This window comes from Protomyctophum parallelum (assembly GCF_964188405.1).
Source record: "Protomyctophum parallelum genome assembly, chromosome: 1".
Taxonomy (NCBI): domain Eukaryota; kingdom Metazoa; phylum Chordata; class Actinopteri; order Myctophiformes; family Myctophidae; genus Protomyctophum; species Protomyctophum parallelum.
In genome coordinates this window covers 67552666-67696844 of record NC_139697.1, presented here as the reverse complement: position 1 = coordinate 67696844, position 144179 = coordinate 67552666, and the positions used below count along the sequence as shown (strand labels likewise).

The window sequence follows — 144179 nt, the reverse complement described above, 5'->3', positions numbered from 1 at the left end:
TGGTATATGTGAGACAAAGCATTTCCAGTGGTCCCCAGCCAAAAATGTTGAGAACCCCTGGTCTATTGCTGCTGTTATTTCATCTGTTTTTCATCTGTTTTTATAAATCATAAGCTGTGGACCGATTGGTCCGAAAGCCATACTGACTCTCACTCAACATGAACTGTAACATACTGTATATGCATGTGATGTAGCTGAGGTTATTGACTGACAGATTACTTATTTAATTTCACTGTTAAAACTGTATTTGTATTTTGTATATGTTTTTAGATAAGATTGAAATGAGTTTGGATGGTTTTAAATGTGCCGGAGCTGTCCAATTCAACACGACCTCAAGTGGAAGCAATTCAAAATACTATGTTTGTTCTGACAACTTTGGTAAGACACTGCCTGCATGCACTGATTTGTGCATGCAGATCTGCATGAACTTACATTTTCTTAAATTTGTCATCATACATTCCTGTTATGCTCTCATAAGATAATGTCTTTAGCTGTAGTTTGAACAGCATTAATGATTCATTCTCCCACCTTCTTCTGTCTGATCTCTGTTCTTAGTAGAATTAGTATTGTATAATACAATTCCAAATATTAATTAAATTCTAATAATCAGTATTGTTGGTTTCCTCTGGCATAAAGGAAAGGAACAAGCTGACCTTGTGTGCAAAGATCTCAAATGTGGCACCGCTAAAGATGTTCCTGACCCTGGAAAAATGACCTCACCAGAGGGATTTAAATCCAACGGCAAGAGAATTCATTGTACAGGAACCAGAAATGAGGAACATCTGTGGCAGTGTGACCCTCAGCCTGCCAACTGTTCTAAACCTGCTTTCATCACATGTTCAGGTACGATTGGTTACCTCTGTGGTCTTCATCACATGTTCAGGTACGATTGGTTACCTCAGTGGTCTTCATCACATGTTCAGGTACGATTGGTTACCTCTGTGGTCTTCATCACATGTTCAGGTACGATTGGTTACCTCTGTGGTCTTCATCACATGTTCAGGTACGATTGGTTACCTCAGTGGTCTTCATCACATGTTCAGGTACGATTGGTTACCTCTGTGGTCTTCATCACATGTTCAGGTACGATTGGTTACCTCAGTGGTCTTCATCACATGTTCAGGTACGATTGGTTACCTATGTGGTCTTCAGCAATATTCTTATCAGCTGTGTCAGTAACACATCAGGGTAACACATGTCAGTAACACATCAGGGTGCATCAAAATATGCATTTGTAACCTTCTGTTCTGTTCCAATTAATTTTGTTAGAACATACCGGTATGCAAAATATGGTTGCAATATGGTGATTTAGAGGTGAAACCTGCATACATATTCATTTTTTTACCTTAATTTTATTTGTTTTATTTACATCATTATTTACATCATTTGTACATCTAATTGTATCTAACTTAATCACCAACACATTGTGCATAATGCACTCAACTTCCATTTCTTCTTTCAAGATAATGTGTATTTGGTAGGCGCGCGCGCGCACACACACACACACACACACACACACACACACACACACACACACACAGGTCAGTGGAAGATGACATGTTCATAGTGTATTTGTGTTAAACAGATCATCCCATGTTCAAGCTGGTAGACGGGGATAACGTCTGTTCTGGAAACCTGGAGGTGGAGGATGGTGACATGTGGAACATCAGCTGTAATGGAAGCAGAACAATAAGTGCTGATATGATGTGCAAACAACTGAAATGTGGAAGCAGTGTCACGCAGCACTTTAACTGTGACAGGAATCAATCACTTCCATCCACACTGACATGTTCAGGTAGGATCATATTCATTTATCATGACCCGCTTGTCGACCCCAACCTCTAGTCATATAAATGCCATAAGATCTTTTTTGGAATATAAAATGGTGCGTATTATATAATTAGTTTCAAAGATTATTTGAAACAGATAAAACTGAGCATATTTATTATATCTTTAAATTATCTTTTAACAGAGAGGATCAAGATAACTCTCATGGACAATGGAAGTGTCAGTGATTGCTCTGGTACAGTTCATGTCGGTGGTTCTATGGCTCTGCAGCCTGTGTGTGGCTCAGATTGGGACAGAAAGGATGGAGAAGTGGTTTGTAGAGAGTTGGGCTGTGGCACGGTGAGATATCATTCTTTATTTAATTTAACACGTTAATACACTATATGACTGATACTTTATCTGTGGTACACAGACCTAACAGGACAACTGTGTACTCTTTAAGCCCACTAGTTATTGTGTGTCCATCTCAAATGCATTCTTGCAGGTGATTGACACCAGCACCACCAGCACTCAACAACATGGAATTCTGGACAACGTGAACTGCAATGGCACTGAGAAGTCACTGTGGCACTGCATCTCCAAGTACAATGACTCTGCCCCATGCACTTCCACTGCCCATGTCACCTGTAAAAGTAAGATTTTAATGCATTATGTCATTACTGTATATTAGGATGTAACAATCAGCCTTTGCCTTGAAAGGAAAAGACAACATAATCGACAGGTTGCTTATTATACTCAAGCCACACAAAAACAACAATTGTTAGGACAAATGGCAAATTAAATACACTTGAGATTTAAACAGGCTACTGTCCCTATCTCTCTCCCTACAAACAAAATAAATAAACAAACACGCAAATTAAGAATCAATTATTCAATTAAGCCCCTCCCAACACAATCAAGTCTCAATGGTATATCGGGTACAATTCAATGGTATTTCAGTATACAGCTCCATCTCAATGGTATTTCAGTAGGTATAGTTCCTTCGGTCCAAGCTAAACAGTATAACCACTATAGCTGTCACTACAGTAATACTGAACTGGTGCCCGGGAGGGTCTCTCACCTGTTCACTACAGGTTTGTCTGTTCCCCCCCCTCTCCTCTGCACCACACGCTCTATTTGTAAAGTAGCGTGAGGCATCGATCACTCAATCAACCTGGCAATCAGACCCATTCATTTCCCCTCACATGAACTGGAAATGTTCATATTGACTTCAAAGTAATTTCACAGTTATCCACATCACACGTATACAATGACATGCATAGGTCAAGCAGATAGATATAATAATATGATGCTCATTTGACACAAGGACATTGTGCCATCTTATAAGGAGCATAATTACTCCTTTTTTATTCCACCCCCCCCCCCCCCCTTTTCAGAACCCAAGGTAGTGTTCCTGAAGAATGGAACGTCCTGTTCTGGCCTGGTAGCAGTAGAGCATGCTGGGAAGGACTACTGGCTATCAGGAGCCAATGAGACGTGGAAGCACACTGCTGACGTGGTGTGTCGCCAGATGCATTGTGGGAACGCCACTGCCGTCACCCCGTTCCCTCATGTTCCTTCTGGAGAACCTGCAGAAGGAATGGAGAATGAAACTTGGAGTGAGTCCTACAACTGCTCCTCCACAGAGAGGTCACTGTTTGACTGTCCAAAGGTCAACACAACGTCATCCAATCGGAGCATTGCGTTGGTGGAGTGTTCAGGTAATGTGTTTTTTTTTCAATTTACTTTTTATTGAATTTGAATCAGACAAACATGAAAAAGAAACGACTGACAATTGACAATACAGACAATACAAAACAAGACAATATACATACAATACACACAAGGGGGGAAAACTGCCTCTCTTCTCTATTGATATACAAGTAAGTATTGAAATACAAGTACCTCAAACAGGTGTATCTGCTTCTACAGGTTAAACAAATGAATTTAAACAAAATCAGGTCTCATTGTCGAGATATGAGCAATCCATCTAAACCAGTTATCTGTGAAGACTTCAACCTGGCCTCTAAAGCTGAATGTAATTCTTTCCATAATAAATATACCATAGATTAAATCAATCCATTCATTTATAGTTGGTATAACATTTGTAAGCCACTTTTTTGTTAAGGCTTTTTTGGATGCCACCAGGTAATGTGTTTTAAATGCTGCTGCAGAGTATTTGTACAGAGACTACAGACTACCGAAAACAAAGCAAATAAAAACGTTATCTAACTTTAAGTAATGTGAGCTCTTAGCTCTTAGCTCCTGTTTATCATTGTAATTTTATTTCTCTCTGAAAATGTTCCAAATTACATATCCATTAATCCACAGAACATAGTTTGATGTACTTGCTACTTGTGATTCCATTCCAACATGTTGCATTTCAACAGGTACTATAACTGCAACCCTGAAAGAGCAGTGTCGGGGGACAGTGCAGGTGTGCACCCATGCAGGCTGCGGGGGGGTGTGCGCACACACCTGGACTGATGCCAATTCTGACATGCTGTGTAAAGACCTGGGCTGTGGGCGTGGCCTCACCGGCATCGACCAGGACAGCGACGGGAAAGTGACCATCCTGGGAATGTACCCGACCAAACACAGCACCAACCTGACTGGAAGCGTCATTGTGGAAAATGACATTTACTGCAATGGCAAACTGGCCATGGTTGTTTGCTCAGGTAAAAGATAACAAACATCCTTACTACATTTAGAATAGCTTATTAAAAGCTATGTTGTTTTTGTCCACTTCATTTGGATGCATTTATTTGTTAAATTCACAGAATTGTCTATAATAATCTTAATTTCAATGGTACTTGTTGTTACATTATGTTAACAATGTCCTGCACATGCATAGGATATAGTTTCAGATTTTTACAGTTTGACACTGTCTCCATGCAGCCAGTGTCAAGGCTGATTTCCAGGATTCCAGAGATCATTGTTCTGGGAATCTGAAGATACTCTATCGAGGCCAACGTTACCCTGTCTGTAAAGAATACCTGAACAACTCTGATGTCAGAAACACCATCTGTAAGGATCTGCAATGTGGAGAGACTGGAGAGACTCTTGAATTCTTTGGACCGTTGCCACAAAGTAAAGTCGTGTCAGGACTGACAGACCGTAACATTACTTTGCAGGACAAAGGACATTGTTCTCTTGGTGGCCTCCAGTGTTCTGGTATGTCTAAAATATTCTGTTCTGATTCCAATTTATTTAACCAAGTATGCAATAAGTATCCAAGTAACCAATTTGTGAATTTGAAGTGTTGTAGGTTTTGATCTCTTGAACTGTTTTACCTGTGAAGGTTTGCCTCATGCAGATCTCCTTATGCATGTTGGTTAGACATACTGACAGTCTGACAACACCTGCACTCCCGTCTCCCGACATGCGTGGCCGGTTACAATAAAAAATCACCCTCTGATTTACACCTGTAAACCTGTGATGTGACACCTGCTCTGTCCCTGCTACTTCTGCTACTTCTCCTCTCAGACTGGCAGAAGATCAGACTACAACGTTCAGAAGATCCTGGAAGAGCCTCTGGAGGAGATGTGTTTGTTCACAGTGAGAATGGCTCCAGGATGCTCTCTAACCACGGCTGGACAGCGACGGAGGGAGAGAAGCTGTGTGCTGATCTCAACCTCGGAGGATATAAACACCATACAGCATCAGCAGGTTCTTCTGATGTGTGGGAGAAGAGCTTCAACTGTACTGGTGTTGAGGAACCAAAGACCATCTGGGACTGTGAGCGTGACAAGAGACCCTCCGGGAGCCAAGGACTCCATCTCCAATGCAAAGGTAATACCAGTTATTACTACGCAGTCAAATACAAAAATACACCTGAATTAGTCTATACATTTTTACACATTCAGATATAAATGTGCACGCATGCACACGCACATACACACACACACACACACACACACACACACACACACACACACACACACACACACACACACACACACACACACACACACACACACACACACACTGTGCAGTATATAAAGTAGATGATTTGATCGACATCTCAATGTGACTCCAGATAACATATTTATGTCATCACATATTTGTTGTTGGAAATGGGATTTTGTCTGTTTGTTTTTCTCTTTGTTGATGTGTGTATATTTTATTTCTGTTTTCCCAGTAAACCGTAAGGGGTCACTGAACAGCGTCCTGAGATGCTCTGGTCATGTGATGGTCTATGGCAGCCGGGTGTGCGGCAACCACTGGAACCTCAAACACTCACAGATAGTGTGCCAAGAGGTGGGCTGTGGTGATGCCATCCACTACAACACACCTTACAGCGGGCGGTCATCATATGGGCACCACATCCGTTGCAGCGGCTCTGAGTCCACACTGGGACACTGTGAGACGTCAGCGTATGGCCGGTGTGATCATGATGGTGACCTGATGGTGTTTGTCTACTGTAGAGGTGAATGTTGTTGATTACAGTCACTCTTCTGGTAGATATAATATAATAATATAGTACACTGGTGTTTATCACTGTATATTTGCAATGAAATGATGAGGTTTCTACATTTAACCATCCATAGTAACAGTGGTATTAAAGTAGTAAGGTTGAAATCTCTTTTTTGCAAGTAGAAATTAATCCGGGTCTTAGAGGGTTAATACATGTAACCATAGTAACAGTGATATTACTACATGTAACCATCCTAACTATCAGGAACAGTGAGCGCTATGAGGGCAGCGTCTCAGAGAGCAGTGAGGGGTTAAATTAAATGTCAGAGTTTCCCTACACGTGTTACTGAACAAACACTTTATAGCAATTATTTCCTTTTTTATTTATTTAACCAAAGCATATCACTTACACCTAATTAAGGGTTCAGTCAGTCAGTCAGTCAGTCAGTCAGTCAATCAATCAATCAATCAATCAATCAATCAATCAATCAAAAGTTATTTCCTAGTTCCCAGACATAATGTGCTGATATTGTGACATCATCCTGATTTCCGTCTGACCCTTTTCAGAACCCAAGGCAGTGTTCCTGAAGAATGGAACGTCCTGTTCAGGCCTGGTAGCAGTAGAGCATGCTGGGAAGGACTACTGGCTCTCAGGAGCCAATGAGACGTGGAAGCACACTGCTGGCGTGGTGTGTCGCCAGATGCATTGTGGGAACGCCACTGCCGTCACCCCGTTCCCTTATGTTCCTTCTGGAGAACCTGCAGAAGGAATGGAGAATGAAACTTGGAGTGAGTCCTACAACTGCTCCTCCACAGAGAGGTCACTGTTTGACTGTCCAAAGGTCAACACAACGTCATCCAATAAGAGCATAGCGTTGGTGGAGTGTTCAGGTAATGTGTTTTAAATGCTGCGGCCGGGTATTTGTATGTTGTTTAACAAAAATAACCTTCAGCTAAAAAATACAATAAAAAAGTTTGTTTCTGATTGAAGTGATGTGAGCTCTTATCTCTTTCATCATGTTTAGATCACATGACAGGGATAGACATTATAAATGGCCCAGAAGTACTCTTTAGACCATATTTAGACCAGTGTGGGATACAAACCTTTCTTCTCAAGACCCAAAAGTCAGATTAGAGGTTTGCTCTATCTATCTATCTGTCTGTCTGTCTGTCTGTCTTTCTATCTATTTTCCCCCTGTTTCGCACATTTTTTTATTTTAATTTAATTCATTCATTCATTCATTAAAAAAGAAACTAACGACTTTTCATCAATTCAAAACAATTCCAACATTTTTCAAAAGTATTTGATGAATAAAATAAATCTATTCATTTCCATGAATAAATGTAGTAAAAGAATAGCCGATCTACAAGCTCACAACGCGACGTGAAGTGTCACATTGTGAGCTTGTATACGTCTGCTATCTCCATTGGTTTGCGTCCCGGGCAAACGTCTAATCTCTCTTTTGGGTCTTGTGCTAAAACGTTTGGGAACCTTTGATTTAGAGAATATATCCCACCTTTTCACATTGGCCTGTTATAGCGCCACCAACAGGTGGATTTTTGCTAAACACATTTTTGGAACAAAATGCCTCAAATCATCCAATTGCCATCCAAGGTGTAAGTAGAAATGGCACTGTTTTCACATTGGCCTATTATAGCGCAACCAGGAGGCCACAACCTTACCTGATCTGGTGGAGACCTGTGCCCCGATGGTCATTTTAAAGTCAAAGTCATACGATTTGTCACACACGTTACCGCAGTGAAATTTGTTCTCCGCATTTGACCCATCTCTTGGAGCAGTGAGCCGCAGCCAAGGAGCGGTGAGCTGCAGCCGTGCCGCGCTCGGGAATCATTTGATTAGTAGATTTTATCATCTACTCAGGCTTATGTGAAAATCCTGGACAGTTTTTAAGTTGCTTGATTCAATAATTTGATATTTGATATTCATTTTAGCTGCCCCGCCCCCTTCCTATAACAAACCCATTATAACATCAAACTCCATCTTAACCATGATAGATTCATTGAAAAAACACATATTCTTTTCTGGTGACTGATATTACCTTTGTAATACGTGAGGGGCGTGTATTTTTGAGTGGTGCAACCACTCCCTTATGGAGCTATGTTTGTGGGTGGCTGGGTGGCTGGCTGGCTGGGTGGGTGGGTGGGTGCATCTGAGCACGAAAACAGCACGGCCCCCTGGGCGCGTTCCTGGGGGTCTGGATGTTCCGGGGACCCCCCGGGGACCCCCACATGGTAGCTCTGTCATTTCTCTACCGTTTCGGACGCGCGGCGGCTCGCCGGAACCGGTTATGGTTAATGGTTAACTTAAAATATAGAGTTTGAAGTTACAACTTAAAAACCGTCTGGGGTATTGACCCAAAAAATGACCAAAAGATTTTTTTTTTAAGTGAAATATCCCTTTAACGTCTACCCCTGCATTAGATGTTCCTGTTTGTCATCGTGCCAAAACATCCACAATGCCATCCAGTAATCCACAGAACATAGTTTGGTAACACTGTCTGTCATGATGTCCTTGCTACCTGTGATTCCATTCCAACATGTTGCATTTCAACAGGTACTATAAATGCAACCCTGACAGAGCAGTGTCGGGGGACAGTGCAGGTGTGCACCCATGCAGGCTGCGGGGGGGTGTGTGCACACACCTGGACTGATGCCAATTCTGACATGCTGTGTAAAGACCTGGGCTGTGGGCGTGGCTTCACCGGCATCGACCAGGACAGCGAGGGGAAGGTGACCATCCTGGGAATGTACCCGACCAAACACAGCACCAACCTGACTGGAAGCGTCATTGTGGAAAATGAAGATGTAGGGCTCCATCTAGACCATCGACGTATTCTGCCCTGCTCCAACAACCCGGCCGTCGTGGTTTGCTCGGGTAAAGTATTCTATGAAGGAATACCCACACTACATTTAAATTACGTACAGAGTTTTGAACAGCAATGTGCCTATCTATGTCCCTATGTCCGTCCCTATGTTTAGAGTACCAACAGGGGGTGCTGTTGCACCACTCACTTCAGACTGGTCTGATTTTTATTTAGCAGGTTGTTTAAAGCTATGCTATTATTTTTAACCACTTGTACTTCACACCTTCATAATTAATTACTTGGATGGATTTATTTTTGTGAAATTCAAAATGATCAAATGCCAACGGTACTACTAACATTATGTTAATACTAATCTAAATATATATTTTTGTTTTTTGTTTAAAATAAAGTCTGCCTAACGATAATGTCACTGGTAGACGGGTTTCTGAATGGTCCACAGCCCACCTAGTGGTGAAGTGGTCCTTTAACCCTAACCCTGCATAAAAACACATTATGTTGTTTATGATTATTTCTTTAAATAATTTCATAATTAATACTGTCTGTCTCCATGCAGCCAGTGTCAAGGCTGATTTCCAGGATTCCAGAGATCATTGTTCTGGGAATCTGAAGATACTCTATCGAGGCCAACGTTACCCTGTCTGTAAAGAATACCTGAACAACTCTGATGTCAGAAACACCATCTGTAAGGATCTGCAATGTGGAGAGACTGGAGAGACTCTTGAATTCTTTGGACCGTTGCCACAAAGTAAAGTCGTGTCAGGACTGACAGACCGTAACATTACTTTGCAGGACAAAGGACATTGTTCTCTTGGTGGCCTCCAGTGTTCTGGTATGTCTAAAATATGCTGTTCTGATTTCTATTCATGTACATTTATGTAAAACGTGTTTTATGATTTTATGATCTCTTCAGGAATATTTCTTGTTTTTCATGAGCTCTGCTCTGTCCCTGCTACTTCTGCTACTTCTCCTCTCAGACTGGCAGAAGATCAGACTACAACGTTCAGAAGATCCTGGAAGAGCCTCTGGAGGAGATGTGTTTGTTCACAGTGAGAATGGCTCCAGGATGCTCTCTAACCACGGCTGGACAGAGACGGAGGGAGAGAAGCTGTGTGCTGATCTCAACCTTGTAGGATATAACAACCATACAGCATCAGCAGGTTCTTCTGATGTGTGGGAGAAGAGCTTCAACTGTACTGGTGTTGAGGAACCAAAGACCATCTGGGACTGTGAGCGTGACAAGAGACCCTCCGGGAGCCAAGGACTCCATCTCCAATGCAAAGGTAATACCAGTTATTACAACCCAATCGCCACAGGAAAACTTGTCATTGTACAATTTTGCAGAAACGTTTACCATTAGACCTCAAAATGTTACATTTTACTTAATATACTGTAGTAACGTTGCATTACAACATTTAGGTTTATGGTTAGGTTTAAGGTTCATTTTAGGATTGGGTTTAGGTTTAGGATTGGTTAGTATTCCAAATTAAAGCGAGGATTGACCTGAACAGCGTCTGCATTTATAGGCATGTTCACAACCTCAGCACGGTCTGCATTTATAGGCATGTTCAAGACCTCAACATGGTCTGCATTTATAGGCATGTTCACAACCTCAGCACGGTCTGCATTCATAGGCATGTTCAAGTGCAACTTTTTGAGGGGATTACAAACGTTTGCACAATGTACAGTGATTACTATTATTAGTATTATATTCACACAGGATTGTACAAACATTGAATATAAAGAAGACTGATAGATGTTGAAATGAGGAAAAGAACAGTCTCTTCTTTTAATAAAGTATATTTATTATATTTTTAAAGACAAACAGACATTACACAACAAGAACATAATAACAAACAAAAGAAAAGAAAAGAAAAACAGCTCAGGCACAACACTATTATAAATAAAAAGATTGAATATACACAGACATGACAAGGACAATGAACCATAATGACAAGTGACTTTCGAATTTTCATAGACTCCCAATCAGGGAATACATCCATACAGTACATTAATACATATATTAAAAAGGCAGACAACAGTTATTATAGGCACCAAATCATTACAAGAGCAGACCCATGCATGCTCCACTCAAAGGCGGCAACCGCCACCCCTCCAGGCGGCAGGGCCACCGCCCCAAGAAGCGGCCCCGACGCAACGCATCGAGACCCCTGCCCGGGCACAGTCTCTTCTTTCTATTGTCTTCATATGAACGAGTTGAACATTATTGGATGAGGGTTACTTAGCTCTTATCAGTCACAGTCCATGTGTTTGCTTTTTTCATAAAAGAAATTGGTGGATTTGTTGAGATTTGACGCATGTTTTCCCAGAATCCCCCGTGGCTGCGCTGTCGGGGAATTGCTCTGGCGAGGTGAAGATGGATGGCGTGGGCGTGTGCAGCGATCACTGGGACAACAGACACTCACAGGTAGTCTGCCAGGAGCTGGGCTGTAGCAACGCCTTCCACTTCAACACGCATGGAGGAAGTGGCTCGGATGTTTACCACGTCCGTTGCCTCGGCTTTGAGTCCAACCTTGGACACTGTGAGACGGTCAGGGGCCGCTGTGATGGTGACCTGGTGTCTGTCTACTGTACAGGTGAATGTGTGTGATGACTGTCACTGTTCTGACAGCTTAGATAAAGATCTGCAGAGGGAAAAGCGTCTGTTTGAGTAGAGTAGATACTGTATGATTCTTTTAGCCGCTTTGAGTCTGTACGTTTGCATTTTGGACAAAAACTGTTATAGAGGAATTACTCTTTGTGTATTTTCATAAACATACTCTTATTTTCATTTGACACATCAGTGGATTTCAGGGCGTGGATAATCTGCTTTGTTTCGCTGTACCCTCCACTCAAACCGTTTCCAAACAATGTTTAATTAGTTTGTTGTACAGGTGAATAAAGGGAAGCAGGTGTTTATTGTAACTTGTTGGACAGGTGACTAAAGCAGGTGTTTATTGTAACTTGTTCTACAGGTGACTAAAGCAGGTGTTTTATTGTAACTTGTTCTACAGGTGACTAAAGCAGGTGTTTTATTGTAACTTGTTCTACAGGTGACTAAAGCAGGTGTTTATTCTAACTTGTTCTACAGGTGACTAAAGCAGGTGTTTATTCTAACTTGTTCTACAGGTGACTAAAGCAGGTGTTTTATTCTAACTTGTTCTACAGGTGACTAAAGCAGGTGTTTATTCTAACTTGTTCTACAGGTGACTAAAGCAGGTGTTTATTGTAACTTGTTCTACAGGTGACTAAAGCAGGTGTTTTATTGTAACTTGTTCTACAGGTGACTAAAGCAGGTGTTTATTCTAACTTGTTCTACAGGTGACTAACGCAGGTGTTTATTCTAACTTGTTCTACAGGTGACTAACGCAGGTGTTTATTGTAACTTGTTCTACAGGTGACTAAAGCAGGTGTTTATTCTAACTTGTTCTACAGGTGACTAAAGCAGGTGTTTATTCTAACTTGTTCTACAGGTGACTAAAGCAGGTGTTTATTGTAACTTGTTCTACAGGTGACTAAAGCAGGTGTTTATTGTAACTTGTTCTACAGGTGACTAAAGCAGGTGTTTATTCTAACTTGTTCTACAGGTGACTAAAGCAGGTGTTTATTGTAACTTGTTCTACAGGTGACTAAAGCAGGTGTTTTATTGTAACTTGTTCTACAGGTGACTAAAGCAGGTGTTTATTGTAACTTGTTCTACAGGTGACTAAAGCAGGTGTTTTATTCTAACTTGTTCTACAGGTGTCTAAAGCAGGTGTTTATTGTAACTTGTTCTACAGGTGACTAAAGCAGGTGTTTTATTGTAACTTGTTCTACAGGTGACTAAAGCAGGTGTTTATTGTAACTTGTTCTACAGGTGACTAAAGCAGGTGTTTTATTCTAACTTGTTCTACAGGTGTCTAAAGCAGGTGTTTATTGTAACTTGTTCTACAGGTGACTAAAGCAGGTGTTTATTCTAACTTGTTCTACAGGTGACTAAAGCAGGTGTTTATTGTAACTTGTTCTACAGGTGACTAAAGCAGGTGTTTATTCTAACTTGTTCTACAGGTGTCTAAAGCAGGTGTTTATTCTAACTTGTTCTACAGGTGACTAAAGCAGGTGTTTATTGTAACTTGTTCTACAGGTGACTAAAGCAGGTGTTTATTCTAACTTGTTCTACAGGTGTCTAAAGCAGGTGTTTATTCTAACTTGTTCTACAGGTGGCATTGAGTTCAAAACCACAGATAAGTGCGGAGGAACACTTCAGGTCCGACATGGAGATCAGTCGGAGTATAATGTTTGTCCCCTAAAACTAACGAAGCATTTCAAGAACCAGGTGTGCAAGCAGCTCGGATGTGGAGACGCCAGGGAGGACTTCAAGATAGACGTGAATCACACAGAGGAGGTAGAACACTGTTCACTCTTTGTTTTATTAAGAAGGGGAGGAATTCCTCAGATTTCTTTATATAATGCTTTTATTAAGTAGGTACTCAAAGTCGCTTCACTTGTCTTTTGGACACTTTTAGACAAGTTTTGATTTTGATTTTAGGACCTGCAAACGACCCTGGATTGTACGGACAATCAGTTGGACATCAGAGATTGTGTCAGTGTGCAGTCCTGCAAGAATGTCACACCAGCTGAAATCTATTGTGAAGGTACCTATGTATAGGTAGTGGTGTCTATTATTTAATTTGAATGATAGCGTTGCGGTGGAGAGAATGCACACTCCTGGTTAAAATATACCTCATACCAAACCTGCTTTCATATAAATAGAACACAAACAATATTAATCATATCAAACTACATTTGTAATTTTCCCCTTGATATTCAATTGCTATTTTTATTTAGCCACTCATGAGTTAACCAATTATCAATTCATATTTGACAATACAAATCAACTACACAAAGGATTAGTTCACCCAAAACGACTTATTACACACCCCATGAAGCCTTGAATTCATTTATTTCACGAATGAAGCCTTAAGGCATGTAGATCGGCTGTTTTCCCTGCTATTTGTCATATTTATATAATTAACGCTGGAAGTAGTTAAGATCTTGCGCTGTGAGTTTGTTTGTAGATCTATTTCCGTTTGAATGTTGGCTAAAATCCAGACTCTGAGTTCCATGTTGGTTGATCACCTGATTTCAGCTCCTCCCAGTCCTCCTCTCATTATTAGGACCTGGACCACCACTGTCCTTGTGGTTCTAACCATGGGTGTCATCTGCCTCTTCCTGGGAAAACTCTTCAGTGTTTACTGTGAGTAACTTTATATTATAATAGAGTCTCTGGGAAAACTCTTCAGTGTTTACTGTGAGTAACTTCATATTATAATAGAGTCTCTGGGAAAACTCTTCAGTGTTTACTGTGAGTAACTTCATATTATAATAGAGTCTCTGGGAAAACTCTTCAGTGTTTACTGTTAGTAACTTCATATTATAATAGAGTCTCTGGGAAAACTCTTCAGTGTTTACTGTTAGTAACTTCATATTATAATAGAGTCTCTGGGAAAACTCTTCAGTGTTTACTGTTAGTAACTTTAGATTATAATTGTCTCTGGGAAAACTCTTCAGTGTTTACTGTGAGTAACTTATATATATATTTAGCCACTTGTTGAATGCCCCGCCTCCCTTGTCAAAAATAGCTAAAACGAAAGAAAGCAGCATTTTCTTTTAAGTTGTTCTTTAACCAGTCATTTTAATGTAGATGCATCAGTGCTGCTGTCTGGTCACAAGAGGGCAGTATTTGGACATTCTAGTATCACCATGTCCCCATAGTCAGCCTTAGTGTTAAGTTAGTCCTCCATTACAAACCAACATTAACATTTCATTAACATATTTAATTAATTTACATATTTACTGAACACAACGGTGAAAAGACAGAAACATTATTTCACTATCAAGTGAAATGTTCACAGTGATTGTTCCACAACCTGTAACATATTGGTGTTTTATTTGTATTTTTATTTTACATTCTTGCACCAGTATAACTTTACTAACTCTAAGTGTGTTCTTATGCAGTAAACAGACCTTCACAGAAATACGAAGTGAATGAGGATGAGGAAGAGCACGAGAATGGAGATGCTGAGCACCAGGAGAATGGAGACGCTGAGCACCAGGAGAATGGAGACGCTGAGCACCAGGAGAATGGAGATGCTGAGCACCAGGAGAATGGAGATGCTGAATACGAGGAGATTGGCAGCTCTGCACTTTGCTCTGCAATGCTCTGCTTTCATTGGCAGACTACAAATGAAAGCACAGCATCGGCTCTTCCTGGTGAGTGATATGTGACCAGATTTGACTGAGGGAATGCCATTGGATTTCGTTTTTTCATGTCATATGAAAGCAGGGAATCATATAGTAGCTTCAAATTGACATATTGGTTGTTCAGTTTGACCCACCAGTTTTGAAGATATGGCTAATAGAGTAATGAATGTCTTGAAGACAAACAGTGAGTTGAGAAAACAGGCTTGAAAGGTTCACTTCTGTGGACTCTAACCTGACTCAGACAGATTGCGGCAGTATTGAGTTCACAAAGTTCCCTCCTCCTGCCTGCATCTGGGCTCTCTCAAGCAGAAACGATGAACCCGGAAGCAGCGGGACAAAAATCTGATATCTCCATAATAATTTTGAGTTGTAGTTGTAGTCTTATTAGGTTGTGTTTTGCGCTGTGGCAGCGCTTCAATATGTCATAAGTCTCGCGTTGATCCCGCCTCTAGTGGCCTCATGGTTTGAGCACCACTGACATGGAAACATTGTTTTTTTTAGACAACTGTTAGGATTTAGATGACATTTTGTAGAATCTGATTTCAGGTCTTAATGTAGTTAAGTACCAAAAGTAAAAGTACTCATTATGCAGGATGCTCCATTTCATGTTTTTAAATCATAATGTATGTCATGTTAGACATGTCATTGTAGATCAGCTATTTTCAGCATCAAGGCCCGCCAAAATACATTTTGTTCAACTAAATCAACTGTAGATTTAGTCGACTGAAATCATATAATATTTAGTCGACTAAAACTAGACACTAAGACGTTCGACTCAAATGCGACTAAAACTAAATTAAAACTATTAAAGAGACTATAGGGCTCCATTTTCGTCACCGCTAAACCCCTTATCCCTAAACTTCTTTGCCTTTTTTTTTTTTTTTTACTATTTTGAAAAACATTTTTGAATAGTTCAACTAGCCAATCTACATTGACACGTTGTGAGCTTGTAGACTTTTTTATCTATTCAAAAATGTTTTGCAAAATAGTAAAAAAAATGCAAAGACGTTTAGGGATATGGGGTTTAGCGGTGACGAAAATGGAGCCCATATGACTAAAACTAAAATCAAAATATGCTGCCAAAAACAATGCTACGAGCTTGTAGTATTTTTCAACAGCTAAAGTATAACATAATGCTTAAAACACCAAAAGGGGTTCCCGCCCTGAATGGGTTAAGAACATTTTGTATTCTGTCCAGTTACCAGTATTGATACCTTTACTGAAGTAAAAAAGAAACTGTAGATTTAGTCGACTAAAATGTATGCATGATGACATCGTAATGGCTGATTTTACACTTGCTGAAAATAGACGATTTACAAGCTCACAACACGTCGCAGCGTGACACGTTGTGAGCTTGTAGATCTGCTATTTTAAGCATGCAACCAAATGTAAAATTACTTATAGTGTATCTCTTGTCCACTAGTCCCTTCCTAACATTTCAGTCTAGTTTTAATTTGTTGAAGAAATTGTCAATATTAATTTTAGTTTTAGTCAACATAGCTTAGTTTCAATGTCGTTTTTGTCAGTGGAAAAAGGTAGTCGACGAAAAGAGTATTTTATTTTTTCCATCACTGTGTTGTTTTAGTTGGAGTCAGAGCAGCGGCTCTGAGACGAATCCAGAGAGGAATATCTTTCTCCTCCTCTTCCTCCTCCTCCTCCTCTGACGAAGAAGAGAGTGTCGTCCACATTAAGCCACGTGACATCAACACTCAACCTGCAGGAAAGTTTGGATTCACTGTTAAACTTGTGGAAGATGTTCCTAAAGGCACATTGTCTAAATAACATACGTGTGTGTGTGTGTGTGTGTGTGTGTGTGTGTGTGTGTGTGTGTGTGTGTGTGTGTGTGTGTGTGTGTGTGTGTGTGTGTGTGTGTGTGTGTGTGTGTGTGTGTGTGTGTGTGTGTGTGTGTGTGTGTGTGTGTGTGTGTGTGTGTGTGTGTGTGTCTGTCTACAGATAGTGTGATCTATGAGGTGGAAGACCCAGAGGAGGTCTATGATGTCGTGGACACAGATCCTGACAGACTGGGTATCCACTTTATTTATAGAGCACATTTCACAACTCAAGGTTCACAAAGTGCTGTACAGAAAGTTAAAAGCGTATACACTGTAAAGCTAAAACATAAGACACCAGCAAACCACACAGTAGAAAGGGACACATAGCAACAAAGCCAAAGAAAAACACAGAACTCTCAAACGGAATTAAAAGCCAAGGTGTAAAGGTGGGTCTTAAGGCGAGATTTAAAAGTCTTGATGGTGGGGGACAGTTTCACATGGGAAGGTTGAAAGGTAACCGCAGAATCAGCCTAGGGGTATAAAAAATAAAATCTGAATATTCTTCTCTCGTTTGGTATCATTGAAGATGATGACGTGTACACACGTCATTGCAACCCGCCGATGATTGGGTTCCTTATGACGTTTCCACACGTCGTACGGTCTGAATGTGTTAACGGCCCCGGAAATTAAGGCCCGGTCCCCCACCTGGGCCCTCATCAGACCCTGTACACTCAAGACACTCATGCCCCCGCTGTTAGATCTCCATATATGGACATTCCATATGTTGAGACACACTCCATATATGGACAGTACAGAATTCATTCCATATGTTGATCTGACCCTCCATGCCAAAGCGCCAGCGCTCGCCCATCAGTCTGCTGCCCGCCATCCAAGCGGATGCGTGCACGCGACCTCGCCCTCAGAGCGTCTTACTGCCTGGTTGTAATTGTGTGTGTGTGTGTGTGTGTGTGTGTGTGTGTGTGTGTGTGTGTGTGTGTGTGTGTGTGTGTGTGTGTGTGTGTGTGTGTGTGTGTGTGTGTGTGTGTGTGTGTGTGTGTGTGTGTGTGTGTGTGTGTGTGTGTGTGTGTGTGTGTGTGTGTGTGTGTGTGTGTGTGTGTGTGTGTGTGTGTGTGTGTGTGTGTGTGTGTCTCTACAGATAGTGTGATCTATGAGGTGGAAGACCCAGAGGAGGTCTATGATAACGTGGACACAGATCCTGGCAGACTGGGTATGGATCCTATTAGATCTCTAACATAAGGACAGTTTACATGTTGAATGAACTACAGTGAGGTACAAACTGACAGGCTGCATAAGGCTGACCTTATAGTACACAGTGATGAAAGCAACACAGCTGCATTGTAATTGTTTTCTATTGTGTGTGCGTGTGCGTGCGTGCGTGCGTGCACGTACAGACAGCGTGATCTGTGACGTGGAGCATCCACAGTACGACGACGTGGACACAGGAAGTGACATCGCAGAGACGACGGTGTGAGGTCATCATCGTCAGGCAGATTTTATTTTTGAAACAAGATTTCAATGTTATTTTTTTTTATTTTGTATTTGTATTAACGCGAGAGGACGATGGCTTCCATTCCGTTATAGAGGACGATGGCTTCCATTCCGTTATAGAGAACAATGGCTTCCATTCCGTTATAGAGAACAATGGCTTCCATTCCGTTATAGAGGACGATGGCTTCCATTCCGTTATAGAGAACAATGGCTTCCATTCCGTTATAGAGGACGATGGCTTCCATTCCGTTATAGAGGACGATGGCTTCCATTCCGTTATAGAGGACAATGGCTTCCATTCCGTTATAGAGGACAATGGCTTCCATTCCGTTATAGAGGACAATGGCTTCCATTCCGTTATAGCATGCTAGCATTCCAGGAATAGAACGCCTGCCGTTTCTACTATTCATTCTTATAATTCATTGGACACAAATTTGATTGTGTCATTTGGATGTATGATGACTATTGACTCCTGTTGCATTTTTGAGTGGTGCAACCACTCCCTTACGGAGCTGTGTGTGTGTGTGTGTGTGTGTGTGTGTGTGTGTGTGGCTGGGTGGGTATGAGCACGGAAACAGCATGGTTGTTTTTCACCACCTGTGCGCAACCTAACACACACACACACACACACACACACACACACACACACACACACACACACACACACACACACACATATTATCTTATATATATTTTACAGCAAATATAGCTGGCTTTTACTGGATTTTTATAGATGTTAGATTACTGTTTAGTGGTACTTGATGCCTGTTGTGTATGATTTTAATTAGTGTTTTATGACTTTTATATGATCTTAAAGATAGATTACTGTTTAGTTTTATACTTTTATATGATGATAAAGCAAGATTGCTGTTACTTGATGCCTGTTGTATGAATTTAAAGTTAGTGTGCTGTTTAGTGTTATGACTTGTATAACTTTGTGAGACATAATAATGCTAAAAGGTTGTTAAAAAAGTGCAGCTTTAAAGTTAGTTTAGGATCATTTGGATTTGTTTTTTTCAACCTTAAAGTAGTTTACACATTATGCATTATAATCACATGCTAACATTGTAATAATTATCTATATTTGTATTTGCAGTTTTGGTGTGCTATTTCATTAACCACTATAGAGTAATTCCTCTGCTGTATATCCTGTGTTCACAGAAATGAGGCCTTATTTCTGTTTATATTTCTTGCAAAAAAAAGTTAAATTGACCATTTGTTTTTAATCAACATTTTTTGAATGAACATAATAAAAACAACAAATTGTAATGGTTGTTATGGTTGAGCTTCTGGGGATGTTTTTTCCCTTCCTTATTTCATGAAGTCAGATTTAGATTCGACACCTTTTTAAAGACGTAGGAGGGGCCCGGACTGGAGACAACCCACAGAACCTAGTCCCTCCATGCGCCAGAAGTGTACCTCCCAGCCCTGGCAGAGTAGTTCTGGAGTAGTTCCAAGGGATTGTGTGCCCCTGGTTTTTCCCTAGTGGGACTGATTGAGGGTAGCTACTGGGACGTAAGTCGGGACTTGATCACTCCCGGCTGGGTCGCCTGAGTGAGGGGTATGATGTTTGAGAGACCCGAAACCCTGTTGACCTCAGGATACATCACTGAGGATAGGTCCCAGGTGCATCCATGCAATGTTTATTAGTTATTAAACCATGAATGATAGAATGAATAATGTAACCATGACTATGGCAGTGGTTCTCAAAGTGTGACCTGGGGGCCGACAGGGGTCCACAGGTTTTATGACATCACACACAGACACAGACACACACACACACACACACACACACACACACACACACACACACACACACACACACACACACACACACACACACACACACACACAGTGTTTCTCACCTCGCTGTGTTTCCTCGCTGAGCTGGGCCCCCTGGAGCCTGTGGAGCCTCTGGACGAAGAGCTGCCTGTGGTGGAGCAGTATGCATATGTGGACCCCTATATTACCACACACACATTGTTACAAGAAATCTATGATCAACTTTTGAGCCATTATTGTGTAGAGACCTTTTCTACAATCTATGGTAGAGACTATAGAGAGAGACCTATGAACCGGAGCAGAGGGACAACTTAAGCACAAGCTGACAGACAAGCAGCTCTGAGACCTATATGAACCTTGCTGCACAATTCAAGTATGGGTGGAAGACACCTGAGCAGAGGGACAAGTGGACAGACAAGCAGCTCTACGTCACCTGTGAGGACAGCTGCCTGTGCATCACCAAGCATCAGTGGTCAGAGGTCTAACCAAGAACAGGGCGCTCTCAGCCGCAGCTCATGCTGCAGCTGAAGGCTATACAGTGTTGTTGTAATAACAGCAGATGACAGATGTGTTGGTGCTCAACTTGGCCTTCTCTGCATGAGATCTCCTGTCCCATATATGTTCCAGAAATGTGGAACGAAGAACCGGGTTATAGGTACATTGACTTCACCAAGCTACGCCAGGCCCTATATAGGAGATGGTGTCTGTAATGCCCTAATTGGCATACACTGGATGTGTGATACACTGCGAGTGCCTTTGCAGGTCGTGGGAAGCTCAGAGCCTTGAAGTTATTGAAATCGGAGCATTTCCTGGGTCCCATATATGTTTGAAATATAATTTTTTCTGGGTCCACACTTTCGGCATATACATTTCCACGTAACTAAACTCATCTTACTTGATAAACTGATCATTTGGTCCTTCAAACTCTTTGTGTCATATAAAGCAAACCATTATTTCATTTTGACTTGAGTTGTATTAAAAGGGTTTAAAAAAATAGAATTTGACCACCAAAAAGTGTTTATTTTATGTCTGCTCACAGTATATTCTTATTTATTCAATGATACAGTAGGCTACTGTATGGACTTCATTTAAAAACGTTTGACTTTAAAATGTTAACAAAATGAAATGAGATTGATGAGTCTGGCTTTATCCAATATTCTGAGTTTGATTCTGGAAAGTTAGGCAAAACCGGGCATATTTTCCTATAGGCTATAATTCCCAATTTGCATATTTAAATATACAATTTCAGAAAACTTGTAATACCGGTACAATAAATCATTGTCTTCATGTAATTCATCAACTAGGGAAGTGTCATGTGAACACTAGTTATTTTTCTTTCTTTCTTTTTTTATAGGTGAAAATAACAAAATGTGAGATAAATATGAAAAAGCTATACTCCTGTGGAAGGGTTATCATATTAATTTACTTATATTGACCCTGATAAACAATTTAATATACGTATGGTTTTGACCACTTATTTCGTAATGAAAACTTGTCCAGCTCATGGACTATGTAGGCCTACTGGTACAAAACCTTTTTAGATCGGGGCGTTTGTGGACAAATGCATGTTAATTTGGGAGTCCTTATAATAAGTTGTCAATGAAAATGTAGTCTCGCGTAGCCAAACAACTATTCCACAATCTGCGAATGCGACAATTGCGAGAGGCAGCAGTCTGGCAACGCGAGACTAATGAAAATGTTTGAAAACTAACTGTAATAAAGGCCAAGAAAAGAAAGGATATATAATTGTTAATATGTGATTCCTTCCTAACCTACTACTACTTAAACCTATCGGCCAGCAGGTGGCGACATCACAGCGTGGTGGTTCAGTGTGTGTGTTGCATTGGTTTTAACGTCCGGGTCAGAGTTCAACGCGGTGCTAACAACCCCAACAACCCAGAAGGCATCATCCATCCTTCACAGCATCAGGTGCGACGCATTTATTTATTCACACTTTTATACCATTTACTAAATAATACGACCGGTTACCGTTTCGTGTTCGGGCGTTAATTCGGTTCTAAAAAAACAAAGTGGTTTAGCTTTAGTAAAAGACCGTGGCGTTTATATACATATCTAGGTTAGCATTAGCTTAGCCGATGATGCTAAAGAAGCCAGAGTCGGCGTTGTGATGCAGTGAGTGTGCCGTCTTCACTACAAACACCTTTGACCGAGAAGCTTTAAAAACATTGGTTTTCAACCTTTTTTTTTCATAGTAAGGTCCATTATTTATTCGATATTTTGAGCCATGGAGCACCATTTGGAACCTGCTCAAGGACCACTGGTGGTCCCTGGACCACTGGTTGAGAACCACTGCCTTATACAAATACATTACATGATGTGTTTATGCGTGTTTATTGAGGGGTGCTAGCCCCTCCTCTATACAGGTTTAATGTTTGTGTTTAGGTCAATGTTTGTGACGAGCGCCCCTCACTTCACACAGTGAGTGACGACGTGGTTTTGGTTCCATTGATTGAGCTATATATATATATCAGGAAAGAGATCTCTGGACGTCAAACTAGAAATGGAGACGACCTGGACACCCCATCATGCAGAACTGAGAGATACAGAAAATCACCAATCCCATACATGTGCAGACTTTTAAATTATAGTGGATTTGAGTTTTACACAATTTGGATTTTTAGATAGACTATTGCATTTTAGATTTAAAGTTTTATATTTGTGATGGGCAAAATAATTCAGTATTTTTAATGGCACCTGTCTTTTAAAACCTGTGATCATGCTGAAAGTTGAATAATAATATATATATATTCCATGATTTTAGTAACGCCCTTTTATCCACCCAGTGTCAATTGTCTAATGTAATCCTGGGCGCTACACTCTCTCTGCCAACCTGGGGGGAGGGCAGCAGACTGACATCATGCTTCCTTCAATGCTTGAGGAGTCCAAGCCGCTTCTTTTTTCACCTGACACGGGGGAGTTTCCCCCATTGGACGTAGCACATGGAACTAAGGAACATGTTATTCATTTCCAACCAGTTCCTTTCCCCCTCCATCAGGCAGTATTAATGGAGACCAGGATTACTGCATGCTTTTTGTGAGGGAACCACTGCCCAGAGCCTTAGATGTAGACAGAGTTACGCAAACTGCGTTAACTTCATGGGGCCAGTCCAATGGCGGCTCTCCTACATAGACTTCTATTGAGAATGGGGACAACCAACTGGGACAAGTCCGAGACCGAAAGTAGGCAGAAATTAATAGGACCCAGGCAACAGCCCAGTTTTAATGATCTTAAATCCCTTTATTTTAGATTGTCAATGTTTTGTAGTAATCGTACAACATAAACATTAAAGAGACTTTAGTTGTTGCACAATACTTTAAAACAGTTGTCATGTTGCACACATGCTTAAAATAGCTCTTATTTGAGCCGCCCTCGTTGAAAACCATGTATTTCCAACTCCAGCTTCTCAGTTCAGGGCTTCGGGCTGCATGAACGGTGCTCGAGAGCTCTGTTTCCGGCCCCTCAACATCGCAACTCTTCTATTAGATGGCTCTGCCACTACCTACCCTGGAGGACACAGAGGACATGAAAATGTCCACTCACTGCTTCTCAACTGAATCTGAGCTGCTCTGCTTGAATACTTCATTAGTCAGAAATGTAATCGGCACGTGGTACAGCAAGACAAGACATTAAGGATAACACAAAATAAGTCCTGGGGACTTGTTTCCATTGTGGTCCTATGTGTTCAATTCATCGACGTAGCATACGAGATGAACACATGTCATCAATAATTACAAACACTAGAAAGGAGACTAGGGTATAATGTCAGCACTCGGCAGTAAAGGATTCATCCTTTCTAGCCTTGCATCAAGGCTATCGTAGAGTTATTTTGACTTTACATTTCACATCTTATATATATATATGTGTAATTGTGTATGCGCAGCGCACATCGATCAAAGAAATCGATCAAATTCATCGATTTTATTGAGTCTTGATCCAAGGGTAGGGATGCACCGATCCGATACTCGTATCGGAGATCGGCGCCGATCCAGGCTAGAATTCTAGATCGGGTATCGGATCGGTGGCCGATCCATTATCCGATCCGATCCGATAATTATGTGTAATTACAGTATGAAAACAACTCTACCTCCTCTGTGACACAGCAGTGTAGTATTGACAGTATAACATGTGGAATGCAGCCAGGCTAGCCTGCTTTAACCACACATTAACCTGGTCTAATTGTTGCACAGTTATTTAATAAATAATTCAGTGCATTTATATCTGTGTTTGTTACATTTTGTTTTACAAAGGATCGGTGCATCCCTATCCAAGGGTACCTCCTTTTTGTGGAAAACCTGATAGTTTTTCAGGCTAGTTTAGAAATGATCCTGAAGCGGTTGGAGCCACACATCCACGTGTGATGCAGGTCCCCTTATAGTTTCTGCTATGGTCCTAGTCCTACTCTCTGGAACAACCTTCCTGGTGCAAAGATGGACAAAAGTTGACAGTTGACGTGACAAGATTAATTTTTATTTCTATGAGATTAAAGAATAATGGGTCGAACACGCAAACTAGCAATACATTATGTGTTAATAATAATAATAATAATATATACGATTTATATAGCGCTTTTCTGGGTACCCAAAGTCGCTTTGTTGCTTAACCCATTCTGGGCGGGAACCCCTTTTGGTGTTTGAACTTTGAAGCATTATGTTATACTTTTGAAAAAATAGCAGATCCTACAAGCTCATTTTTTAATCGTGAAAATGTGTTGCAAATCTTTTAATATGCTTTCAGATCGAGAGGTTTTTAACTCTAATCTGCTTCTAGCCTAGGGGGTCACTGGAACAACATTTTCAGATGGGGGTTGGTGGCCAATTACATATATTTTTGCTGGTCCTTGACATGAAAATGTTTGAGAACGACTGACATAGAAACATAGGGTTTTTCAGGATTTAGAAGGCAGTTGTAGAATCTTTTCTCAGGTCTAAATGGGTATTGTAAATTAAACTTCTGAAGTACTTATTCAGAAGCATCTTCCATAAAACCCTTACTTATGGACTTGGATATTAAATTAAACATTAAAGCCTGACAATCTGCCATTTCTGCCTATGGGAGTTTTGTACTGTTTGTATACGTTTCATATACCTGATGACCGAAATGTTGTACTCACGTCTCACACTAAATGTATGTTTTGTTGTAAGTGGAGACCAGGGGGGCAGTCAGCCAGATATTTCGTGAAGCCTCATTTGAAATCGGTAGTTCATAATAATGGCCTGTTGTGGCGCTGGACTGGACCCAAAAAGCCCCATAGCTCCATAGAGGCCCATGTATTTTGGCCCAACTTCACCTAGACTGTATTACCTTAATAAACATGGTCATGAATACTTTCTTCTTCCAGTCACTAGTTTAAAGTCTCATTTCTAATGTCATAATATTCTTTTTGGAAAATTATGGTCCCATTAATTACAAAAATGACCATAAAGAAAAAAAAACATCGCGTATGTTCTGAGGGGCGTGGCTACCGTTACAGTCTATGATCGGGATTCCCCTCCCACTCGAGTCAAAATAAAAACCAACGGAGAAGAAGGGGGGAAGTCCCGCCTCGTTGTCTGGGCAGCCAATGGCCAGCTGGTCCAAAACGGAGCCAGCCAATGGCCAGCTGGTACCAAACGGATCTAGAAAGATGGCGACTTACAGTGCAGGAATAACAGGCTTCATTTTACGTCCATGTTAGACCCGGCGAACGCTTTGTCCATATTTTTTACAGTCTATGGTGGAGACGGGTTTGGGATCCATTAGGATCCTGTTTCTTAACAATTCCCTCCCAATCATTTTAATGGTCCGATTCCTTAATGGTTCCCTTTAACGATTCCTATATTCTTAATATTGGAATATAATAAATAAAGTGAGGTACAGGGACCCATTCTGGAAGGGAACCCCTTTTGGTGTTTTAAGCATTGTTATACTTTAGCCGTTGAAAAATTGCAGCCCCCCCCCCCCCCCCCCCCCCCATCTGAAAATATGTTGTTCCAGGGTCCTGCCAGAAGCAAAGATTTGAGTTAAAAACGTTCGCTCTGAAAGAGTATTTAAGATTTGCCGCACATTTGTCACGATTTTTCAAAAATAGCAGACCTACAGAGAGACAGTGCTGCACTGTTGCCTGCTAATGAGAGAGAGAGAGAGAGATATATTATTAGTGCTGCACTGTTGCCTGCTAATGAGAGAGAGGAGAGGACGGGGGGGGGGGGGGGGGAGAGAGATAGGGGAGTTTCTTTTTTACTAACCTCTCGCATGTTTTTCACTTTCCTTCCAGAGGTGACTTCATTTCTCTCAGCAGACTGCCCTTCCTTCCTTCCTACCTACCTTCCTTCCTCCCTCCTTCCCTCCCTACTGTCTCCGGACGACAGCAGCAGCAGCAGCGCTGTTAGGAGGAGTTCATCTGAGGTCTTCAGTCATTTCCTCAGTCTGCCAGAATGCCAGCCGCACTCGCAGATTCCAGCCAGATAATCTGTGAGGTCTGGGCCAGCAATGTGGAGGAGGAGATGAGGAAGATCAGACACATCATACAGAGCTACAACTTCATCGCAATGGTAACTAACGGCTGTATTTTCGGTAAAGATATATTTTAAGTGTGTAGTGTAAACGGGAGAGGGTTTGTCAACTGATTGATGATTGATCATCTCTTGTTGAGTTTCGGCACTCGGCAGCATTGCCTGTGTCTTGTAGCTGAGCCTGTATCCATACTAGAAACCTTAAAATATTTGATTTGATTTTTTATTTCTGCACAGTATAGAGAAATACATTAACCCATTCTGACCTGAGATCAGATTCTAAAAAAATCTTCTACATCCTGACAGTTTTCCATTCTTACCTGAGATCAGATTCTAAAAATGTCTTCTATGTCAGTCGTTCTTCGATTTTTCAAAAATAGCAGACCTACAAGAGCTTGTAGATCTGCTATTTTTCAATAGCTAAAGCATAACATGATGCTAACACCAAAATGGGTTCCCGCCCAGAATCAGTTAAAGCATACACAAATAAAAAAGGGAAAGTGCCAGGAAGAGTCCTCAACCTCTAAAAGAAATCGACATAACAAGATATAAACAATTTCCAGAAGACATGATTGCAGTGTGTGTGTATATATATAAAATCTACAACACGATTCAAAAATACTTGCTAATCTAAGACTATGATTAGAGACGAGAAGAGAATACAAACTATGATAATGAATTGATTTGGTCAATCAGAACAACCTTCAGTTTGTTCTTAAACAAGTTCAGAGAAGAACGTTGTGAACCAGTAGAGTATTTGTCCCAAAGTGTAGTAGCTCTGTATCTAATAGAAAACTGACCATGACTAGTACCGGTATGATAAAGGGGGGGTGGAGATGAGTAGCCTGTGTTGTATATTTGTGGACTTGACAATTTGTTTGAAAGTAATTACTAATAGGCCAGGGAATGGATTTGGGCGAATGTTTAATCCACTTTGGGTGGGAACCCCTTTTGGTGTTTTAAGCATTATGTTATACTTTAGCTTTTTAAAAATAGCAGATCTTCATAGTGCGGCATGCCGCGCTATGAGCTTGTAGATATGCTATTTTTGAATAATCGTGAAAATGTGCCTCAAATCGTTGAATATATATTCTTTCAGAGTGAACGTTTTTAACTTAAATCTTTGCTTCTGGAACAACATATTTTCAGATGGGGGTCGTCGGCATATTACATATAATTTTTGGGGTCCTTGACATGAAATATTGAGAACAACTGATATAGAAACATGAGGGAAACTCCCCCCTGTCAGGTGTAAAGGAGCGACTTGGACACTGATGCATGAAGGAAGCATGAGTTCAAGTCCGTTGCTCTCCCCAGGTTGGTGGAGGGTGTGTAGATCCCAGGATCACGATTAGATAATTGACACAGGGGTGAAAAATGGGTTACCAAATCGTGGGATAAAAATTATTAAAAAAAAAATCTGGAACGTCAGACCACCCTTTTGAGAACCACTGCTATAACCATTCGAACCGGGAAAGCAGCTCATGCGTGTCATTTTAAATTTGAGCTATATTATATCGTATTTCGGGTGGAAACCCCATATGGGCAAAACTGTACATTTTCAGGCTTCAAATTCAAAGGCATTAAAAGTAGCAGATCTACATGCTCAAAACGCGAAGTGACTCACTCAAGCTTGTATATTCGGCTACCTTTGATGCTTTTTGTACCCTCGGAAACCCAGACGTTTTTATTTCCAGGGAGAAAAACAAAAGTCTGGGACCGAGTCCACTTCAATTCGGCATAGAGTAGCGCAAACGTCTGATCACTCTGCTGATTTCTGATCGTCTGCACCTTTGTTAAATTGACGTACACACACACTCCTCTCTCTCTCGCTCTAATTAATTAGTCTCATGTCGCGCAGCTCCGTCTAGATTCTCCCGGCGGATCCTGCCGGGAGCTGCCTATGCCATAGAAAGCATAGGTGGACCCCCCAGGCTATGCTTTTTGTGAATATGGAGATAAGATGTTTCTTCCACGACAACAGTGACGATATATAATATATTGGCTAGAAAGTGATTTAGAAGACATTTGTAGTGAGAAACGCTAGCATCTTTCCTTCCTCCCCCCCCCCCCCCCCCCTGGCGGCAGGACACAGAGTTCCCCGGGGTTGTGGTGCGTCCCATCGGAGAGTTCCGCAGCACGGTGGACTACCAGTACCAGCTGCTGAGGTGTAACGTGGACCTGCTCAAGATCATCCAGCTCGGGCTGACCTTCATGAACCAGGAAGGAGATTATCCGCCCGGCATCACCACCTGGCAGTTCAACTTCAAGTTCAACCTCACGTACGTCCTGTCTGTCTGTCTCTCTGCTGCAGTGTTGATTTCGTCGTCGACTAACCTTTTTCCACTGACGGAAACTAAATAAACTAAGCTATGATGTCTAAAACAAAGACTAAATTTACTGACAATTTTGTGTAACAAATCCACTATAAGTCATTTTACAATTGGTTGCATCCTGAAAATAGCCGATCTACAAGCTCACAGCTATTTTCAGCAAGTGTAAAAACAGTCATTACGACGGCATCAAGGCCCACCAAAATACATTTTAATCGACTAAATCAACTGTAGATTTAGTCGACTAATATCTTGTGATATTTAGTTGACTAAAACTTAGACTAACACTAAAACATTCCAGGTGACTAAAATGTGACTACAACTAAATGAAAACTATTCAAGGGACTGACTAAAACAAAAACTCAAAATTTGCTGCCAAAAACAACACTGCTCTACTGCTCTCTGTTGTCCTGAGTCTCGGTTATCTCCGTCTGTCTGTCTGTCTGTCTGTCTCTCTGGTCTACTCTCTCTACATCCTTTAAGGGATAGGCTACACATCTCTGGATCTTTAGCCAAACGCACATTTCTATGTGCGTTTGGGCCTTTCAGCCACACGCAAACGGCGTTTTCGGCCACTCAAACGGAGGTTTCAGGAAACGGATAAATAAGTGGAGATCTTCGAAAAGATCCGGATGGTGGAGCTGTGTAGTCATGCGAAACTGAGTTTTTGAGGAACGATGACGTCACCTCCCTAGTCGCGCAAGTTCGTTGTTGCTTTTAACACTGAGCATGCGCAGAAGTTCATGGATTGAAAAACGAACAACTTCCGAGGTGAAAGCGAGGTTACCATAGAAACGACAACAAACACGATGGCAGCTAGCGCCACCCGCGCGGGCGGAACCTCACCTAATATAAACCCCATTCTGCCAGCTGCCTCGCTAGCCTAGTGGACTACTACGCCGACTTTTAATATATGCTTCGCTGGTTCGCGCCCCACTGCCGCCACTGTTTTTACAACCGCAGACTTTTTAATAGTTTTTGTATTAAGGTTGCATTAAAAAGACTGGATTAAGGTTGGTGAAGGATGCGTTGCTCCCCTGCTTGTGGTTATGTTTAGGTTAGAGTTAGAGCTGTATACAGAGCATAGAGATACAGAGTCATGTATCTTTGCTGGGGCACTGTCTAGTGAGCAAATCCAGTGAGCATATTTAAGACGATCTCTTCAAAATAAGAGTACCCTCTCAGAGGGTACTCTTATTTTGAAGAGATCGTCGAGATGTGCAAATGAAACTTTTTTTCAATACTCTAGAGTCTAGAGTATTGAAAAAAAGTTTCATTTGCACATTAAAACTACAAATTAAGCATTTAAATGATGCTATCAGACACACATTATGTTTCTGTTTAAAAATAAGTAATTAAATAATTATAATAATAATAATGATATCTAAATGGATAAATGCTATTCACTGGAGTGCATGGACTTTTGTCCCAACAGTTGCCTTGCGGAGCCGTCTTTTGTCCAGTGTCCACTTTATAAAGTCCATGCACTCCAGTGAATAGCATTTATCCATTTCTGAAAGCAACCTGATGTCTTAAATTTGCTAGCTCTCAAACAGGAAGTTCTAAATTTGCCCTTTCTGCACGCCTTGTTTGTTTTGTTTTTAGTACTACCGGGTTACGTGGGGGATTTATTGGGAAACCAGCTCACCACGCATGCTCAGTACATTTTTCTATTGCGTTACATATTTCTTATCGCCACCTACTGGCCTGGGATGCTTGTTGGAGTCAAAAATGATCGTTTTGGGTTGTATGTGTGGACACGGATATCTTTGTCGTATGGGCAGGGTTTTTTTCTAAAACCGAGTACGAAAATATCCTTTTTGCTAAAGATCGAGTATGTATAGCCTGGGCCTAAGTTTTGTCTAGTGCCGGTCGTCCTCAATCTTTTCGGAAAACAGCGGGAGGTTTGGAATCAATATTCGGTCACTGCGTTGTCTATTTCTTTGCTTCAAATGTTTTCAAAAACATAGTTGAGTGTACCATTCTAGCTGTAAATGACATCGTGTGTTTGTTTACACGGCAATGCAGATTGATATGAGCCAGGTGCTCCGGGTCTTTGATTAGTCTTAGCGGTCTGTTATTGAGTGCGGCCATTATTCAAAAATATTAGAGCGATGAATTCAGTGATCAATCATTCAGCCAAGTCCTGTAATAAATTGTATTCTCTACCTTCCAGATTGGTAAAAAACGAATTACACAAAGAAAGTTACCGGTACATGTGTAGTATAGCTTTTAAGTAGTTAACCCATTTAGACCTGAGGATGATTCTACTAAAAATTACTAAAGATTCTTCTAAAATCCTGACCGTTTTCTGAAAAACCCATGTCAGTCGTTCTCAAACATTTTCATGTCAAGGACCCCCGAGATTATACGTAATTGGCCGCCGACCCAGCAAAGATTTGAGTTAAAAGCGGTGGCTCTGAAAGAGTATAAATTCAAAGATTTGCACTACATTTTCACAATTTTTCAAAAATAGCAGACCTCCAAGCTCGGCACTCGGTGGGACTCGGTGGGTTAAATGTAAGTCTGTGTCCGGCTAGCTCAGTTGGTACTCGGTAGAGCTCTCACCTTTGGACCCGGGAATCACCAACTCGGCGTATGAGTAGCATGGCTTGGGTGCGGGATGTACTGGGAGCTGATGGTAGGCACTACTCCACCTCAGCAATCCAGTTCTCAGGGGTATAGCTTGCTGCTCTAGCGCATTGTTAACGGGGACAGACACCCGTTGCCGTGAAGTTGTAGACCTATTTTCAAAAGATTTTTCGACGTTTTGAAATTTTGAAATGGGACATTCTGCATAATGAGTACTTTTTACTTGTTTTGTTTTTTATGCCAATACGTTTGTGCTTTTACTCGTGTACTTTTTTTTTCTTTTTTTTTTACGATTTTGTAACCCATTTTTCACCCCTGTTGTGTCAATTATCTATTGTGATGCTGGGCTCTACACACCCTCCGCCAACCTGGGGAGAGCAACGGACTTGAACTCATGCATGCTTATTGCTTCATGCATGAGTGTCCCAAGTTGCTCCTCGTTTCCCTGGTGGGACGTAGCGCGTGGAAGGAACACGTTATTCCGACCAGTTCCTTTCCCCTCCATCAGGCGCCCTTGGCTGGCCAGGGGGAGGCAGTTTTCCAGTACATTTTGAATATGCTTTTACTTGCATTGCTATATCGCAGTTTTGATTCTTTAAGTAAGACACGAGTACTTATTTCCGCCACTGCAGAGAGGACATGTACTCCCAGGACTCCATAGACCTGCTGCAGAACTCTGGCCTGCAGTTCAAGAAGCACGAGGAGGAAGGCATCGACACGCTCTACTTCGCCGAGCTCCTCATGACCTCCGGACTGGTCCTGTGTGAGAACGTCAAGTGGCTCTCCTTCCACAGGTACGTGTGTGTGGGTGTGTGTGGTTTGATCTTCTGCTCGGGACGTTGTTCGCAAAACACGTCGCAAAGCGACATGTTTTCAGCACAGATATTTAGAGTAGAGCCCTTGGGAATATCATCAAATAGGGTTTAAGACCCGGGAAAGCCTGTACCCCCTTTTTTTTTTTTTTTTTATGCGGCCAAGGACGACTTTGCAGTAGACGGACAACGTGTAGCTATTTTTGGTTTTTACACTAAATGGCACTCCAAAATATGACCCACCATTCAATTCCCTGTGAAGGAATCCACGTGGGCGTAAAAACCCTGTTTAGAGATTTTCTCTTTATAAGTATTTCTCGCATTTCTCTTCCTGTATCGTTCCACTTCTGGCGCGACCACCATTCAATCTTCAATAGGCTCTTAACTACTTCAGGGGTTCTCAACCTGGGGGTCGCAACCCCTCAGGGGGTCACCAAATTATTTTGCGGCTCCCCAGATTATTTTATTTTTGCAACTGAATGGCTGGAAAATGGAGATTAAGAGTTTACATAGTACACCACATAGTACATGCATAAACTTTCCTTAATGATTATATCTGGTTTCAGTATTTATTTATGATGTATTTTCTCTATTATTAATGTTGTTGTAGCGGTCAATTTGTATTGGGGGGCGGGGGTCACAAGACATGGCCACAACATTTCTGGGGGTCCCCAGCCCAAAACGTTGAGAATCCCTGAACTACTTAACACCAACGATCCGTGGTGCGATTCTAGTAGAGACCTGCAAGCCCGACGGGTCCGGCCCGGCCCGAGCCGTCTCTGTCCCTGACCATTATATACATTTTCCGATGTGAATTTCACCCAGACTGGTCTTGCTTCAGCATGCTGCTGTCTGCTCCATAGTGACGTGACACACACACACACACACACACACACACACACAAGCACACTAAAATCTGGTAAAAACTATAAAGACTTTGAAACAACTGTTTTACATTATGTCTCACGCACACCGCCACACCATACTCTCGTCCTCTCTCTCCTAATTATTATACAGCGCAGCTTTATACACACACACACCCCCCGAGTAGGCTACTGTTCTAGGCTCTAATCTGACAGAACTGAAGTCTCAGGATCGACTCCTCAGTCCGCAATAAAAACAAATTTAAATACTGCAGGAGCATTATTACCACACTAAACAAAGTTGGATTTGTACAGTGCAGAAACTGCAATAAGTGTTCTTAGTAGTGTGGGTCTGGGTTTTATAATGCAGCGTGAGTCCGCGATAGCCGACCTACAAGCTCACAACACGTTGTGCTGATTGACAGTGCGTGCAGCAATAAAGCGACAAATATATTTCGTCTTTACCAACGGGCTTAGGGCCCAGGCCTTACCTCCACAGGCCCGGGCCGGGCCAGGGCCTATATTTTAGGCCTGTGCAGGGCTCTAGATTCTAGTGAAGATGGCTATTCTGTGATTACTTAAATGTGAGTAAAAACTAACAATGTTCCGCAGGTCTAAATGGGTTAAGTCGGTGGTTGGTTAATGTGATAATAACCTGTATGCATGTTGATTCTAGTGGTTATGACTTTGGCTACCTGGTGAAGTTGCTAACAGACACCCGTCTCCCATGTTGATTCTAGTGGTTATGACTTTGGCTACCTGGTGAAGTTGCTAACAGAAAACCGTCTCCCATGTTGATTCTAGTGGTTATGACTTTGGCTACCTGGGGCCTATTTCACGAAAATTGGATTAGAGATTAAGCCGGGCTTTAACACATATCCTGGCTTAATATATCCTGGATCAGTGCTTAACCGGTTTCATGAAAGCTGGTTGATCTTGCCAGATTAACTTAACCAGTTAACCTGGATATGTTGAGGCTTGATTCGGTTTCATGAAAGTGATGCTACATAAGTTACCATGGAAACTAATGCTTTGGACTTAGCCTGCTCCGGACCAGGCTAACAGCCAGGTTTAACCTAATCCTGATGTCTTTACTGTTCATTAAGCAGTCAAACTGATCACAAACCAATGATGTTTTCCAGATTTATTCAATTATTATGGGTTTATGTTGCCTTATTTGTATCGGTCTGCATTAAAGGACTAATTTAAGCACTATATAAAATCAAATAACCAAAATATATAGGCTGCACAACATCATGACAGCTTGTGAGCTTGTAGATCAGCTGCTTTTGGTGAATGTTCCCCATGAATAGGTTTGCTGTCGTACAAGTGCACGGTTAAGAAGAATTATTATATTATATTATTATTATTTTTTTTTTGTAAAAGTGAAAACCACTAAATATTACCATTACTCATTGTTTTACAACATATTACCATTGTAACGTTTCACCCACTACTAGTCCTACATACTTACACCTAGAAACCCCATTCAAACCTATTTAGGTTCATCCTACGGTGAACATGTGTGCCTGAAAAGGAATCTTTGAAATGTTTCATAGTTTTAGAAATATAGTGCTTTCAAATTTGAGACATTTATAGGCAGATAGTGGCACTTAAAAAAATCACTTTCACCTAGAAACTCCATTCACACTTTGTAAAATTCAGCTTACTGTGGAGACACATGCTGGAACTTTTTACTTTGAAATGTTTTGTAGTTTCTGAGTTATTTAACTTAAACGCCCAATGCATTCTCAATGGCAATAGCACAAACTTTGGCATGCTACATGAACCCATGACCCGGCCCTGTCTGGACAACAACCCCCTTCCCCAAAGGTAGCTCCCTCAGAGGAGGGAGTTATGGCCAAATATCACAATGCGACAATATAATTATGCTTACAATATTAAGAATTCTGTTTTAAGTTAGTAGTAGTGGTAAAATGTAAACTATATTTTTGGGGTAGTTAATCATTCAGTCTATCCACTATTGAGAGTATGTTCTCTCTTTAATTACAGCAGCAGTATTTATTTTAGAAGGTTAAGTCCTTGTATCAGTAAGTCTTGAATAGATTAGTAAAGATAATGAGATATACAGAAGGGGGCTGTAATGCAACTATTAAGGGTGCAAATTGCCTTAATACCCCATGAAGAAGAAGGATCAGTAAATCTGTGTTCTACAGAATGGGTCTAGAGACAAAAAGCCAGACTGTCTATTAAGCCAGGCTTGCTGATCCCGGCTCGCCAAATCCGGCAATTCTGAGCCTCGCTTGGCTTTAGTGGAACGGAATAAACCAGGCTGTAAAGATCAGGATTGAAAAAGCCTGGCTTTGGCCTAAATCCTGGATTAGTTCATCCAAGTTTCGTGAAACAGGCCTCTGGTGAAGTTGCTAACAGACACCCGTCTCCCATGTTGTTTCTAGTGGTTATGACTTTGGCTACCTGGTGAAGTTGCTAACAGACACCCGTCTGCCAGAAGAGGAACACGACTTCTTCCAGATTCTCAACCTGTTCTTCCCGGCGATCTATGACGTTAAATACCTCATGAAGAGCTGCAAGAACCTCAAGGTACATGATGATCAAGTGTTTTTTTGGTCAGCAAATAATTAGATTTTAGTTTCACTCATGGTCTCTTGAATGGTTTTCATTTAGTTTTAGTCACATTTTAGTCACCCTTAATGTTTTAGTGTTGGTCTAGTTTTAGTCTACTAAATGTCATGATTTTAGTCGACTAAATCTACAGTTCATTTAGTCAACTGAAATGCGTTTTGGCGGGCCTTGATGCCGTCGTAATGACAGATTTGACACTTGCTGAAAATAACAGATCTGCTATTTTCAGCATGCAACCAAGTAAATATGACTTATCCTGGATCTTTTGTCCACTAGTCTCCTCCTAACATAACATTTTTGTCTAGTTTTTATTTGTTGCCATTATTGTCAGTATATTTAGTTTTAGTCATCGCAGCTTAGTTTTCATTCAGTTTCCGTTTAGTTTCCGTCAGTCGAAAAAGGTAGTCGAGTCGACGAACATTTCTCGTCTTAGTTTTTGTCGAGGAAATCAACACTGACAATGATACACATTGCATGTACTGTGTGTGTGTGTGTGTGTGTGTGTGTGTGTGTGGGTGTAAACCATAGACATATATAAAGGCTAGATGGCTCAAAGCAGAGTCTCTGATCTCTGATGCATCAGCTATACATCAATCTGTCAATCTGAAGGTGTGAGTCGGGCCTTCTTATATAAAAATATAATTATTTTTATAACAAACCAACCCGCTTGAACATTGGTTGAAAATTAAGAAAGTTATGGTTATTTAAAAGTACATGCCCCATAGACACAATGTTATGCTGCCCCGAGGTAAGATGGCCGCCATGTAGCAACGTCACTCTCATTGGCCAGCAGCGTGGGTGAGCCATCAAGCTTTCTTATATATATATATATATATATCTATGGTCCAAACAACCTGGCCTCACATTAGCTGGCCTAAATCTCGCAAGCTCACTCACTCGTGTTGTTAGCAGACCAATCGACGTACAGTACAGTACTATGGGGAAGGTTTTAGATTATGGTTCAAGGTTCAACTTTGTCAGCAATGCTAATTTTCAAAGTGAAAGGCACATGAAATTGGATTTGATTTTGATAAAAGACATAAAAGTATAAACTCAGGATGGCGTGTTAAAGCGCAATGAACCGCTTGTTTACCAGTGTGGTCCTGCAGCTACAGTCTCTCAAGAGTAAAGACATTCAAACTGTCGGTGTCAAATGTGATCTGTTCTAAAAAACTAAGACCCCCTTTACACGAGAACGGTGTTCATAGCAAACGGCAAACTAAACCATCTGGTGTCCCTTTAGACGAGAACAGCCTTTTCAGGAGGTGAAAACGCAAAGTGAAAACACACCTTCCAGAGTGGAAATCTTTGAAAACGCTGTATCCTCCCGTCTCCATGTAAACGGGCAAAACGTTGAATCCGCAAAACTTGTGACATCATGGCTCACATGGGCTCACAACGCATATGTATATATGCATATGCATATGTTATTTGGAGTTCTTAGAATGAGCAAATAACAGACGGACTGTGGCGACTAGCGATGGTGAGTGATAGGAAGTGAACCCACAGCACGTGGGTCTTAATCTATTACAGGGGTAGGCAACCTTAGCTGTGTGAGTATTTTTGGTTTTAAATATACTATTTTAAAAAATGCAGTCAAATAAATGAAGTGCCTCACATTTGTGAGTAAATTACATCCTGCGTTCTACATTCTTTAAAACTGAACTCTGTTATTGCTGAGTTTAATGATGAATTTAACGATGACGTGAAAGAAAATTGTGTGGACAATCCAAACATGTTGGAATTTCTTACGTGGTGCCATTAAAATGAATTAATGTCGATATGGCACACTGACAATATCTCTCTAGGTCGTCCTCAGACGAGCCCTCCATCGTCGTTTCCAGTCATCCCGATTCTCCATACATCCGGCCAGTTCGTTGGTACTTTGTACTCTTGAGTACATCCACGTATGTTAGCGTGGGGCGTCCTCGTGATCGATGCCCGTGTGTTGGTTCCCAGAGCACCAGTTTGCTGGCTGGCAGTTCCTGATGCCTTTGGCAGTGTCCTGCTAGTCTCATTATCCTGGCACTGACAATATAGAAATAAAAAACATGGCACTTCATTTAAAAAAGGTCAGACCCCTGTTCTATTACATGAGTGACCGGTCTATCTGGCAGTCCGTCACTGCCACCTAGTGACCTGGCATGGCATTTGTTTAGTGCTTCATAATATAATAAGCCTGATTGTGGCCAAGAAGAAAGTACTCCATAGCCTTTTTGCGGAGACGAGCATCTCTGAATTTTAAACGGTGATTCCACAACACACTTGAAGAGGTTATCGACGCTGCTATATATTTAGATTAATAATTATGATTCGAGGGTTCTCAAGTCAGACATTTTCCCACCCGACTGGGTTCGGCAAGAGTTTGATTCAACGGAAGAGTTGCCATTTGTATAACTATTTAATTAAAAAAAGAAAAGTTGCTTGCATCGTTGATGCTCACAACCAGAGTTGGTGTTTATCCCATTTTGGGCGGGAACTCGTTTTGGTGTTAGCATTACGTTTATATAATAGCTTTATCTATTGAAAAATAGCAGATCTACAAGCTCATATCGCGCCACCGAGTGGCGCGCTACGAGCTTGTAGGTCTGCTATTTTTTGAAAACGACTGACATAGAAACTTTTTCAGAAAACTGTCAGGATGTAGAAGACATTTTTTTTAATCTGATCTCAGGTCAGAATGGGTTAAGAACCGCTGCCTGAACCCCAATGGGTGAAGAGAAACCAGTGCGCTAGCTTTGCATTCCCCCAGGTCTATGCATTTATAAAATATGACATGTTGTGGTCAAGCCTAATATGTATGATGCTCAACTCAACACACTACAATAATGACTCTACAACCTTTCAGTTGTCTTATTAATAAAATATGATAAAACAAAACGGAGGTCTACTAAGTAGGATGCTATTTTATGAAAGATCTCTCTGGTGACTGCAATCTCACAGTTTGGGTAATAATATTATTTTCTGTGACTGTGTGTGTGTGACTCTGTGTGTGCGTGTGTGTGCGTGCACAGGGTGGTCTTCAGGAGGTGGCTGACCAGCTGGAGTTGAAGAGAATCGGCAGACAGCATCAGGCTGGATCAGACTCCCTGTTGACTGGAATGGCTTTCTTCAGAATGAAAGAGGTACTCACTACTTCAGTTAACATCGTGAAAGCATCCAGCATCTCAACATACGTTTTTCAGAAAACTCTTAGGATTTAAAACGTGTGCTTTTTACATGTGCTTTTTTTTAAACATTTTTGAAAAATCTTGAGCGATGTGAAATGAAATGCGAACGTGCGGAGACTCTGAGTCGCTGGCCTCCACACCGCTCCTATCTAGGGATGAAGCTCTTTCATTTGTATTGCATTAGATTAACATTGTTTCTTTTCTCCCGCACAGCTATTCTTCGAGGACAACATTGACGACGCAAAGTATTGTGGGAGGTTGTACGGTCTGGGCTCTGGGTCCAGCCAATCACAGAACGGCCTTGCCAGCACCACCAACCAGGAAGAGGCGAACAACAAACACTGACCACACACACACACAACACACCTTCAAGTGGTAAAAACGCTTGTTTTAACTTTTAAACTCGACCAGCAGATGAAATATTCCTTCCCTTGAATATTCCGTGCCCTCTTCCTCCCCTCTGTCCTCCGTTCATCTCGCCATCCCGCCACTGAATTCCAAAACAAGAGAGAGAGAGAAAACAAGCATGGAGATGAATTTCCTGGTTCATGAGCGCTGAACGTCATTCCCTGGATGCTGATTGGTTTAGGCAGACATTAGCAGCCGGAAAAAAAGCCTCGATTTATACTTTGTCACGCGACTGCGCTGCGGGCCAGAAATGGACGATCTCACAGATGCGCCGCATCTGCGTTGTGAGCTTGGAAATCGTCCATTTCGGTGCCGTGGCACCGCCGTACCATGAAGCATACATTGGGCATAAGTCAGTGTTTTTTTTTATAACTATATAATTATGAGAAGCATTTCACTTCTAAGAACAAGTCCACATTCACAGTGCTGGTACCAGTTCTACACGTCTCGCATGCATCCCTCTTGACGGAAATCCCTTCTTTTTAAAAGAAATTTCACAGACCCATTTTCTGTCTTTCAAACCTTGGGCTCCCTCCTTCTCTGTTGTTAAAAAAAAAGGGTTGTATTTTAATCATGTAAATTAAAAAAACGTGTACAATTTCATTAACGACAAAAGATGTTTTTAGCTTTTTTTCCCCCCCTGCGTCCCTCCCCGTCGCCCCCATAAATCCTCTCTGAAGATGCATTTTTAGAAATTGGGTTCAGGGTCGTCTGTCATGCGTCTTGTCTGTCCATCTGTCCGTCTGTCCATCCGTCTGTATGAGCGTGTCCAGGGGTGGAACCTCTAAGGGTGGAACCCAACACATGGCTGCTGTTTCTCCTGTCCATGTTGCTTTGCGCTGCGCTCGTGGGCCGTTGTCGAAGCAGATGTTTTTTGTGGTTGATGTTGTTTTTTACATCAGACATTGTTAAGCAGTTGTATATTAAATTGTTTTCTATTTTTAATGTAAAAAAAAAGAAACAAGTGTGTGTGATGGGTCTTTCTTCAGTTGGGTGGCACGGTGGACAAGGATAGTAGAACGTTGTTCTACCATAGAAGATAACGGAAATGGAACCCGTGTTTGTTTATTATCAGAGTTCAACCTAGCGGTATTCAGGCCACCCATTTAGGCGGTGGTGCTCTATATTTCATGTCAAGGACCAAAAAAATCATATGTAATTGGCTGCCGAACCTCATCTGAAAATATGATGTTCCAGGGACCAGCAGAAGCAAAGGTTTGAGTTAAAACGTTCGCTGTGAAAGAATATATATATTCAGACTTGCGCCACATTTTCACAAATAGCAGACCTACAAGCTCGTAGCGCGCCACTCGGTGGCGTGCTACGAGCTTGTAGATCTGCTATCCACAAGATGGTCACATGTTTCAGCAGGTCACCCTTTCACCATAATTCGCCATGCTGGAGTGACCCAGTCTGAGTGGGCGAGTGGCAGAGTTTTCCGGTATTAGAATTTGGCTTTAGGGTTGAGTTTTGTGTATAGGATGTCGGACTCATGACTGTAGGACAGTTAGTACGTCCGACCAAACACGCGCACCCAATATAACGGTTTAGTTGCACCGTTAACTTGGTGTGTGTTCTTTTTCGCTTGGCCAAAAATAGCTAATCTGGAAGCTCACATGTGTCGTGAGTTTATAGTGTCCCCCCCCCCTCCCCAGAATAGGAATGCTGGGGTTCAAGTGGTTAAACATCAAGTGTAATGCTCTTTTCAATCTGTCCTCATGGAAGCTAACTTGTGACCAGAGCCATAGACAGTATAGAGTATAGACAGTTATAAATGTTCACTTCATGGGGCCAGTCCAATGGCGGCTCTCCTACATAGACGTCTATTGAGAATGGTGACAACAAATGGGGACAAGTCCTGGACCGGAAGTAGGCAGAAATGCATTGGACCCAGGCAACAGCCCAGCTGTAATGATCTCACATCCCTTTATTTTAGATTGTATTGTAGTAATCGTACAACATAAACATTACAGAGACGTTAGTAGTTACTGTACAATACTTTAAAACAGCTGGAATGTTGCACACGTGCCTAAAATCGTTGAAAACAATGTATTTCAAACTCCATGCTTGTCCCTCTCCAGGCTGCATGAACAGCCCTTGAGCGCTCGGTTTCTGCCCCCTCAATATCGTAACTCTTCTATTAGATGGCTCTGTTTGTGACATACTGTAGCTTAAGTGGAAAGATAAACAAAATTATTGGGGTACAGGCTTTATTTTCGACACTACTGGTCCGACACGACAGTCATTAGACCGACAACCTACCTCAAACCATAACCACGAGCCCTGGGAGCAGCGCATGTTCGAGCGGTGGCCAGCGCTAGTCCGACCGTTGTTCCCGCATGTCGGACTAATGCTCCGTCGGAATTGCCATTGGATCCAAATCATTGTACGCTACGTGCCCCAATATGACATGTAGGGCTGTATTTTGCGTGTCTTAAGTACCAGGTTTTATTCCCTAACTTGAGTAAACTAAAGACCTGGAGGCGTGATCAATGCCATTTGGCTATTCTGAGTGGCCAAAGAGCATTGATCACGCCTCCAGGTCTTTAGTTTACTCAAGTTAGGGAATAAGACCTGGTACTTAAGACACGCAAAATACAGCCCGTAAGGTGCTATAAAGCAGTGGTTCCCAAACGTATTCACGTCAAGGACTCCCAAATGTTTTGTTTCTTTTCTTTTTTTTTTACCCGCGGACCCCCATTTGAAGAGATATGCCAGGGACCCCCATGAGAAGATTTTTACGGCTCTAGCAGTGATTCTCAACCTGTATTTATTTCAAAGAGCGCCAGTTTGTGCATGCATTAGTCTACGGACCCCCATTGAATCGCATTTCTATCTCTGGGAACCCAATTTATATTGTAAAATCAATTAATTTAATTTAAGTGTAATTTAATTTAAGTGTACAAATGGATTATATATACACACACACGTAGATCAGCAGATGTACATGTGGTAGACACTTGTACACTCGGAGTTACAGACCCATAAGGGTCCATTTGGTTCCAAACTATTATTTAGGACCCCTGGGGGTAATTCAGGGGGTGTCCTGAGACAAAAAGTGACTTGAGAAGTTGAAAACCACTGCTGTTGAATGTTGAGGCTCAGAACAGCCCACCGCTTTGAAAAAAAAAGAACCCTCATATTGTCTCTACGTACAGGAGAGCCTGAAAGTCTGCATTGGTTTATTGTCACAGGTTCACAGGTGCAAATCAGTGGGTGAAATTTTATATATTTTCTTCCCTTATCGTTTTCCAGGAAAGGGAGAAAGATCACACTTGTGTGAAGTGAGGCATGCCCAGTGTACAGTAGTGGCCACATAACGTCCTATGTTGTAATTTAATACTCTAAAACAAAACATTAAAGTCCATAGACTTTGCTGGAAAACGATTTACGTCTAAGTGCTCTAAATAGAAAAAATCCCATAGACTTGGCTGCCATATGACATAATGCATAACCATCCATTGGAGGATTGTGTGTGTGTGTGTGTGTGTGTGTGTGTGTGTGGGGGGGGGGATCAGCAGCAGATGTACATGTACAGTACATGAGGGTAGACAACACATCTGCCGGTCTACTGTATGTAGTATAGTGGGGGTCCTTCCCCGCTTTGCGTCTCACTCAGCTAAGGGGTTGCTTAGCCCCGAAAAAACATTGAAGAACCCTAGTCTAGAGGGTTTAAAAGACAAGTGGCTAACATTTCTTTAAAAGAAAAGTTCCACAGATTAGAGAGCCACAGTTTCTCCAGCAGGCTGTTCCAGATGCTAGGACCGTAATAGCTGAAGGCTGGTGTGGGGATATGTTTCATCCCTGTTTAGGAAATATAGACGGATAAGTTAGATTTGCCCCTCATATACAGCTATAATGTTTGTCTTTCATCGATGCTTGTTTAAGAAAGCTTAAACAAACATTAGGCTATGTTGTAATTGTAATTGTAAGATGATAAGAGCGCCCCTCACTTCACACGCGTGTGATTTTTACGTTTGATTGAATACCGCTACCCCCTCCTATGCACAGCTTTGTGTGTAGGTGTGTTTGTACTACGGGATGTGATGATTTGATTGGCTGATGTAAGAGTGCCCCTCTTTCTCTTTTTGAGTGGTGCAACCACTCCAAGGAACAGCAATGTCCGTGTGTCTGTGTTCACCTATGTGTACGTTAATGAGCACCAGTATATGACTATTAGTACCAGTAGGGGCGCTGTTTGCCAGAAACAGAGACAGTGCTGCACTGTTAATATGAGAGAGGGAGGGAGGAGGAGGAAGGGGGAGAGAGGGGAGTTGCACCACTCGGTTCACACGGTGTGATTTTCTTTAACATTTAACTAATAGCTTGAATTTATAGCTTGCTCAGCGGATAAATTGAATCAAAATTCCTGCCAGATCCTGTGTCTATAGGTGAGACTGCATGACCTTGGCTCTGACACAACTAAATGTGTCCCTCTCAGACATTGCCATTTTTTTTAAACTGGTGCAATTCAATTATATAGTGCCTTTATCCAAGGCGCTTTACATTTTGCATTACATCGAATGCCCATTCACACACTCATTCAGACACCGATGACGGGGGAAACCATGCAAGGCACCAGCCTGCTCATTAATGGGAGCAGTTCAGCGTCTCGCTCAAGGACACTAAGACATCGCTGTCCTTGAGCGAACCTTCCGCTTCCAAGGCGGCCACTCTACCCCTGAGCCGCTGCCACCCATATTTAAGTTATGTCCGGAATCTTAAACGTGCCTGAAATGATATTCAAGTGAATCTTTATTTATTTAATAAGTCAATGATGTCATGTTGTCTTCTCATACTCTGAGGCCTGGGCGTTGTAAGCGTCCTTGATGAGCTGCAGGCGTTTCGAGAGGAGCGCACACCTCTCAGTAACGTCTTCATTTCTCCTTCTGCTTCGTCTCAGCTCTTCCTTTGTTCGCTCCAGCTCGTCCTGGAGCATTATTGTTTCTTCATGGTAGCTTTCATCAGGCACCTCCCGGTGCTCAGCGTTCATCTCCCTTTCCTTTGTGTTCCACTCCTTCCTTTGATTCTCCCAGATTCTGTCAGCCATAGCCATTTGGAGGCTCCTAATCTCTGCCTCCTTCTCGGACACGGTCTCCCGAATGGCTGCCATGTCTTCCTCCTTCTCAGAAAGAGTCTCCATGAGAAGCGTGTTCTCCTCTGCATTCTCGTACAGTCTGTCTTTTAGGTGGTTGATCTCTTCACTGAGAACGCTGATTGCTTCCTTCTTCTCAGCCAGACTCAGAGCTTTGAGGGTGACAATTTCTTCCTCCTTCTCAGACAGAGTCTCTTTGAGGTTGGTGTTCTCTTCATCGAGGGTCTTGTTTACTTTTTCCTGCTCAGACAGACTCTTTTTGAGGCCCGCTGCCTCTTCTAACTTCCCAGCCAAACTCATGCGGACCTTTTTGATGGCTGCCTTGTCTTTCTCCAAGAGTTTAATCTTTTCCTCTGCTGTGCATAAGTCTTCAATCAATGTCCGCTTCTGTTTAGCCAGTAGTGTTTTGAAACGCCTCTGCATTTCAGACTTCTCTTTCATTTGTCTTTCCTTCTCATGCCACGGCAGTTGTGTTTTCTCCATCTCCTCACACCAGAACTGCCTATGGATCTTCTCATCCTCACCCTCTTTTCCCGTTTGTGTTTTCTCCAGCTTTGCATGCATCTCTTGAGTGTGTTCCATAATTTCTTGGTATGTTTTAAAATAACAAAATTACAGAACTTCTGTAATAACACTATGACTATGACTTGGGTGTGACGTAATGAATGCAGAGCAAACCCTTGCCCGAATATGGGCTTCCGGGCAGACGTCCCTGCCTTGATGCGAGCAAATTCACTTTTGATTGGCGGCAGAAGATTTGAGCCGGAATCACACATGACACACATGCAGCATTCAGTGGATGGTGGCCTTCCTTGGCACGCGGTTAATATAACAATTTCCGTCTATACTCACTCCACGTCTCGAGTCATTGGCTATGAACACTTCATACCAATGACAATGTCGAGGAAGATTCCATGCTAATAGAAACTTCAGCCCTTCCATTCCTGTAATGTTTAATAGCATGCTGAAATAGAAGCCATTGACTATTGATCAAAGGCTTGGGGGGGGGGGGGGGGGGGGGAGGCAACCGGGGGGCGCAAAGGGACCAGGCGGAGACTGGGGCAGCGTCAGTGTTGATTAATTTCGTCGACTGAAATGTTCGTCGACTACCTTTTTTCACTGACGAAAACTACATGGAAACTAAATAAAAACTAAGCTATGATGACTAAGACAAAATATAAGATTTTAGTCGACTAAATCTACAGTTGATTTAGTCGACTAGACTAACACTAAAACATTCCAGCTGCCAAAAACAACACTGGGGCAGCGTGGGTCAGAGTGCTGAGGGGAGAGTCCGTGTGGCGCCGCCTGGTCCAAGAGGTGGTAAAGCTTAGCCGTGTTTTGGTCCTGGTGATGTATCCTAACAATAAGGGCCTTCGACCAGCAAGGTATATCCAGTCTCTCTCGACAAAATGGAATACTTGAATGTACAGTAATCTTTATTATGAATATGTATACATTGTGTGATTTTTACTTTTGTTTAATATTTTGGTGTCAGCATGTTGTCTGAATAATCCCGTATTAAGGGATGGGCTGCAAAAGGCAGTCAGACACGTAAATAAAATCATTCATTCATTCCAGATATGGTCAGTGATAAGGCATATCCAGTCTGCCAGAAATGTACATTATGTAGTTGGCCCTTAATTGGGTGTTTTAATATTTTATAATAATAGGCTAATATGGCCCCCTTTGAAGAAAGTTTGGACACCCTGCCCTATGGGGATTATAACAAAAATACACAAACCCCAACAGTGGCCTGCACATTTTCCCTGTTTTCTAACCAAGTGATTTGATGATTTTTCTTTTGCATAGGTGTGTATATTTGTTTGTTTGAAGTATTTATTAACAGTTTGCAGAATTACAGTACATTTCAAGCACAACTCGATACAAAGACTGTCAACTGTGAGTGGACGACCCAATAAAGCATTGTACTTGTTTACAAGAGGGTCCACCTTGTTCAATTCATCATAACATTTTGAGACTTACAAAATATACACTTCTATATATCCAAAAACAGGAAATCATCATAGAGGGGGTAATAAGGAAAAAAGCAGTGAGGGGAGAAAGGGGTTCGTGGGTTGTATGTCTTGATGACCATGATGTAAACAAGTATTTTTCTGGTTTTGAAATATGAAATATAACAAATGTGGTTAAGAAAATGCTTCAACTTAAGTGATTGGCACCCAGCACATGAAGCATAGCCTACACATAGTAAATTTTGCCAAAAGCTTATATTTCATAGTTTCATACATAAAAATTGTCACAGCCTACTGTGTAATGAAAGGTAGAAAAGAAAGCAGCGCACCTCGGCCCACAAAGGCTACAAAGCTATCAAATTGTTACCACGCCCTCCTAATTTGAATAATGCAAAAAATGGACAGGACTAAAGACAAATGCAATAAAGGTCAGAATTATTACAACATATGGTATGAAACATTGATTCAAGTATCACAAAGTGTCACAGCAGCTGACATTAATGTACAGCTGGCGACCTTTGGGGTCGCCATCGCGGCCAAACTTTGTGTCTGTCATGTTTTTGGACCATTACAAACGCATTATGATTGGGTGTGTCTGGAACCATATGGCTATGTGAAAACGAGTGAACCTTTGACATTTTTGACAAACGTGGTGTCTATTTTATATTTTTAAGAATTAGAAACACATTGAAATGCTCTGATGTATGATTATATCTATCTAGAACATTATAATATACACATTTTTATGTCCGTTGTCGAGTTGAGTGGATAGGTAGTTGTCCAGAACCACCTACAGTATTATTTACGCCCAATCGCCCATATGTATTGCGTAACAGTATTGTATAGTATAGTATAGTATAGTATAGTATAGTATATAGCTCTATATGCCTTCATTAGAGCTATGGGACTGTTGTCTTCCTGCAAATGCATATATATATATATATATATATATATGGCAAACTGCTAGCGAGACCAAGGAGATGGTGGTGGACTATGACACGACCAAGAGGTTACCTCCAACATAAATGCTGAGGTAGTGGAGAATGTAGACAACTACAAATGTCAGATGCTGTGACAGTTTGTGGTGTTGCATACAATCAGCCATTTTGGGCCAAGGTGCGCTGCTTTTCTTTTCTACCTATCATTACACAGTAGGTTGTGAAATGTTGAATGTATGAAACGGAATTAATTTTTTAGGCACTTTTTCTGGGGTCCCAACCATAGACTGTAAGGGTCCCAACACTGCCTTATTTGTAGTAGATGAATTGTTTATAAACACATTAACAAATGTTATACAATCGCAAAAGTTGCACATTATGAATATAACTTTAAATATAAGGCAAAAAATGTAAATATGTCAAACTTTAACTAACATTTTAAAACAATTAACGTTAAAAGTTGAATCATATATTATAGGCTACACTTCAATGCAGCCAGATAATGTCAGTCAGTCTATTACTATAATAATAATAATAATAAAACTTTATTTGTATAGCACCTTTCATGACATGAAATGCAGCTCAAAGTGCTTTACAGAACAATGGAGAATAAAAGAAAAGCAAGGCAATGACATTAAAAAACAAGCAGTAATGCAGTACAGTGAGGACATGAAAAATAAAAAATATAAGATCAATTAAAGGCAATGTTGTAGAAGTGGGTCTTGAGCTGAGCTTTAAAAATGTCTACAGAGGCTGCCTGACGAAGGTACAGTGGGAGCTTGTTCCATGCCGACGGCCCGTAGAAGCAAAAAGCTGCTTCCCCGTATTTTTTAGTTGCCATTTTTTGGGGCAAAGCGAGCAGGCCGGCGGTGGAAGACCTTAGGGGGCGGTTTGGGACATATTTACTCATGGAAACTATACAAAAAAAATAAAAAATAAAGACTAGCTTGTGTGTGCGTGCGTGCGGGGGGTGGGGGTGGATTAAGTCATCGGTCGTGCACGCCAGTAACGCGGCAGAACAAAAAGAACAGGGGTAATGTTTGTTTGGTGATGATTTTTTTTTTGGACAATCTTATGAAAATGGATACAATGGAATGCATAATATAGAATGAGCCTGAGGCATGTTGTTGATGATAACGGCACAGTGGTCATATTATCTGGGGGTCCTTGACATGAAAAAGATTTGAGAAGCGCTGATAGGGCCTACAGTAGGCCTACCTAAAACCAACAGTGGGGGGCAGAACGGTAGACTAGGAGATGATAGGACACCGGAAAATAATAGTCAGAAGAGGAGGAGGTCTGATCCATAGCCCTAATAATGCATAGCCCTAATGCCCTTAAATTAGCTTCCGTTGCATTAGAGCTCTGTTTCCATAGCCCTAATGCCCTTACATTTGCTGCCGTTGCATTTAGAGCAGTATTTTTCAACCATTTTCATGTCAAGGACCATTATTTATTTGGCATTTTAGCCAGGGACCACCATTTGATGAGATTTATTTAGCCTGGCTGACTCAGACCCAAAACTAAAGAATGTTTTTTTGTCGTTGGATAAGACTTTGTCTACAATTCCATGCTTTTGGCAAATGTTTATCAAAATAACAATTATTCTACATTATCTTACCGTGGAGTAGACTTCTTGTAAATGAAGTAATGCAGATCTGTTTAACAATAATGTAACTCTTGAGCTCACAACATGAAACCAAATGGACCCGTACGGGTCCATTTGGTTTCATTTGTATGCTCTCAACAGTAAAAAATCTATAAGGGTCCATTTGGTTAAAACCAACTATCCATCATTTGGCTGGGGACCACCTGGAACCGCCTCAAGGACCACTGATGGTCCCCGGACCTCTGGTTGAAACCACACAATGCAGGACGGATGTGTGTGTTTCAGGGTTGCCAAGTCTGCTTATTTCCCGCGACTTCCTTTTATTCCAGAGATCCTTTTCTTTTCTTTATAGGCTAATTATTAGTAGGCCTATAATAAATTACTAAAACATTAATTATCATAGACTTACATAGTATTTTTAATGATAATGCATAAAATCTTTTTATTAGGATTATATGGTCATAATTATTATTGGGTTTGTTTTGGCTTGTTTTTGGAGGTGGGTTAACTTAGGCCTATTTCTCTCACGAGAGTTGGCAACACTGGTGTGTTAGTCGTCTCACTTGTCTGTCTGTACCATAGACTGTGGGTCTGTACGAGAAAGACTCTGACAGTCAGTCATAGATAGTCTATTACTATTATTACTACTACAATGGTAGTCTATTACTATTATTACTACTACAATGGTGCAGAGCTGCTCTGTTATTAAGTGCCACAACAGATGGACGCCCCAGACCACGGCGGACAACGTTAGATTCTTCGTCTTCCCAGCATGGAAGCAACACCACGGGGCTCAGATGGCCGAGTTGACTAAGAGACGTCGCATGGCTTGGATCTCAGCCGTAGGACGCGAAGAGTTGACGTTCGACAAGCTACGCAAGCACAGCCGTGTCTGTTCACGGCATTTTCACAAAGGTACGTTTTTTACCAAACACATGAAACGTCTATTTTCTGTCTCTGCTATATTAAAGTAAGTAGCCTATAAGTAAATGTCCAAGAGCTGCTGCTGTTCCACAATACACACGAACTTCTTACAACAATCTGTGCAGAGTTTGATTGAAGAAGAGAGCACCTACATTTAAAAAATAAACCAAAGAAAGCAACCCAGACACGCTCCATAACATGGCTAGCCCTCAACCATAGTGAAAACTTACAGGGTTGCTCACTATAGTTTAGTCAGCTGGTCCAGGGAATCTGTTCACAAACGCAAGCACAAAAACCCTTTGGACTTAACTTCACTTAACCATTATTATAAAAAAAAACAAAAGGAAAGCTACCTGGCATAATGGAAAAGAGACAACCCAAAACCAAAGCAAAATGGAATGCTATCTAACACTAAAAAGAGAATATACATTTGTAAACTCACAATCCAAAATTTAGGAAAGACTCAGGTACAGACATTTTGATTGATTTATTGATTTATTAACAGTTTGCAGAATTACAGTACATTTCAAGCACAAACTCAATACAAAGATTGTTAACTGTGAGTGGACGACCCAATTATTAAGCATTAGTATTACACTTGTTTACAAGAGGGTCCACCATGTTTAATTCATCAAAACATTTAGAGACGTACAAATAGAATACAGCCTTGCCACAGACAGACCCCACGAAGACAGACACACTATGCAGTGTGCACCCACACACAATGTGGTGGAAACAGAGCTACACTTTCTAACCACCTGCCGACTATACCAAGATATCAGAGACGCATACTTCCCACAGATTACACACACACACACAAAGTGGAAACATGACCAACCACAACAAAAAAACTCCCATACCTATTGGGAGAAATACAACAATGTGCGAACAACACAGCAGCAAGATTTGTGCACTTGTTATAAAAGCTTAGCCAATGGAATGGAACCACCTACTTCTTTTGTATACTATTTAAATTGTTCTGACAAATGCTGCTATTTGTCCCAAAAAGCTTTATACCCTGTACAAGCATGCATATAAGTTATAACGATGCAATGTGACATAGCTCTGTTTACTCAATGCTGTACCCCCTCCAACAATTTAGGCATTTAGCAATCCAGAGCGATTTACATTAAGCAATAAGCAATAACAAAAAGCATGGCATACATCACATATATAAAAAGTAGTTATCATGAAACATGCGTAAGCTAAGAACGTAACAGTGGAGTATCTATATCATGAAACTATATATGTAAACTATACATGCTATACTATATTATACATGTGTACTATAAAGTGCTATCACTGCTATGACTACATAAAATGAAATTCTAGTGCTGTCTACGTAACATGCTATAAGTCTGTTTAAAATGCTATCTAAGTCTACATAAAGTGCTATCTAACGGGCTAGGGCAAGTGCTACGGGCCTTGGTGGAGTCTGAAAAGGTGGGTTTTCAGACTACGGCGGAAGAGGCTGCAGTTCTGATTGTGATGGGTAGTGCATTCCATAGTTTTGCAGCCAGAAGGGAGAAGAGTTTGGGACGTGTGGAGCGCTATCCTGGTGTTTTTAGTGAAGGTACTTACAGCTTCCCTGCGTTGGCTGATCTGAGTGTGCGGGAGGGTTTGTAGGGTACGATCATACTTGTAAGATATGGGGGAGCCATGCCTTTGGTTGCTTTGAAGAAGGGGGGAGACATGTGAGAATTTTGGCTGGTTGAAGACCAAGCGAGCTGTGGCATTTTGGATCAGTTGGAGGGGCTTAAGTGCACATGCCGGTAGGCCAGTAAGGAGGGAGTTACAATAGTCAAGTTTTGGATTAGGAGCTGGGCTGACTCCTGGGTGAGGAACGGTCTAATTTGTCGTATGTTAGAGGGTAAACCTACAGGATCGAGTGGCAGCTGTGAAGTGTGTTTTGAACGAGAGCTGACTGTCCAGGACAGCACCAAGGTTCCTGGCTGTCGGGACAGACGTTACCAGGGCGTCTACGGAGATAGTTCCCGCATAGGGAAGGACTAAGGGCCGATTCATACTCCTATTTTAGAGCCGAATAAAAGTCGGTTCGGCGCTGTAGAGCCTACAATGTGACGTCATTTGAGGTTCGGGGGGGCGGGTACCGTGACCGTCCTAAAGTTGGCTCTTCGGTGCTACTGAAAATTTCTGACGAGCCAAAATCATTTCAGCACTACAGTGCCGAAACAGCGGTAAAATAGGAGTATAAATCGGCCCTTAGCTGGGAAGAACAGAAGCTCAGTCTTGTCTGGGTTCAGCTTGAGGTGGTTGGAAGACATCCACTGTGAGATGTCAGCCAAGCATGCAGTGATGCGCTGTTCCACCTGGGTGACAGAGGGGGGGAAGGATAGAAACAGTGTGTGTCATCGGCATAGCAGTGATATAGGATATATTGTGAGCCGAGATGATAGTGCCAAGGGATTTGGTGTACAGTGATAAAAGGAGGGGACCAAGTACAGATCCCTGCGGGACCCCACTTTGGAGGGTAAGGGAGATGATTGATAGCAAACCTTTCCAAGAAACCTGGTAGGTCTGGTCAGAGAGGTAGGAGGAGAACCACTTCAGCGCCGTCCCGCCGATGCCTAGATCAGCTAGGGTTCAAGAGTTGTTTTTTTGAGGAGTGGTGATATCCTGGCTGACTTGTATATACTTAAGCTCCTTTCAATTTAAAATTGATTGATTGTAAATGTTTTTTTGTTGTTGGAATAAACAGTTTGCACAGTTTAAGGAAAGAACAAGGTCAATACATGGTCTGCATATAAGATTGACAGTTTAAGGAAAGAACCCCGCCCATACCCGAGGCGGGGTTGGCGAAAGGGCCTTTCTGTGTGGAGTTTGCATGTTCTCCCTGTGTCCCCTAGGGTAGGTACCCTCACAAAAAACATGCAGTAATCCTAGTGACTAAACTGCCTCCCCTTGGCCAGCCGGGGCGCCTGATGGAGGGGAAAGGAACTGGTTGGAATAACGTGTTCCTTCCACGCGCTACGTCCAACCAGGGAAACTCCCCCCCTGTCAGGTGTAAAGGAGCAACTTGGACACTCAGGCATGAAGGAAGCATGAGTTCAAGTCCGTTGCTCTCCCCATGTCCCTCATATATGGGGACTAGGTTGGCGGAGGCTGTGTAGAGACCAGGATCACATTAGATAATTGACACAGAGGTGAAAAATGGGTTACAAAATCGTGGGATAAAAAGAAAAAGAAAAAAAGATTGAAATACCCAGTAAAGCATGTTTACTTCCCTGTGTCCTCCATTTTCAGTTCATCAGGACATTTGGTGACATACAAATATACACTACAGGTGGTACTCTGGTGTTGTGGTCGTGGACAGCATTGACGTTTAGGAAGTTGTACATGGGTGTCTTTTCTCTTTTTGGTGTACGAGTGTTTTTGATTGAATACTTTATTAACAACACGCATAACTAGGTTACATAAGTATTTATTTGTTTACCAGGAACAGTGCACATTAATCAACATGTCTGTTTTCACATCCATGTAAATGAGCCAGTTGGCCCTAATTAGCAATGTTGATGTTTTTTTTCTTTTCCCCCAGGCGAGCCAGCCATGGAAATGCTTGAGAGTGATCCTGACTGGGCACCTTCATTACACCTGGGGCACACACGCGTGGAGACACCATCGTTTGGACAGCTTGACGGGATGAATGAGAGAGAGCAAGCTGCTGTACTGACCAACACGAAGATGGATGGGTGTGAAGAGGAGGAGGGTTGGAGGTCCTGGAGCCCCAGTCTGCTCCAGGAGGAACCAGAGCATCCGCCGCCACACATTAAAGAGGAACAAGAGGAGATACTTCTAAGGCCAGAGGAGCCTGATGGCTCAACGTTGACATCACCAGCAGTGAAAGAAGAGGATGATGATGATGAAGACGTCTCGTCACACTGTTCTGAAATTGAAGTTGAACTTGAGTCAGACTCTGAAGTCACTGAAGACAGTGATGAGTGGGAGGAGACCAGTGGAGGTCAGTCAGCTTTGAATAGACGGAAGTCACACAACCCATTATGGGCGGGGAAAACCCTTTTGGTGTTTTAAGCATTATGTTATACTTTAGCTATTGAAAAATAGCAGATCTACAAGCTCGTAGTGCGGCACTCGGTGCCGCTCTACGAGGCTATAGATCTGCTATTTTTGAGAATGAAGAGCGAACGTTTTTAACTCAAATCTTTGCTTCTGGGGGAGGGAAGTTCCTGGAACAACATATTTTCAGATGGGGGGGTCGGGGGCCAATTTCATATAATTTTTGGGGTCCTTGACATGAAATATTGAGACCAACTGATGGTTGACATGAGGTTTTTCATGATTCAGAAGACATTTTGTATATCCTGTGTATACCCAGGTGATGAAAGCAGCAGTGATGATGCACCTGCCAGCACCGGTGCCACGGGTACACGGAGCCCATCTGCTGCGGCCGCCGCCGCCGCGAGGAGAAGAGCGCGACGGGTATCGTGGGAGACGGTGCAACAACACAACTCTGCAAGAGACATTCCAACGTGGCAAGGTGCTCTTCCCTCCGCTAATACCAGAGTCAGAGAGCCCATCGAGTACTTCCGGGACTTCTTTGACGCCGATCTTTTGGACGGTATTGTAGAACAAAGTAATCTATATTGCAAGCAAACCACCAGTCCAAATAAGGCCCTTCAATTGGACCGAAATGAATTGGAGCAGTTTATGGGCACTTTGGTGTACATGAGTATTATACGTGTGCCACGGTCAAGAATGTACTGGTCCAATGAATGTCGAATAGCACAGGTGGCCGATGTGATGTCCCGAGACAGATGGGTAGAAATTAAAAGGTTCATCCATTTCAATGACAACGGCAACATGGCAGCCAACAATGACGATAAGCTCTTCAAAATAAGGCCAATTGTTGATTCACTTCTCCGAAAATGTCAGGGTCTCCCTCTAGATCAAATGTTGTCTGTCAATGAGCAAATGGTCCCTTTGAAAGGGCCTAAGCGACATATCCCCAAGAAGCCACACACATGGGGATACTACAACATCTTTGTGCTTCGTGATACAAAAGGTCTGGTCTATTCATTCGACGTATACACGTGCAAAACTAATCCTGCACCCGGAGAACCTGACAATGACATCGGTGCGAATGGAAATATTGTCCTACAGCTTGCACAAATCATTCCTCGTGGTGTCAACCACCTATTGTATTTTGACAAGTGGTTTTCCACCATGGATTTGTTTGTTACTCTTGCGAACAAGGGGATACCAGCCATTGCTACTATGCAGGAAGATCGCCTGCAAGGGTGCAGTTTCAGCTCAGACATGGATTTCAAAAAGAAGGGAAGAGTGACATTTGAAGAGAAAAAGGTTGTTGTCGACGGTGTAGAGATAAGAGCAACTAAATCATTGTTTGACAACAGAGCGGTGATCGTTGCCAGCACTTTTGCCAGTGCCCAGCCTGTTTGTACCATCAGAATAAGGGAGAGAAAGTCCAAACGTATGGTCGAAACAGAATGCACAAGCATCATCAGCCTGTACAACAAGTTTGTTGGCAGCGGCGACGATTCTCTCGAGAAAATATCGAGAAAATATCGCATCCGGATAAGTTCAAAAAAGTACTATCAAAGGTTATTTTTTCATTTAGTCGATATGATGATTGCAAACAGCTTACTGTTGTATCGACGTGATTGTGAGTCGCTGGATGTTCCGAGAAAGAAGCAGAAGGATTTGCTCGATTTTAGGTCATCGGTAGCACAGGCACTCTGCATGCAAGGCAAGGATCTGTCCAGGAGGAAGAGGGGGCAGCCTTCCTCTTTTGTTGAGAGGGAATGTGAAAGGAAGAAACACAGAGGTCCAGTGAAGGCTATTCCAACACTGGAGGTCCGTACAGATGCTGTGGGTCACTGGCCAATGGTTGATGGTAGCAGGAAACGCTGCAAATACCCAACGTGTAAGGGCAAGTCTAATTTCAAATGTTCGAAGTGCAATCTTCACCTGTGCCTCAACAGTAAAATTAACTGCTTTCGAGATTTCCACAAGTGAAGCTGTTTTCAGGAAATCACTCAGGGAAAAGAGAGAGAGAAAATGATGTATAGTCTGTTTTCTTTTATATTTGATTTGTTTGAAATACTGTGAAAAGTGCAAATGTGAAAAGTGAAGCGATTGTACAGCAAAGTGACTGTGGTTAATCTCCATATAATCACAGAGGTGCGAACATATGAGCTGGATGTGTAATACTAGTACTACAACTAATAAAGTTGTTATGTACTGTCTGTCATTCATAGTGTTACTGTATTGCTGACAAATTTGACAATGTATTTTGCGTCGCGTCATTTGCGGGTAATGCTTCTCCAGGCCAATCCACATCACATATGTGTGATGTATGTTGTTGGCATTTGCATAATGTATAATTTAACGTAATTTGCGGGTTGCGTTATTTGTGAGTAAAGCTTCGTCACGTCAGTCCACATACCAATACGACAATATGACCAGTAGGTTATGTGGACTTTATTGTGATTTATTTATCGTTTCACGTTGTTTGTGAGTCTCGTCATTTGGCAGAAGAATGAAATGACCCCTTTTGGTGTTTTAAATCGTGAAAATCAAAGATCGTGAAAATGTGGTGCAAAACTTTGAATATAATCTTCCAGGGTGAACGTTTTTAACTAAAATCTTTGCTTCTGGGGGGGGGGGGGGGGGGGGTCCCTGGTGCAACATCTTTTCAGATGACCAATTACATAATCTTTGGGGTCCTTGACAATGAAAATGTTTCTGTTTTGAGCACCACTGACATAGAAACTTTTTCTGAAAACTGTCAGGATTTAGAAGACATTTGTAGAACCAAGTTCAGGTCTAAATGGGTTGAAGAACACTGACGGGGGATTTCAGCTCAAACTCTTTCTCGTGTATTTGACAGTGTGGAAACATTTCATAATCATAATCAGTTTTGGATTACGTTTTGACACAGACACAGTAATGGTTTACAATATTACATTTGTATACCCTCAGAGGTACAAATGGATAAATTAAAGGATTTTTACTAGAGATGTAAGGGGTTGTCACTGTCCTTGAATAAAATGTTGGGGCACGTGGAGTTTGATTTGGAGTTGCCCAAATATATATTTATCGGGTACGAAAAAAGTGTATCTGGACATTCCTAATTTTCACTAGGTAATGGTCAACGCCAAAACTATTTTCATTTGACAAAAACGGGACAAAATAACTGAATGACACAAAATGACGCGAGTGCAATGAAAACAGGGTTGTTAATTCAAAAACAGCATGTTTTATTTAAAATACCTGGAGCTGACCGTCTGCCCAAACACTTAGAAGACCAGAGAACCTCAACCAGATGTTAGAATCATTTTACAGCCCGTTAACAAAACGTTTACAAGAGTTTACAACCCAAACAATTGGTTCCAAAAGTCTATTCTAAAGTTCCACACTGTTGATCCACAGTGCTGTTTTGTCAGGCACACATTTATATAAACACCTGAAACTTTAAATAACTATATTGATTATTATTAACAAGATTTATTAAATAATGTCAATGGATGACTGAAACAATTGGGGTACTGGGTATGTGAAGATTTGGGCAATATATATCTTAATCTCATGGTCAGCTTGAAGTAGTATTATTGAAGCAGTTCAGAGATTTTAATAATTATAATTCTAGTCCCTCTAAAACAAACAGTAGTTTCCTCTGGTTTAAGTCTAAAGCCACAAATTGTCTGCTTTTGTTTTTCCAAATGTGTGCTGAGACCAAATGAGAACACAAATCTAATTTTGAGACTTATAACATGTGCACAAGAATACACAAACAAAACAAGTCAATGTCCTACCACATTTGTCCAGCAGGGGGAGTGGTTTTACCAGGCTACTGCCACATGTCCCTTTTACCATCACAGATCGCAATACAAAATAGGCTCAGCAGAACAGCAAAGCTGTCCAGTTTCCATTTGATCATCTCTTTACTCTGAAACTGTTTTGCTGCACTCAAACGAATAAAAACAGACCTTGGATCAGTTCAAGAATCATTAGAGACAACTTGATAAGTGTTTGTCAGCCCTTTATATAACTTATTGATACTTTTTCCGACAAAATCAGTTGTCTGTTCAAGTGACACTGCCATACTAGTACTACGCACCGACGCACAGAGTGTATATAGGCTTTAGACTGGGGCGGCGGTGGATTGCGGCAAAGTTGCCAGTTCGAACCCGGGCTCCTCCAGAGTTAGTGTCGAAGGGTCCTTGAGCAAGAATGTAATGCGCAATCTATGTAAAGCGCCTTGGATAAAGGTGCTATATAAATGCACCATTTATTTACCATTTAGACTGGAACAGAGTCTTAAACAACAAAAGTAGTCTGTACTGGAGCATAATGACTCTATTCAGTGACAGCACCACACAAATGAAACCACTGCAACAACCCACAACACTGTTTAGTCAATACATATCTCCTTCCATGCATGACGCTTTGCAGGGTCAGCCTTGAACTCTAACTTGTTGAGAGTAAAACAAAAACGTCTCATTTTCTACAGACTTTAAACTCTTTCAGCGCCACCTGGTGGTCACCAGTTTAGGCTTCGAGTACCAATTCTCCCATTATAAAGAGAGAATTTGTAATTCTATTATGCATGTAGATGTGATGTCAGTGTGCGACACGCCACTCGGCCACATCGGGCATTAGTTAGTCTACAAGTCAAGGTCAATTGTTTTTGTCCCAGTGTGTTTGGTGGATATTCAGTGTTGATTAATTCATAGGATATGGAATACTAGTCTTGCAGCCGACGGGCTTCTTTTGTTTAAAGTGGGAAATTTGGTATCTTTTTTTTATTGGCCTAAAATATTGTCTATATACATACATTCATGAATCCACTTGCTGACCGGCTGTTAGTAGGCCTATTGGGCACTTTTTTTTCATTAACGTCCTATGGCAGGCAAAAATGTCAAACTTTCCTTATGCTTTAAGTAGCACGTGACATGTCAAACTAGGGGGTTTTCATGATGCCTGAATCCATTCCAAGCATTGGTTTTGCACAAAAAACCCTAACCCTAAAAACGGACATAGACGTTATGACAAAATGTGATGAGGTCAGCACATTTTGGTCAAGTGGCTATGGCTGTTTTTAGCCCAAGGAGTGTTTTGTGTGCAAAACTAATGCTTGGAATGGATTCAGAATCATGAAAACCCACTAGTTTGACACGTTTGCCTGCCATAGGATGTTAATGGTAGGGTTACAAACTCATTCCAAAGACAAATATTGTACTTTTGACGCCAATACATTTCTAAGAAGGGACACAAAATTACAAAAATATATTACGAATTAACCATTATTACACATTTCAAAAATGTTAAGATTTTTCATTTTTTTTATGTTTTGAATTTTGGGGGACAGTTTCAAAATGTCAATACAGCAATACATTGATATTACATTTTATACTTTTGAATACTTAAAGCACTTTAACTCAAGTGCCAATTTGACCGAGCAGCTTTCACATAATTTGTAATTGGGTAATAATTGCCCAGCAGTGTCGATACACTGACTCAAGAACTGTGTCCGCCACTGGTTCTATATGCAGTGGCATGCACAGTCATTTAGAGGGGCAGGTGCTGAAGTGGGGGAAAAAGGGCACCTTGTGCAGCCCGTGGAACCGGCCGGTTGCCTTAATAGTGTGAGATTCATAGATTGTGGGGCTTAAATAATATATTAGAAGCTTTTTTTCAAGAATTGATCAATGTCACCACCACATACTGTACATTGTACACCACCTAGTGTATCTGACTGTGCACGCCACTTTATGAGATGTTGGGTGTCAGGGGGTCGTAGGTCACTCCTGGTTTGTCCGCTGGATGTGGGACACCTCCAGGATGGGGAGGACGAGCTGGAAGGGGGTCGTAGGTCACTCCTGGTTTGTCCGCTGGATGTGGGACACCTCCAAGACGGGGAGGACGAGCTGGAAGGGGGTCGTAGGTCACTCCTGGACCTGGTTTGTCCTCTGGATGTGGGACACCTCCAGGACAGGGAGGACGAGCTGGAAGGGGGTCGTAGGTCACTCCTGGACCTGGTTTGTCCTCTGGATGTGGGACACCTCCAAGACGGGGAGGACGAGCTGGAAGGGGGTCGTAGGTCACTCCTGGTTTGTCCGCTGGATGTGGGACACCTCCAAGACGGGGAGGACGAGCTGGAAGGGGGTCGTAGGTCACTCCTGGACCTGGTTTGTCCTCTGGATGTGGGACACCTCCAGGACAGGGAGGACGAGCTGGAAGGGGGTCGTAGGTCACTCCTGGACCTGGTTTGTCCTCTGGATGTGGGACACCTCCAAGACGGGGAGGACGAGCTGGAAGGGGGTCGTAGGTCACTCCTGGTTTGTCCGCTGGATGTGGGACACCTCCAGGACGGGGAGGACGAGCTGGAAGGGGGTCGTAGGTCACTCCTGGTTTGTCCGCTGGATGTGGGACACCTCCAGGACGGGGAGGACGAGCTGGAAGGGGGTCGTAGGTCACTCCTGGTTTGTCCGCTGGATGTGGGACACCTCCAGGACGGGGAGGACGAGCTGGAAGGGGGTCGTAGGTCACTCCTGGTTTGTCCGCTGGATGTGGGACACCTCCAGGACAGGGAGGACGAGCTGGAAGGGGGTCGTAGGTCACTCCTGGTTTGTCCGCTGGATGTGGGACACCTCCAAGACGGGGAGGACGAGCTGGAAGGCGTCCTGGATGTAAGACGCACTGTTGGACGCCTGGCGAGAGGAAGAGCACCAACGGTTTGTTCCACTGACACACGTGATTGATTTATGATTGATTGATTTTAATATATCACGGACACGATATAACATACCCACCAAAGATTTTTTTTTTAATCAATGTGTTTCTATTGCCACTGTTCAGTTCCAGAATGCCCATTCTGCCCATTCTGGATGGGAACCTCTTTTGGTGTTTTAAGCATTCATGTTCTACTTTAGCTATTGAAAAATAGCAAGCTCATAGCACGGCACCGAGTGCCGCGCTATGAGCTTGCTATTTTTCAATGGCTTGTAGGTCTGCTATTTTTGAAAAATCATGAAAATGTGGCGCAAATCTTTGAATATATATTCTTTCCGAGCGAACGTTTTTAACTCAAATCTTTGCTTCTGGGGAGGGGTCCCGTTCAGAAAACCGTTAGGATTCAGAAGACATTTTTATTTAGAATGGGCCTCGGGTCTAACTGTCCATGTGGTCAATGAGACAGAACTCACCTCGAGGAAGACTCCCGTTATCAGCGGGTTGAGAACGTCTCTCTTCTCGCTGGACTGTTAAACGCAAACAAATTCATCTCGATTAGCGTTCAGTCTCACAAAGACAATGTATTACACAAAGAGCATCGATGATACATTTTTATCAGAAGACACAGGAACAGTTTTACCCCAATAGTTGTTAAACAAGAGGTGAACTTCTTGGACAGCAGAGAAATCTCTTTACACAGAACAATGGTGATTCTGGAAGGGGGGGGGGGGAAGAAATGTTCAACACATGAAGTTCAACTGAAATTTGCATAATAGTTGTTGCTAGTTCTCTAGTGAGTCTAGTCTATAATATAAGAGACACTGAATGTAAATGCCCCTAGGGGTCCTTGAGGAGTTCCAGGGGGTCCCCAGCTGAATGATAATTAGGAACCAAATAGACACTTATGGGTCTGTAACTCAAATGGACCCTAACGGGTCTAACGGGTCCATTTAAATTAACGTTGATTTTACAATATAAATTTGGGGTACCAGAGATAGAAATGCCATTCAATGGGGGTCCGTAGAATAATGCATGTCAAACTGGGGGGGTCCTTGAAATTAACAGGTTGAGAATCACTGCTAGAGCCGTAAAAATCTTCTCTTATAGGGTTCCCTGGCATATCTTTTCAATTGGGGGTCCGTGGGGCTAAATAGTATGAATTTGGGGTCCTTGACATGAAAAGGTTGGGGAACCACTGTCCTAAACGATGTAGAATTATGTTTAGGTATTATGGTTCTAAGCCCATGTTCTTGCTGTTCTACATACAACCAAACAGTTGAAGGAACCCATATTGAGGCTTTACACACACTAATATCTGGGACCATTACGGGTTTATGAAGATGCTTCTGAATGTATATTCTATTGCTAGTTTCACCACTTCCAAAAATAGCCTTTAATCTTAAAATAACAAATAACTCCGACAATAGGCTATATGTGACGTGTTGTAAGCTAATTCTCTGGTGCATGACATGACATCCTATAGAAGACATGCTATTGGATTCTATGGAATCCAAAGTCGTGGCGACTGAGAACTTTTAAGCAAGAATTAAGCAATATTGCAATTATACAACGGTTACCCTTAAAACTAAGAATCACTGAAACAACTTTTTTTTAATGACAGATCTAGTTTTAGTCGACTAAATACCATAAGATTTTAGTCAACTAAATCTACAGTTGATTTAGTCGACTAAAATGTGTTTTGGCAGCCTTGATGCCATCGTAACACTTTGTAATTACACTTGCTGAAAATAGCCGATCTACAAGCTCGCGACGAGTTGTGAGGTTGTAGATCTGCTATTATCAGCATTCAAACAAAGTGTAAAATGACTTATACTGGATCTCTTGTCCACTAGTCCCTTCCTAACATTTTAGTTTAGTTTTTATTTGTAGACGAAATTGTCAATATATTTAGTCTCAGTTTTAGTCACCTTTAGCTTAGTTTCCATTTAGTTTGTCAGTGAAAAAAGGCAGTCCACCTTGGCCTTGACCTGTTGCAGCTTAACTTACTGTGTGAGGGCCTTGACCTGTTGCAGCTTAACTTACTGTGTGAGGGCCTTGACCTGTTGCAGCTTAACTTACTGTGTGAGGGCCTTGGCCTGTTGCAGCTTAACTTACTGTGTGAGGGCCTTGACCTGTTGCAGCTTAACTTACTGTGTGAGGGCCTTGACCTGTTGCAGCTTAACTTACTGTGTGAGGGCCTTGGCCTGTTGCAGCTTAACTTACTGTGTGAGGGCCTTGACCTGTTGCAGCTTAACTTACTGTGTGAGGGCCTTGGCCTGTTGCAGCTTAACTTACTGTGTGAGGGCCTTGACCTGTTGCAGCTTAACTTACTGTGTGAGGGCCTTGACCTGTTGCAGCTTAACTTACTGTGTGAGGGCCTTGGCCTGTTGCAGCTTAACTTACTGTGTGAGGGCCTTGACCTGTTGCAGCTTAACTTACTGTGTGAGGGCCTTGGCCTGTTGCAGCTGAACTTACTGTGTGAGGGCCTTGGCCTGTTGCAGCTGAACTTACTGTGTGAGGGCCTTGGCCTGTTGCAGCTGAACTTACTGTGTGAGGGCCTTGACCTGTTGCAGCTTAACTTACTGTGTGAGGGCCTTGACCTGTTGCAGCTTAACTTACTGTGTGAGGGCCTTGGCCTGTTGCAGCTGAACTTACTGTGTGAGGGCCTTGGCCTGTTGCAGCTTAACTTACTGTGTGAGGGCCTTGGCCTGTTGCAGCTTAACTTACTGTGTGAGGGCCTTGGCCTGTTGCAGCTGAACTTACTGTGTGAGGGCCTTGGCCTGTTGCAGCTTAACTTACTGTGTGAGGGCCTTGGCCTGTTGCAGCTTAACTTACTGTGTGAGGGCCTTGGCCTGTTGCAGCTTAACTTACTGTGTGAGGGCCTTGACCTGTTGCAGCTGAACTTACTGTGTGAGGGCCTTGGCCTGTTGCAGCTTAACTTACTGTGTGAGGGCCTTGGCCTGTTGCAGCTGAACTTACTGTGTGAGGGCCTTGGCCTGTTGCAGCTTAACTTACTGTGTGAGGGCCTTGGCCTGTTGCAGCTTAACTTACTGTGTGAGGGCCTTGACCTGTTGCAGCTGAACTTACTGTGTGAGGGCCTTGGCCTGTTGCAGCTTAACTTACTGTGTGAGGGCCTTGACCTGTTGCAGCTTAACTTACTGTGTGAGGGCCTTGGCCTGTTGCAGCTTAACTTACTGTGTGAGGGCCTTGACCTGTGGCAGCTGAACTTACTGTGTGAGGGCCTTGGCCTGTTGCAGCTGAACTTACTGTGCGAGGGCCTTGGCCTGTTGAAGGGCGCCACAGCGGAACGTGCTGTTGGACAGAATCCTCTCGGCCACCTTGTGGAACTGTTCTATGGAGCGAGCCGTCAGCTCAGCCAGGCTGCGGATGGCTTCCGCATGGACGTCCTGAGCACACACACACATTTATATAGCGCCTTTATCCAAGGCGATTGTGCATTACATTCACCCATTCATCAGGAGCAATTAGGGGTTCAGTGTCTTGCTCAAGGACACTATCTCTGGGCAGCCACTCTACCCCTGAGCCCCACACACACACACACACACACACACAAATATCAAGATGCAATGCGTATCGTATATTTTTGCTGTATAATATTCAGTTGGGCAGAAGAACCTCCTGTGTATCCAGTCAATTTGTAAATGAATGCCCTACTTTTCACACACAAAAGCAAAGCATCAAAAAGTAGCCGATCTACAAGCTCGCAACGAGGCTCAGAGTGAGGCTCGGAACGACATGTTTTTTTAAAATAACTTGTACATCCGGTATGAGGTTTCCACCCGACAGACGATCGCTGTTTCAGAAGCAGTGTTGTTTTTGGCAGCAAACTTCTATTTTAGTTTAGTCATAGTCTTTGGAATGAAACTTTTGCCATGTTCACCTCTACGGAGAATGTTTCAGAAGAACAGAGTGCCATGTTCACCTGTACGGAGAATGTTTCAGAAGAACAGAGTGCCATGTTCACCTGTACGGAGAATGTTTCAGAAGAACAGAGTGCCATGTTCACCTGTACGGAGAATGTTTCAGAAGAACAGAGTGCCATGTTCACCTCTACAGAGAATGTTTCAGAAGAACAGAGTGCCACGTTCACCTCTACGGAGAATGTTTCAGAAGAACAGAGTGCCATGTTCACCTCTACGGAGAATGTTTCAGAAGAACAGAGTGCCACGTTCACCTCTACGGAGAATGTTTCAGAAGAATAGAGTGCCATGTTTGCCCCTCTACGGAGAATGTTTCAGAAGAACAGAGTGCCATGTTCACCTCTACGGAGAATGTTTCAGAAGAACAGAGTGCCATGTTTGCCCCTCTACGGAGAATGTTTCAGAAGAATAGAGTGCCATGTTTGCCCCTCTATGGAGAATGTTTCAGAAGAACAGAGTGCCATGTTTGCCCCTCTACGGAGAATGTTTCAGAAGAATAGAGTGCCATGTTTGCCCCTCTACGGGGAATGTTTCAGAAGAATAGAGTGCCATGTTTGCCCCTCTACGGAGAATGTTTCAGAAGAATAGAGTGCCATGTTTGCCCCTCTACGGAGAATGTTTCAGAAGAATAGAGTGCCATGTTCACCTCTACGGAGAATGTTTCAGAAGAATAGTGCCATGTTTGCCCCTCTACGGAGAATGTTTCAGAAGAACAGAGTGCCATGTTTGCCCCTCTATGGAGAATGTTTCAGAAGAACAGAGTGCCATGTTTGCCCCTCTACGGAGAATGTTTCAGAAGAACAGTGTGCCATGTTTGCCCCTCTACGGAGAATGTTTCAGAAGAACAGAGTGCCATGTTTGCCCCTCTACGGAGAATGTTTCAGAAGAACAGAGTGCCATGTTTGCCCCTCTATGGAGAATGTTTCAGAAGAACAGTGTGCCATGTTTGCCCCTCTACGGAAAATGTTTCAGAAGAACAGTGTGCCATGTTTGCACCTCTACGGAGAATGTTTCAGAAGAACAGAGTGCCACGTTCACCTCTACGGAGAATGTCTTCATCACTGCCTCTCCTCCGTTCACGTCCTCTTCCTGGGAGGGTTTGGACATTTCCTTGATCTGCTCACACGCGCTCTGACTCGCCTGGTAGAGGATGACATTTCATTTAAAACAATGCATAAATAGGATAAAGATCACCGTTTGTTAGAACAGGGGGTTCTCAGCGTTTTTGTCTGTGGGGACCCCTGAAATAATGCTTTGGCCATGTCTCGTGACCCCCGGCCCCGCCCCGCCCTCCCCACCACCAATACAAATTGGCTGCTACAATAACCTTAATAGAGAAAATACATCATAAATAAATACTGAAACCAGATATAATCATTAAGGGAAGTTTATGCATGCATTGTGTAAACTCTACATTTCTATTTTCCAGCACCACAGGTGTCAATAATAAAAGTGTGTGTGTTTGTGTGTGTGTCAGTGTTGTTTTGATCTACAAGCTTACAGCTTGTAGATCTGCTATTTTCAGCATGCAACCAAGTGTAAAATTACTTATACTGGATCTCTTGTCCACTAGTCCCATCCCATCCAACATTTTAGTTGTAGTTTTTATTTGTTGATGAAATTGTCAATATATTTAGTCTTAGTTTTAGTCATCATAGCTTAGTTTTAATTTAGTTTCCATTTAGTTTTCGTCAGTGGAAGAAGTCGACGAACATTTTTCGTCCTAGTTTTAGTCGACGAAAACAACACTGGTGTGTGTGTGTAGCTGTACCTTTCCCAGTTTGTCTGCTGTGACAGATACGTGGAGGCCTTCCAAAGCCTCAGTGAGCTCCATCAAAAACTCTGTCCCATCGTCATCTGACATTGGGAAAACAAGCCAAACGGTTAATGAATGACCCAATGTGTGTTTCTCTGCTGTGAAAGCCTGCTAGTATAAACTCATCTTAATCCATTCTGGGCCGGGGAACCCCTTTTGGTGTTTTAAGCATTATGTTATACTTTAGGTATTGAAAAATAGCAGATCTGCAAGCTCGTACCGCGGCACAGAGTGCTGCGCTACAAGCTTGTAGATCTGCTATTTTAGAAATTTCTCTGTATATTATTTCACAGCCAACGTTTTTAAGTCAAATCTTTGCTTCTGGGGGGATTTTGTAGAATCGGCATCAGGTCTAAAATGGGTTAAGGATATATGCGACATATGATGAACGTTGACCTTCCTCGTCGTCGAACTCCACCAGAGAGAAGGACTCCTTGATGTGGTTCAGCTCCTCTCTGAGCAGAAACAGCTCCTCTCCCGATAGGCTGGTTAACACCGACTTCACCTACACGCACGCACGTGCACACGCACACACACACACACACACACACACATCTAGATTTTTATTCATTCTCAACCTGTGTGCCGGTGCCACAGTATGCATCGACCCAGACAGCATGTTAATTCACGTTAATTACAACAATTATTAACCTGATACTGAGGCCAAGGCTCAATGTCACCCTCTGAGACCCTCGGATTACTGAACCGTCACAGATTTTAACTAATGCCACCTTAAATGCGTGAGGGCAGGAAGTGTAATAAGTATGAAGAATAGAGGGTCGCAGTCCCGCCCCCTCCCGAGGACCAGGAGTGAATTCCCCGTTCATTGTCCTCATAGACTTTTCAAAAAGTATTTATATAAAGACGTTCACGCCGCGGACAACGCCAACTCGAGTTGTTGTGACAAATCATGACACGCACGGCCCGAAACACAATGTTTTGGGCCGATCAAATAATTAGTAAGAAGAAAATCATGGCAGGATAGAACACTTTTTGCTTTGTTTTTCGCCTTACAAATTATTTGATCAGCGAAAAACATTGTGTTTATCGTCATGATGTGTCACGACTCCAGTTGGCAATCGTCTTTAAATAAATACTTTTTGAAAAGTCTATGAGGAAAATGAATGAGGAATTCACTTCTGGTTCTAGCGTCATCGTGAAAGGGGGCGGGACTGCGACGCTTTATAGGACATCGCTTCATCACATCATGTTACCGTGACAACAACAACAACAGTTGTTGCCATGGACCGACCACAGAGATAAAACGAGCCTCAGTGGTACTGTACCTTTTTTGTACCATTTTTCCTCCCGGGATTTTCACCAGTGAGGGGGATAACTTTGTAATATGCTATTGGCTGTTTGTATTCTTTTTGGAAAAATATAAAAGGCTATATTATTTTACTTATATATATATATATTTACCCTATAAACAATTTAGTATTATTTAGTATATGTAAGGTTTTGCCCACTCAAATGGTACCTCGTCAGATAATCCCCACATATCCTACAACAACTTCTTAGAACAGACTTCACTGTAGTAGCTTTTCATAAATTATATTTGTACTTATAGGCTGTCTGCTGTCATGAAAGTTTAGAGTTAGAGAAATTCAAAGTCCAGCCGTCTGCTGTCCAGCCTCTCCCACCCGTCACTGGGGAAAGTTCTGGGAGGAAAACAGAAACGGGGTGAGTGGTCTTGTTACCCTGTACCTTGGCATCACTCTCTCTGGACAGGATCTCCAGAGCTTCCAAGTGAGACAGACCCTGGAACTCGTCAAACAACATCCCATAATGAGCCGCTCTCTTCTTCTCCGGGTCGGAGCTCACCGCCTCCTCCACTGTCTGCTGCTCCTCGCGCTCCTTGGCCTCCCGCAGCACCTGACAACACACGCATGCACATACGCACAAAATGAGACTTCATTCTTTCTTTGAGGACAAACTGGATGGTATCTATGTATGCATCTACTTAAAGGACAAGTTTATTTATTTTTCAACCGAGGTTCATGTTTTAGGTTGTTATTACAGAAAGTAAAAGATGAGTGTTAATTATTTTTCATTTGCTGCTTTCTTTCGTTTTAGGGATTTTAGCTGTTTTTGACAGGGGGGTGGGGGCATTCGAACATGGGGCTAAATATGTATTTTTTTTACAACATTGTATAGCGATTTCTTTTTTTATTATTTACTATAGTCCTACTAGATCTGGCCATAAAAGATCATAGGATCTACTGAATGTGAAGGAGGCCTACTGGGGGGAAGCCACACCGTGTGTCATATAGGCTCAATATGTCAGTTTGACACATTCAGTAGAACCCGTGATCTTTTGTGGCCAGATGTAATTTCTTGGGGTCTAGTAGGACTATAGTAAATAAAAAAATAAATGGCTATAAGATTTTGTAAAAAACATATTTATTTATTTAGCCCCATTTAGCCAAAACAGCTAAAATCCCTAAAACTAAAGAAAGCAGCAAATGAAAAGAATAAATCATCTTTTACTTTCTCTAGTAACAACCTAAAACATGAACCTTGGTTGAAAGAAATTAATTAACAGCTAATTTAAAAAAAAAATAGCTGGAGAAAAAAAAAGGTTCACCTGTGACAGAGTGGAATTCCTGATCATGAGTCCTTTGGTCTTTTTAAATCCCGGATCTCCCTCTGCGATCACGTCCATGGTCTTCTTCCCGATGTACTCCAGAGCATCAAGACCTCCCGTGATCACCGTCTTACTCTGGGACAACAGAACTACAGCATTTAGAGTCCAGCCAAGAAGTTACCCCATTCTGACCTGAGATCAGATTAAAAAATGTCTTCTACATCCTGACAGTTTTCCATTCTGACCTGAGATCAGATTAAAAAAATGTCTTCTCTGTCAGTCGCTCTTCGATTTTTCAAAAAATAGCAGACCTACAAGCTCGTAGCGCGCCACTCAGTGGCGCGCTATGAGCTTGTAGATCTGCTATTTTTCAATAGCTAAAGCACAACATGATGCTAACACCAAAATGGGTTCCCGCCCAAAATGGGTTAACACATTTAGACCTGAGGACGATTCTACAAATGTCAGTTTTCTGGAAAAACCTCTGTTTCTAATGTCAGCGGTGCTCAACCTTTTTCATGTCGCATAAAATATATGAAATTGGCCGCCAGACCTAACCTGTCGCTGCCAGATCCAAACAGCTTATTGGGATCTGGTTCCTTTTTTTCAAGATACTTGGTAGATGATTGGATGGGACCGTCTGTCTATCACCGTGTGGGCGTGCAAACACAACCAATCATATTGACGTGTCTATATAGCGTCACATCCGGTTTTACACATATCCCGCCCTTAGCTCACGCTGATTGGTTCGAACCGGAGCGGTTCAGTGTTAGCTCAATCCCCTGAGCGATCTCAGATGGATGCTGTGTTGGGGAACATGGTTACCCAATACCGCCCGCATCTGGCAGAGTCAGTTTACGCCAGACCCCCAAACTGAAAATATGTTGTTCCAGGGACCCCGCCAGTGTTAAATAGCTCTATATTCTGATTGTACTCGTTGCTATAGAATGTTTGTTCAGTAACAGGAGTCTCTCCACCTCTTTTATTTAACATAAAATGCATTTTCAGGTCGGGATACCAATTTGATGTTTTATTACGTTTTGAAATATTTCACTTGAATTGTCATTAGAGGTTTATGTAATAAACGATGGGAAGCTCACCGTGCTCTGAACAACACTGCCAAAAGATGACAGCATTCCCATGGCACTGCCCACCGCCGATGAACCGTCTGTCTCGATGTTGTCATCACCTGAAATCATGCACGTATGTACGCAAGCGCACACACACGCACACACACACACGCACAAAAAACAACGTTTTATATTTTCTCTTTCAATGACTTCTGTCTGTCTGTCTGACAACATTCATGACCTGATACAAAGCTCACCCTATGAAACTCTACGACGCTGTTACTGAACCGTCACAGATTTTAAATAATGTCACCTGAATGAGTCGGGGCAGGAAGTGTAATAAAATATGTAGAATAGGACATCACTTTATCACCTTGTTACCTTGACAACGACAGTGGTCGCCACCGACCACAGAGATAAAGTGAGGCTCATATTCCATGCGTCATAGAATTAATTTGGAGTTTGGCCCGTTTGCAGGATAAGATAATATAAACCTTTATTGATCTCTTGAGAAGTAGATTCAGGTTGACAGCTGAAGTGAGAGTGAAACACAAGAGAGGTATACAGGAATGAGTACGAGTCGAAGAACCAAGACCCCGAGTGACCGAGTGGGAGTGAGCGAGTGGCCGAGATTTTGGGTATTGGAATTTGGCTCATGGGACACGGGGAGAACATGTAAACTCCACACAGAAGGACTTACTTTGTAGACCTAGGATGTAGACTGTGAGTCCGTGGAGGGGACATTGAGACTGGACCTCAGTGTCTAAGCAGAGTAGAGGGTACCAATACCTGACTGTGACTGTGTCTCCTCCTGGACCTGGGCAGACACCTCTGTAGGACTGGGTATCCCCAACGACGTCTCTGCCTTCTCTATCACCTGGCTGAGACCTTGGCCTGAACAAAACACACACACACACACACACACACACACACACACACACTTAACCCATTCTGGACGGGGAACCCCTTTTTGTGTTTTAAGCATTACGTTATACTTTAGCTTAGCTATTGAAAAATAGCCTTCTCGATCACCTGGCTGAGACTTTGGCCTGGACAAAACACACACGCACGCTTAATAATATATCAATATTATTATATATATATAATATAGTAGCAAAACGCTACTTTCCGGCCTTGACAGCCCATACTGTACGTTCAAACAGAAAAGCTTTGCATTAAACAACGTTAAACTCACTCCACTTCACCCCCCCCCTCACAACATGCATGCGTAGACCCTCTATTCTGGGAGCCAACATTTGGTAGAGATAGCAGATCTACAGCACAGCACTAGTAAATAGTATATAAGGTAGTATATATAAGTAGTTGAATCAGGGGGAAAGTTAACATAATATGTCACTGTTGTAACTTGTAACAAATACATTGGCGTGCGTGCGTGCGAGACATACCCACAGTAGTCACTGTAGCTGTGGCTGTAGATAGGATGGACTTCCCCCAGCTACCCCAGTAGCCCCAGCCTCCACCGCCCTGGGCCACGGTGGACTGACTGGACTCCTGACGGAGAGGAGAGAAAAAACACAGACAGAATGAAGAGAGAATGTCTTCAGTAGCTTCCACCACCACCATGTCCAGTAGCTTCCACCACCATGTCCACGGAGAGGAGACTGGCCTCAAGTCTGACCCCGGTCTCATGACGCTTCTCCGCTGAAAGGTCAGTTTTAAAATTCCAAGACTATCCTAATGTAATGTTTCCATGTCTGCATAAACCCCTGAAAGGGGAAATCGTCACTTTCGTCGCAATCTGGGAGCCCACTTGGTTCTAGAAACGGGAATCTGGTTTTTGCCTCCTTCCCTTTCTTAGTCAACGTCCTCCTGTGTGCTTCTGTGTCTATTACTACTAACAACAACACTGCATGTTTATGGCAGTGGAGTGGTGCTTCATTGTCTCCACCAGGCCGAAGGCATGTGGGGAGAGTATGTTTTGCACTCCGTCCGTCCGTGTGTGTGTGTGTGTGTGTGTCCGTGTGTGTGTGTGTCCGTGAACAGCTAATCTCGGCCACCGTTAACCCGGTCAATGCCATATTTTGCACACACACTCCCTGGATGCCAACCATGAACCTCTGCCGCAAACTTTCCAGAACGGCCTGTTATAGCGCCACCAGGAGGCCGCTTTGTGCAAAACAAGTTTTTCGATGCCATATTTTGCACACACACTCCCTGGATGCCAACCATGAACCTCTGCCCCAAACTTTCCAGAACGGCCTGTTATAGCGCCACCAGGAGGCCGCTTTGTGCAAAACAAGTTTTTGCACAGTACACCTACAGATTTTGTCCAAACATCACGCAAATTGGTACACAGTCTCTCTAGAGCCATTCAACGAAACGGGTCTTTCAGATTTATCAGACTCCATCCTGATTGGTTAAGATTGGCTTCCAAAGTTCACAGGAGTGCTCAGTTTCAAACAAAATGCTGCAAATCATGAACACATCGCGTGATTTCCGTGAAATTGTGCACCCACATTCCCACTAGGCCGAGGACGAAATGCCACATGAACAATTTCAACTCAGCCTCAAGGTGGCGCTATAACTGGCCAAAAAGTGTTTTTACCTCTAACTGCACGGATCTGTGGATAACCTGGTGGAGACCTGTGCCCGGAAGGGCACTTTTTCTAGTTGATTCTGCCGTTAGCAGAATCTGCATTTGAGAGATTACTTGCGCCATGACAGCTTTCCCTATACTGCATGGAATGTCCAGAACACTCTGTTAACAAACCTTAGTTTAAAACTAGCCATTGTAAATGTGAAATCAATCAATATTGAGCAATTGCATGGCCTGGTTTCTCAACTAAATGTTATCAGAATCTGCCTTTGTTGGGACTGTACGGCTGAAACAGAGATTGTTTCCAGACAACTCGCAATTGTTCTTCAGCGCTCTCCTTGGCAGAGTGTACTGTGTCTGCAGTGGAAAACAAAGTACAGTACCTGGTACCAAAAAAGGGGGTTGAGTTGCGCTGAGTTGGCATAATTAGAAACATGGTATTTATAGACGGCTCTTACACTGCATTATGCTGATAGCTAATATCTCCTCTGGATACAAACCGTCCAAATGTCATGATGAGCTGGTCGGTGTTTAGCTAATGTTGCCATCAGGCAGAAACCTTCTCCACATTTGCAAGCAACTTTCAATTAAATTGTATTATTAAAGTGTCAAATCACAAGTTGCCTCAACTTCAAGACGCTTCACATTTTAGGGCAGAGAACCCGTCCCCACCGTGAGCAAGCATCTTTTTACGACAGTGGCAATGAAAAACTCCCCTTTAGCAAAAAGAAAAGTCAGGCAACGTACTGACATTCAGTACAGGTACAATACACCATATACAGTGTCAGAGAAAACATTATCATAATTCTTACCATGGCTGGTTTCTCCTCTTGTTTTGGAGCCTCTGGCGGTGTCTCCTGGACCGCTGCTGGACTGGGTTTGTTCTCTGCTCTCCTCCTGGCTTTCCTGGTGGGGGCAACATCTGTGGAGACGCCATCAGGTGGGCTCGGCGGTGGAGACACTGGAGAGGGGCTGTCATCGGGCAGGGGCGGTGGAGAGGGGCTCTCGTCGGGTGGGGTCGGTGGAGGGGGGCTCTCGTCGGGTGGGGTCGGCGGAGGGGGGCTCTCGTCGGGTGGGGTCGGCGGAGGGGGGCTCTCGTCGGGTGGGGTCGGCGGAGGGGGGCTCTCGTCGGGTGGGGTCGGCGGAGAGGGGCTCTCGTCGGGTGGGGTCGGCGGAGAGGGGCTGTCATTGGGTGGGGTCGGCAGAGAGAGGAGGCTGTCTGGCAACTCTTCCACCTCTGAGCCCCCAGCCGACAAAGCGGACGCTTCAGTGTCCGACATCTGTATCAGCAGCACATACCTGGCAACAAACGGATAAGGTTCCTAGAAAGGGCTTCACAGGGTCTCCACTCTCCAGCAAAATGTGGAAGAGTTTAAACGCTTAAATAAGCCATATTAAATGTTTTGGTTATTCGAAAATAGCCAATATAGTCGCTGTAATATGGGGTCCACTGCAAAATACATATTAATTTGGGTGCCCTTGACATGAAAATGTTTGAAAACCACTGAAGTAAATGATTGGCAAGATATCTCTCTGCACTCGCGAGAGAGTGAGTGAGTGTGCTGAATCTCCCCGAGAGGATCAATAAAGGTTCAATATTATGTATTTATCATTTTAACTGTATGACACTGCGTGGCTAAAGGAGTATTGTCAGACAGACAGAGTGAAAGACAGACAGACAGACATCCTACTGGGAACATCAGTTGCCGAAGGGAAGGCAGTACAGCAGAAATAAAGAAAACATGGCAGTTATAGCCTGCAGAGAAGAGAGATCTATACCGCTGTGTAATGGCAGCAACGAATAGATAAATAAATAGCATATTAGTATTCGAAAGTTACAGTCAGCAACTATAGTATAAAAGTAGTTCCATACCATATAGAGTCATAGACCAAGCCCACTATCGAGTTCTTGACTTCTTCTTCAGTCTTATATATCAGGCTAAGTATAAGATAAGGTCAGATAAGAGTGCTTTTAAAGTAAACCTTGGTATAGTTTCAAAGTACAACAGCAGTAATAGCTTACCTCTTGTAGTATAAAATACCTTTACCATGGCAATGATGGCATGTTGTAAAAAGTTAAAACGCTGTCATTGTTTGTCACCCTCTGCCACCCATTCAGAGTTCAGACACACATAACGTTATGTCACTTTAGCTGTCTGTTCCCCTGTCCAATGTTTATTATAAGAATTACATTTCCATCAGATGAATTTATACAAATGCAATCGATCGCCATTATTACAAACCTTTTAAATGATGCAAGTGTTGTTTATATTATGCGTGTGTCCTTTTGTATTCGCCAGGATGGATGGATTAGCCACGTCACGTCACATTTGTTGTTGTGATTATCCAGAGTGAAGTGACGTCACACACCGTGGTGACAAACACGACATCCGGCCACGCTTTTCACAATAAAACACAGGATTTTTGGATAAATTTAAAATAAATAACTACCGGTATTTGAGAACACGCATCAAACTGCGAAAATGTATATATTTCTTTAAAACAAATACCTGTGTTTTAATGTGTTCTTAAAATAATAGATCGATCTAGAAAGCTAGAAAGATTTTATTTTTATTATTTCTTTTAATTTTTAAACCAAATCGACTGGATACATGTTCGTGCTTTCCTCAAATAAATTAAATCTAAATATAATGCATTTTCTTTTTGAACTTCACTTCTATATCACTTTTCACATTGAACACAAACTATATAGAAATGATAAACAATGAAAAATAATTCCAACAGCCAACCAATCAGAAGAACGCGCGAGACGCCACGTCCGGCGTCTGCAGGGGGCGTATGGGATTTGTAGTTCTGGGGTTCGAAAACTGCACTGGCGCGGTTCTGCTTGGTCACGTGACAGGACAGAAGAAGAAAAACAAACATGGCCGCCCGAAAGTGAAGAAAAGTGTGCTACTGTGTTAGTGAGTACTGCTGAACACAACTTAACATTAACACATAATATTATTCAGCGGGATAAAGTTCACTCACATCTCTGTTTCAGACACACCTAAGAAGTATATCTGTCCCTTTACAGGAGGTAGTTTTGGAATAGTCAATTATCAAAGCAAAGTTGAATATTGGTAAAGATGCTAGTGTGTGTTATCAAACTGAATGTCACTTTTGAAACAAGTGTACAAACAAAACAATTACTCTACGTCGCCGGTTCTCACAGCGGGGTCCTTGGGAGTGGATGGGTGTTCCTGGAGGGGTTGTGATGAATTGAACAAGGTGGACCCTCTTGTAAACAAGTGTAGTGCTTTATTGGGTCGTCCACTCACAGTTAACTGTTAAAAAAAAAAAAAAAAAAAGTGCTTGAAATATACTGTAATTCTGCAAACTGTTAATAAATCAATCAATCAAACCCTGCAAAATCAGTTTTGACCACTTTGACCATAGATGCAGCAGATTGGAAATGTTGAAAATGTGAAATATTTTTTTGAAACATTTTAACAACACAAATCTTGTATGGTGTCCACGTTCAAATGCAACATACATTGTGGGTGTCCTTGACAATGGAATTGGCACAGATGACTATTACTATACAAATAATACATGACTAATAATATGTATACAATTATGTGGTGAGACAATTATACGTACGGTAAATAAGAAAGGAAACCCAAGCTGTTCAAATAAACCCGGACAGCTGGACTCGGAGTGAGGTCGAATGTAAAGAACTTTAAAAAGTCCTTTCCATTGTTATACATTGTTATAGCATGTTCTCACTTTACCCGTTGAACATGAAAAAGAGTGTTGTTTCTAAGACCATATGCTGTTAATGTTTGACATTGAATGTGTCAGCTCAGTGCTCATATTGGAAGTTCTTTTAAATGTTGTTTTTAAGGCCAAACTCTTTCATGTCAAGGACCCCCAAATGGACACTAATTGGCCCTGCGGACCCCCATTTGAAAAGATATGCCCATGCCCCATAGGCATATCTCTAGCAGTGATTCTCAGCCTGTTTAATTTCAAGGACCCCCAGTTTGTCATGCATTAGTCTACGGACCCCCATTTGATGGCATTTCTATCTCTGGGACCTCCAATATATATTGTAAAAATAGTAAAGTCAATGTTAATTTAACTCTGAGAGTGTACAAATGGAACGGGTCCATTTGGTTCCATTTGTACACTCAAGAGTTACAGACCCATAAGGTTCCATTTGGTTTCCAAACTATCCTTTAGCTGGGGAACCCCTGGAACTCCCTCAAGGACCCCTGGGGGTCCCCGGACCCCACTCTGAGAACCACTGGGTTATGGAACTTGTGGCATTAATTTTAAAGTTTTAAAATTTAAAATTTTAAAGTGGAAGGTGTGTTCGCTGGTCCAGGCCAGCAGGCCATTAACCCATTTAGACCCGAGGACGAAATTTAAATACGTTCTCTAGTCTGAAAGAATATATATTCAAAGATTTACGCCACATCTTCACGATTCTTTCGAAAATAGCAGACCTACAAGCTCGTAGCGTGGCACGTCTTGGTGCCGCGCTATGAGCTTGTAGATCTGCTATTTTTCGATAGCTAAAGTATAACGTAATGCTTTAAAACACCAAAAAGGGTTAATAATGTAGTCTGATTCCTGGAGTTCATTCATGACCAGCGGAGGTTCAGGAATGTTTTCTTTCTTTGCATCAGGTGTGAGTACTCAGGACGCAGGTCAAAATGCCTCTGAGGAAACGCGCAAACAAGGATGCCGCTGGTGGTACTACACAACCAACGGCAGGGGAGAGATCGGAGGAAGTCAGCGATGACAGTGAGGTAAACAGTACTAACCTCGCGTCACCAGGCGTTCCACCTCGAAGGAAAGCCTGGTCTCGTGTTCATAAATCGCCGTGTGAACCGGTCTGGACTCTGGAGTGGATGGTAATCTAGGTCATGTTGTAGTCTTGTTTTGTTGTAGTCATCAGGCAGGAAACAAGGCGGAATAAGAATTCCGCCATTCATAGTACTGATTCCATCTTTTGGTTTCCTGCCAGATGACTACAAATCATTGACTACAAGTTACAACATGTCATGACGAAAGTTACCATCCGCTCCCGACCGGAATATAAACCCGGTATGGAATGCTGCCCAGGCTAGGTAAACAGTAAACACAAGGATTAAAGTTCTCAGTCGCCACGACCGATTGCAGTCATATGGATTCCATATAATTATTCAATGGAATCATGTCTTGCACCGAAAATAGCCTATTCTTTTGCTGTGTGTGTGTGTGTAGTCTGTTTTTGATAAATCACCATACATTTTAGGCATTTAGCAGCCACTCTTGTCCAGAGCGACTTAAAAGTATGAGATCAGAATAAACAGTGTAAGCATGAACTCTAGGCAAAAAACGAACTAAAGAAAAAACCTGTCATCCTCTCTGTTCTGTGCTCCCGCAGGTTGAGTTTTTGAGTTTGAGTCCAGCAACATCACAGTCTAAACGAAAGAGGAAGGCGAAAAGTAAAGTGGCACCAAAAGGTACATAACAGGACTCACAAGGACATTCAACATTTTGTCAACGTGTGTGTGTGTGTGTGTATATATAATATATATATATATACATTATATATATAATATATACAGTATATAAAACAAAGAGAGCTGAGAGGGAGACGGTGTAGCAGTGACAGGCAGTAGGAATCTGAGAGAGACTGTATGAGAGGTAACAGGTACCGTCGCCCATAATCCGTCTCACCCTCGTTTTTTTCGTTCCTTGTATTCATTATTTTGTTTTACTGAGAATAAGGTTAGAAATTAGTTTACTTTTAGGCCTAGTTTTACTGGGGTTAAATTTAGGAATAGGGATAGGTTTAGGCCCCGTTTTACTAAGGTTAAGGTTAAGATTAAAATGTTAGATTTAACCGTTTAAGCATCATTTACTTGAGTTACTTTAGGAATACCAGGCTGAGCAGTTCCGCCGGACTGTACGCCCAGAGCGAGTTGGTAAAAGGGCGACTTCATCGGTATTCGTATGAGAGACAGACAGTAGGAAAGCTGAGAGGGAGACAGTGTAGCAGAGTCCGAAAAAATAAAAGAAGAAATGTGTTGAAGAGCTGCCCCAGTCTGTGACTGTTTGGTCCTATCTAATTCAGTGGACAGAACACAGCTTGAACACTGGCAGCTTTTAGGGTCTCGTGAGAATTGACGGCAGTGCAGACTCACACAGAATGAAATTGTAGACATGTGGAGGAGTTGTGAGGATCTGTTGTGTCTTCAGAGCTGACGGAGGAGGAGATGTTTGACCTGGCGGTGCGTCTGAGCGAACAGGAAGCCAGCGATGCCGCTCGGCGACGGCAGCAGGAGGAAGACGAGGCCCTGCAGAGAGCCATCGAGGAGAGTGTGAGTGTGTCGGGAAGCGTTTGTTAAACTATCACACTGGCAGAGCTGTTGTGGACTTCATTGTCTGCTATGCAAATATAATACTGACGGTTCTCCAACTTTAATTTCAAGGACCATCATACATCTGGGGTTCATTTTATTCCAGAGTTCAGGTCAATTTAGAACTGGAATATTTTCGGTGTCCCTGAAGAGGGAACCAGACTGAACAATAGACACAAAAATATATAGTTTCATTTTTGCTTCTTTAATTGCTCGCCGCCGTATTCTATTGCTATGGAAAAACCATCTCCCTCCCTCAAACACATCCTGGTTACGGGACCTAATGTCATTTCTGTAAATAGAAGAGATTACATTTGCTGTCCGGCTCTGTTGAAAACTTTTATAAACATTGGCAGCCTCTCATCTCTCACTTTAAGCTATCTCATTGGATTAGATAAGTGTATAAGTCACCCGAGGGTGCAGATCATTGTCACAATTCACAAGGAGCATATGGTATCTGATGCTGTTTTCACCCTGTCTTTCCCGCTCTATTCTTCTTTTTTTTCCCTTTTCTTTTTAATTCTTCTTCTCTTTTTCCTTTGTTTTACACAAATTGTGGGATAAAAAAATTATCTTGACTACCGTACACATTTCTTGGTTATTGAGGTTAATGGGGCATGACGTGATTGTGATTTGGAGAGTCACAATTCAATATTAATACGATATCAATACAAATGAATTTGAGGGGAGGTATGGTTCTACTTCCAATACATTAGCAGTTCTGGTCTGCTGTGTCCTCAGAGCACAGTGCAGTTAAAATAAGAGCCACTAGATGGCAGAAGAGTACTTTACATTACAACAACAGTTTGAAATTCCTCACCTGCATTGGCAATGCATAACTGTATCTTGTAGATAGGCTATTTTAGCTGTATTGTATTGTTTGTTTTTAGTTCAATGTTTTTTAAAAACGCCATTGACAATGAAGGGAACATTTACGTCATCTTGCCCCTGACAACTACAAGCTTGTAGATCTATATTCTTTCAGTGCCAACGTTTTTAACTCAAATCTTTGCTTCTGGAAGGTCCCTTACCTGGAACAACATATTTTCAGATGGGGGTGGCAGCCAATTACATTAAAAAAATGTTTGAGAACGACTGACATAAACATGGGCTTTTCAGAAAACTGTCAGGATTTAGAAGGCATTTGTAGAATCGTCCTCATGGTCTAAATGGGTTAATTGCAATTACAGTATACGACAATGAATCACGACATGCCCTATAATCCTCTGTTCCCACTCCAGATGAGCCAGACACAGCCCCTCCCTCCCTCCCGTAGCCCCTCACCACCGCTGGACGGTGTCCCGCGCAGACGGAGGCTGGAGTTCTGCTCGGACGACCCGGGACCCTCTGCCAGGCTAGAGGTGACCTCACAGAGAAACTGCTCTGACGACCCGGGACCCTCTGCCAGGCTAGAGGTGACCTCACAGAGGAGCTGCCGGGCAGACACACACCCGGAACTACTAGGTAACCTATGTGACAGTAACACATTCAAGGGCAGTCCATACTGTCACCGACCATCGAACTTTTCGTCTGAAAGCTCCGATACAACTACAACATGATGTCACTCGCAACTTCTGAAACGCATTCCTCCAAATTTATGTTCTGAAAGCTGCACTCCCATATGTTGTGACTCGCCGAACTCTACTTCGGAGAAAAAATTCAAGTCTGATCTTTCCGACGAAAAGTTCGGTGGTCGGAGACAGTATGGACTGCCCTTCAGACCGTAGGACGTGTACAAAAACGTCATATCTAATCCAACCGTTGGTTCCAGTCATAGCACTTTTTTTATTGATATCAATCAAAAAATAAAAATTCGGATATATATATATATATATGATTCTTTTTATATGTGAACGCGCTGCCGTTCACTTCCTTGTTTACGGCAAGGACTATCTAAAGAGGACGAGAAGCGAAGACCGTACAGGCGACTCCATGTTGCTCCATGGAAGGAAAGACATGCGCAGTTGAGACCAGGAAGTTGTACACGCACACATTTGGGCATGTACAACTTCCTGGTCTCAACTGTGCATGTTTCTTTCCTTCCATGGAGCAACATGGCATCCACCGTACGCTCTTCTACGCTTCTCGTCCTCTTTAATAGTCCTTGGTTTTACGGCTCAGAAAGAACGCCTCGTATCTCCTAATCTAGAGAAGTCTCCATGGTTTTGACCAAAAGGGCATACTTCTGACTTCAAGAAACGTCTCGTTTGGAATATTAACGCTTCTAGAGAGACTTTAGCCGCTAAAGTCGTTCCATGGTCACGCTAAGTTAGCGTGACCATCGCGAGGTAAAAATGTTACGTTATGCCATTATGGCTTTTCAGAGTAAAATCTCCCATATCTTCTGGCAATCTCAGCGCCTTTATTTTGAAGAAAATCCCGGCACTAATCTAATCACTTCCGCCCTATGATGGATTCACAAGTCTATTTATTATCATGTCCATTGTCCATGTGATGGCTGTTTATTTATTATTATATTATAGTCTATTTATTATCACTAGCCCTTACCCGTTGTGAGATATTTGCCCCCCCCCCCTTGTGGCAGTGAGGGGAACTGCGCCCGGGTGCGTTTGTAATTGACTAATACATTCATTAATAATCATTAATGTGTCAAATCGAAAAAAGGGCTTCGTTGGGAGTGATTGGTGCAGGCAGTAAGGAGCTACGGCAGTCACAGTGACACACAGACACACAGACAGACAGACAGACAGACATTGTTAGAATTATAGTATGATGATGTCCATTGTTCATGTGATGGCTGTTTATTTCAGCTCTACTTCTATTTATTATCATGTCCATTGTCCATGTGATAGCTGTTTATTTCAGCTCTACTTCACAAGTCTATGTATTATCATGTCCATTGTCCATGTGATAGCTGTTTATTTCAGCTCTACTAAGGGGTTTGTCATCAGACAGTCTGTGTCATGCTCGCGCTGATTGTTTTGGAGCGTCCCGGCCCTCCTGGGAGCAGAGCCAAATACAATGCATTTTCATTCCATTTAGACCTAAGTTCGATGTAATTGACCACCGACCCCCATCTGAAAATATGTTGTTCCAGGGAAAGAATATATTCGAAGATTGGTGCCACATTTTCACGATTTTTCAAAAAATATCAGATCTACAAGCTCGTAGCACGGCACAGAGTGCCTCGCTACAAGCTTGTAGATCTGCTATTTTTCAATAGCTAAACTATAACATAATACTTAAAACACCAAACAAGGTTCCCCTCCAGAATGGGTTAAAAGGTTTTCATTTTGACGAGAGAGTCTCACTTGACTCAACGCTTCCTTGTTTGTTTTGTCCTCCTCGTAGACCGGAAGGGACCGGGGGGGAACAACAACAACAGGACGAAGAGGAAGAGGAACGATGAAGACTCCAGCCCCCTGCCAGAGATGCCAGACCTGTCTCAGACACAGAAGATCTTCACGCAGAGGTCTCCTTTTCCCTCCTCCTCCTTCTCGCAGCCCTCTGAGCCCCTCTCCACACAGGTCTGTTGGACCTTTTCATTTTTAGGCATCATGTTATACTTTAGCTGTTGAAAAATAGCAGATCTACAAGCTCGTAGCGCGGCACTGAGTATATCTTTTGAATATATATTCTTTCAGAGCGAACATTTTTAAGTCAAATCTTTGCTTTTGGGGCGTCCCTGGAACGGGTACAGGCTTTAGTTCCGACATACTATTGATCCGAAACCTCAATCCCTAACCTAACCATAACCGCAAGCACGGGAGCAGCGAATATCGGACGATTATTCCATCGTTTACGTTTCCTGATTAATCGAGAAGCGTGTTTCTATATTATACTTTTGATGTTTAGTGCGTCACCGATTCGATTAACCACAAATTTGAAATAGCCAATAAATAGACTTCTAAACTCACGTAAAGCTCCTGCGTCAGACGGCTTCACACCTGAGTTCTAAAAGTCATATACCAACATTGTGATCAGCTTTGAAATGTTTTGAAAATGTTTGTCTACTATGTTATTAACTTAACTTAACTTAAATTATCTCCCCCCCAAAAATGTAATGGTTGAAATAGATTAGTCTGATTATCTATATTGCATCCCTAAAGCCACGTTCACGAATATGTTGAAACCAATGATGGAAATTGCATGGAAAGTTTACTCTATATACGTATCATCTCTCTCCTAGGTCTAGAGCCCTGGGCAATTACATCGCTACAAGTTGTGATCTTGTAGATTGGCTATTTTGTCTATGTTCAAAATATTTTGAAAATGTCTGAAAGTCTGATATAGGCCAGGGCTTGACCACACATGAACCCCCTATTCTGGGATAGTTTCATATGACGATATAAATATAATATCGATATACTGTATGCATTGCCCATGCCCAGTCCTAATCAACAAACGTATGGAATGTGTAGCGAACAAGCTCATTTCTCAGCTGTTATTTGCATACAACGTATGTCCTAATCAGATGTTTTCACGTAAACCTTCACTTCTTACATGGACCAATCCCAGGACTTTGACTGCACCCAGCATGAGTCTTCCCAGCTGCCTCCTCCGGTGGCCCTCAGAGATTCTTCAGTCTCCATCCCCAAGATGAGCCCAGAGTTACTGGCAACCTGCCAGTCGGGATCCATCTCGTGCTCCCAGGAGAACTTCATGTCATCTCCGCCTTCTCGGCCGAAGACTCCCACGTGTACCAAAGGTCTTTCCCTAACCGCGGACTCCGCTTTGCCCCAGAGCCCCACGTTCCCCAAAAGTCCCGTCTTCTCTGGCGGACAGAGGGAGCAGGACTCGAGGTCTTCGACGAGCCCAGTCTTTGGTAGGACTAGCCAAAACCTTAGGCCCCCACCGACCCCGAAGTTATCGGACAGTCCAGCTCTGTCCAAGAATGTTGTCCCCGCCGAGACCAGTCCAAGTCCAACGTTCCTCGGCAGTCAAGGAATCTCCAAGAACCCTTGTTTGTCAGAGAGCCATTTGTTTGATAAAAGTGATATATTCTCCGTGGCTGACGACGTGGACGACGTAGACACACAGCCACAGAGCCAGGACTATTCCACCACCAGTCCGGTGTTTGGCAAGGTCAGCCAAAACAACAAGAAACCCTCATTAGTCTGCAAACCGAACAGATCTCTGTCCAACGCGGCGAGTCCAACATTCCCCAGAAGCACTGATCATTTGACAGAGAGCAGCAGACCACTTCCCAAAAGTCTGTTATTATCAGAGTCCGACCCAGAAGACGATGTTCTGATAGAGCAGGGTTACACAACGACAAGCCCGGTGTTTGGCAGGCCAAGCCAAAATCAGAGACCCTCGTTGGCCTGTAAACCAAACCTCTCCGGGAGTCCCACCTTCCCCAAAGACCCAGCGGTCTCCAGGACGTACCCCAATATACCTAATACCCCAACATTCTCCAGAAGTCCCAGGACTCCTATTTTCTCAGAGACCAACTCAGAGGAAGATGAAGTGAAGGTTCAGGGTATTAATACAACAAGTCCGGTATTTGGCCGGACAAGCCAAGGCCATAGACCTTCGTTGGCCTGTAAACCAAACATCACTCTCAACAGGAGTCAAACAGACTCTGAAAGTGTCATTTCGTCCAAGAGCCTGACTTTCCCCAAAAGTCCATTATTCTCCGACACAGAGAGAGAGGAAGACTCGGACTGGACCAGTTGGAAGGTAAAGATTAAATGGCACCCAAATGCAGCACATTATTTTCCTTTTTGTATTTTTATTATCTGATGTAAATTTGGTCAACCTTCACTGATCAAAGACATGCAGGCCATGTCGTTAGAATTGAGACAACTTCTTTATTCAAAGGATCATGAAAGCTTCAAGGTTTTGGGTCCTTACAGTACAGTGAGATATCTGAAAAGGATCTAATATTAAATGTAGGGTAAGTGATATGATTAGGTTAAAACAACGTTCAGTATTAACAGTAGTCTTCCTGTCTGTCCAGCTCTTGGAGAATCAGAAAAGGAGACAAAATGTCAGCAAACCAGGAGAGAGTGCCCATTTATCAACTTCATTTTTTATGGTGTTCCACTTCCAATTATATCCTGACCTGAAAATGCATTTTCTAAAGAGCTGGAGAGACATGGCGGTGCCTCCTGTTACTGAACACTATAGCAATGAATACTATTAGTTATTTAACTTATTTTAACAATCACTTATTGAAAATAAATGGTATATTTGTAATCTAATAATCTAAAAATTCCGTTGCAACGTGCGTCCTGCTGTCTGTCTCCCAGTCAAAGATCTCCCTCAGCCCTGTCTTCCCAGCGGAGAGAGCCCTTCTCCGGCCAAGCATCCACACTTTCTCCCCCAACTACAAGTTAGGCCCCAGGCACCGGTAAGGACACACAACCATTACCAGTATCACTGGTGGTGGTAAACGGCTGGGTGATGTGAAAACATTTTTCGTCTTAGTTTTAAAGGACCACTTCACCACTTTTCAACCTATCTTCATATAGTAGGTCCTCACAAATATAAATCATGAAAAAAATGGCACAATGTTTGTGTGTGTCTCATAGGAGGGCTGTGGGCACTGGGCAGTTCAGAAACCGTCTTCCAGTGACATCATCGATGGGGAATACAAGCTAACAGAAACTGCAGGCTTACTAGTCCTGAAATGTTGCAATACGAAAATGGAAGCCATCGTTCTCACGATAATGAAAATCTAAACATTTTTGTTTAAAAATAAATCTGCCTAATGATGATGTCACTGGAAGACGGTTTCTAAACTGCCCACATCCCTCCTATGAGACACAGACTGAGTAGAAAAAGTAGAAAAAAATCGTGCCATTTTATCATGATTATTAGTGAGGACCTATAGGTTGAAAAGTGGTGAAGTGGTCCTTTAAGTCGACCAAATCAACACTGCGACTTGTCCCCACTCTCTCAGCGGTACCAGGAGAGACGTGGAGGGTGGTGGCGCTTGCCCCGGCCCTTCAGCTCCCTGTGCCTCCACCCGCCGCCTCCACCAGCTGCCAGGGAGAGGCGATAAGCACCACCAGGGACAGAACAGCAACGAGCCCAGGCCCGGTCCAAGCCAGGGCCTCGCCAGGAGGCTGCCTGCCCACACACTGGAGGCCGGAGGAGGGGTGATGGTGTGCTACTGCTGGGGGATTCCTTTCTGCCCGCGGGGCCGCGACCCAGACACCTACACAGAGGTATGGAATGGATGATCATTCTGTTATTCATGTAACAGAGTGCATTTCTAGTTACTTGCGCAAGCAGAGCGCACAAGTAAAGTTGTTTGTCCGGTGCTCCGATGCGTATGCCGTAGCTGCATGATTTGCTTTACAGAGCAATGGAGAAAAACATGATTTTTCATTCAATCTGAAACATAGCTTTTATTACGTCACCATCGAGAGCCAGTTATACCCTGGCATTGGTACATATCTTCATTACGTCACTCTCAAATTATGTTTAGAGTAGCTGCATGATTTGCTTTACAGAGCAATGGAGAAAAACATGATTTGAGAGTGACGTAATGAAGATATGTACCAATGCCAGGGTATAACTGGCTGTCGATGGTGACGTAATAAAGGTAGGTTTCAGATTTCATGAAAAGTCATGTTTTTCTCCATTGCTCTGTAAAGCAAATCATGCAGCTACGGCATACGCATAAAACAACCCGAGTAACCACAGTATACTACTCATTAACTTACAAATTTCATATACATAAAGAGGCATTCATATATAGGCATTCAGTGTCGGGTGGATTAAAGGTAATGCCTATATGTATACAGCTCCATCCCATGTAATTAGAATATTTTGTATCTTCCATAATATAATAAAAAAAGTGAAACTTTAATATATTCTCAATTAATTGTGCATAAAGTGAAGTATATAAAACCTTTTTTTGTTTTAATCTTGATGATTATGGCGTACATCTCATGGAAATCAAAAAATCCTATCCCAATGAATTAGAATATATTTTTTTTAAACGAGAAATGTCAACCATCTGAAAAGTATATTAATGTATGCAGTTAATACATGGTCTGGGCTACTTTTGAACAAATCATTTCATCAATGGGGCGTGGCATGGAGGTGATCAGCCTGTGGCACTGTTGAGGTGTTATGGAAGCCGTACATTTTTATTTATTGTTCAGTCTCATGTCTCACACCTTCCTCTTGACAATACAACCTAGATTCTGTGTGGGGTTCAGGTCAGGCCAGTTGGCTGGTCAGTTAAGCACAGTACCGTAATACCATGGTCAGTACACCAGTTACTAGTAGTTTTGGCTCTGTGGGCAGGTGCCAAATCGAGCTGGAAAGGAAAATTAGCATCTCCATGAAGCTTGATGTTACATCATCATCATACTGTACTAACCAGCCTTTTTTAAGGGGTGCTATCCCCTCAAATTGTTCAATTGAATGATTGATTTTTGATAGAGACAACGCTGAGGAGCCGAAACGCATACGTTGTGCTGTCTTGTGTGAACAGCTGGAGGAATAAAAAGATGGTGGTGTGTGTGTGTGTGTGTGTGTGTGTGTGTGTGTGTGTGCGCGTGCGTGCGTGCGTGCGTGCGTGCGTGCGTGCGTGCGTGCGTGCGTGCGTGCGTGTGTGTGTGTGTGTTATCAGGTGATTGTGGAACAGCTGGAGGAATAAAGAGATGGTGTTTTGTGTGTGTGTGTGTGTGTGTGTGTGTGTGTGTGTGTGTGTGTGTGTGTGTGTTATCAGGTGATTGTGGAACAGCTGGAGGAATAAAGAGATGGTGTTTTGTGTGTGTGTGTGTGTGTGTGTGTGTGTGTGTGTGTGTGTGTTATCAGGTGATTGTGGAACAGCTGGAGGAATAAAGAGATGGTGTTGTGTGTGTTATCAGGTGATTGTGGAACAGCTGGAGGAATAAAGAGATGGTGTTGTGTGTGTGTGTGTGTGTGTGTGTGTGTGTGTGTGTGTGTGTGTGTGTGTGTGTGTGTGTGTGTGTGTGTGTGTGTGTGTGTGTGTGTGTGTGTGTGTGTGTGTGTGTGTGTGTGTGTGTGTGTGTGTGTTATCAGGTGATTGTGGAACAGCTGGAGGAATAAAGAGATGGTGTTTTGTGTGTGTGTGTGTGTGTTATCAGGTGATTGTGGAACAGCTGGAGGAATAAAGAGATGGTGTTTTGTGTGTGTGTGTGTGTGTGTGTGTGTGTTATCAGGTGATTGTGGAACAGCTGGAGGAATAAAGAGATGGTGTTGTGTGTGTTATCAGGTGATTGTGGAACAGCTGGAGGAATAAAGAGATGGTGTTGTGTGTGTGTGTGTGTGTGTGTGTGTGTTATCAGGTGATTGTGGAACAGCTGGAGTTCTATGAGAAGAGTCTGAAACGAGCTCAGAGAGGTTTGCTGAGAAAGATGGAGTGGAGTGATCCCATTCTGCCACAGCCAGAGGTATACTTTCATCGGTTTAGCAGCCATTCTTCATTAAAATCCTCATTTGGAAAAGCACAGTGTCTCCAAATACAGAAGCAAAAAACTGTGTTTGCTTTTTACTTTGTATTATTATTATTATTTCAATGTTATGTTGTGCGTTCAATGTTATGTTAATGATTAGGAATGAATTAAATTGCATGGATTAATACAACCTAACACGCTATGAACTGTTTTATCTGTAGAAAGCTCCCAGTCCAGAGTCGTCTGCTGAGTCTACAATCAGACGTCCCACTCGAAGGTGAAACACACTGTTCCGACAAGTTCCATCAGGCGCCCCGGCTGGCCAGGGGGAGGTAGTTTAGACTCTAAAACATGCAGTAATCCTGGTCTCTAAACTTTAGAGACCAGGATTACTCCATGTTTTTTGTGAGGGTACATACCCTAGGGGACACGGGGAGAACATGCAAACTCCACACAAAAGGCCCTTTCCTCAAACCCCGCGTCGGGTATGGGCACGGTATGGGCACTGCTGGGGACACCCCCAGCGTCCCCAGCAGGAATCGAACCCAGGACCTTCTAGCTGTGAGGCGGCAGCACTACCGACTGTGCCACCGTGCCCATATACAATTAATTTAATTGGTGCAGGGGTAAAGTGCCTGCCCACCACTGTCTAGGCTAGGGAGACTAGGGTTTTGAATCAAACCAACATTGAAATAAACCAACATAACGTTTTTTTTGCAGACGTGGCCTCCGATTACGACCCAAAAGAAGAGCAAAAAGCACGTCGGCATCTTCACCAGAGAAAGAAGACGAGGAGGAGGAGGAGGAGGAGAAGAACATTGACAAACAGGACAACAACAAAGAGGACCATGATTTTAAACTCACCATGGTGACAACAGATGAGGTGTTAAATGATTTTAAACTCACCATGGTGACAACAGATGAGGTGTTAAATGATTTTAAACTTACCATGGTGACAACAAATGAGGTGTTAAATGATTTTAAACTCACCATGGTGACAACAGATGAGGTGTTAAATGATTTTAAACTCACCATGGTGACAACAGATGAGGTGTTAAATGATTTTTTTTTTTTTTTTTTAAGATATTTTTTTGCGGCTTACGCCTTTTATTGATTTTTGAAGGGACAGACAGTAGGCTGACAGGAAACGGGAGAGAGATGGGGGGATGACATGCAGTAAAGGCCGTGTCGGGTCCGGGAGTCGAACCCGCGGCACACTGCGACTGGATCACCAGTCCGGTGCCCAGACCGTTACGCTACGGCCTGGGCCGTGTTAAATGATTTTAAACTCACCATGGTGACAACAGATGAGGTGTTAAATGATTTTAAACTCACCATGGTGCCAACAGATGAGGTGTTAAATGATTTTAAACTCACCATGGTGAGAACAGATGAGGTGTTAAATGATTTTAAACTCACCATGGTGACAACAGATGAGGTGTTAAATGATTTTAAACTCACCATGGTGACAACAGATGAGGTGTTAAATGATTTTAAACTCACCATGGTGACAACAGATGAGGTGTTAAATGATTTTAAACTCACCATGGTGACAACAGATGAGGTGTTAAATGATTTTAAACTTACCATGGTGACAACAGATGAGGTGTTAAATGATTTTAAACTCACCATGGTGACAACAGATGAGGTGTTAAATGATTTTAAATCAACGGGAACAAGCCGTAGTCTTTCTTGGGTTTAAATCCTCTTAGCAGACCTACTATTGAACTGTACTTCCCCGTGCATGCTTTTTCCCCCTGCAAACGGATAATAAAGTAATCAATCAATCAATCAAACAGGAAGACGACAACGGCGATGACAAGAGCAAAGATGGACAAGACGACAACAAAGAGGACCAGGAGGACAATAAAAACAAGGAGCAGGTAGGGCTGTCACTCACCATCAGTGTTGGGACCGTTACTTTGAAAAAGTAACTAGTTACAGTTACTAGTTACATCATTTCAAAAGTAACTTAGTTACTTTACTGTTACTTAAACCAAAAAGTAATGTGTTACTTTGAAAAGTAACTATTTCGTTACTTTTCGGCTCGGCTCGCCGGTTCGCCGCCCCGCATCCAAAACACTTGGTGGAGAAAATATGCTATTTCCGTGCTCAGACCCAGGGACACAGCCAGCCAGCCAGGGACACACATAGTTGTCTATATAGGAGTGGTTGCACCACTCAAAAAGAAAAACGGGCTCCCACTTCCAGGCCATTCATTCATGCCTTCAGTTCAGCACAGTGATAATAATACCAATACCAGGGGGGACTGGTGTTGATTTTGATTATGCTATGTAGGCCTATCAATACATATTTATAGCAAACAACAAAAGGCAACCAACCAACCAACCATCACAACACAACATGAGGGTTCCAGTTCCACTGCTCCAGTGAATGTTGTATACTGTGCAGATAGGCTGAGATAGCTCATAGCTGCTCTTATTGGTGGTGGTGGCAATACTAATTTGAGTCTGGATTTATAAACAAAGTAAGACCAAAACCAGAATTAATATTTGATTATCAAACACACACGCGCAAAGTCTCTTTCAGTATCTGTCTGTCTCTCTCTCTCTCGCTCAAAAGTAGGCTACGCACACTGTCACACACACACACGAACGCACGCGTGCGCAGCCTCTTTCAGTGTCTGTCTATCTCTCTCTTTCTCTCGCTCGCTCGCTCACATGATGTGCATATGCACGGCGCACACGTCTCTCTCACACACACACACACACGCGCGACCGACACAAACAAACACACGCACGCACGCACGTAAGAGTTGAATCCCGTCGCAGTGCCAACAGGCAGAGCAGGGGAGGAGGTATAGCCGGTGGGAATGGGATCATAATCTGCTGGGACTCAAGAACTTACTTTGACTGTTTTCTGAAAAACTTTTTATAATATTTATATAGCAGCATCAAATATTTGTAATTATTGAATACTGTACAGAAAAGAGGGGTTCCCGTCCATAAGGGTTAGAACACCGGCTCCCGCCCAGAATGGGTTAACGATGTAATTGTGTTTTTGGCGTTATGAATAAAATAAGTGCCATTTAAGCTTCGTAATCAAAAATTGCACATGGCAGATATCACAAATAACTTAAATTTACAAAGATATCACTGTCTGATAATTTTATACTTTCCGAAAACAATTATAGCGGAAAAAGTCCATCTGCAAGCTTACAATGTGTCTCGTTGTAAGATTGTAGATCTGCTATTTTTGGAAAAAATAATTGCGATTATGTAACTAACCCATTTTGGTGTTAGCATCATGTCATGCTTTAGCTATTGAAAAATAGCAGATCTACAAGCTCATAGCGCGCCACCGAGTGGAGCGCTACAAGCTTGTAGGTCTGCTATTTTTTACATAGAAACATAGCTTTTTCAAAAAACTGTCAGGATGTAGAAGACATTTTTAGAATCTGATCTCAGGTCAAAATGGGTTTTAATAATTGTAATATAATACTAATTGAAGGATGAACAGGAGCAGAGAGCCACGGCAGCAGATGAAGATGACACTGACTGTGAAGAAGTGTGTCCAGGTAAGGACATGGAATAGATGACACCAGTGTTGTTTTTGGCAGCAGATTTTCGTTTTTGTCATAGTTTTCACTTAGTTTCAGTCACATTTTAGTCACCCGGGAATGTTTTAGTGTTAGTCTAGTTTTAGTCGACTAAATATCATATGATTTTAGTCTAAAATAGACTAAAATGTGTTTTGGCGGGCCTTGATGCCGTCGTAATGGCTGATTTTACACTTGCTGAAAATAGGCTAGTTTTAGCATGCAACCAAGTGTAAAATGACTTATACTGGATCTCGTGACCACTAGTCCCTTCCTAACATTTTAGTCTAGTTTCTATTTGTTGACGAAATTGTCAATCTTTTTTGTCTTAGCTTTAGTTATCGTAGCTTAGTTTTCATTTAGTTTTCATCAGTGGAAAAAGGTAGTCGACGAACATTTTTTGTTCTAGTATTAGTCGACGAAATCAACACTGACTGTGAAGTGTGTCCAGGTAAACACATGATGGAAGTCTACCATGGAATAGTAGACTCCCAGTCAAGGGAAAGCCCCACATTGTGTACTTTTAAAACAAACTAAAACAATGGTTAAAAATGTGTCAAACATGGTGACCGATTTGTTTATCTTACTATTATTCTATTGTTTTGGTATTAGACTTTCGTAGGTTTGTGGGGTTTTAGTTGGGTTTAAAAAAGAATTCCGGACTAGACGCTTTCTTACCTTAATATATATATATCCTAGAAGCCTGATGAAACATTTCATAACCATCCCGAGTACCAGCTCAGAGCATGTGCGCTGGGTCTTACGCTACTTTACGCCTTTTTACGGCAGCCCATTTGGGACAAAGTAGTCTGATTAACCACAGAATTGACCTATTTTAGACTAAGAATAGTGAAAATACAGTAGCTGTTCTACAATCTGTTTCAGAGACACAACTGGACCCTGATGACGAGACACAGGTGTTGATAATGCCCACCAGCCAGAAAGCAGAGGTGGGTGTGTGCGTGCATGCGTGCGTGCATGCATGCGTGCGTTTGCGTGCGTATGCATGCATGCACTTGTATTGTTCTTTAACTTTTCTGTCATTATGTAAAACTAAACTACATGTTATTTTTTTTATGTGCTAAAGTTCCCTTTCCAGTAGGTTTTGAGTGTGGGTCTTGCCTATACTTTCAAAAACGTGTTACTATCTTTTGTATCTCATCTTGTTCTTTTGATGTAATTATTTATGTATAAACATTGTGTAAGTTCTAGGTTGCTAGCACAGTCTTGTTATAGGTCCCAACATCATGAACTGAATGGCTGACTTGAACCTTCGCCACAGCCTCGGAGTCCTTCCCAGTCCCGGTCAGAGAGCCAGACTGTCCTCCCAGTGCGGCTCCAGTCCCCTGAACAGCGTCGGACACCAGAGGAGATGTCAGAGAGCCAGACTGTCCATCCAGTGCGGCTCCAGTCCACTGACCAGCATCGGACATCAGAGGAGATGTCAGAGAGCCAGACTGTCCTCCCAGTGCGGCCCCAGTCCACTGACCAGCGTCGGACACCAGAGGAGATGGACGTCGATGGTACGGTTCAGGATGGAAAATGAAATCCATTTGGATTTGGGGAGAAGTAGTTTCATAAGGGGCTGGTATGAAGTACTTGATATAAAGAGAACATGTTCAGTTCACTAGTCTACACTCTACTCTACACCTGCCTTCATTTCATCTGATTGTCTGTCTGGCAGGCACTTAACAAGCGACCGTTAACCGTGTCTGTTAGAGAGAGGGCAGAGAAGAGTGGCTTTGCTCAACTTGATTTATACTTATATTCTCCACTTTGATGAAGGTACATGTTCGATATATCATGCAGCCTTACTTATTAGCCAATATTTTGGCTATAAAAAAAAGAACCTTTTTTTTTCTTTTTCGATTTTCGATTATGAAATATTAAAATCGATTTCGGAGACTGCAACTATTAATCGGAAAATCGATTATTCGGTGGCATCCCTACAACGGACTCTGGTATCTCTAGTTTTGACAACTAGAGGTTCGCACACCTGTGTCTTGCCGTCCATCCGACAGATATGTCCATAGGGGTTGCCCCTTGGAGATCCCTGATGTCATCAGTATATGCCATGACAACACGTTGAGGTTAGACAACACACTCGTAGAGTGCATTGGGAACTCCTCATGGTTATGGCTGAGTCATAGTGACATGAGCGTGAGGACGGGGTCCGTCTGCCTGCTTGCTCAGGGGATAAATGGAATCTTGACCATTCACGTCAAATTCATGTCAGATCCTGTGTCTAGGTGAGACTGAGACATGACATGGCCTTTTAGCACAATCTAAATGTCTCAATAGAAGAGCAGGCAGACAAATTTACAACCACCCCAATTGTATAAGTTATATTGTACTAGCCCTTACCCGTTGTGAGATATTGCCCCCCCACCCCCTTGTGACCGTGGAGGGTACTGCACCCTGGGTGCATTTTCGCATTTTTAATTCACTAATAAATGCATTATTAATTTATAATTTGTTAAATTGGATAAAGGGCTTCGTTAAGACCTCCATATTATTATGGTCAATGCCTGTGTGAAAAGTGGGAGCGATTGGTGCAGGTGGTGAAGAGATTCGGCAGTGTTTCTGACACACATTCAGACAGACAGACATTGACTGAATTATAGTATGATGATTATAGTATGATTAAGACATATAGTGTTGCTTTAACATGTCATCTATCAGATGCAAATGGACCATTTTTGTCTCCATTTTCAGCCCCAGCAGATGAAGAGAAAGAACCGGAGGACATGATTGTGGCCAGTCCTGACGGAGGACAGGATGAAAGGATGGAAGAAGAAAGAGAAGAGTTTAATGTATGTATACAGTATATTCTTTATATGATTTCATGGTGTAGTAGCCAGGGAAAAGACCACAACTGGACCAACGTTCTCATTTAGATAATAGTAGATAATTTAAAAGAGAACAGTGACATTTGCTGTCTCCTTCAGGGCATGCAGGTCATTCCAAAGTCCAGGGTTAACCCATTCTGGACGGGAACCCCTCTTGGTGTTTTAAGCATTATGTTGTACTTTGTGGCGCAAATCTTTGAATATCTTTCAGAGCGAACCTTTTTTTTTTTTTTAATATATTTTTTATCCCACAATTCTGTAACCCATTTTTCACCCCTGTGTCAATCATCTAATGTGATCCTGGGCTCTACACACCCTCCGCCAACCTGGGGAGAGCAACGGACTTAACTCATGCTTCCTTCATGCTTGAGTGTCCAAGTTGCTCCTTTACACCTGACAGGGGGGAGTTTCCCTGGTTGGACGTAGCATGTGGAAGGAACACGTTATTCCAACCAGTTCCTTTCCCCTCCATCAGGCGCCCCGGCTGGCCAGGGGGAGGCAGTTTAGAGACCAGGATTACTGCATGTTTTTTGTGAGGGTACCTACCCTAGGGGACACGGGGAGAACATGCAAACTCCACACAGAAAGGCCCTTTCGCCAACCCCGCCTTCGGGTATGGGCACTGATGACGCGGAGGGGGAAACACGCTGCCAGCACCCACAGCGCCCCGAGCGGGAATCGAACCCAGGACCTTCTAGCTGTGAGGCAACAGCACTACCAACTGTGCCACCGTGCCCCCGAGAGCGAACCTTTTTAACTCAAATCTTTGCTTCTGGGGGAGGTCCCTGGAAGTTAACAACATATTTTCAGATGGGGGTCCGCAGCCAAATACAGATAATTCTGGGGGTCCTTGACATGAAAATGTTTGAGCACCGCTGACATAGAAACATGGAGACATTTCTTTTACAATGGATTGGTGGCAAAAGCCTGGTAACTTTTGAGGGGCTCTTTCCCCTCCTATGCCCAGCTTTGTGTGTTTGTGTGTACCCCATTGCGATGATTTCATTGGCTGAGCACCCCATAGCGATGATTTAATTGGCTGAGCACCCCTATTACTTTGCGATGATTTCATTGGCTGAGCAATGTAGGCATTGAGGATAAAAAGTGAGGACAGAAATGTGAGGACGCCAAAAGTGATTGGCCGGGCCCAGGCCGTAGCGTAACGGTCTGGGCACCGGACTGGTAATCCAGTCGCAGTGTGCCGCGGGTTCGACTCCCGGACCCGACACGGCCTTTACTGCATGTCATTCCCCATCTCTCTCCCGTTTCCTGTCAGCCTACTGTCTGTCCCTTCAAAAATCAATAAAAGGCGTAAGCCGCAAAAAAAAAAAAAAAAAAAAGTGATTGGCCGGAATGTGATGATGACGTATGAGGATAAGAGCGCCACTCACATTTTATTTTGTCTCCAGTCTAGACTCAGGAACAACCATAGATGGATCTCTTTATACGGAAGATTCCGCATCTGACAGACATACTAGCAAGCCCAACCCAGTAGTCACTTTGAGTGTCACCACACAAAGCCACGGGTGAACATACTGTATGTGGGACATTACTATTACTAACCCTAACCCCAAACCCCAAACATAACCGCAAGCACGACGCAACGCATGTTGGACCAAAGCAAACTTCACTTTACCCGCAAATAAAAGGTTGTTTGCGGTGGACACAAAAATGATGCCGTGAGCAGGATTCGAACCCACTCAAGGTATGGATTGAAAGTCTATTGCCTAACGAGCCATGCTACAAGCTGGCTGCTGGAATGCTTATGCCCAGTAGGGGAGGGGATGAGGACCCCTATGGGGCGGGGCTTCCCTCCCTCAGGGGTGATTTCACCCAACACTGTGAAATGGTGCACACTTCCATTATCAAGAGGCGTGGCTGTGTGATTAGCTCGATGCACTACTTGTGTGTAGTCACACCCCAGCTTACAATCTAATTTGTTTGACTCAGGCCAGGTGTGACTGACTGCACCCTATGCATTTTGTCCCAGGTTTTCTGACTCATTATCTTCTCTAGTTTTACCACACAAATGCCTTCTTTCTTAGTGTAAGGAATAGATAGGGTTGCCACCTCAGTACTACTGTAATAATCCTGGACACGTACGTACTGTACAAAGCTGACAAACTGGGTAAGCCAGACTAAAACTCAGCATGTTCCATATTTTAAGAAGGCGTTCTAGGTATGCGAGTGTGACTTAGCAAGCTTTGTGAATAAATTACCCCATGGATGACATAAGAATATGTTGTGGCATTCATACAAAAAGAGCAAAAACGTATATACGAGTAGTGATAAGGGGGGGGATAGAAAGCTTAAACCTTTTTACATTTTACAGTGGCCAGTTACAATTTGCAGCCACCTGTAGTAGGTGGTCCTTTAGAGAAGTTTTGAAGGAGGGTAAGGAGTCACTTGTCTATGATTGTTGCCGGTAGGGCATTCCACAGTAGTTTGACAGGTATTCCGTTTTATCGCGCATCTTTAATCCATTCTGAACGGGAACCCCTTTTGGTGTTTTAAGTATTATGTTATGCTTTAGCTATTTAAAAAGGTTCTCTTTGAAAAACAAAGAAGGGTCCCGCACACTGTCAGAAACTTGCCAAAAATGTTGCTCTTTATTCAACGTTTCGGTCTATTCGACCTTCATCAGGACAGTGTGCGCGACCCTTCTTTGTTTTTCAAATAACCTTTTTAAGTATGCTTTATTGCCCTACGCACCTGTCACTAGCCTTCTGAGGTGTGCATCGGCCTTTTGCTAAAAAATGCTATTGAAAAATAGCAGATCTACAAGCTTGTAGGTCTGCTATTTTTGAAAAATCGTGAAAATGTGGTGGATATCTTTGAATATATATTCTTTCAGAGCGAATGTTTTTAACTCAAATCTTTACTTCTGGGGAGGGGGTCCCTGGAACTACATATTTTCAGATTGGGGTCGGTGGCCAAATACAGATAATTCTGGGGCTCCTTGACATTAAATAGTTTGAGAACCCCTGGCATAGAAACATTGTTTTATTCTGTGTATTCTGTCAGGATTTAGAAGACATTTAGTAGAATGGAGCTCATGTCTGAATGGGTTAACCCATTTTAGGCGGGAACCCGTTTTGGTGTTAGCATTACGTTATGCTTTAGCTATTTAAAACACTATATTTTTGACACTTTTAGAATCTGATCTCAGGTCAGAATGGGTTAATAATGAAACTGTCGGGATGTAATAGACATTTTTAGAATCTGATCTCGGGTCAGAATGGGTCAAGCAACACTAATGTCTCTTTACTTTTCTTTTTGTCTGGACAGACAACATTCCTGGAGCGTCCGAGTGAATCCTGGACAGCTGGAAGCCCTCTTAAGGAAAATAGGACAGGAGAGGAGGAGGAAGAGATGATGACCACGGCTCTACAAGGCTCCTCGTCGCCGCGTGTTTCCTCGGACCCACCATGTTCTCCACAGGGCCAGGCCTCCTCCACCATGGCCTGTCCCCTCTGTCAGGCCTCCTTCCCCCTGGACCAGATTGAGATGCACGCTGCCACCTGCTACGGGGAGGAGGAGGAGCAGCAGCAGGAGGGAGGAGGAGGAGGAGGACACTTTTACTCCACGGCTGCCGACCACTTCCCAGGTTAGTCTGACAGCCGAGGTGGACGGGTGGAAAATTTCGTAGTCTTTTTCTTTTTTTCTTTTTTTTGCTTAAAATATTGTCTGTATAAATACATTTGTGAATCCACTTGCTGACCGACTGTCGGTATTGGGCCATTTTATTTATAGGGGTTTCTTGTGACCCTACCATTAACGACCTATGGCAGGCAAAAATGTCAAATGTCAAACTTTCCTTTTGCTTTATGTAGCATGTGACCTGTCAAACTAGGGGGTTTTCATGATTCTGAATCCATTCCATGCATTAGTTTTACTCCTTGGGCTAAAAACGGCCATTGACGTCATGACAAATGAAATGTGATTAGGTCAGCACATTTTGGGCACATTTGGTTTTAGCCCAAGGAGAGTGTATTTTGTGCAAAACTAATGCTTGGAATGGATTCGGAATCATGAAAACGCCCTAGTTTGACATGTCACATGCTACTTAAAGCAAAAGGAAAGTTGGAAATTTTTGTTTTTGGCTGTTAACACAATCGGTGCCGGGATGCCTTTAAAGTAGGAGCTCTGGGATGCTGGAAAGACATGGCCCCTTTTACTCTGAAGCCCCCCCCCCCCCTACAAGATCTACAAGCTCATAGTGCGGCACTTTGTGCGCTTGTAGATCTATTTTTCAATAGCTTAAAACACATAGTCGTTCCCTCCGGTTAAGTAAGTTTTAGTTATGTTCCCCCATGTTCAATGACAAAAACACAATTAATCATCGTACTGCAATCCCCAACTAAAATGTAATGCTCCTAGGCCTGCTGCTTTTACTTGTTTTGATTGATGTTTTGTTTCCTTGAGAGTGAAATAATCAGTTAAAATGTGTCGTTTTTCTTTGTTTTCGTTTTTCTTAGCATCTCCTCGTCCGAAGCGAGCCAGGAACAGAGGGTTGACTGCAGAGGAGACTGCTGCTCATTCTTCTTCTTCCGTCAGGAATCGAGGCTTGACTGAGGAGGCATCTCATTCTTCTTCTGCTGCACGGCAAGTGAACTGATGGATTCAGGGCTCTGTTGAAGGGCATCCTGCTCACCTGCACACACATGAGCTGGACTCCCATGGACAGGCTCAAGCCCAACACACACCGTCTGTGAACGCCGCGTGTCAAAACGGCCGCCTCCGTTATTTTCAATGAACCTATCCTACACCGGCGGTGGCCGGCGCGCGTTCACGCCTCGCCTGACGCTCCGATACGCCACCGTTCTATTTTCCAGGCGTTGCCGCGTTGCTGCGTGCCTGCTTCACAGACGGTGTGTGTTGGGCTTTACCTGCACACACATGAAAGCATACATAAGCAGGGTGCACAGTATTATTTTGGGCTAGTACTCAAAGGAGCACCTGGCCATGTAGTTTGGTTGCGCACAGGGCGGGCTGTAGGGAACGGACGTTCGTATTCTGCCACAACGTTACGCTGCATTCATTTCACACGGTCAGATGCAAATCCACATGGTAGTAGTGCTCCCACTAGCAGCAGGTGTCCGTTTATCACTGGCACAACCACAAATTGAATTACTCAACCTAATGGTTCCATGTTTAATTCCAGCGTGTGTAACCCTCATTCTTTAAGTGACAGATAGTTTCCATATTGTAACTATGGTCGCTAACGTGGTTTACAGCTGAGCTCACCAAGACTTTCCCTTTCCGTTTAAAAAAACCGTCGTCGTCGCTTGTTTACAACTGAAACGGACTTCCTGTCCTCTGACTTCCTCATCAAAATAAGAGCTACTTTTAATGATTAGTCGACACTAGTTTTATTTCTAAGTCAACTTGCAGGAAGTTAACATCTCATTTGAGTGCCTGTCAGCATTCTCTAAATTCCTGTCTCTCAGCTGTTAGCTAAATTCCTGTCTCTCATGCCTTTGATGTACCACGCAGCAAACGGTTTGACGACGCATGTGCACTGGCGGTCTGGCGCACCGCTTGTGTGCACTGCTGTACATATGGATGTTTTTTTATTGTGATGTGTATTTATGTATTGTCTTGAATGTATGCGTTGACCCGAGCAAAACAATTGTCCTTTTGTTCATAATAAAATACATCTAATCTAATAATAATAGGGTTGCAGCCACTGATAATTTATTTGGTGATTATTATTTAGTTTCTAGTGAATCAGCTTCCCCACCACATTTTGTGTGAAATCCTTTAACAGTTAAAGGATTTAACACAAAACTTGTTTAGAGTGAATACAGTCAAGTTAAAGCTCTTAAAAGAGTATCTCTCTCATTCAGAGAGTACTACAGACACCTATCCCATCCTCGCGGGGGTTGCATTTCCTTTTGTTTGAGTGTGACTAGTCTTTGTTTGATGATCTCTGACTGGGACCAGAAGGAAAACGACTAGCATAAAAAGTTGTTTACTAAATCTCATTGCTTATACATCTTTCTTTGAGATTTACATTAGACATTTTTATAAATCCAATCTTTTCTCCCCGATTCCAATCTTTTGAAAATCATGATCGTAGCCGATTTCCGATCTCCCGATCTGATCAGGACAACCCTACTTTAACTGCTTGAGGTTCAGGTATCCTGGGACTGGTGTGGTGAATATGAGGTTATAATAATGTTAGTTTTGTTGTGTTTACCTGTGGCAGGCTGTTTGATAAAAAGGAAAAGTGTTACATCTGTCATAAAGCTGTCCCGTCCAGTGAGTTTGGCAGACACACGGAGAAGTGCATCCGTCAACAAACATCAAGGAGCGAACAGGTACAGCACACCCATCTGATTTAATCATGTTTTGTTGTACTATAGCCTTACTAAACGGCACTAGTATGTCATTTTTCTTTCATGAATAAACTGTAATTCTTTCCAATCTGTATGGCAGAGTATGTCATAACTTTTCTGGGATGGTTGTATTTTGCCACCCTGCTCTTCTATTGAGACATTTAGACTTGTGTCAAAGGTCATGTCTCACCTAGACACAGGATCTGACACTACTTTCTACCTAATGGTTTCCTGCACTATAGTGCAGCTTTAACCACTTTTGACCTGAGATCAGATTCTAAAAATGTCTTCTACATCCTGACAGTTTTCTGAAAAAGCTGTTTCTATGTCAGTAGTTCTTCGATTTTTCAAAAATAGCTGAGCTTGTAGATCTGCTATTTTTCAATAGCTAAAGCATAACATAATGCTAACACCAAAAAGCGGTTCCCGACCAAAATGAGTTATCCACTTTCGACGTGGCCTGCTGTAGTGTCACAGTCAAAATAAAGTAGATGTACTGTACAAGCTCACAACAGCCGCATTGCAACACCTTGTGAGCTCGTTAGATCGGCTATTGCTGTTGTGCGTCAGTACGTACGTACGCACGTACGATCGATCGAGTATCTAGGGCTTAAGTGGTTAATACCTTTAGATATTAAAATAAATGGATGCCTCGCTGGCCCCTGCAGTTCATTGGAGCGACGCGTGTCTCCATTGGAGCGACGCGTGTCTCCATTGGAGACGGGAAGTCAAGCGGAGGTGCCCTAGGGAAGCGCCGAAGGCACGCTGCGTCGCTGCCCAAGTGGACCTCACTCACGCGACTCCTCCATGTCTCTCGAGTAGACTACTGGCCAATCACAGTGCGTCTTTTCCCGGGACTTGTGTTATACGCACGCGGAGGCTTGACAAAGCTTCGGCTTGCGATGCTTCGCAAAGGAATCTCGGAGGGAAAATTGTGCCTTCAATTTTGACATGGCCCCCCCCAGAGCCAGGAAGAGGCTTCTACGTTTATGTCTATGGTTAACCCATTTAGGCCTGACGTCGAAATTTCTAAAATGTCTTCTAAATCATGACAGTTTTCTGTCAGGATTTGTGCCACATTTTCACGATTTATTTAAAAAATAGCAGACCTACAAGCTCGTAGCGCGCCACTCGGTGGCGCACTACGAGGACCTTATAGTAGATGGTAACTTTTATTCCAAATGTGAGCTGTGCTCATATTCACAACATGGTGGCTGTGGCTCGTGAAATTGAGACTGGTTTATGGCTTAATAGAGAAATCACACCCGTGTGAACTGAGTGGTGCAACTCTCTTCTCTCCCCCCCCCCCCCCCCCCCCCCCCTCCTCTCCTCTCCTTTACCGGTACTCATAGTCATATACTGGTGCTCATGGCCACATACAGTGAAGGAAATAATTATTTGATCCCCTGCTGATTTTGTAAATTTGCCCTAATACAAAGAAATGAGCAGTCTATAATTTTTATGGTACCTTTATGTTAACAGGTAGAGACAGAATATCAACAAAAAAGTCCAGAAAAACACATTATATAAAGGTTATAAATTAAATTCCATTTGATCAGGACAAATAAGTATTTGATCCCCAAGCACATCATGACTTAATACTTGGTGGAGAAACCCTTGTTGGCAAGCACAGAAGTCAGACGTTTTTTGTAGTTGGTCACCAGGTTTGCACACACCTCAGGAGGAATTTTGGCCCTTAGCAGCGAAACACCCCCAAAGCATAATATTTCAACCTCCATGCTTGACGGTGGGGATGAAAACCATTGGAAACACATTACGCCGTAATGGATTGAAATCCTGAAGTGCCCGCAAGGTCCCCGTATCTCAAGAAGACGCATGTATAGGCCCGTCTGAAGTTTGCCAATGAACACCTAAATGATTCTGAGAAGGCTTGGGAGAAGGTGATGTGGTCAGATGAGACCAAAATTGAACTCTTTGGCATCAACTCGACTCGTCGTGTTTGGAGGGAGAGGAATGCTGAATACAAACCCCAGAACACCATCCCCATCGTCAAGCATGGAGGTGGGAATATTATGCTTTGGGGGTGTTTCTCTGCTAAGGGTACAGGACAACTTAACCGCGTTATGGGGTTGATGGACGGGGCCATGTACGGTAAGATTTTGGACAAGAACCTCCTTCCCTCAACCAGAGCACTGAAGATGGGTCATGGATGGGTCTTCCAGCATGACAACGACCCAAAACATACGGCCAAGGCAACAATGGAGTGGCTCAAGAAGAAGCACATTAAGGTCATGGAGTGGCCTAACCAGTCTCCAGACCTTAATCCCATAGAAAATCTGTGGAGGGAGCTGAAGCTTCGAGTTGCCAAGCGACAGCCTCGAAACCTTCAGGATTTGGAGAGGATCTGTAAAAAGGAGTGGACCAAAATTCCTCCTGAGGTGTGTACAAACCTGGTGACCAACTACAAGAAACGTCTGACTTCTGTGCTTGCCAACAAGGGTTTCTCCACCAAGTATTAAGTCATGATGTGCTTGGGGATCAAATACTTATTTCACCTGATCAAATGGAATTTAATTTATAACCTTTATATATATATTTTTTTTTTTCTGGACTTTTGTTGATATTCTGTCTATCTGTTAACATAAAGGTACCATAAAAATTATAGACCGCTCATTTCTTTGTATTAGGGCAAATTTACAAAATCAGCAGGGGATCAAATAATTATTTCCTTCACTGTAGGTGAACACGGACATTGCTGTTCCTTGGAGTGGTTGCACCACTCAAAAAAAGGTAGGATGTCTGCACACCGTTCTCAATAATCCCAGTAGTATTTTATGAAAGATTCAACGTTTCGACCCTATCGGTCGTCATCGGGAATCTCGTTGAATTCTCTAATAAATACTACTGGGAGCATTAAGAACGGTGTGCGGACATCCTACCTCCTGTTTTCTGTCAACTTTTTGAGATGTGCGCGTTTCCATTTTGGATCTTATCTCTCGTGACTGAATAAAGCCATGCTTCTTTCAGAGAGGAGGAGGAGGAGGAGGAGGAGGAGACCTGCTGAGTGCTCTGGAACAGACCGAGAGCAGAGAACCAACAGGTGAAAACATGCTTTTATTTCCCCACTCAGAGCCTTAACCCTGTAAGACCCAGCGTTGCTTTTCGGTAACATTTTTATTTAAATTACTTAATTATTTTTTCACCTAAATGTCATCATTGATGTTCATTGCAATGCCATTGGTCATGATATTTGCATATAAATACCCCCCCACAGAGGCTGAAATTGCAATTTTGAACAATTTTGAACCTATGACATTTGACCTTTAACCCTAATAAAAGTAAGTAAAATAATTGTAATATATGTTTTTTTGTTATTAGAATGTCTAGAACATGTTTTATTCATTATTGTGAAAGATATTCCCCAAATGTAAATGATTAATTTATTATATAATTATTATAAATTTTCATCAAACTTTTTTCCCCCATTTTTTTTACATATCTTTTTAAAAAGTAGTAGTAAGGTTGAAATCTCTTTTTTGCAAGTAGAAATATATCCGGGTCTTACAGGGTTAAAAGACAACTTTAGTTTTTTTCAACCAAGGTTCATGTTTTAGGTTAATGGAGAAAGTAAAACATGAGTGTTATTTTTTTTTTTCATTTGCTGCTTTCTTTTGTTTTAGGGATTTTAGCTATTGTTGACAGGGGGGGGGCGGGGGCATTCGAACATGGGGCTAAATACGTCCTTATTAACAAAATTATGGCGATTTCTTTTTTTTAAATTATTTACTACTAGACCAGAAGAAATTACATCTGGCCACAAAAGTTCACAGGATCTACTGAATGTGAAGGAGGCCTACTGGGGGGAAGCCACACTGTGTCATAGGCTGAATATGTCAGTTTGACATATTCAGTACATCCTGTGATCTTTTGTGGTCAAATATAATTTCTTGGGATCTAGTAGGACTATAGTAAATTTAAAATTAAAAAATCGCTATAAAATTTTGCTAAAAAAATACATATTTAGCCCCATGCTCGAATGCCCCCGCCCCCCTGTCAAAAACAGCTAAAATCCCTAAAACGAAAGAAAGCAGCAAATGAAAAATAAATAACACATCTTTTACTTTCTCTAATAACAACCAAAAACATGAACCTTGGTTGAAAAAAAACTAAAGTTGTCCTTTAAGGTATTTGTTCTCCATGTTGGGTCCACTGGTCCTGTTTGTTTATTTTCTCATTAGCATTCCTTGTGACAACCTGCGTTTGCGATGTGGCCCAAAAAGCCACGCCATCTAAGGCAGGGCAAGTTTTTTCTTTTTGCTGCACAAGGCAGCTCAGAATCACAATCTGCTTTATTGTCAATCAAAGTTTTACAAGCTGTGTCGACAAAAATACAATAAAGAGAGCCTGTTTAGTGAGGCTTCGCGACAGGTTTTTCTCTTCTTTTTTCATAAACTGAAATACATAGTAACTTACTATGGACATATCTGACAGGGTGGCCATGGCCACTGCAATTGTTCTATACTGGTTACTCTGGTTTACACTTTTTTTTTTTTTTTTTTTTCATGACAGAAGCTGGTCCATCTGGCGTGAACTACAAGTAAGAGAACAGTGTTTTTCATGTCGGATACGTGTGATAGTGATTATCCTTTATTACAACTAGACCTGTGTGTGCCCGTCGGCTACCGGCCTACTTGAGAAAGATGCAACCTGGGAACCTAATAATACCCGTTGTCAAGTGGACTGGTTAAGTACCGGTAGGCTAATCAATTGTCAGGTGTGGGGTTGTCATGGCAATCAATTGGCTGAGGCAGAGGCTCGAAATTGAACAGGTGAGGGGATTCCAAGGGGCCAGTGAGGCGCTCCAACGTTGAAGCACTGAGCCCTAGTGGTAAGAGGAAGGACTGCAGGCGGACCCATGGATTCATGACGAGGAAACCCCGTGCAGCTGGGCTTTAACATTGAGCGCTCGGTTGCACTTCCGCCTCTTAACGGCACCCGTCCTTGACCTGAACCGGCTTCCATCTTGAAACGAACGAGAGAAAACAAAAACTGTCGCAAAACGGTCATCCGATCTCCATGGAGTCCCATAATGGCCGCGAGTATTATCTCCGAAACTAATCCTCTGATTTGGTGAGATGAGAAGAAGTATGCTCTTAGGATGGCACTAAAAGGCTGGCACATCGCTCCTTTAGCATATTGTCGTCTTGCATGCTAGTTTGGCACCCGATTTGAGCGACAGACAGGATGCGCTCTTACTTCCGGGTTTTAAAATGGCAGACGAGGGACCCACGAATTGTAGTCATTTTGTAGTTTTTGCCTGGTGGTCTACTACGGTAAGGTGCCTGAAAACATGCCGGCAGGAAATGTGTGTTAAATCCTTTCAACCGGGTGAAGGGACAATAATTTAAAAAAGTGGCTTCAAGTGCCACAGGCTACGCTGACGAACCATAACAAAGTGGTCATTTGTTTGTGTCAGAGAGGTGATCGATCTCAGCGGCCACAAGGAGGAGGAGGAGGAGGAAGGCGAGGAGGAGAGCGAGGACGTCTTGTGTGTGAGCGACTCCCCCATCCGAGCCTTCACCTCCGTCTCGGAGGCCTCGGACTGCCTGGTGGACTTCAAGAAGCAGCTCAACCCCAGATCACCGCCTTCCAGGCAGGCGGGTAAGCGGGGGCGAGGCAGAGGACGAGGAGGAGGACGAGGAGGGCGCGGCGCAAGTCGAGGAAGAGCAGTGAAGAGGAAGTACAACCGGTGACAGTGTTTTTAAACCCATTTAGACCTGACACTAGATTTTACAAAATGTCTTCTAAATCCTAAACAGTTTTCTGAAAAACCTCATGTTTCTATGTCAGTGGTGCTCAACCTTTTTCATGTCAAGGACAAGGACCCCCAGAATTATCTGTATTTGGCTGCGGACCACCATCTGAAAATATGTTGTTCCAGGGACCCCCCCCCCCCAGAAGCAATGATTTGAGTTAAAAAAAACTTTCGCTCTGAAATAATATATATTAAATGATTTGTGCCACATTTTCATAGCGCGGCCGCGCTATGAAATCTTGTATTCCCAATCCATACAATTCTGTGTATTTAGGTACATTGACGCCCTACTTTGTCATACAAGAGTGTCACATGAAAATAGCCGATCTACACGCTGAGATTATTCTATTTTACAAACATTTTGAACGTTTTAAGTGTTAATGTCAAGCTTGTGGGTTTTATAAATACAAGTTTATTACTAAATAATTACATGATGTGATCCACTTTTTTACATTTACTTCTCGGTTTTGGACGTAAATGTTTCTTCCCGACAGTGACACTTATGTTAAAGTGAAGATGAACTTTGGCCGCGATACGTACAGTAAAAGTCCAAATATTGTTGATCATCTTTTCCCATTTGTTCTTTGATATGGAACCGTGAATAAGAATGACATTCACTCAAGTCAGTTTATATTTAAGATCCTTACTATAATCTTTTAAAGTTGACACGTGATTATTACACGCAGACAATGGTAACGTAATTTTCTAAACAAGGTAATGTCAAATGTGTTTTAGTAAAATCAACTTTTGTATGAATGAATGAACCATTCATCTATATTATGAATGAACCATTCATCTATATTATGAATGGTTGGATGTGAAATATTCCTCCTTGCACTTGCGTGTAAAAAAGGCCTTTTACTTTTGTGCACCGAAAATGGTAGATCTACAACCTCGCAATGCGTTGCATCACAACATGTGAGCTTGTAGATTGGCTAAGAATGTCTGGAATTTGATTCACAAGGATCACAAGAGCCCACTTCTTAAAAGTTTAAAAGTCTTGTGGGAACAGTTGTCTTACATGGGACACTACTAAATGTCCTCGATGTCCCGGTAGTGTTGAATACAAGCCTTGCAGAAGTTGAGACTGGCTGTGTTCACATCTAGACATTAATATCACAGAGAAACTGCTATTGTTTTATATCTAGTGTGTGACACAATGCACAACCAAGTATAAACCAGGCAGCATTGTATGCATAGCAAAGTATGTCTGGTTACAGGTGTGGTGCAAAGTAAAAAATAAACTGTTGATAAAAAATTAAATAAAAACAGACCTAGTCTTTACTTTGGGGAAGATGACATTGCTGTAGAAACAGCAGATCCGAGCACTCAGAAAATTAGCAAGAAAGTAAAATTAAGCTTTTAATGCAGCATAAGTTACTTGATATATTATATTTGGTATATTTTACTGCTTTCATCTCATGTGAGTGCCTTGCTGGTACTATTACATTATTAAATAAAATTTCCAGTTACAGAGCACAGTGGCAACAGGATAAAGATGATTGACAATATTTGGACAAAAAGGTTTTTTTTACCAAATTTCAACATGCCTTTTTATAATGCATTTCATTGCAGTACGATGGGATACCCAAATGTCTTTGCTTACTAGGCCCCACATTTTTGCACTAAACATTGTGACCCTCCAGTATGTTTTTGACACATGGCTGTTAACTAGGCTTGTGACCAAACGGGCAGCCTGTCTCTACATGGACATGTGGTCCCTAAACCTGGTCCTCTGGGATCTCAGTACTGCTGGATTTCTACCCTTCCCAAGACCACTAGAACTGCTGGTAATTTCAGCACTCAAAGCTAGACTCCAAACTCATTAGACGGATATATGAGATTAATGATATTAATGTCCTTTTTATGAACCTGTTGCGTCAGAAACGGAAAAGAAAGCTCAGCCCGTGTCAGCCAGGTTTTACAAACCTGTGGTTCTGGAAAAGTCCGACCTGTCCTGTCACTGCTGCGGTCCCCCAAAATGTCTCTGACATTTTTCTGTTTATGAGCTGAGAGACAATGTTTCCGCCTTTGTTAAGGATGCGAAAACCAGCAGCTCTGCAGGTAGATGTCCTGGGAGGACGGGGAAAACCAGCACAAGCTAAAATATTATTGTGTGTTTGATCAAACCAGTACTGGGTGCAGTCCTCCTGGTAGCAGGACCTGGTTTGGATAACATTGCCCTTGCTCTTAGGACCAGGGTTGGACTTCTGTGTGGCAGTACAAACGCACACAAAAAAGGAATTTCATATTGTGGGTTTTTTGGATGACATTCAAATCGCTTTTGGGAAGAGCGGTGGTGTAAATGTCGCCATGTAATTCTAAAAAAACCTGTTATTCTGTTTGATGTATCAGCTTTTGTTTTCTTCTGACTACCTCCCTCACCAGGGATGGCTACTTTTGCATTTTGTTAATTTTCATAAAGGAAAGTCCACATTTTATTTTGTTTTATTGAGACTGATGATATTAGTGAATCTAGCCGGAGTGCTCCTATTTAATCTCTCCTGTCTCACCTGCACTGTCTCCCCCTCAGAGGTCCTATACTGTCTCCTACACGGTCTTCCTCTCAGCTGTCCTGTCTCCTACACTGTCTTCCTCTCAGCTGTCCTGTCTCCTACACTGTCTCCCTCTCAGCTGTCCTACTGTCTCCCTCTCAGCTGTCCTGTCTCCTATACTGTCCCTCTCAGCTGTCCTATACTGTCTCGCTCTGAGCCTTTCTACTGTCTCTCCTACACTGTCTCCCTCTCAGAGGTCCTATACTGTCTCCTACACCGTCTCCCTCTCAGCTGTCCTGTCTCCTATACTGTCCCTCTCAGCTGTCCTATACTGTCTCGCTCTGAGCCTTTCTACTGTCTCTCCTACACTGTCTCCCTCTCAGAGGTCCTATACTGTCTCCTACACTGTCTTCCTCTCAGCTGTCCTGTCTCCTACACTGTCTTCCTCTCAGCTGCTCTGTCTCCTACACTGTCGTCCTCTCAGCTGCCCTGTCTCCTACACTGTCTTCCTCTCAGCTGCCCTGTCTCCTACACTGTCTTCCTCTCAGCTGCCCTGTCTCCTACACTGTCTTCCTCTCAGCTGCCCTGTCTCCTACACCGTCTCCCCCTCAGCTGTCCTACTGTCTCCTACACTGTCTTCCTCTCAGCTGTCCTGTCTCCTACACTGTCTTCCTCTCAGCTGTCCTGTCTCCTACACCGTCTCCCTCTCAGCTGTCCTACTGTCTCCTACACTGTCTTCCTCTCAGCTGTCCTGTCTCCTACACTGTCTCCCTCTCAGCTGTCCTGTCTCTCCGAGCCTTTCGACTGTCTGTCCTGACTTAATGTCCCACTGAGTGCTGGAATACTTCCGTATATTGTCTTAGCCTGCATCTTTTTGTTGAATATAATTTCCTCACTTGTCGAGTCGGGCATTTGTATTTGCCTTTCCATAATTTATTAAACATAGTCTTTATCTCATGAACCTGTCAAAAGATGACAGTTACACAGATAACTGGCATTTATGTGTACACGTTTTTTTATACAGTACCTTTTTGATGCGAGTTCAAGTTGATAGATTTGTGTTTACAAAATAAATAAATTTCTGCATTAAATAATATATATTTCTCCACTTCTTTCAGCATCCCAAGCTACTTCTTTAGATTGGAAGTAGGAGCTGCATGTTTGCTTGTTCCTTATAGAGTGTCGCAGTCCCGCCCCCTTTCATGACGACGCCAGGCCCAGGAAATAACTCGAGTTGTGACAAATCATGACATAACAAACACAATATTTTGGACCAAACAAATAATTACAAAGAATAAAAACAACAAAGTGTTGTAAACTGCCATTTTCTTCTTTCTAATTATTTGTTCGGCCCAAAATTGTGTTACGATTTGTCACATCTCGAGTTGGCTTTGTACGAGGCTTAAAAGGTCTTTAAATAAATACATTCAGAAATGTCTGAGGAAAATGAACGGGAATCATTTCCTGGGCCCAAAACGCGTCGCGGTGCGACACGTTTTGAGCTTGTAGACGGCTGTTGCTTTGCCGTTTTTGAATTGGAATCCTGAAAAGAAACCTTTTTATTTATGCATTTAGTTATAGTTATGTTAACTTTATGAACTAAATGCAGATGGACTGAAGTAATTAAAGCGGGTCATGTTTGCATGTTTGGAATTGTAACGGCTGAAATAAATATATCAATATTCTGGTATTAACCAGAGGGCCACCTTAAGTGAAGGTGAGGCCAGTTGCCCATGTATGGCCTACATATTAGATCTGCATCAAGTGTATAACGTTGGTGTTTGAGTGTTTAGTGCACAGTGCCAGAGCTCTTTCAGTTCGCCACAATGGGATTTATTAAGCCTACTTGAGATATTGTAAAGTACTTAGAAAATCATGTAACCTCTGATATAGATTCCCTGGTAAGAGATTAGTAATACATGTTTAGGTCCCTGACTCCCTGCACACTGCTGCATTTTTCAGATCTTTAACTGCTTTTTTGCACTTTTGTCTTTCCGAAGAAAACGTGTCGGGTCTGCAAGGACCTTTACTTTTTATTTACAAAACTGTATGCTTTAGTTTTCCTTAGACTGCATATGTTCCAAATTTCTGGAATGCACCTTAAATAATATATATACTGGACCAGCAGATGGCGCAGTCAGTCAGATCAACTGCAGCAGTGTCAAAATGACTGCAAGGATGGTTAAGTTGGTGAAAATGTGTGTGTGTGTGTGTGTGTGTGAGAATGTTCTCCATTCTCTGAGGACGATTCTACAAATGACTTCTAAATCCTGACAGTTTTCAGAAAAACCTATGTTTCTATATCAGTGATTCTCAAACTATTTCATGTCAAGGACCCCAGACATTATATGGAATTGACCGCCGACATCCATCTGAAAATATGTTGTTCCCCCCCCCCCCCCCCCCCCCCCCCCCTAGAAGCAAAGATTTGAGTTAAAAGCGTTCGCTCTGAAAGAATATATATTCAAAGATTTGCAAGATTTTTTTTCAACAAAAAGCATGGCAATACATCACATACATAAAAAGTAGATCCAAGTCTACATAAAGTGTAGACTCTAAATCTAAGGGGCTGGGGCAAGTGCTACGGGGCCATGATGGAGTCTGAAAAAGTGGGTTTTCAGACTACGGTGGAAGATTGGGAGTGACATTGGCTATTTGAAAATAGCTGATCAACAAGCTCACAATGCGTTAACTTGTGAGCTTGTTGATCTGTCACTCTAAACAGGAAATCTAGGAGAAAATGTGAATAACACAATTCTTAATTGTGGTGGTCCCTGGTCACAAATTACTTTTAGATGGGGTCTGTGGCCAAATACATATAATTTGTGGACGGTCCTTGACATGAAAAGGCTTGAGAACCACTGCTATAACATTCACACTGTTGAGATGACAAAAAGTTATTTTAAACCTGGGGTTTAAAATCATGTTCTGTGATATTGTGATGGCATGTAGGCTTTCAGAGAAGTTGGAGAGTGTTGTGATTGTTTTGCAAGTTTTTTGTGTGACACAATATGACAGCCTGTGTTGTTTTTTATATATATTTTTTTAACCCACGATTTTGTAACCCATTTTTCACCCCTGTGTCAATTATCCAATGTGATCCTGGGCTCTACACACCCTCCGCCAACCTGGGGAGGGCAACGGACTTGAACTCATGCTCCCTTCATGCATGAGTGTCCAAGTTGCTCCTTTACACCTGGCAGGGGGAAGTTTCCCTGGTTGGACATAGCGCGTGGAAGGAACATGTTATTTCAACGAGTATTTCCCCTCCATCAGGCACCCCGGCTGGCCAAGGGGAGGCAGTTTAGAGACCAGGATTACTGCATGTTTTTTGTGAGGGTACCTATACCCTAGGGGACATGGGGAGAACATGCAAACTCCACACAGAAAGGCCCTTTCGCCAACCCCGCCTCGGGTATGGGCACTGATGACGCGGAGGAGAGAGCACGCCGCCAGCGCCCACAGCGTTCCGAGCGGGAATCGAACCCAGGACCTTGTAGCTGTGAGGCGACAGCGCTACTGACTGTGCTAGTAAAATCTTGAGTTACTTTAACGTACTGTACAATGGGCATGTACATGGAATGGAAGTCGTCGTTTTAGTAATTTGATGTGACAGACAGTAAGTATGGCTTGTGAAGTTTGTTGGTGTGTAAATACAAATAGAGTGGCCTCTGCTGCCATTATTCAAACCTGCAACCTTTTGGTTGTCAAACAGGAGGTCTGACTTAAGGGCAGTACCCTTTAAGAGTAGGTTCAACCACAAAGAAACTGCAACCCCCTTCCTCATTCAGTTGTTGAATACGCTTTCAGAGGTTTCAGTATCATTTTCTTGATGTCCACATTTACCAAATTTTACTCTAGTCATCAAAACATATCCATCCATCCAACTATCTTCAACCGCTTATCTGTAGTCGGTTCGCGGGCGCAACAGCTCCACCAGAGAGCTCCAGACTTCCCTCTCCAGAGCAATATTAGTAACTCCATTCTGGGGGATCCCGAGGCGTTCCCGGCAGATATTGGCGATATAAACCGGGGTCTCCAGCTAGCGGGACTCCTGCATCGAGGACCTCCCTAGGGAGACACTCGAGAGGCATCCTAACCAGATACCCAAACCACCTATAGCTGGCTCCTTTACAATCGAAGAAGCAGCGACTACTCCGATCAATATGATCCTTTTTATGTAGTAAAAAATGAAAAAGGCAGCAGGCGTATATAAAAAAAAGAACATATAAGCAACTTAAAGGAGAATTCCATACTAAAAGGCTTTCTTAGCTTTCTTTGTAGTTGTTACGTCCCCATCAAAGAGGTCCAGGTGTTATTTTGTGCAAAATCTCCTTATTGGCTATTTCCCCTACCATAAGCCCTAAATGAATTGCATTGAATTGAATGGGATGTATGGGGTGTTGTGCTAATTCGCTTATTTCCATCGCTCAAAATTAGATTTCTTTTGTATATATCCTCTCTTCATAATGTAAATAATAACCCAAGCGGCACACTTTACTACTTATTTCGATGGAAATAAACGAATTAGCACAACACCCCATACATCCCATTCAATTCAATGCAATTCATTTAGGGCTTATGGTAGGGGAAATAGCCAATAAGGAGCTTTTGCACAAAATGACACCTGGACCTCTTTGATGGGGACGTAACAACTACAAAGAAAGGTAAGAAAGCCTTTTAGTATGGAATTCTCCTTTAAAGCAAGCAGTGGTGATTTGATTTTCACTGTTGAATTCTTATTGGTGTATGTAGATCTGACCAATGGCTTAGATGCCCAAACATGTTGCTACCACCCCTGTTAGAGAACACAGAAGATCCAGGGGCCATGCATAGGCTACCACCAGAAAAGACAGTTAAATTCAATATTTAGCCTTTCATGAGCAGAGGCAATTCTTGAGACTGATGGTGGGACCCTTTGCGTGGGGGGCCTTATTGCCCTGCACTCCAGGGTCCAGGTGGTAGCCTATACTTTACCAGTCCATACAATGTATCCTTTGTGGGGTCGACCAACTTGGAGCCACTGTTTCAGAAGCTGAACCAAAACGACTTTAGAGACATTGTTTCAGAAGCTGTATAGAGCGCCTTTGGGCTTGGACCTGACACGACAGGCCCATTCACTAACCCAGCCCTTTGGTTATACTTTCAAGATTAAAAAGAAAAAGTTCAATATAGCATATTGCGCTAGAACCACTCAGAGCCATGGAACCACTGAACGAGAAGATTACTTATAATAAGGGTTCAAATGGGTTCTCAGTTCATGTTGGGCAACTTGGGCTGCTCTGAAGAACACGCCCAAGTATTTTTGCCCAATTAAAAGTGACACTATAGCTCTTTCCTTTTTTATGTTGCAACGCAGCAGCACTTTCAGTAAGCTGAGCTCCACCTTTACCTGTTGCAATGGAAATGACTAGGATCCATACCTGTTACTTTGACAAGTAAAACCATATTAAATATGCCTAAGTGCTGTCTCTTTTGCCTCCCCCGCAAACAATTTTAACACCTGCTGGCTGCTTCAAGAGAACAAACTGTTCGATTTAATGTTTTCACTAGCATAAAGTTTGGTTTGGACTCGACTATACTGCAGTGCAGAACCATCTGTTTGACTTGGCCCACGATTTAGACTCTCGTAGAGTTTTAAGTCTAAATCTTGGGCTATGTTTGACTTTGTTTATATGGTTGTTTATGGACGGTTTTTTGGCTTATCAAATTGTTTTGTTTGTTTAATTGCTTTGCTAAAGAAACAATACTACTTGTAGTGTCTAATTCACTCCATGAACAATAAAAACTTAAAAAGCCACTAAAGGCACCGGGCAGCGAATCTTACGCAGTGGTAGGCTATAGGGAATGAGGCCATTGTCCAGTCAGGCAGCAACATTTGATGGTGTTTTATTTCGGCTTCTCCAGACAGACATAGAACAAAAGATGTCAAATTGCTAGGCTCTCCCTGTCCTGCTGGTAAAAAACCATGAACCTTCCCTCACTGACACCTGTGTGTGCTCACTGCTCACTTAATTAAGTAGACTCAGCTGTGCCCCGAGAATTGCCCATCACCTTCAAACTAAAAGCATTAGCTGTAACATAAATAATTGCTGTAAACAAACATAATTAAGCAACGCAAACTAAATAATAAATGCATTAGATAATTATATAGAAAATATACTGAAATACTAAATAGCTCCCACACTAGTACTCACTGCGCTGCAGTGCGTAATTGCGCACAGCTGCAGAGGTGGTGGTGTACAACTGTGTTTCGTATTAAAGGCTGAGAAAGCATCAACGACCACAGGCAGTAGTATCTAGAGACACGTACAGAGACAGCCAGTGTCGAGTAACATCCGAATAATTTGGCAATGAACAGCAGCACACATCCTCCTCCTGTGTTCAGTAATGTGGGTGTTGGCACTGTCCGTCCCGAAACTCTGCCATTGTTACCCTGCCACTTACAGTATTTTAAGGAAGTTGATTCCACTCTCCAGTCAGTAAGTCAGTCAAGATCGATCTCGCCCTCAAGACGTGAACGGTGAAACATTAAGGTAAGTTTTTAACACCTGTTGTGTAAATGCGGGGCTTTAATTTGTCCTCACGTTATTGTAGCATGTTGAATTAGTTGAATTTAAAGTTCCAGAATGACATTTCATCCCTTGCTTCATAGCCTATTTGAAGCGTACGTCGTGTGTGACACACGTATAGTTAGTTAGTGCTACGGCTACGGATGAGTGACAAACTGACAACTGTATGGTATATTTATGGCGAGCTGTTAATTCTTTCTCTGAGGTAACGTTCTACCTACCGGTTTTGTGTGTAGTGTAGGGTATAAGTTTATTATAAAGGCGGTAAACTAAAGACGAATTCATACCTACCAAGACACACGATAACTACACTGTCACAGGTTTTATAGTCTCATGCCAATGTTGCCACATAGGCAGGATATCTATCAGTCAAATGATATCCAAAATAGCCTACTACGCTATTATAATAGCGTAGTATAGTATACTCGATTCAAATATTATTTTCCTTTCTTTTCTATAGTGTCTTTTTTTATTATGATTATCTTTTTCTTATCTGTACAAATTATGACAGAATCCTTATCTGTGACATTATCCAAAACATGCTATTTATAGTAGATTTAAAAAGTCTTACTTTTCTATTGTCTTTTTATTATCTCTAAGTTAAAACGGGTTGTAGGCTACAGTGCAAATCAGCTGGTCAACCTGTCTTATATTTAGTTTAGACCAGTGATTCTCAAACCTTTTCATGTGAAGGACCCCCCCCCCCCCCAAAAAAAAATAAAAATAAAATTAATATGCATCTGCACCATCCGAATTTGTGTTGTTGAAATGTTCTAAAAATATGTGTGGGTCCCCGGAACCCCACTTTGAGAAGCACTGCCCTAAACGGTGTGTCCTTACATGACAAATATCCTTACATGACAAGCAGCCGGGTCAGCATGTGTTATTTTAGACAAACATAAAAGAAACACTGTACATTCTGCTTCTTGCTTGTAATGACTAATTTATTTAATCTTGGGAGACCAGATATTATTCTATTCCAGATGAACTCCATGGAGGCCAATGTTCAGACCAACCATGCCTGCTGCAAGACACCCAAACTGGGGGCAGGATGTGACATCCCTGGCCTGCTGGATGGCATCCCACCTGACACCCTCAGCAAGGTGAGTCCCCCCATGCACTGGTCCTGCCTCTTCCGAACATCATCTTTCTGCTGCCCTGTGGGGTGGTCTGCTGCCCCGTGGGGTGGTCCAAGACTTGCAGAAAAACCAGTCAAAGGTGGTCAACCTATTCTCGGGGCGGGGAACCCCTTTTTGGTGTTTCAAGCATTATGTTATACTTTAGCTATTGGAAAATAGCAGATCTACAAGCTCAGAGTTCTGCGCTACAAGCTTGTATAGGTCTGCTATTTTTGAAAAATCGTGAAAATGTGGCGCAAATCTTTGAATATATATATATATATATATTCTTTCAGCGTGTTTTTAACTCAAATCTTTGAGATTACACATATTTGAGGCGGCCAATTACACATATTTGTGGGGGTCCTATACCTGAAAACGTTTGAGAACCATTCACATAGAAAGATATGTTTTTCAGAAAACTGTCATGATTTAGAAGACATTTGTAGCATTGTCCTCAGGTCTAAAGGTGGTTGATCTAGTCCTAGCTAGAGCTTTATATTGCGTTGCTGTCGGCAGAAACCTCTGCCAAATTTGAACTTTTTGTGTTTTTCGTTCGTAAATGAACGCCCCCCCCCCCCCCCCCCCCCCCCCCAACTTGACCATACTTTTTCATTTGAATGCTGAATAGTAACAGTTTTGGAACATATTAGATTTCCAACCGACAGACGATATCTTTTAACCACATGAACCCTTATGACGTCCCTGTTCTGGAGCCAACATTGGGCCCAAAAATGGCCGATCTACAATCTCACAATGTGGCAAATATATACTTGGTGTAGTATAGAGCGGGGGGAAAGGGGAGGAGGCCAGGTCAAGTCAGACCCACTGGAGGTTCTCCCCCAGACCAATCACTGTATTGGGGGGGTTAAGTGGATCATTTTGTAAGTGAAACTACAGGAATATCTACTTTTTGTATGAAGACGACTCCCAGTGCTGAAGGCTGTGACCAGTCCAGCCAACTGACCATGAAGACAATGGAGCTGGTTTCGTCCGACCCTGAGGTGTGGGGTAGCCTACTCCCAGATGTCCCAGTTCACCACATGACCTGGATCTATTCCAGTTGGACTGGAAATTATATGACAGACCGCTCTCTAATATGTATAATATAACCACTGCATTTCTATGTAAGATATGTTTTGTGGCTTTCGCCTTTATTTTGTATGTTAATTGAACTCAGGGACTCAGTGGACAAATGGAACCAAATAGACCTGTTGTTGTACACTTTTGGAGTTACAGCCACAAGGGTCCAATTGGACCCCCTTGAACCCCCTCAAGGGGTCTATAATAGGCCCCCTCCTTCTGTTCCTCTTCACAACAAAAATCAAGTTATTGTGACGTGTTCACGTGTTGCGACTGTCAGCCCATCTATATATACTCCTAGCTCCATTGCTGCTAAGTTCTGTTCTGAGTTTGACATGCTAGCTAGTGAGTCATTGTTGCCTGCCATTCCTAAGGTGGCCTGCAGGGGTCATCAGTGGTGTCACTGTCAGCTCTGATCATGGTTGTGATTTTATTGTTACACATTTGAGCAAATTCCTCATGTTTAGGCCAGGGGGATCAATAGTGGGAAATCTTATTCTGGAAATGTTGATTTTTTTCCGAGATGATTTTAGAATTTTGTTTTAGATAATAAAAAAAAATATTTTTTCTCAAAGAAATATTTTTGGGCAATTTTCTATACATTTCTTAGGCTATCTTCATTTTGGTATTAGGTGTTGGGATATTTTTCAAAGTCAGACAGATTGGATAAATTCACCTTGAGACATTGGTTTAGGGGTAATAAAAAAAAAGCAAATAGAATAGGTGCCTTTACTTCTATTACGTGTACAACACGGAAATGTTGAATTTTTATTTTGTCAAATAAACCCAGAAAGGATGACATGTCTCTTTAAGAAAAGCCTGCTGCAGTCATGACTGAGGCATGCTGGTCACCCCCCCCCCCCCACCCCCCCTCTCTGCTGAGAACCAGCATGCTGAGACAAGACAAGATACTGTATACTATACTGTACGATAGAGAGAGAGAGGATTAAATTCATTGTGTGTATCCCTACACTGCTTAACCCATTTAGACCTGACTTCTAAATCCTGACAGTTTTCTGAAATACCTATGTTTATGCTCAATATTTCATGTCAAGTACCCCAGAAATTGTAGTGGGCCACCGACCACCATCTGGAAATATGTTGTTCCCCCCCAGAAGCAAAGATTTGAGTTAAAAACTCGGAAAGAATATATATTCAAAGATCTGCGCCGCATTTTCACGATTTTTCACAAATAGCAGATCTACAAGCTCGTAGCGCGGCACCGAGTGCCGCGCTATGAGCTTGTAGATCTGCTATTTTTCAATACCTAAAGTATAACATAATGCTCAAAACACCAAATGGGGTTCCCGTTCAGAATGAGTTAAACCAAATGACCGTGGTAGTCGGTGTACATAGACAAACTGTACATATGAACAGAGCAACTAAACCTTCATTTACATTTCTTTTTTTAATTGCTGCTATTTATCGTGCAGGTTTTACACCACATGGATGCAAAACATTGAAATACTGCTCTGTCAACTTTCAACAGTTATAGAGAGAGAGATACTGTACCTGCTACAGTAGAGATTGTGAAGGAGGAGAGCATGGACAGGCATAGAGACAGTGTAGGGGCGGCGGTGGGGCAGCGGTAGAGTGGCGGGATGGTAACCGCAAGGTTGCCAGTTCGAACCCTGTGGGCTCCCCCCAGAGTTAGTGTCGAAGTGTCCTTGAGCAAAGACTCTGAACCCCCAATTGCTCCTGATGGGCTGGTTGGTGCCTTGCATGGTTTCTGCATGTGTGTGTGTGAATGTAGTGGGTGAATGTAATGCACAGTCTATGTAAAGCGCCTTGGATAAAGGCGCTATATATACATGCACCGTTTATTTACCATTTAGTGAGAGAGATGGAATTCTTTCAGAATTGAGAGAAAATCTTTGTGCACAATAAATTAAAATCACAAAGAGGCTGGTGGATAGAGTCGCGCGGTGAGAGAAGAGGAGAGGAAATGTGTCGGCGAGAAAAGAAATGTATAAGACGGATCGTTGACGGAACAAACAAAGATATACAGACAGACAAGGAGAACCAAGACGAGACGATGTCTGTGGAAAAGAACTGTGTAGATTACACTTTTTTTTATTTATTTTTATCAAAGTTTCTTTATTAATTTTCACATATGAAAATAGCATACAACATTTTTCGAAATCCCCCCCCCCCTCCCCCAGTGTTCCTGCTCTGAAAGAGCCACAACCCTGGTATCTTGTACCATATGAAAAGGCACATACAAATATACATAATAGACATAATGGACATTAATCAAATATTGGACACAAACAAATAATAATAATAATAAAATAAATATATATATATAAAAGTAAAAACAATTACAGTAGGGTCAGTGTAATAAGTTAAGGATTGTTGATGTCATCCGCGTTCATCCTCTCAATGTGTGTCAAAAAAGGTTGCCAAATGGTGTAACATTTTAAAGCACCGGCGTACCCTCTTGTGGAGTAGCGAATCTTCTCCAATGTCAGATGATGTAAAACATCATTAACCCAAGATTTAAAAGTTCGTGGTATTTTCTCCTTCCATTTAAATAGTATTAGCCGCCTAGCCAAAAGAGATGCAAAGGCTATCATATTCTTGTTTTGCCGGCTAAGATGTAGATCTTGGGAAATAACTCCAAACACTGCAATAGTGGCAGAGGGTTCTATGGGCACTTCTAATACATCTGAAAATGTTTTAAATATTGATTGCCAAAATGTACTTAGCTTTGGACAAAACCAAAAAGCATGTGCAAGGGTAGCTTGATCTTGATTGCAACGATCACATATAGGATCCATGGTAGGAACGAACTTAGATAGTTTTACTTTGGACCAGTGGAGGCGATGTGTAACCTTAAACTGAATAATAGTATGCCTTAGACAGATTGAATAGGAGTGTGTCCTATCCAGCGCTTCCTTCCAAACATCATCAGAAATTTGTGTCCCAGAGTCTCCCTCCCATTGATTATTTAATGAGGTAAGTGCTTCCAGGTCAAATGAGTTTAATAAGGAGTATACAAGCCCAATTACCCCTTTAGAGTGTGGATTGAGCTTTAGAATTGAGTCTAAAAGGGAGTCTGGTGGTTGTGATGGGAAATCCGTAATAGATGATGTTACAAAATTACGAAGCGGCAAAAATCGTAAAAAGTGAGAGCGGGGGATATCAAATTTCAACTGTATCTGGTCAAAAGACATTAAAAACGCCTTCGTCGAAAAGATCTCTGATTGAAGTGATGCCTTTTTCAGTCCTAGATTACACATTTTAATCGGATTAATCACAGTTTAATTGATTCATCATGATTAATCGCCTTTCGAACTTTGTCCAAAATATGCCATGTTTTTCTGTGGGAATGGAAAGATAAATGCCAGAACGGCGGATATATACATTTAACATGCGTATGTACCGGTATTTCTTCTTTATAACAAATCCACTGTTACCACACTGGATTTGTTGGATGGTGTTATTAATCCATTTTGGACTGAGGTCGATAAAAAAAAAGGCTTCTAAATCCTACAAAAAATCTGAAAAACCTATGTTTCTATGTCAGCGGTGCTCAAGATTTTTCATGTCAAGGACCCCCAGAATTATCTCTATTGGGCCACGGACCCCCATCTCAAAATATGTATTTCCAAGCACCCCCTAGAATCCAATATTTTAGTTAAAAATGTTCGCTCTGAAATATATATTCAAAGATGTGCTCCACATTTTCACGACTTTTCAAAAATAGCAGACCTACAAGCTCGTAGCGCGCCACTCAGTGGCATGCTATGAGCTTGTAGATCTGCTATTTTTCAATAGCTAAAGTATAACATTACACTTAAAACACCAAAAGGTGATCCCGCCCAAATGCGTTAATATAAGTGACAGTATATATGTGTATACAGGCACATTTCTAAAGTGTCAATTTAAGACCTTTTTCGTACTTATAAAATGAAGGAAATGTGTTTTGCGCGTGACATCATCATACCTGGAATGCCTACTGTGTCAAAAAAACTGCTTTCTGGCCTGCCCTTGACAGCCAAATACATCCAAACAGAAAAGTCCTATCTTGCATTAAACAACGTTAAACGTTAATCTCACTTTGCCACGATCACTTTGCCACTCGATTTGCCACTCACTTTATGCATGCGCATTACCCTCTATAATAAAACCATTACTATGTCAAAAGTAACCAACAAACTATACTTTGTTGGTTGTGAGCTTGTAGTTTATTTTCTATTTCTATTTTCACAATATTCATCTTTTGGGGAAAAAAAATGTAATATCAGATTCTAAAAATGTCTTCTACATCCTGACAGTTTTCTGATCTGCTATTTGTCAATAGCTAAAGCATAACATAATGCTAACTCCAAAAGGGGTTCCCCCATGTCACAGCCTGGGTGGGGGGGGGGGGGGGGGGTCCCCCATGTCACAGCCTGGGTGGGGGGGGGTCCCCCATGTCACAGCCTGGGTGGGGGGGGGGGGTCCCCCATGTCACAGCCTGGGTGGGGGGGGGGGTCCCCCATGTCACAGCCTGGGTGTGGGGGGGGGGGGGGTCCCCCATGTCACAGCCTGGGTGGGGGGGGGGGTCCCCCATGTCACAGTCTGGGTGGGGGGGGTCCCCCATGTCACAGCCTGGGGGGGGTCCCCCATGTCACAGCCTGGGTGGGGGTCCCCCATGTCACAGCCTGGGTGGGGGGTCCCCATGTCACAGCCTGGGTGGGGGGTCCCCCATGTCACAGCCTGGGTGGGGGGTCCCCCATGTCACAGCCTGGGTGGGGGTCCCCCATGTCACAGCCTGGGTGGGGGTCCCCCATGTCACAGCCTGGGTGGGGGGGGTCCCCCATGTCACAGCCTGGGTGGGGGGGGTCCCCCATGTCACAGCCTGGGTGGGGGGGGGGTCCCCCATGTCACAGCCTGAGTGGGGGGTCCCCCATGTCACAGCCTGAGTGGGGGGTCCCCCATGTCACAGCCTGAGTGGGGGGTCCCCCATGTCACAGCCTGGGTGGGGGCTCCCCCATGTCGCGAATTTTGATCACACAGTCAAGATTCTATTCATCCCCCGAGCAGACGGGCTCGCTTTAACAATTAGCTCGCTTTAACATATATTTTATATTCCATTTTGTTGTTAGAAGAAAGTTGTGCCATAATTTGTACCACAATCCTGAAACGAAAGCACCCACGCTTTATACGATGCACTGTTTTGTTTTTACATAGTCAGAATACAGTCTGAACAAACTGGTTATTGCAAAACTGTGCTATGCTGAAACTTGTCTCAAGATTCTTTTAGATTAACCCATTTTGGGCGGGAACCCCTTTTGGTGTTTTAAACATGTTATAGTTTAGCTATTGAAAAATAGCAGATCTACAAGCTCATAGCGCGCCAGTCGGTGGCGTGCTACGAGCTTGTAGGTCGAGCTTGTATGTCTGCTATTTTTTTTTTATCGTTAAAATGTGGAGCAAATCATTGAATATATATTTCAGAGCGAACATTTTTAACGAAGATATTTGCTTCTGGGGGGTCCCTGGAACTGCATATTTTGAGATGGGGGTCCGTGGCCCAATAGAGATCATTCTGGGGGTCCTTGACACGAAAAAGGTTGAGCACCACTGACATAGAAACATAGGTTTTTCAGAAAAATGTTAAATGCTAAAGAGGTTTTATTTGTCACATGCTCATGCAAGTATGTGCAGTGAAATTAGCCTGACCCAGAGCGAGACATTTCTCGTCTAGAGGGGCGGGTCGCGCCTCAGAAATGCGCGCACCCTGATTGGATCTCATCGATCTGTCCGTCACCCCCGGCCCCTCCTCTCCCCCCTAGTGCAGCGCTACGTCACATCATTTAGAGCGACGCCCACCCGGAAGGGTTGACTCCCACTTTTAGACTTGTTCAGCCCACGGCTTTTTCCAGGCTTTCATCTTTCGCGCAGACGAAATGAAAGCCTGGCTATCGAGGCTACAGTGAAATGGCATTGCCTGAGATGCTGGCCAAGTAGATAATAAAAGTTGTAAGTGGAGTATTAAATAGTAATAATAATATAGTATAAAGTGTGTGTAGAGTGTAGACATGTCAAAAGTAACCAACAAACTATACTTTGTTGGTTGTGAGCTTGTAGTTTATTTTCTATTTCTATTTTCACAATATTCATCTTTTGGGGAAAAAAAATGTAATATCAGATTCTAAAAATGTCTTCTACATCCTGACAGTTTTCTGATCTGCTATTTGTCAATAGCTAAAGCATAACATAATGCTAACACCAAAAGGGGTTCCCCCATGTCACAGCCTGGGTGGGGGGGGGGGGGTCCCCCATGTCACAGCCTGGGTGGGGGGGGTGGTCCCCCATGTCACAGCCTGGGTGGGGGGGGGGGGGTCCCCCATGTCACAGCCTGGGTGTGGGGGGGGGGGTCCCCCATGTCACAGCCTGGGTGGGGGGGGGGTCCCCCATGTCACAGCCTGGGTGGGGGGGGGGTCCCCCATGTCACAGTCTGGGTGGGGGGGGTCCCCCATGTCACAGCCTGGGGGGGGGGTCCCCCATGTCACAGCCTGGGTGGGGGTCCCCCATGTCACAGCCTGGGTGGGGGTCCCCCATGTCACAGCCTGGGTGGGGGTCCCCCATGTCACAGCCTGGGTGGGGGGTCCCCATGTCACAGCCTGGGTGGGGGTCCCCCATGTCACAGCCTGGGTGGGGGTCCCCCATGTCACAGCCTGGGTGGGGGGGGGGGGGTCCCCCATGACACAGCCTGGGTGGGGGGGGGGGGGTCCCCCATGTCACAGCCTGGGTGTGGGGGGGGGGGGGTCCCCCATGTCACGCCTGGGTGGGGGGGGGGGTCCCCCATGTCACAGCCTGGGTGGGGGGGGGGGTCCCCCATGTCACAGTCTGGGTGGGGGGGGTCCCCCATGTCACAGCCTGGGGGGGGGTCCCCCATGTCACAGCCTGGGTGGGGGTCCCCCATGTCACAGCCTGGGTGGGGGTCCCCCATGTCACAGCCTGGGTGGGGGTCCCCCATGTCACAGCCTGGGTGGGGGGTCCCCATGTCACAGCCTGGGTGGGGGGTCCCCATGTCACAGCCTGGGTGGGGGTCCCCCATGTCACAGCCTGGGTGGGGGTCCCCCATGTCACAGCCTGGGTGGGGGTCCCCCATGTCACAGCCTGGGTGGGGGTCCCCCATGTCACAGCCTGGTTGGGGGGTCCCCCATGTCACAGCCTGGGTGGGGGGTCCCCCATGTCACAGCCTGGGTGGGGGGTCCCCCATGTCACAGCCTGGGTGGGGGGGGTCCCCCATGTCACAGCCTGGGTGGGGGGGGTCCCCCATGTCACAGCCTGGGTGGGGGGGGGGGTCCCCCATGTCACAGCCTGAGTGGGGGGTCCCCCATGTCACAGCCTGAGTGGGGGGTCCCCCATGTCACAGCCTGAGTGGGGGGTCCCCCATGTCACAGCCTGGGTGGGGGCTCCCCCATGTCGCGAATTTTGATCACACAGTCAAGATTCTATTCATCCCCCGAGCAGACGGGCTCGCTTTAACAATTAGCTCGCTTTAACATATATTTTATATTCCATTTTGTTGTTAGAAGAAAGTTGTGCCATAATTTGTACCACAATCCTGAAACGAAAGCACCCACGCTTTATACGATGCACTGTTTTGTTTTTACATAGTCAGAATACAGTCTGAACAAACTGGTTATTGCAAAACTGTGCTATGCTGAAACTTGTCTCAAGATTCTTTTAGATTAACCCATTTTGGGCGGGAACCCCTTTTGGTGTTTTAAACATGTTATAGTTTAGCTATTGAAAAATAGCAGATCTACAAGCTCATAGCGCGCCAGTCGGTGGCGTGCTACGAGCTTGTAGGTCGAGCTTGTATGTCTGCTATTTTTTTTTTATCGTTAAAATGTGGAGCAAATCATTGAATATATATTTCAGAGCGAACATTTTTAACGAAGATATTTGCTTCTGGGGGGTCCCTGGAACTGCATATTTTGAGATGGGGGTCCGTGGCCCAATAGAGATCATTCTGGGGGTCCTTGACACGAAAAAGGTTGAGCACCACTGACATAGAAACATAGGTTTTTCAGAAAAATGTTAAATGCTAAAGAGGTTTTATTTGTCACATGCTCATGCAAGTATGTGCAGTGAAATGGCATTGCCTGAGATGCTGGCCAAGTAGATAATAAAAGTTGTAAGTGGAGTATTAAATAGTAATAATAATATAGTATAAAGTGTGTGTAGAGTGTAGACATTTTAACCAACAGGATTTATATTTCTGATAAAAATAATCATTCTCATAGGACATGATATGATCCCTTTAATCAGTGGTTCTCAACATTTTCAGGCCGCGGCCCCAGAACATTATCATACATTATCATCATTATTTGAACTGGGGACCCCCCAAAGATAATCATATTTGAAGTGCAAAGCCCCCCAAATATAATCATATTTGAAGTGGGGACCCCCCAAAGTTATCATATTTGAACTGGGGACCCCCCCAAAACAATCCTATTTGAACTGGGGACCCCCCAAAATAATCATTCAAGTGAGGATATTTGAACTGGGGACCCCCCCCCCCCCCCCCCGCACTGATAAGCACTTGGAATTGTACGAGTGAACATTTAGTTTGACTTTTTGACGTTTGACTTTTAGTTCCACAGATATTGTGAAAGTAGCTGATCTGCAAGCTCACAAGGCCTCGCGTAGCTTGTAGATTGGGTATTATCACAATCTTTGTCTCCTTTCTTATATTACTTGACAAGTTGGCCAATGCTTGACCAGTTTTTATAGCATATAGTGTGTTGTTCACCCCCCCCTGAGGGTCCCGAACCACAGGTTGAGAACCACTGCCGTTTGCCGATGCTTTAAAATGTAGTTTTGTTTGGACAAACCCCCTCCCCATTAGGAAACAGGAAAACGGTCCATCTACAGCGCAACATTGTATCTACAGTCTCCAGGGTGCAATACGTGTTGAAATGTCTCAACAGCCAAACAATACCACTTCCTACGGAAGATTTCACAGTCTGGCACACACTCGCCTCATCATGCCTCTTTCAGAACAAGTTGACGTTACCGCCATCTAGTGGCTGACAGGGGTCAGAATCTAATTGCTTGCCCAATGCCCAAAACTGTTGATGAGGGTGGCGGTGCACATGTCACTTTTACTCTGACCACGCACACTTTCCAAGTCACTCTCATTCACACATATCAAACCAATGTGCTCTGTCTGTGGTTAATGGCTGCCACAATGCAATTCCAATGGGAGTCACATGGTTTGACCAAACATTTCGTGTTTGAATTGCCGACTGCTGCCTCATCAAACACAAATTCACCTCTCGTTCACAACAAGAAGACTCGAGACCGTTGTATGTGTTTATTTTAACATACTTCCCCTCTCTTTCTTCATGCCCTTCTCTCTCTCTCCCTCTCTCTCTCTCTCCCTCTCCCTCCCTCTCTCCAGGTGGAGGACTATTTGCAGCCGTTCCGCCTGTCCGAGGAGAAGCTGAAGGAGGTGTCGGTGCGTTTGAGGAGAGAGATGCTGAGGGGTCTGGGTAAACACACGCACAGCCGCGCTGCCGTCAAGATGCTGCCCACCTTCGTGAGAGCCACGCCTGACGGGACAGGTATAGCGTACACCGTACACACGGCACGCAGTGCCGCAAAACGAAAGATGTTCGTCGACTAACCTTTTTTCACTGACGAAAACTAAATGGAAGCTAAATGAAAACTAAGCTATGATGACTAAAACTAAGACTAAATATATTGACAATTTCGTCAACAAATAAAAAGTTGACTAAAATCTTAGGAAGGGACTGGTGGACAAGAGATCCAGTAAAAGTCATTTTACAATTAGTTTCATGCTGCAAATAGCAGATCTACAAGCTCACAACGCGTCGCAGCGTGACGCATTGTGAGCTTGTAGATCTGCTATTTTCAGCAAGTGTAAAATCTGTCATTACGACGGCATCAAGGCCCGCCAAAACACATTTTAGTCAACTAAATCAACTAGATTTAGTCGACTAAAACTAGACTAACACTGAAACATTCCAGGTGACTAAAATGTGACTAAGACTAAATGTAAACTATTCAAGAGACTATGACTCAAACTGACACAAAAACAACACGGGTTCAGTGGTTAGCGCTGATGTCTCTGCAGGGATTGAACGTGTCTCTGTGGAGTTCACATTGTCTTACTCTGTTAATGTGGGTGTACCACCAAGACACATTTTAGGGAGATGCTCATGTTAAAAATATGTTGTGGACCATCCCCTTGTGGGCTATATTATTATATATAGACGACTATCTACAAATGTGATTCCACTGGGGGATTGGACCCAGGACCAATGGGTAAAAACCGGGAAAGCATCCATTTCATTTCAGAGTTTAGCGTTGGCTATTAAAAATAGCAGAACGTGTGAGAACTACTGATTTAGAAGGCCTCAGGTCTTAATGGGTATCTAGTATCTACGTTTTTGCAGACAATCGGATTGGGTGGAAAAACTGTCCTTCTAACAGGTGGTTACTAGGATGTTGATGCGGTGAAATAGATGGTTGCTAAGTTGTAGCAGGTGATTTCTAAGAGGTCAGCATCATTGAAGGACACAGACTACTGAGTCCAATGATGTCATCCACAAGGGTATATGACTACAATTATGAAGTATTTCAATAAAGAACGTCTTTCTTATACCTGTGGTGTGCGGGCTCCATCCAATACCTACTGAAGTTTATTTAGCCCAGCACCCAGCCTGTCGATGTGCATATTCTACGTCTGCTCTACAATTATGACATAATCATAATTATTTGACATAATCAAAATTATTTTTGCCTAATCGTCAGAATATTTTCCATTCTTACAGGTCCACAACTTAAAAAAATTAATAAAAACAAAACAGTGAAAGTAGCCAATCTACAAGCTCACAACGAGTCATATATGTGGCATGTTGTGAGCTTGTATATCTGCCCTTCCATGTGCAATATTTGCTTACAAAGCCTAAAAGGCAAAAAGAAACGTAATTTTGATTCATAAATGAATGGTAACATTAGTATGTTCCCATTTTCAATGCCACATTCTTGTCAGTGTTTTGTCAAGTAAAATGCCATGATTTTGTACATAAGTACAGCACATAGAACTGTACGTAAGTACTCAAGCATTGTAAGTACTTTGGTACTCGCCGCCGCCACTGACAACATAAAACACATACTGTACTGTATACTGCCTACTGCATGTGTATATGTACTCACCGTCACATTGGGAGTGTAGAATACGTCCTTTGAATCCTGTTCATAGACGAAAGCAGATTATATTAGTGAGAACTGAAGAAAAGAATGATTAAAAACAACCTTTTTTCTTTTTACCTACACATAAGGGCATCCCAATGAATTCGGGTTTGCAATCGGAGAAAGGGTGTGCTTGAAGGCAGCCGGAGAGGCCATGCAGGCAACCCATGCAGGCTACAAACAGGTTCTGTGGTGTAGTGGTTATATCACGTCATCAGAAGGTCTTGGGTTCAATCCCCAGTAGAACCTGTCTGTTACTGTGTGATGGTAACAATATCCGCATTTGCCAACCAAAATGTGGTCAGGGTTTCCTCCTGTTTAATGCAGGGGCCCACCTGAAGTCCCAGCTCTGACCACTAGGTCTCACGGTTTCAATGTTGGCCAGCCATTCTGGGGGCTTGGGGCTTTACGCCTTTCCATCTGTTTTGTGTTGCACCGTTTTATACAACCCTCACACAGACCCTCACATATTATCCACACGCTGCAGACATGACTGACTGATTGATAACTCCCTCACACTTCATATCACAAAAAAACATCGCATGGATGCACCTGGGACGTATCCTCAGTGATGTATCCTGAGGTCAACGGGGTTTCGGGTCTCGCAACATCATACCCCTCACTCAGGCGACCCAGCCGGGAGTGATCAAGTCCCGACTTACGTCCCAGTAGCTACCCTCAATCAGTCCCATTAGGGAAAAACCAGGGGCACACAATCCGTTGGAACTACTCCAGAACTACTCTGCCAGGGCTTGGAGGTACACTTCTGGCACATGGAGGGACTAGGCTCTGTGGGTTGTCTCCTGTCCGGGCCCCTCCTACGTCTCACCAGGTCCACTCCTGCTCTCACCAAAGCGAGGACCTGTGCGTTGCACCAGAGTCCCAGCACCAGACACTTCATTCAGGAGTGGTGGGCAATGGTTCCGCAGGGTCATACACCTTTATCTTTGTTGTTGTATAGAGATCTTTGCCTCATTTTCAATTTACTGTGTTATGTGTGGACTTATTTTGCCACTGCATCACGTGACATGTTTTTTTTTCAAATGTTTTTTTGTGGCTTTCGCCTTTATTTTATATAAAAGAAATATGGAGGGACAGACAGTAGGCTGACAGGAAATGGGGAGAGAGATGGGGGGGGGGGGGTGCCTGGACCGCTGAGCCATGGCCCAGGCGACACAGTGCATTTCTTGGGGAGATATAATCCCCCCCCCCCCCTTCCCCCTCATTTGATCATCAATCATCCCCATGGTTAACCTGACGCTGCCAGATCCAAGAAGCTTGCTACACAAATTTGTTTCACAGCTTATTGGGATCTGGGATCACGGAAGCAAATTTGATGACGGGGCTGTTCCTTTTTTTCAAGATACTTGGTAGATGATTGGATGGGACCGTCTGTCTATCACCGTGTGGGCGTGCAAACACAACCAATCATATTGACGTGTCTATATAGCTTCACGTCCGGTTTCGCACATATCCCGCCCTTAGCTCACGCTGATTTGTCCGGTACGGAACGGATTTTTGTCAGCTCAACTGCCTGGGAGATCCCAGATGATTGCTGTGTTGGGAAACATGGTTACCCAATACCGCCCTCATCTGGCAGCGTCAGGTTACCCCATGGTCTGCTCCAACCTGGAAGTGTGTTTCACAGTGTTGTTCTTGGCAGAAATTTTCAAATCTTGTTTTAGTCATTAGTCTTCTGAATAGTTTTCATTTGGTTTAGTCATATTTTAGTCACCTGGAATGCTAGTCTAGTTTTAGTCGACTAAATATCATACGATTTTAGTCTACTAAATCTACAGTTGATTTTACACACTACATAGCCGATCTACAAGCTCACAACACGTCGTGAGCTTGTAGATCTGCTATTTTCAGCATGCAACCAAGTGTAAAATGACTTGTACTGGATCTCTTGTCCACTAGTCCCTTCCTAACATTGTAGTCTAGTATTTATTTGTTGACGAAATTGACAGTATATTTAGTTTTATTTAGTTTTTATGTAGTTTCTATCAGTGAAAAAAGGTAGTCGACGAAATCGACACTGGTTGAACCTCCATATGGACCATAACCTGTTATTTATCATGTAATATTGATTGATTGACTGTTTCCAGAGAAAGGAGACTTCCTGGCGTTGGACCTGGGTGGAACTAACTTCAGGGTGCTTCACGTGCGCGTGGTGGAGGACCTTCAGAGAGTGGTGAAGATGGACAGCAAGATATGTGCCATCCCACAGGAGATCATGCTGGGGCCCGGAGAACAGGTGTGTGTGTGTGTGTGTGTGTGTGTGTGTGTGTGTGTGTGTGTGTGTGTGTGTGTGTGTGTGTGTGTGTGTGTGTGTGTGTGTGTGTGTGTGTGTGTGTGTGTGTGTGTGTGTGTGTGTGTGTGTGTGTGTGTGTGTGTGTGTGTGTGTGTGTGTGTGTGATTTACAGACTATGAAATTCACATGAATATATCTACAGTATATATAATCATATCTGTGTGTGTGTGTGTGTGTGCGTGCAGCTGTTTGATCACATAGCATCTTGTCTGGCGGAGTTTCTGGAGTCCCTGGAACTGAAGGCACAAACTCTTCCTCTTGGATTCACCTTCTCTTTCCCCTGTGAACAGAAGGACATCGACAAGGTCTGTCTCTCTCTCTCTCTCTCTCTCTCTCTCTGTCTGTCTCCACACACTCACATATTCTCACGCAAATATATTGTTGCTGTCGTCGGGCAGAAACCTCTTCTCCATATTCTAACTTTTTGTGATTTTTGGTAAATGATTCCATCCCACCACACTACAGCATCACACCACACTACAGCATCACACAAAAGCATCAACAGTGGCAGATCTGATTCCATCACACCACACTACAGCATCACACCACACTACAGCATCACACCACACTACAGCATCACACCACACTACAGCATCACACCACACTACAGCATCACACCACACTACAGCATCACACTACAGCATCACACCACACTACAGCATCACACTACAGCATCACACCACACTACAGCATCACACTACAGCATCACACTACAGCATCACACCACACTACAGCATCACACCACACTACAGCATCACACCACACTACAGCATCACACCACACTACAGCATCACACTACAGCATCACACCACACTACAGCATCACACTACAGCATCACACCACACTACAGCATCACACCACACTACAGCATCACACCACACTACAGCATCACACCACACTACAGCATCACACCACACTACAGCATCACACCACACTACAGCATCACACAAAAGCATCAACAGTGGCAGATCTGCAAGCCATCCGTGCTTGTCGATCTGCTACTTTTGCTATTATTGAATTTGAATCCTGAAATGTAACAGTTTTGGACCCGGTCTCCAGCCGACGGAGACGAAAACAAATCATATCCTATCATCATATCGTATTATGTTATATTCAATAAACGGGGAATGCATGTGTTTAATGCCATATTTACCGTGCCACTGACTGCCACATTCTCGTGCAAAAGTAGCGAAAATATCTTTTCGAGCGGCGCTAGTCACACCAACGCATGGCTTTGTGTGTCTGTGACGTCATGTGGCAGCCAGGTCTATGGATTTTTTTACGGGAATTATTTATCCCGTAGGCCTATAAACGTTATAGGCCAAGTCAATGGCAAAATACATTTGCTATGACGTATATGAGGGTGCCACATGACCGTGATGTCATTTGGCAGGCCAGTCTATTGTCTTTTTTTTTCTTTTTTTTACAGAACTTTTTATTCTCCCGTGACTTCATCATCATACACGTCGTCGTAAAAGGCCACTTCACACGTGTGATTTTATAAGATTATAAAATCCTTCGGGCGTTTGGCACCATCCTATATACCTGGAAGCCCTTTTGGTGTTAGCACTATGTTATGCTTTAGCTATTAAAAATTAGCAGATCTACAAGCTCATAGCGCGCCACCGAGTGGCGCGCTACGAGCTTGTAGGTCTGCTATTTTTGAAAAATCGACTGACTGACTGACATTTTTAGAATCTGATCTCAGGTCAGAATGGGTTGATTCAACGTCTTTTTGTAAACTCACATGTACCCTCTGTCCTCTCTCTCCACTCCACAGAGCGTCCTGATTCGCTGGACCAAAGGTTTCAACTGTTCAGGCGTGGAGGGAGAGGACGTGGTCAGACTGCTCCGCGAGGCCATCCTCAGGAGAGGAGTGAGTTTATTAGGCTCGGCTCAGGTTATTCCTACTGACGGAGTGAGTTATGTGGAATGAACTGGGTTAAGCTGCAAGACCTGCAACGCGGAGTCTACAAATGCCTTCTGAAGCCTTCTTTTTGTGCCAAGGAAACAGATGCTTTGTTTTAGTTTTTTTATCAAATGGGACAATTATGGCCAATGTCTGTGGCCTAATTCATATCAAACTGGGGGTGTCCTTGACATTTAAAAGGTTGAGAACCGGTCTGGTGCATTGGTAATTGTTTGAAAGTATTTATCATTGATTTGATTTTAATTACAGTCTCTGCTAACTTGTAGCACTCCGTTTAAACTTTACACTCAAAGGACCACATTTCAATCAATCAATCAATCAATCAAATGCTAATAATAGTCATGTCAGATTATTAGTAGCCTATATGACAATATTTGACTGAATGTCACATTGTAATGCAGAGCAGCAGGGCTTCTCAAATGGGGATACGAGGACCCCTAGGGGTGCGTGGAGGTAGTACTGTCTAAACATGATAAAACATTGGCAGAGAGTGGGTGTTGGGAAGGAAGGAATAAAAAAAGAGACAACATATTTACACATCCAGCCTAACGTGTTAGTCCCGTTTTTAGAGGGGTTTTTTTACCTGCTGTAACATGAATACCGGTAGCCTAAATTGGGACACGCAAATAAACTTGGCCTTGACCCTAACATTATGTATGAAGCTGTATATATACTATCCATGCTATATATACATTAGTGCATCCCTACTGTCCATGCTATACAGACATTAGTGCATCCCTACTGTCCATGCTATACAGACATTAGTGCATCCCTACTGTCCATGCTATACAGACATTAGTGCATCCCTACTGTCCATGCTATACAGACATTAGTGCATCCCTACTGTCCATGCTATACAGACATTAGTGCATCCCTACTGTCCATGCTATACAGACATTAGTGCATCCCTACTGTCCATGCTATACAGACATTAGTGCATCCCTACTGTCCATGCTATACAGACATTAGTGCATCCCTACTGTCCATGCTATACAGACATTAGTGCATCCCTACTGGGGGCGCGACAACGCAAGCGTAAAAAAAAAAGAAGCTAAACAGAATCCAGGTCTGGTGAGTCGCGGGCGTGTGCACGAAACGAGCTTGTGCGCAACAAATTCACGGGAACCACGCTCACGTAAATATATGCTTGCGCTGTCGCACCGCGACTGCTCCACAGTGCTCCGCGCAAAAACGCAGGTCTCGTTGAAAATTAACTAGCCGCGTTATATATCGCTTCACGTTTGAAAGGCCCTTTAAAATTAACTCCTCCACTATTACTGGTATAATCCACGGTTAGGTCCATGAGAAACGCAACAGTCCAAGTCTCTCTCTGATTGTCTCTCTCTCTCTCTCTCTCTCTCTCTCTCTCTCTCTCAGGACTATGACATCGGTAACATTGCCATGGTGAACGACACGGTGGGAACCATGATGAGCTGTGGTTACCGAGACCAGAGCTGTGAGATAGGAATGATCATCGGTGAGATTCATACATTTATATATAGTATTACTACTAGACCAGATTCATACATTTATATATAGTATTACTACTAGACCAGATTCATACATTTATATATAGTATTACTACTAGACCAGATTCATACATTTATATATAGTATTACTACTAGACCAGATTCATACATTTATATATAGTATACTACTAGACCAGATTCATACATTTGTATATAGTATTACTACTAGACCAGATTCATACATTTATATATAGTATACTACTAGACCAGATTCATACATTTATATATAGTATACTACTAGACCAGATTCATACATTTATATATAGTATACTACTAGACCAGATTCATACATTTATATATAGTATACTACTAGACCAGATTCATACATTTATATATAGTATACTACTAGCCCATTTAGACCTGACATCAGATTCTACAAATCATGACAGTTTTCTGAAAAACCTCATGTTTCTATACTTCATGTGCTCAATACCCAAAGATTATATGTAATCGATTGGCCACCGACCCCAATCAAAAAATATGTTGTTTCAGAAGCAAAGATTTTAGTTAAAAAACGTGGCCGCGCTATGAGCTTGTATAGATCTGCTATTTTTCCAATAGCTAAAGTATAAAATAATGCTTATAACACCAAAAGGGGTTCCCGTCCCAAAAGGTAGGATCACAAAGGCTGTGCAGGTATAGATCACTTGACATTTCATTTAATTTAAATTAAAGAAAAGAAAAATATTTTTTTGAATCTGCCACTTGAATTCAGGTGTGTTGCTGTGCACAAACATCTGTAGCATTACAAATGAAATACAAAAAAAAATAAACCCTACCTATTCCATTTCTCCCCCCTCTTCATTTCCCATTCCAAAGTCTTATATGTCAAAGCCCTCTCAGGTAGGCCTACATACAATTTACAATTTAGGCATTTAGCAGACGCTCTTTATCCAGAGCGACTTACATTAAGCAAGAACAGCGGATAAAAAAGCATGGTAATACATCAAATACATGCAAAGTAGTTATCATGAATCATACATAAGCTAACAGTGGAAAATGTATATAATGAAACTATGCACTATAAACTACAGTATACAGTGCTATGTTTACATAAAAGGCTATACGTCTACATAAACTGCACTCTAAGTCTGCATAAAAATGCAATCTAAGATACATAAGTTGAGCCATACGCCTGTAGGAGGTCGAGGCTAGGTCAAGTACTACGGCAAACATATCTACCTACATATCTTAAACTATTTCCAGCAATGGTATAATGATTTCTTCGGTGGGTATATAGATCTTGTTGAGCTGGTTATTTTGAAAGTAGCTCTCAAGTCAAAAAAGTGTGAGCACCCCTGTACTAGAACAACAGCCATGATTGTTAAAGTACATCCCCGGGCCACCTTTTTTGACCCACTAGCATTTCGATGGATCGACCAACCACCCTCCCCATAACACAAGACAGTCGTTTCTATTGTATTAACAAGACCATTGGCTCAGATCTATTCAGGTTGGAAGATGCAGATATAACTAAAGTCATCGTAAAAAGAACCAGTTCTGGAACCAACGTTATTTTTGGTGGAAAAGGGGACTCTTTGGTCACATAAGGGTCGATTTGGTTCTTAACTATCAATTTGGCTGGGGACCCATGGACCACTGCTTAACACCCATTTAGACCTGAGGACGATTCTACAAATTCCTTCTAAATCCTGACAGTTTTCTGAAAAACCCTATGTTTCTATGTCAGTGGTTCTCAAACATTTTCATGTCAAGGACCCCCAAAGATATATGTAATTGGCCGCCGACCCCTCATCTGAAAATATGTCGTTCCAGGGACCCCTCAGAAGCAAAGATTTGAGTTAAAGAATATGCATTCAAAGATTTGCGCCACATTTCCAAGATCTTTCAGAAATAGCAGACCTACAAGCTCGTAGCGCGGCACTCGGTGCCGCGCTATGAGCTTGTAGCTCTGCTATTTTTCAATAGCTAAAGTATAACGTAATGCTTAAAACACCAAAAGGGGTTCCCGTTCAGAATGGGTTAACACCACTCTCTCTCTCTCTCTCTCTCTCTGTCTCTATGTCTCTCTCTCTCTCTCAGGCACAGGGACCAACGCGTGCTACATGGAGGAGATGAGGAACGTGAAGCGCGTGGAGGGCGAGGACGGCAGGATGTGCATCAACACGGAGTGGGGGGGCTTCGGGGACAACGGCTGCCTGGAGGACATCCAGACGGAGTACGACGTCGCCGTGGACCGGGACTCCCTGAACCCCGGGGTTCACACGTACGTCACTTGTAGATCAGCTATGTTCGGGGCGCAACCCAGCATTCTTTAGCTAGTGGAGATGCGATGTGTATATATATATATACGACATGGACATGGAACGCAAAATACTGCGTTCAAGTTCAGGAGACTTTGGGGGGAAAAAAATCTTTCACCGTATTAAATGCTGCATTCGTGGTCTGGAAAGGGCATTTGTTTTACAGACGGGTATTGATGTCTATGTGTGCACTTCCCTGCCCCACACGTCTCAATATTTGCCATTGACAATGAAAGGAGAAATTTGGTCAAATGTCCGCCATATATGACGTGAATTTGTGGCAACACAAACATTAAATGCCATTGACAATGAAGGTGTAGACGAATGTGTAGACGAGCAAATCGGCAATCGCATACATTCAGATGAGATGCGCTATGATGATGTATAATGATAAGAGCGCCCCTCACTTCACACAGGTGTGATTTTTTTTTATCCACATTTATTTTAGATTTGAGCTGAAAAGCATTATTTTGGCTATTCAAAAATAGCATGTATTTTTAGCACTGTAGCCAACCATAAGGGACATGCTGAAGGTGAAAACAACAAGGTCACCCAAATCTTTCCAACTTATGGTAATTAAATAATGTTGTCTAATGGGTGCAGCTTGACTGGTTGGACCAGTTAGAGAGAGAGAGAGAGAGAGAGAGAGAGAGAGAGATAATTCATGGCTTCAGCTGCCTGACTCAGTGACATAAGATTTATCTATATTGATAACCATGACATGATGATTGTCTACTACTGCATCAGAGGGACTGACTTCCTGCTCATTCTGTTCCCATCATGGTGTCCATGATCTGCTAAAGACGTCATAGATCCACTGTTTACTTACTTACTTTATATAATTCTCTGTATGTGTAATACACTCTAGAATGTGTGTGTAATGCATGGCTGTGTGTTGGCATAATGTTCTCCGCGCCTGTGGCTCAGACGGATCTATCCTCACCCACCACCCCAAAGTTTGGAAGGAGACTTTTAAATTACAACACGGACATGAAATTAAAATGATTTGTCTTTCTGTCTGTCTGTCTAGGTTTGAAAAGATGATCAGTGGGATGTATCTGGGAGAGGTCGTCCGATTGGTTCTGGTGAAGCTCGGGGAGGAGGGACTTCTGTTTGACGGGCAGGTGTCGGAGCCACTGAGGACGCAGGGTGAATTCCAGACCAAGTTTATCTCGGACATAGAGGAGTGGGTCTTTCATTCATTCATTCACTCATTCGTCCGCTTGTTCATTCATTCACTCATTCATTCATTCATTCACACTGTGTGTGTGCGTGTGCGCGCGTGCGAGTGTGCGCACGCGTATGGTCAAAAACTATTTTCAGTGTTCGACTTAGATTTAGGTGGCGTTTGACTTCAAATAGAGGTTAGGTACACAGGGGTTCGGCTTGGAGCTACGTCTGAATTCTGCTTAGTTGCGCGCCTCTGTTTTTCTGTTTTCTTTCTCATAATAATGTCTCTTGGTCTCACTGTCTCTCTCTGGCCCAAAACTATGGAACAACAGCCTTCCCACTTCCAGTCAGATCTGCCCCCTCCCTCCTTTAAATCTAGACTAAAACACACCTCTTCTCCCCTAGCATTTGAACACATTCAGACTGTGTTTCATTTCATTGCAGCCATGTGACGTGTCTCATGTTTTTGTATGTTTATTGGTGTTTTCTCATGTTTCTTACATTTTCTGTGTTAACTGTTCTTTACTGTCTTTTACTTATTATGCTGTTTTACCTCAATGTACAGCACTTGTTGTTGACACATTCTGGACGGGAACCCCCTTTTGGTGTTTTAAGCATTATGTTATAATTTAGCTGTTGAAAAATAGCAGATCTACAAGCTTGTGGTGCCGTGCTACGAGCTTGTGGATCTGCTATTTGTTTTTTAATCGTGGAAATGCGCCGCAAATCTTTGGATATATATTCTTTCAGAGCGAACGTTTTTGCTTCTGGGGGGGTCCCTGGAACTACATTTTCAGATGGGGATCCACGGCCAAATACATATAATTCTGGGGGTCCTTGACATGAAAAAGGTTGAGAACCACTGACATAGAAACATAGGTTTTTCAGAAAAATGCGCGCATCAAACCAGGAAGTTATGCGGGAACGCCAGTGCTGAGTGCCAAAAAACTACTTTCTGGCCTTGACAGCCAAAACATCCAAACAGAAAAGTCCAATATGATTGCATTAAACTATGTTAAACGACGTTAAACTCACTTTGCCACTCGATTTGCCACTCACTTTATGCATGTGCATAAATACCTTCTATCGTCCTCAGGTCTAAATGTGTTTAAATGTGCTTTAGAAATAAACGTGACTCTCTCGCTGTCTGTCTGTCTCTCTCTCTCTCTCTCTCTCTCTCTCTCTCTCTCTCAGGGAGGAGGGGGGCCTGGAGAGCGCCCGGGACGTCCTGGCGGCGTTGGGCCTGCAGGGGGCAGGGCCCGTGGACTGCCGCCTGGTCCGGTTGGTCTGCGACACGGTGTCCACGCGCTCCGCCTACCTCTGCGGCGCCGCCCTCGCCACCGTGGCTGAGCGCATCCGCAGGAACCGCGGCGGCGCGGAGCGCCTGAGGACGGTGGTGGGCGTGGACGGGACCGTGTTCAGGAAACACCCAAAGTCAGTATGCCTTCTGATTGGTCCCTGACTGACTATCCTCCATGCTGTCAGCCTTCTGATTGGTCCCTGACTGACTAACCAGCATGCTGTCAGCCTTCTGATTGGTCCCTGACTGACTAACCAGCATGCTGTCAGCCTTCTGATTGGTCCCTGACTGACTAACCAGCAGGCTCGTTCTGCCTTGTTCCGCCCCCTGGTTCCACCTTGTTTATGTTGAATTTGCTGAAACATCATTTTTGGAGAAAACAAACATGATATGCCCTGCAGTCACCGTGCTGCACCCGTGATGTTCCTTTTTACCGACACCAAGTTTAAAATAAGAATTGAACGCACAGAATATCAATATGAGGCAACTGAAAAACATGTTATTTCAATGGTAGTGGATGGAATCTCTCTCTCTCTCTCTCTCTCTCTCTCTCTCTCTCTCTCTCTCTCTCTCTCTCTCTCTCTCTCTCTCTGGGAACTGGTCTATCAAGCTTCAAGAAGAATGAAGATGTTCTGTTGTTTCATCTCTTGTAGTCGCTGTCGGACAGAAACCTCTTATCTCAATATTTCTCTGTTTTTTTTTTTTGTGAATTAATGCCCTACTTCATCAATCATACAAGAGCGTTGCGCAAAAGTAGCAAAAATAGCCGATCCAAGCTCCTCATCTTCAACAATCAATTGTCTGCTATTTTCGAAAAGCTTTTTAAATGTGAAAGTGCACTTTCACGTTAGTGAATTTGAATGTCTGTGGGTTTTATAAATATTTAACTAATTTAATCAATATTAATAACTCCATTGGATCCAGTGGAACTGTAAATGGAAATGTTATTGTCAATAATGACAATAACAAAGAGATCATGTAGAATTACTGCGGTAGTAACAAAACATTATACATTGATTATTTATTACACATGTTGAGGCGCATGGGTCTATACTTCTAAATTATATATTGTTGCTGTCAGGCAAAAACATTATCTCCATATTTTATTTTCTCGTGAATTAGCTTGTCAATCTGCTACTTTTGCTATTTTTTAATTTGAACCCTGAAAAATAACAATTTTGGGACATAATAATATGACGATATGAGGTTTCGACCCGACAGAGAAGGTATGTGTGCACTCACTGCACTGCATTGTGTGTGTGTGTGTGTGTGTGTGTGTGTGTGTGTGTGTGTGTGTGTGTGTGTGTGTGTGTGTGTGTGTGTGTGTGTGTGTGTGTGTGTGCGTGCGCGTGCGCGTACATGTAGGTGCAGTGCACAGATATGTACATAGGTGCACATACTGTATGTCTGTGTGTGTGCACTGCAGTTCTAATATGCAAAGTGCTCCGTTGCCTGTCAGCAGTTGGCAGTCATGCAGGGATTCTCCAGTGCTCTCCGTCTCCTGCCGTGTTTTGCAGGGTTTGACGAAAGCTGCACTCGGTCCATTCCTTCATGTTGTCCATCCAGGATTTTCTTCTTCCCTCTCCCCCTCCCCCCATGTGACGTGACCATAACCACGCCGGTTCACGGTGTTTTGCTGTCGAGAGTAGTAGAGAGGTTGCCTGTGTTTGTGTGTGTTTAACCCATTTTGACATGATCAGATTCAAAAAATGTTTGAAAATGACAGTTTTCTGAAAAAGCTATGTTTCTATGTCAGTCGTTCTTCGATTTTTCAAAAATAGCAGACCTACAAGCTCGTAGCGCGCCACTCGTAGCTTGTAGATCTGCTATTTTTCAATAGCTAAAGCATAACATAATGCTAACACCAAAAGGGGTTCCCGCCCCCAAAATGGGTTAAATATTATTAGTAGGTGTGTGTGTGTGCGTGTGTGTGTGTGTGAGGGAGGGGTGCTGTGCATACATGTGCAGCGCGCGCGTGTGTGTATGGTAGTCAGACAGACAGGCAGACAGACAGGTAAACAGGCCTACAGCAGTCATATGATTCATAACCTGATTGCCTGCATGCATGCATGCATGCATGGGGGAGTGATCAGCTTTTCCGCAGCGCGCTGCCCTTGGATCTTGTCATTCAAAAGCAATGCTTGCCTGAGGGGAAGTATACTGTGGCTGGCTGCTGCATAGCCTGTACTGCTGCCCTAGGTCGTCTGCTCTGCCTGGCTGGCATCAAGCCCAGAGTAGCTGGTCCATTCTGACTAGTTGGTATACATGTATACAATGACACAGCACCGTGAAATCAAGGTCGAAGCCGCATCAATTTCGTCGGGACTAAAACTAAGACGAGAAATGTCCGACTACCTTTTTTTTTCACTGACAAAATGGAAACTAAATAAAAACTAGGCTATGATGACTAAAACTAAGACTAAATGTACTGACAATTTAGATGGTTAGATAGGGGACTAGTGGACAAGAGATCCAGTATAAGTAATTTTATAATATTGGTTGCATGCTGAAAATAGCTGATCTACAAGCTCACTCTCCGGCCGATAGGTGTGAACGGTTTTGCCGACGCTAATGGGGGACGATTTAAAACAAAGGCGACATTTGCATGCACAAGGGCTGTCTTTTGTTGTTTTTCGACCACCCTCTCTTCAAAAATTAGACTGGGCAAGCTCTAAACTGACTGGGCCATGGCCCGCGTGGCCCAATGGACCCTAGGCCGGTTCCCCCCACTTTGAGAACCATAGATAGAACTCCCCTAACTCAGGTCAGGAGTTACTGGACCGTTCTGTCTACAATATAACACAACATGAAATTGTCTCTGTCAGGCGGACAGTACCACACACCCAACACTGTTACTTTTCAGGATTCAAATGAAGAACATGGCAAAAGTAGCAGATCTCACAAGCTCGAAACACGGCGCTAAAAGCTTGTAGATCTGCTACTTTTTTATGCTTTGTATCTTGTGTGATTAAGTAGTAGAGCCGTTCATTTAAAGGGATAGTTCAGATTTTTTTAACTTAAGCTGTATGAAATACTTGCCATTAATATAGTTGTTGCAACTGTATTAATTGATTGCCAGAGTCCAAAACCAGAGCAGAACTCCCACCACGGGAATCGGGCAATCAATTAATACAGTTGCAACCACTATATTAATGGCAAGTATTTCATACAACTTAAGTTAAAAAAATCTGAACTATCCCTTTAAGTCAGAATATGGAGGTCGAAGGCCCTCCTTCACTGTTATCATCGTGTGTACAGGTACATAATGGTAAAAAGCTGCTTCTAAAACGGTTAGTCCCAATACTTCATTCTGATTGGCTTGTTACCGTTGTAAATCTCACGATAATCCTCACCTTCAATCACTTTATATATCATTCCCAGCTGATCCCAGCTTTAGCTGAACTGGGGGAAGGGGGAGCACTTGATTGCCTTTACACGCCCTGGGTAGGAGACCCTCCGCTACGCAGCGTGTCTCACTACGCCTCTCAGCCATTATAAAATACCCAGTATAACCTGATAACCTCTTGTGTCTCATTGCTTTATTTTGTCCTTAATTCCCCTGCAGTTTCAGCGAACGGCTGAAGTCGGCGGTGCGAGTGCTGGCGCCCCGCTGCGACGTCGGCTTCCTGGTGTCGGAGGACGGCAGCGGGAAGGGAGCCGCCATGGTGGCGGCGGTGGCGCAGCGCCTCGGCCTCATGTCCCGCCTCCTGGAGGACAGCGAGGGAGAGGACGACGAGGAGGAGGACTACGATGAAGACTCATGACCTGAGATCAGATTCTAGAAATGTCTTCTACATCCTGACAGTTTTCCATTCTGACCTGAGATCAGATTCTAAAAATGTCTTCTATGTCAGTCGCTCTTCGATTTTTCAAAAATAGCAGACTTACAAGCTTGTAGCGCGCCACTCGGTGGCGCGCTATGAGCTTGTAGATCTGCTATTTTTCAATAGCTAAAGCATAACATAATGCTAACACCAAAATGGGTTCCCGCCCAGAATGGGTTAAGCATAATACTGTACTTTAGCTATTGAAAAATAGCAGATCTACAAGCTACGAGCTTGTAGGTCTGCTATTTTTGAA

At 42.9% G+C, this 144179-nt stretch overlaps 5 protein-coding genes across 6 annotated transcripts; 4 read left to right on the top strand and 1 right to left on the bottom strand.

Moving 5' to 3' along the window:
* Nucleotides 1-22195: 22195 nt before the first annotated feature.
* Nucleotides 22196-40719, top strand: cnot8 (CCR4-NOT transcription complex, subunit 8). The gene is made up of 7 exons (XM_083772629.1): nucleotides 22196-22261; nucleotides 26607-26883; nucleotides 28933-29126; nucleotides 32402-32563; nucleotides 35862-36006; nucleotides 39063-39173; nucleotides 39432-40719. The coding sequence occupies exons 2-7, from the start codon at nucleotides 26767-26769 to the stop codon at nucleotides 39561-39563; spliced, it is 861 nt and encodes a 286-aa protein (XP_083628755.1). The 5' UTR covers nucleotides 22196-22261; nucleotides 26607-26766; the 3' UTR covers nucleotides 39564-40719.
* Nucleotides 40720-49922: 9203 nt separating this feature from the next.
* LOC310854643 (uncharacterized protein) lies at nucleotides 49923-57075 on the top strand (the record flags this gene model as incomplete). The annotated part of the gene is made up of 4 exons (XM_083759318.1): nucleotides 49923-50159; nucleotides 53725-54147; nucleotides 54523-54965; nucleotides 57058-57075. Exons 1-4 carry the CDS (start codon nucleotides 49928-49930, stop codon nucleotides 57073-57075), a joined length of 1116 nt encoding a protein of 371 aa, XP_083615444.1. The 5' UTR covers nucleotides 49923-49927.
* A 3189-nt stretch (nucleotides 57076-60264) lies between these two features.
* Nucleotides 60265-75214, bottom strand: fam114a2 (family with sequence similarity 114 member A2). 2 transcript variants are annotated; one of them, XM_083788070.1, is made up of 16 exons: nucleotides 75117-75214; nucleotides 73686-74172; nucleotides 71723-71828; nucleotides 71106-71210; nucleotides 70347-70435; nucleotides 69247-69381; nucleotides 68367-68534; nucleotides 67056-67164; nucleotides 66615-66700; nucleotides 65882-65983; nucleotides 64170-64309; nucleotides 61543-61615; nucleotides 61376-61429; nucleotides 60821-60880; nucleotides 60356-60382; nucleotides 60265-60277 (listed from the first exon to the last, which is right to left on the bottom strand). In XM_083788070.1, exons 2-16 carry the CDS (start codon nucleotides 74151-74153, stop codon nucleotides 60272-60274), a joined length of 1728 nt encoding a protein of 575 aa, XP_083644196.1. In that variant the 5' UTR covers nucleotides 74154-74172; nucleotides 75117-75214; the 3' UTR covers nucleotides 60265-60271. The 2 variants fall into 2 exon arrangements, with proteins under 2 accessions (XP_083644196.1, XP_083644195.1); XM_083788069.1 differs by lacking the exons at nucleotides 60265-60277; nucleotides 60356-60382 and having other exon boundaries at nucleotides 60398-60880.
* Nucleotides 75215-75765: 551 nt separating this feature from the next.
* On the top strand, nucleotides 75766-99599 carry uimc1 (ubiquitin interaction motif containing 1; the record flags this gene model as incomplete). The annotated part of the gene is made up of 19 exons (XM_083759307.1): nucleotides 75766-75797; nucleotides 77508-77630; nucleotides 78251-78329; nucleotides 79069-79190; nucleotides 80471-80693; nucleotides 82542-82717; nucleotides 83709-84872; nucleotides 85445-85545; nucleotides 86098-86365; nucleotides 88466-88570; nucleotides 88795-88850; nucleotides 89294-89456; nucleotides 90373-90456; nucleotides 92045-92111; nucleotides 93018-93082; nucleotides 93415-93655; nucleotides 94848-94945; nucleotides 98270-98588; nucleotides 99460-99599. Exons 2-19 carry the CDS (start codon nucleotides 77535-77537, stop codon nucleotides 99597-99599), a joined length of 3567 nt encoding a protein of 1188 aa, XP_083615433.1. The 5' UTR covers nucleotides 75766-75797; nucleotides 77508-77534.
* Nucleotides 99600-115910: 16311 nt separating this feature from the next.
* LOC310854621 (hexokinase-4-like) lies at nucleotides 115911-143863 on the top strand (the record flags this gene model as incomplete). The annotated part of the gene is made up of 11 exons (XM_083759296.1): nucleotides 115911-116129; nucleotides 117132-117268; nucleotides 127776-127938; nucleotides 131701-131849; nucleotides 132092-132211; nucleotides 133687-133782; nucleotides 135214-135313; nucleotides 137409-137592; nucleotides 138660-138815; nucleotides 139994-140233; nucleotides 143665-143863. The coding sequence occupies exons 2-11, from the start codon at nucleotides 117149-117151 to the stop codon at nucleotides 143861-143863; spliced, it is 1527 nt and encodes a 508-aa protein (XP_083615422.1). The 5' UTR covers nucleotides 115911-116129; nucleotides 117132-117148.
* Nucleotides 143864-144179: the final 316 nt, after the last annotated feature.

Coding starts and splice junctions, on each gene's coding strand:
- fam114a2 (XM_083788070.1), bottom strand. CDS start 74,153: ATGTCGGACACTGAAGCGTCCGCTTTGTCGGCTGGGGGCTCAGAGGTG. Junction 64,310..65,881: donor TGAAGACATTCTCCGTAGAG/GTGAACGTGGCA, acceptor GTGTGTGCTCAG/GACGTCCATGCGGAAGCCAT. Junction 61,616..64,169: donor CAGGCCAAGGCCCTCGCACA/GTAAGTTCAGCT, acceptor CCCCCCTTCCAG/AATCACCATTGTTCTGTGTA.
- cnot8 (XM_083772629.1), top strand. CDS start 26,767: ATGCCAGCCGCACTCGCAGATTCCAGCCAGATAATCTGTGAGGTCTGG. Junction 29,127..32,401: donor AACTTCAAGTTCAACCTCAC/GTACGTCCTGTC, acceptor CCGCCACTGCAG/AGAGGACATGTACTCCCAGG. Junction 36,007..39,062: donor AGAGCTGCAAGAACCTCAAG/GTACATGATGAT, acceptor GTGCGTGCACAG/GGTGGTCTTCAGGAGGTGGC.